Source organism: Lactuca serriola, chromosome 7 (assembly GCF_051521515.1).
Source record: "Lactuca serriola cultivar US96UC23 chromosome 7, Lser_US96UC23_V15, whole genome shotgun sequence".
Taxonomy (NCBI): domain Eukaryota; kingdom Viridiplantae; phylum Streptophyta; class Magnoliopsida; order Asterales; family Asteraceae; genus Lactuca; species Lactuca serriola.
In genome coordinates, this window is record NC_136414.1 from 62,936,961 (window position 1) to 63,081,139 (window position 144,179).

Here is a 144,179-nt window from a genome sequence, read left to right on the forward strand (position 1 = left end):
TATATGGGCCTTACCCTAAAGCCCACTAATTCTTCCTTAGCCTAAAAGCTTGAATTCATATGGCCCAAAGTCCCAAAGCAACAAATTCCAAAAAGTGGCACAAACGTAGGCCCAAAGATGTGAAGCACATACTGACTGAGTAAGCGGGGCGTACTCAGTTGTATGCTAAGTGTACACGTTGTATGGCTTGTATGTTGCGCGTACGAGCTTGTATGCCCAACATACTCCCTAATTAAGCCATTTCTCCTACAAGATCTTAACCACTTAATTCCAAGAGTCCCAATAACAGATCTGAGTCATATGCAACATCTTAAACCATAAAGTCAACAACTTGGTGGCTTTGCATGCCCCAAATGGGTCCAAACTCTAAATATAACATTCTACTTCCAAAACAGGAGCTATTACTCGTGCATGGTTGGATTAAAGCTTCAAATGAGGCAACTTTATGAGTCAAGGACCCAAAGAACACTTAGACTAGCAACTCTAAGCTCCAGAAACGAACATAATCCACAAAAGCTCATCTGTAGGACCAAAAAGGGTCCAAAAGATAAAACATGGAAATCTAAGCTTCTAAAGATCAAGATCAATACTTTAAAACTAGCACAAGCTAGAAATGGAGCAGATAACCCAAATCTACAAGCTTCACCTTGAACCACCACCTTGCTCCAACATTCTCTTCCTTGAAAATGGGACAAAACACACCAAAATGCACTCAAAAGACCTTCGAAGCTCAAGAACACTCAACATTTGGGTTAGGGTTTCGTGGAGGCTATTTAGGGACAAGTGGGAGGCTGATAAAGAAGATCCTTAGGGAATAATGTTCTTTAAATAAACCTCAAACCGAAATATTAGGGTTTTGGGGTCTGGACACATTCTCTACGCGTACTCCTCTGTACATAGCGCGTACGTGCATGACACCCGCGATCATTTCCCATCAGTATGCCAAACGTACATACAGTGGTCCGCCCCGTGTAATTCACACCCTAAGCCCAATATGAAGAGATCTAATGACTTCACGACCCAACACAAAAATAATTAAATTACCAAATATTAAATATAAACCTTGGAAAATATCGAACATTACAATTCTCCCCCACTTGAATCAGAATTCATCCTCAAAATTCGCGGACCCGAACAACTCTGCATAGTGCTCCTCCTCATTGGGCTCCAAAGTCCATTTTGAACCATTTAGGTACTGCCACTGCACCTTCACCAGATCCACTACCTTGTTCCTCAAGGTTTTTTTTTTCGATCCAGAATTGCCACCTGTCTCTCAATATAATTCAGGTGATCATCCACCTGAATGTCCTCTAAAGGCACCACCACATAATCATATAACAGACACTTCTGTAGCTGAAAGACATGAAATGTTCTATGAATGTGACTGAGCTCATCTGGAAGATCAAGACGATACGCAACCCAACCCACCCGAGCCAAAACCTTGAAGGGACCAATATACATGGGGCCCAACTTGCACCGCTTCCTGAATTGGATGACACCTTTCCAAGGTGACACCTTCAGGTGAACCATATCTCCCACCTGAAACTCCAAATCTGACCAGCGCCTATTAGCATAACTCTTCTGCTGACTCTGAGTTGTCTGGAGCCTGCTCCGAACCTACTGAATCAACTCAGTGGTCTTGAGTACCACCTCAGTACTACCCATGACTCGCTAACCAACCTTACCCCAACAAATCAGGGTCCTGCACTTCCTCTGATAGATCATCTCAAAAGGAGGTTGATCTGTTGGGTTTTGAGCATTCTAACACTCCTAAGTGTACATGCAACCCTATAAACCTTTGATCTATGTTTTCTCTATTATACATGCAAATAAGAACTTTCCAATGCTTTAATCCTAACTAGCATATTATGAAGCTCTTATACTACAAAGTACTAGTTAGATAACATACCTTTTGATGTAGCTTGATGTCTTCAAGCTTTAAGAGCTTAGCCCCAATAGTGTGGAAGCCTCAAGTGGAATCACAAATCACCAAAACACCTTGGAATAACTTTGAGAATAAGGTTACTTTGGTTCTCTCTAGTGAAATCGGCTAGCCCTCTTAGTGTACCCACACTAGTGCCAATTTCACCAACCAAGGACGTCTTTATATAGTGTGGAGACTAGGGTTAAATCCATGACCTTTCATTTCATATGATCCATGGGTTAAACACTCCATGTACTATCCATGAAAGCTTAGCTCAACCTAAATGAACTTGGCCCATCACACACATATATCTAAGAGTCCATATTTAAATAGTTCATTTGATCACTTAATTAATTCTAAATTAATTCTTGATCAATACTAATTAAATAATATGATTCCATATTAATATATTAGAACATATAATATATTAATATACTATTCTCAAAAGATTATCTATATAAATTGTGCCGATGAAGTGCAACCCAAATGGACCATGCCGGGTCGGGTCAAGTACATACCAAATATAGTTATGGACTTAGACATTAATCCAACAGTCTCCCACTTGGATAAGTCTAAAACTATTATTGAGTATGACTTCAAAAACCAACTGGCAATCGTAGCTCTTAAAGTCGCTGTCGAACTCTGATCTTGTCAACGACTTGTCCATTAGATATGGGATCATATATTTCTCCATTCTAGATATCATATGGACTGATACATGGATTATAATCATTCTCTCTGTCCATTTGTTGTTTCCCGATTTCCGATTCACGACGACTAATTGATTGAACAAATCAAATCAGTCTTGGCTTGGCCAAGCACTCACATGTGTCATCATTAAATCATCGAGGGGCCCACAGATATCGCTTTTATCCCGAAGGTAAAAGGAATGGATAAACTTCGACTCATATGGTTTGTTTTACTACTTGTTGAATCATACACAAATGCACGTTTTATAACATCGAGTTACCGAATGCGGTTTCGTGCAATCAATGTACAACCAACTCATATCTCTAGGTTTGAATAATATAAGATATTATCGTCTCATGATCACTCATGATAAAATCCATGAAGTGATTCAAATGAGTGCGGGTTGAATCCAATACTCAGAACTTATGAGCACTCATGAGTGTTGTAGCACAACTTTGTCCACCAACTTGGACCTCTACAAGCCAACCCATGATAGTCTTGATTCATATCTACTTCCAACATATGACCGATTGTGGATGGTTTGAATAACTTAGTCATTCTAGAAGAATAACCTAGTTATTATGGAAGTCAAAACATGCAAAGTGAAACACAAGAATAAATGAATCTAATATGGCATCAAAACCTATGAATATAAATAAAACACTTTCTATTTATCAACATACCGATTACTCGTTATTCATTGTTTTGGTTTTATCAACTTTATACTTAAATTAAAACACTAGGTGTCCCATGCTCCAGGCATGTACACTATGTTTTCCTAAACAATAGCTTTGCCGTACACCAAGTATGGACTCTATGTTTGTCTATGATCCTTTTTCTTCGTGAACTAGATCAATTGAACATAGTTTCAATGATTCTCTTTTCACACTCCCAATTCCTTGTCTTAAATGTAAGAATTCCAAATTCCTATCATTTATCAAAATCTGTTTAGATTTTAAACTTATATGCACTATTCCTTTTGTAATGATTATGCACAAAGCCACAAAGGCTTGGCAACAATCATTACAGATTATTCCAATGGAGAAGAATTCCATGGAAACGATGTCTCAAATTCAAAGCGCATTGCTTTGAACATGCTTCTTGCATTAAGTTTCTTTAACCTTACACAGATTGCTTCCACCTATGAAGACAACTCTATATTCCCATTTTGACTATCACTTCTGAACAAGAGTTGCCTCTTTTTAGACTATGTCTATATGGTCCTTCCAATATTAACAGTATACTTCCAACTGTCCTTAAGCAACCAATCTTTGGTAAACCTTAGATTGTCCTCGACAATTGCTTAATCACTTTAGTCATATCCAATTCTAGACATTTTCCTCCTTAATGCCCCAAGGCATTTGGAAAATTCAGAAAGGATAAATATTATAACACATGTAATCGATCTTGTACCCAAAGTAAATGGGACACGATTCATGATGTTTCACATAAAGACATGGTTCTAGACCAGTCTTTTGTCGTAATAATTATTGTTTGTCATATTCTCAAAATTTGACTATGAAAAGGGATGCCGTAATCATAATCGAATTTTGAGAATGCAATATATAGAATTTTCTTAAGTTGAACCAATCCAACATGAAATTCATATATGTATATATATATATATATATATATATATATATATATATATATATATATATATATATATATATATATATATTCTTGACTAAAGGTGATTAAAATCTCAATATAAGCTCTTTAGAATGATTATAAGCTCAATCTAAGCTTTTTAGAATTGAAATGAAGTATAATTTCTTCTCCCTTAATTATAGCAAAACAACTTTTTCAACCCCTGCAACCTCACGAATTGAAACTTTTGTTTCCTATAATTAACATTGTTAACATGCAATTCTTGTCATAATTATCATGCTCCCACTAACATGATGATTATTAGCATAACACTTATGCTCCCACTAGCTTTGACATGTATCCAGAAAACAATTGGACCTCTAGAAGTCAATACTTTATTGATATTCTTACCAAAGTTTAGATTTCTAATACTAGATTGCTTTGATAAGACTTCATCAAAATCATACACCTTATCTTAGGTAGATCACAAGTGTGTCTAAACAATTTCAGAACTATGAAAAGGGATGTTGTAATCATAGTCTCAATTGTTTAGACCTTTTGCCATTTCTCATAAGTCAATGTTAGTGTGTCGGTTAACCACGCACGCTCCACTAACGACTTTGAGAACCGTAAATATCACAATTGCTATCTACTTAAAATCTACTTAGTGAAACAGTTTCCTTACCATCATTTTCATGAATCGAAGAGAAACCTTATGACACTTAGATTTTATGGTGTATATGTTCTTATCCACGTGAATTTGTCAAAACCATAATCACAAGACTAGGTTAGTGACAAATCCTAACTCATATGGATTGAACTTGTGCAATCTTAACTTCTTGCCACCTGGCAGCTCAAGGGCCTGCCATTGCTTCCAAGTAGCTATGCAAGCAATTGAGAACATGTAGACCTCAAATGTATAGCCAACTTAACTGGAATGGGCACAGAAATGTCAACACGATAGGTTATAAACCTCTAGTTGTGTGCTAGTGATGAAATATAAGTTTTTATTCTTGATTACTTCTTGAAATCCTTTTAGGATCTTTTAGACTCCCACTGTCTCCTTGACCTATAAGACTTTCTTGCCAAATATTCAAGAGATAGTGTAGATTCTAATCAGGATAGACACTTAACACAATTGGCCTTAGTTGGTCTTTGTTTTATCCAAAACATCACAACTTACCAATTTCAAATGTACAAGAGTAGAAAACTTTTACTCTTACATTTGACAAGTGTTTTAAACCTTCTTTAAGACATGTCACTCAAGTTACAATCTTAGAGTATAACTCTAAGAATTGTTTTTATAATGAAGTATGAATCATCTTCTTGATTTAACCACTTCAACAATTCATAACTCCTCTTCTTAATTATCAGAATGCACTTAGAGGATGAATTGTGATAAGCTCTCAAAATCATTAAGATGATCTTAAAAGATGATGCTGAAGTACTCTCCCATCTTTTCAGATTTGAGAAACTTTTATCCTTCTGCCTAATTTGATTCTTCTTATTCGTTCTGTCATACATTGAAACTTTTCCAATGTCTCAGAATTATACTTAAGCTTGTAAGTATAATCATATTTACTAAACCTTAGTAAATCATGATGAATAGTCTTATCCATCTTTTGTGGTGGACTTTGACAAGTGCACAAGAAAGTGTACTTGATCCCTTAGTCCTTCTCTTGAGTCACATATACATGTGACCATGGAACTAGTCTTAATTTTCCAAAGTTGAAAATTCTCATACATCACACTAAACACCTTGTATGATTCCAAGTTTCAGTCCAATTGAAACTTGGGTGATGAGAATCTTTCCTTACTTGGTAAATTTATACACTACCACAAATGAAAGAATCAAGTTCATTTTTCCAATGTTGCTAGAAACATACAGACATCAAGTTTTCATAAATGTCATTGTAAGGAGATATAAAATAAAGTAAAACAAATTTTTATTTATTTATCAAAATGCGGAATAACTTTTCCATTACAATGCAATTTGAAAATGAAAACTATGCTATTACATGTTTTCTAGCAATCTATCATAACTCCTAAGAAGTAGCTCAAGAATTCAATCTTCAACCAAGCGAAAGAAATCCATCTTCGCGATCAAATTCAGCATACTCTTTTTTTTAAAGTTTCCTACCCTTTGCTTGATCCTGTTAAATATCAAAATGCAACCGAGTCACATTTTGTATTAAGAATCATCAACTGGGGACTTAACAGAGTTAGATAGTGGACTTACCTGGAGTAGAGTCAAACTTTTGACTTTAACATCCTTAGGTAAATTTGGTAGCTTCGCAAACAGTGCCCCTTCCTTTGGCAATTTTAACAAATGGACCTTTTGGTAATGGTACATGGGACTATCACAAACTTAGTTTTTCTCTTTACCATTTGGTCAACCGAGTTGACTATGGTCAATCCCTTTCCTTGGGAAGAGAAGGCTTTTCTAGATATCCAATGTTTCCATTGTTAGTGTCCATGGAGTTTTGGGAAGTCGATCTTCTAATCAAATTTGCTTTACTAGCCTTCCAAATCATTGTTGATTCAGTAGTACCAAGCAAATTGATAAGATCATTAAGGGTCTTGTCAAAGTCTGTATCATAGGAGTCCCAAAGGAACTCACTATGTGACTTAAAAAGTGATTGAACCACCAACTTTCTCAAGACTTTGACACCAAACTCTCCCGGCTTGTCAATATGTGACTTCATCTCCAAGATGTGATCACACCTAGACCTTGCCTTTCCAATAGGGATTAAGTGACCTTGAACTTGTGGGTTAGGGAGAATAATTGGAGGAGGAGGAGGAAGGGAAGTTCCAAGAGATTTGGGAAGATCATAGATGTCTGAACTAACATCTTTTGGGAGATATTCAAGATAGTTGATTTAAAGTCCTTAATATAACACCCAATATCAAATATTAAGGCTAAGACCCAACACAATATTATATAACTTGGAAGAGGGATGCCGTAATCCAAGCTATAGAATATTTGAAGGTAGGTGAATGACGATTCACCAATTTCCACCATAAAACAAAATAAATTGTTAGTTTTTTAATTGGATTTGAATCTCCTAGATCTTTTGAGATTCGTTGAACTGTTCAATGGCATGTTTCAATCTCGAGTGTGCCCTTCAGGTTTTGTGACTAGGATGCCAAGGATCAAAAAACAAGGTGTGAAGTAACCATGCAAATTACTTGGTACCCTTAAGTGTTTATCCATCAATCGATGTGCCGGTTAACCACACACGCTCCATCGATACTATGATAAACATTAAGTTACCCTTTGCCTACCTTGTTAAATACGAGTTAGTGTACCGGTTAACCACATACGCTCCACTAACCGACTTAAACAAAGTGCAAAGTGTAATTTCATGGATTAACACCTTATTCACATTTTCCTAAGTAACTAAGATTGGGTATTTATAAAAGGTGTAGTTACTTAGTATTTATCATTAATATTTTTAATGAAGGGAGAATTTATAGTCTTTGTCCTACCCGTTCAGCTAACGCCCTCCACCAGTCAAGGAAGCGGTGGGTGAGAGTGGACACCCATTAAACTGCCATTGTATAGGAAGTAACCTTATACCCCCTTATACATCGGCTTCGTGAATGAGGCCTACTAACGGTAAGACTGACTTTAGTCTTATACGTATATATAAATATTATTAACTTATAATATTATAAAGTATAAGGGTTGAATTTTAACTTTTAAAATTCTAAGGGCTAACTTGGAATTAAAGTATTCATAAGTGAAAACTTTCAAATTCCAAAACTTGAGGGCAAGTTTTGAAACTATTCAAAACTAATTAATTCCATAACCTATGTGTTTAAAGTAGTTTTAATTAAAAAACTCTTCAAGTTCCATAACTTGAGGACAAGTTATGGAAGACTTTAAACTAATAAAAGAATGTAACATTTCTTTATTTTGTAACTTATGGATTTAATTAAGGTTACACATTTTATTACTTAATGAAGTGACTCTTGATCCTCCATAACTTGAGGACAAGTTACACAAACACATTTTAGAATCATCTCTTAGATTAAAATGGAATGAAAGCATATAATCAATTAACTTATCTATTAATATAAGCAACTCATATGAACAAAGATAATTCACATCAAACTTTTTCATGTAATTAGCATAACACTTAAACTAATAAAAACATGAATCTATTGACAATTATCTTTGAAATTGGGTTAGCATGAACATTACCACATCAAAAACAAGTTTATAAGTTCAAAAACAGCTTATGGTAATGTTCCTAGTCCAATTCCAGCCAAAAAACACGATGATATGCTGTCTGGAAGCCAAACTCGTTGTGTTCTTCATGGAACTCGTCGAGTTCATGCTCTAATACATGAACTCGTCGAGTTTTAGGCCCTGGCAGATTCTTCGCTTCGAAAAATCTATTTGCATCAAGTATAAGAGAAAGCAAGCCTAGGCTCTGATACTACTGTTGGGTTTTGAGCATTCTAACACTCCTAAGTGTACATGCAACCCTATAAACCTTTGATCTATGTTTTCTCTATTATACATGCAAATAAGAACTTTCCAAGGCTTTAATCCTAACTAGCATATTATGAAGCTCTTATACTACAAAGTACTAGTTAGATGGCATACCTTTTGATGTAGCTTGGTGTCTTCAAGCTTTAAGAGCTTAGACCCAATAGTGTGGAAGCCTCAAGTGGAATCAAAAATCACCAAAACACCTTGGAATAACCTTGAGAATAAGGATACTTTGGTTCTCTCTAGTGAAATTGGCTAGCCCTCTTAGTGTACCCACACTAGTGCCGATTTCACCAACCAAGGACATCTTTATATAGTGTGGAGACTAGGGTTAAACCCATGACCTTTCATTTCATATGATCCATGGGTTAAACACTCCATGGACTATCCATGAAAGCTTAGCCCAACCTAAATGAACTTGGCCCATCACACACATATATCTAAGAGTCGATATTTAATTAGTTCATTTTGATCACTTAATTAATTCTAAATTAATTCTTGATCAATACTAATTAAATAATATGATTCCATATTAATATATTAGAACTTATAATATATTAATATACTATTCTCAAAAGATTATCCATATAAATTATGCCGATGAAGTGCAACCTAAATGGACCATGCCGGGTCGGGTCAAGTACATACCAAATGTAGTTATGGACTTAGACATTAATCCAACATGATCAATGCTAGCGTGATAAGTGTTGTTATACGAAAATTACGCTAACAGAAGATACGTATCCCAACTCCCACCAAAATTTGGTGGTTGTCGAGGCCAACACAAATAATAACCCTAAATATTACACACTAAAATAGTGTATAGTGGTAAAGGGATCGAATCCACGGAGATTGGTTCAATTTATAACTCTATGAAAAATCTCTTTGTAAAAATACTTGTAAAATGACAATAAAAATAAAATGGGGGGTTTTGGTGTTTTGAAATACTTGAAACAAACTAGAATTAACTATGATTTAAATAGACAAATGCAACAAAAATAAGAGTTTGATGTAAAATCAATGAGGGAAAGATGGTTGACTTAAAGTTTCCTCACTTTGACTTTTGATGAACATATCATTAGAATCCAATGGTGCAATACTTTGATTTAAATCCTTAATTTGGCTATAGTAATCCAAGGAGCTTGAGATTACCTAGACTTTTCTTAATTGTTGAAATGGCTAGAGAAGCTCACAACAATTTCCTTAGTCAAAGTCACTAATTCCAAATAGCATGTAATTAGTGAAAGTCAACTAGCATTAAGAACCAAAAAGTCACCAAATCCAAGAGGGGTCAAATGCTTTCACCACCATGTTGGAGGAAATGTTTTTATGATTGTGTGAAGCAAAAACAACACAAAAATCATTTGTTGCTTGCTAATTTGAGGATCCTTTACTTAATCAAGAAATTAGCCAACTAATCACCACAAACACATTTAAACTCATGAACTAAAACATACAAGTAGTGATAAGATGTTAAAACACAAAACATTCCCATAAAGATTTAAGAACATGTTCATGGATTCTTCAACATTCAACAAAAGTTCAAAGGATTAACCAAAAGTCAACCAAGATTAGTTTAGCCAAGCATGGCTAAACCCAAAGAAACAAAGTTAGAGAAAATTGTACCAAACATTAAGCAAGAATCAAGAGGTAAAAATATGATGTTCTTCAAATGTTCTTGGCCTTCAAAAGTCTTCAAAACTCCAGAGAGAATCTCCAAAAATCGGATGTCCAAGAGTCTCCAAAAGATGGGCACCAACCTTCCTCAAATAGCTCAAAAGAAGAATTTCCGAAACTGCCCCTGCAGAGCCTTGCGCGACCCGCGTGCTGTTGCGCGGGTGGTCCCTGGATGTAACATCTTTGAGGTTTTGGGCCTCCATAGCTTAGCCCACTTAGCCCAGATCGAATCCAGTCACCTCCTAGCCCATTTTCTTCAAGTTTTTCTTCATTTTAAGCCCAATTTGACCTCTCCAAATCCTCCAAAGCTCGTGCACTCTCCCGATTAACAATCTATGCAAGCTTGAATAAACTCCCGTATCTTGCAAATTTAAAGTCTATTTCTCTCCAAGCCTTCAAATAACCATCAAGCTCGCTCCATGCATCATCTCCACAATCACCAAGCCTAACATCATTTTTGTCTACCAAATCTCATCGCTTCCCATACGTCCCGAACACTCCAGCTCCGCTAGACCCGAAAATCTGCAATTATGCGCACAAGATTCGAAAGTACCTGAAATAGTCATAAAATAACAAAAGGGAAAATATGCATGGAAATTATCTAAATTATGAATGAAATATGCTAAAATAAACTATAAAAAGAAGTAAACAAAACTAACTATCAAATCACCCCAAGCTTAAACCTTACTTGTCCTCAAGTAAGACAAGACTAAAATGAACTTGGGATGAACTATCCTAGAGAAAATAAAAAGAATGGATAGAGCCGCAGAACCTGATCACCGTTAGTCAGCATGGTCAGAATTGATCTTGCTATTACCTCAGGAATTTTTCATCCGATGACAATGGTACCATAAACCATAGCCAGGACAACTCCTTTAGGTGAGTAAGGAGGGATGAGCAGTCGTAGCCTCAATGGAACATGCATACAATGAAGAATATCTGTAGTAGGGAGAAAGCAGCTGGATGGGCTCGGGTGGAGCTCTTCTTTAAATGTACACTCTGATCTCACGTTTGCCGGTTTCTCTCATGTGTAACTAGGTTTAATCGCTCGGGCACCGTTGTAGGAATCGGATCACTTGGTGTTGGCCCAAACCTCCCGTAGTATCTGACTCGACAGTCTCCCTAACATCACCAATTTGCGAAAAACAACTCGATCTATATACAATAAAACATACCTAAATAAATGAATATCAAACGCCGGGTGACCAAAATGTTGGAAGATTTAGTTCAATAATTGAACCGGTCACCCTTCTCAGATTTCTGCAGCTGGGAATTTGCCTGCCCCCCTTTTTTTTTGTTTTTTTTTTTTGTTTTTTGTTTTTTTTGTTATACTTGAAGGTAATGTAATAACAACCCTTTGACTCAAAATTTGGTTCCTAAAGTGTGTAAGTGGAACCGAAAGGGTAGTAATATAATCCGAATGGTCTAAGCGAGAAAATGACCATGTGTGGAGCATAAAGATATAATGTAAGCTCCTCTTCAAATTTGTGAATTTTTATTTCAAAAATAATGAAAATGTCCACATGCGGACTAAAAGACTTCTCCAAAATCCTAAGAAAATCGCAAAAAGATATGGTGATGTAAAGAGACCGGATATGGATTCTACTCGGGGACAAGCACTAGTGCTTCATCCTAACGGTTCAAACATGATCAAGTGTGATCCTCTCGGCGGTAGTGACTGCAAGGCTAAGAAATCCATTGCTATAGTATATCCTACAGTCATTAGTATTGTATGCATAATTCTTCATGAAAACTACCTGTCCATGATCACTTACCCCTTTAAGCTACCAGCATCTGATCCCAAGTATGAGATCCCAAACTGTAGCTAATGGTCCCCGTTCGATGGGTGAGATAACAACAAGATCCTGGACCAATAATGATACAATAACTGTGAACCTATTCCATGGCATCCAGGGGTGAGAATAAACAGACAACAAAAATGCATGAATGTTAATGCCTAAGCTAAATGTTATGCAAAAATATAAAAGGTGAAAAAGAAAAAATAAATTTTTTTTTGGATTTTAAAAAAAATGAATGAAAATTAGCTTAAATCTAAAATGTTATGCAACCTAATTAAAAATGCATGAAAAAAAATATAAAAGGAAAATGAAATGCCCCACCCCAAGCTTAAGAACAAGCATTGTCCTCAATGCTTAAGGTAAGGGCAAAAATGACCTAAATCGGAGGATTGGATGACGGGAGATGTTTGTGGCGGTGGTTTCGTGAAATTACGACCAGTAGAACTCCGACAATCTTGAATTTTCCGGCAAGGTGGGTGCTGGAAGGTTATATGAGAGGAATGGAGTGGGAGGTCAGATGATTAAATGAAGAAGAAGGGAAGCTGAACATTTTAATCTATGGGTCAAAAAGGGTCAATTTCGGTCAATGTTGGTCAAGAAAAGTCAAAAGGTCAACTCATTAAAACCTTTGGTCAACACCTGGTCAAATAATAGCCAAAAATAGCCCAAATTGCCTAGCACAGTGCGCGGGTCGCGCAGAGTAGCACGCGGGTCGCGCAGACCTTGCAGTTAAGTCTTGGGCCAATGTCGCTTCATCACACCTGGCCGCGCAACCCACCCGCGCAACAGCACGCGGGTCGCGCAACCCGCTGATGCTGATCTTCATTTTCGCTTCATTTTTCTTCGGTTTTCACCCGTTCTTGCTTCAGACAGCCCCAAACACCTAGAAACTCTTGATTTCTTCAAAAACAACTCTTTTAAATCCCAAAAATATCTTCCAAACTCATTTATTCAAATTAAAAACACAAAAACACAATGCTTTCCAAAAATGCCATTCTTTAACGTCTTTGGCGAGACGCCTCCAAACTTCACTTTAACACTTTGGGGCGTCCAAATGGACGACATCTTGGACATTTGAATCAAAAACTTCATTGAATGGCTTCAATCGATGTCCATTAACCTTGTAAATTTTCCCCGTGTCGACATTTTTTAATTTCCACACCTCCATTGAGACTCTTTTCTTGTATTTGACTTTCTTTTTACGGGAGAACCATATCGGACTCAAACCTTTGATAATAGCAATCATCCAACCATATTCTTTCTTGTACTTGTTCATTAAGGTGACCAACTCTTCCTTCTTTGACATGGTTTTTGAGTAGGTGACCGGTTGGGCGTCTTCTTTCTTGTGATACGTATCCTTTGAAGAGTCCGACAAATTTATCGCTTCCATCTCTTGTGGTTGGTCTACCAATGGAGTTAGTTTCTTAATGCTAGTGGGCGGCTCAACCTCTCTTTCATTAACCCATATCACTTCCTCTATAGTTTCATTGTCAGCTTTTTCAATTTCTTCTTCTTCTTTAACAACCTCTTCCACTTCTACTTCTTCTTCCTCTTCTTCATATAACACTCTTGGGCCATCACAAATTTTCTCATCATTCAAAGGAATGGAACATGCGCTATGCGATGGGCTCTTTTCAGATGGTATTTTTTCTTGAGCTTCCATTATACTAATTGATTGAGCAATTTGTGTTATTTGTTGCTCTAAGCTTTTGAGGCTAGCTTGAGTTGTTTCCTGGAAAATTTGGGTAGAAGTGGCAATGCTTTTCACAATGTCCTCTAAGGACATGCTTGGCGTTTCAGTTTGTTGAGGAGGGTAAGGATAGGGTTCTTGGAACAGTGGAGTTGGTTGGTATTGGTTATTTCCCCATGTTTGGTATGGGTTTTGGTAATGGTTATTTTCCCAAACTTGGTTGTTGTCCCACCATTGATCATGTTGAGGCTGATCATAACTCCATTGGTTTGACCAGTAGTACCTTCCTTTCTCTTGCACTTCTTCCCATTCTCCTTGTAAATATGGACACATGTCGGAATGATGTCCATTTTGGGCGCAAAAATCATGAAGAAGAGGTGTGGGTTGTACACTTTGGTTACTTTCAATTATCATAACTAACTGAGCTAGCTCAGAAAGTTGGTCTTCGGTGCAAGGAGTGTTCATTTCCGAACCATACTTTTTTTTTTTTTTATTTCGGGATTTTAAATTTGAGTACCTGCACAATGAGATCTAGGCATAGAGAAACAAATTGATTAAAAATAAACCAATCCCCGGCAACGGCGCCAAAAATTTGGTGGTTGTCGAGGCCAACACAAATAATAACCCTAAATATTACACACTAAAATAGTGTATAGTGGTAAAGGGATCGAATCCACGGAGATTGGTTCAATTTATAACTCTATGAAAAATCTCTTTGTAAAAATACTTGTAAAATGACAATAAAAATAAAATGGGGGGTTTTGGTGTTTTGAAATACTTGAAACAAACTAGAATTAACTATGATTTAAATAGACAAATGCAACAAAAATAAGAGTTTGATGTAAAATCAATGAGGGAAAGATGGTTGACTTAAAGTTTCCTCACTTTGACTTTTGATGAACATATCATTAGAATCCAATGGTGCAATACTTTGATTTAAATCCTTAATTTGGCTATAGTAATCCAAGGAGCTTGAGATTACCTAGACTTTTCTTAATTGTTGAAATGGCTAGAGAAGCTCACAACAATTTCCTTAGTCAAAGTCACTAATTCCAAATAGCATGTAATTAGTGAAAGTCAACTAGCATTAAGAACCAAAAAGTCACCAAATCCAAGAGGGGTCAAATGCTTTCACCACCATGTTGGAGGAAATGTTTTTATGATTGTGTGAAGCAAAAACAACACAAAAATCATTTGTTGCTTGCTAATTTGAGGATCCTTTACTTAATCAAGAAATTAGCCAACTAATCACCACAAACACATTTAAACTCATGAACTAAAACATACAAGTAGTGATAAGATGTTAAAACACAAAACATTCCCATAAAGATTTAAGAACATGTTCATGGATTCTTCAACATTCAACAAAAGTTCAAAGGATTAACCAAAAGTCAACCAAGATTAGTTTAGCCAAGCATGGCTAAACCCAAAGAAACAAAGTTAGAGAAAATTGTACCAAACATTAAGCAAGAATCAAGAGGTAAAAATATGATGTTCTTCAAATGTTCTTGGCCTTCAAAAGTCTTCAAAACTCCAGAGAGAATCTCCAAAAATCGGATGTCCAAGAGTCTCCAAAAGATGGGCACCAACCTTCCTCAAATAGCTCAAAAGAAGAATTTCCGAAACTGCCCCTGCAGAGCCTTGCGCGACCCGCGTGCTGTTGCGCGGGTGGGTTGCGCGGGTGGTCCCTGGATGTAACATCTTTGAGGTTTTGGGCCTCCATAGCTTAGCCCACTTAGCCCAGATCGAATCCAGTCACCTCCTAGCCCATTTTCTTCAAGTTTTTCTTCATTTTAAGCCCAATTTGACCTCTCCAAATCCTCCAAAGCTCGTGCACTCTCCCGATTAACAATCTATGCAAGCTTGAATAAACTCCCGTATCTTGCAAATTTAAAGTCTATTTCTCTCCAAGCCTTCAAATAACCATCAAGCTCGCTCCATGCATCATCTCCACAATCACCAAGCCTAACATCATTTTTGTCTACCAAATCTCATCGCTTCCCATACGTCCCGAACACTCCAGCTCCGCTAGACCCGAAAATCTGCAATTATGCGCACAAGATTCAAAAGTACCTGAAATAGTCATAAAATAACAAAAGGGAAAATATGCATGGAAATTATCTAAATTATGAATGAAATATGCTAAAATAAACTATAAAAAGAAGTAAACAAAACTAACTATCAGTTGTTATACGAAAATTACGCTAACAGAAGATACGTATCCCAACTCCCACCAAAATCCAACACGCACGCACACAGCGGATGAAATGCTATACTTAAATGGAGACGAGTGCCCATCTCGTCATGAAACCGCTTCCAAAATACTCTCATGGATCGAAATGAAATGTGCGCTCTTGGTCAAACGATCCATGATGACCTAGATAGAATCCACTCCACGCACAGTCATGGGAAGCTTCGTGATAAAATCCATAGTGATGTCTTCCCATTTCCATATGGGAATCTCCAACGGCTGTATCTTGCCGTGAGGGTGCTGATGCTCGATCTTGACTTTCCTGCAAGCCAGGAATCACTCAACATACCATGCCACATCCAGCTTCATGCAGGGCCACCAATAATCTGGACGAAGATCCATATACATCTTCGTCTCCCTAGGAATAATGAAGAACCTCGACTTGTGGGCCTCCTCCACTAGAACCTGGCGTACACCGCCCCAATAAGGAACACAGACTCGCCGATTCAGAGTTAACAATCCCCGACTATCATAACCGAAGGAAGTTACCTAACCCACATTGCGTTCACTTTTTCGGTGCTCTTCCTTCATCGCATCCTCCTGAGCCTCGCGAATCCGCTTCAAGAATGGATTAATCACGGTCATCCTCAAACATATATCTCTAATCGGAGATGCGAACGCGTTGCGGCTGAGGGCATCTTCCACCACATTGGCCTTCCCCGGGTGATAAAGGATCTCACAATCATAATCCTTCACCATATCTAACTAACGATGCTGCCTCATGTTCAGATTCGGCTGATCCATCGGATACCTCAAGCTCTTGTGGTCCATGTAAATAGTACAATGAACCCCATAGAGGTAATGTCTCCAAATCTTGAGGGCGAAAACCATAACCCCCAACTACAAATCATGCGTCGGATAATTCGCCTCATGAGGCTTCAGCTGCCTTGAAGCATATGCTATCACACGACCCACAGCATCAAAACTGCCCCTAGAATATAGATCAAAGCATCACAATAAACCAAAAAGTCATCAACACCCTCGGGCAGGGTCAGAATCAGTGCCTCACACAATCGCTACCGAAGAGTCTCAAAAGCTGCCTGCTGCTTGGGTCCCCAACGAAATGTAACTGACTTTTTGGTTATTCGGATCAATGGAATAACAATCTTGGAGAAATCCTAGATGAATCTCCGATAATAACCAGCCAAACCCAAATAATTCTGAATCTCAGATGGAGACCTCGGAACCTCCCACTACATCACGACCTCGACCTTGGCCGGATCAACCAGATTACACTTCTGGTTGACAAGGTGCCCCAGAAACTGCACCTCGCACAACCAGAACTTGCACTTGGGGAACTTTGCGAAAATTCACTCCCTCCTCAAAGTCTCCAACACTTCCCTCAAGTGCTCCTCATGTTGCTCCCAATTCTTGGAATAAACCAAGATATCATTGATAAATACTATCACAAACTGATCCAACATCGGTTTGCACACACGGTTTATGAGATCCATGAACGCGACTGGAGCATTGGTGTGCCCGAAAGGCATCACCACGAACTCATAATGACCATATCGAGTCTGGAAAGCTATCATCTGCTCATCCTCATCACTGAACCGCATCTGTCATCTGATGATAACCCGATTGAAAATCGATCTTGGAAAACCAAGATGCACCCTGAAGCTGGTCGAAAAGATCGTCAATCCTCTGGTGGGGATAACGATTCTTCACCGTTACCTTATTCAACTCTTGGTAGTCAATATACATGCGATGAGACCCATACTTCTTCTTCACAAACAAAATCGGTGCTCGCCAAGTCGAATTGCTCAGCCTGATAAATACTTTGTCTAACAGCTCCTGCAGCTGTGTAGGCAACTCCTACATCTCGGGAGGAGCGAACCGATACGGTGTTTTGGCTATTGGAGCCACACCTGGAACCAAGTCAATCCTAAACTCCACCTACCTCTCTGGAGGTACCCCAGGCAAATCCTTCGGAAACACATCAGGGTACTCCCACACAAGCGACTCTTCATCCATGGTAGTGTTACCCTTATCTCGGGTATCCATGACTTAAGCGACCAAAACCGAGCAACCCTGATGAAGATAACGCCTGGCCCTCACTACAGTACACATAACCGGACCACGCTGCGGTCTCTCACCGTAAATCACCAAATCTCCTCCACTTGGGGTCCGAACCTGAAATAAATGCTTCTCGCATTCGATCACCGGCCCATTAGGGCTCAACCAATCCATGCCCACGATGAGCTTGTTCCCGCGTAGAGGAGTGGGAAGTAGATCAATCGGATACCGCTCGCTGAATAACTGGAGAGTACAACCCCGATGAACTCTCGCAACCCGATTCCTCCTATCATTAACAATCTCAACATAAAGAGGACAATCCAGCTCCCCCGGAGCTCTAGCAAATCTCTTGCTAAGCGCAAGCGATACAAAAGATTGAGTAGCCCCCGAATCAAATAACACCAAAGTAGAGATACCATTCACAAGAAACGATCCTAAAATGAAACATATAAACTGTTGGATCAGGTGTCTAAGCCCATAACTATAATTGCTAAGTACTTGACCCGAGAGTAGCATGGTCCATGTGGGTTGCCTTCACCAGAACAATTTGATAAGATGGATATTTGAGAAAGAGGTTATTTATGACTTATTAATATGTTACAAGTATAATATATTAATATGAAGTCATAATATTTTATTAGTATTGATCAAGAATTAATTTAGTGATCAAAAGAGACTAATTAAATTAATGGGGACTGATTATGTAGATCAGTGATATATATAGTGTTTGGGCTATTGATCCATGTTGGGCTAAGTTTTATGTGAGTATCCATGAAGAGTTAGCGCACATGAGATATGGATCATAACCTAAGTGTACGGATTAGGGTTTACCCATGACTCTTGGAATCCTACACTATATATGAGTTATTCCTTAGCTAAAATCGGTAACCCTAAGCATTCTAATGAGTTCTAAGAGAACCCTAGCTGATTTTGGTGGTGCTTAACCTCTCTCTCAAGTCCTCTTTTGTTCATGGTGTTTGTGAACCATTTGAGGCATCACACTTGAGGTGCTAAAGCTTTCTAAGGCCAAGAACTACAACTACATCAAGAGGTATTCATCTAACTATGAGTTTTATATTGTATATCCTCTATTGTATGCTAGTTAGGATGTATGCATTGGAAAATTGAAATTGCATGTATAATTAGAGAAAACATAGATCCAAAGCATCTAGGGTTGTATGTGTAGCATAAGAGTGTTATAGTGCTTAAATCCCAACATAAACATTAGCAGGCAATTCAATATAAATAAAGAGATAGGGAGAAGATATATACCTGTCACAACATTGGGAGATGCAAGTGCCTCCTCTGCCTTTAACTGGAAAACCCTGCTCTTCACCGTAGGTGCATCTGCCCGGTCCTGACGACTGTCGGTGATCCGAAGAGTCACAAGAGCGGGTGCTGACACCGGTCCTGCTGTAGACAAACTCGGACATTGGGGCTTCTTGTGGAAGTAAATTAGATCTGATCCCTGGGTGGTGGTAATACTACAATCCCTGCTATAATGACCATTCCGACCGCACTTGAAGCTACCAAAACCACCACCACTACAACTCCTACACGAACCCTCGTGCATCCTGCCGCACTTGCCACAACGGCTACGACCCTGATGTCCCCTCGATCTGTGATCCGATACCTTGGGCCTCTTACCTGAACTCCATGCTGTCTGAACCTCATCTAGCTTCCTCTTCCTGTCCATCTCCAGGTCAATTTTCCTCTCCATGGCTCGAGCTATCATATCCTCCAGCGTCTTGCAACTAGATCGGCTCACAAACTGCTGCATGTCGCTCCTCAACATCTCATGATATTGGGCCTTCTTCATCTCCTTGTCTGCCACATACTGCAGAACCAGAAGCGCCCTCTCCCTGAACATCACGGTGATCTCAGCCACCATCTCAGTAGTCTGGCGGAGATCATGGAACTCCCACGCTAGGTGTTGCACCTCAATAATCGATGCAAACTCGGCTCGTAACCTGGTCGAGAAATCATCCCAGGTCATCACATCAACAACATCATCTCCCATAACATTACCAACCTCCTCCCACCAGTCTCACGCCATGTCCTTCAAAAGGCAGGAGGCTAATCTAACCTTGTCTCCCTCGGGACAACGACTGGCGCGGAAAGCGTTAGCAACATCCGCTAACCAACGCCTACTCATAATGAGGTCCTTCACCCCATGATAATTTGGAGATCCACAAGCCCGAAACTCCCTAAATGTCAAAGATCGAGCTCCTACTATAGCCATCATCTCATAACAAAACGAGCTCAAATGCTCATCCAAAACCTGCAGGATACCCTCCTTGACCGAGCCGAAGATCACAGGAGTTTAATCGAGAATGATACGAGTAATCTATGAAGAGAGAAACTCCCTAGTATGCTCATCGAGCTGCCCGACTCCGGATCCTGAGCCTGAACGCTCCCCAGCACCTGAACTGCCTGCTAGTCTGCCTCGCAATACCATCATATTGAAAATATACAATAAAACCATCAGAATATGCATCAAAATATACTGAGGAATCACAACCCTACAAGCTCCCTGATTTCATCGCAGCTCTTCTTGAATCGAGTATGGATCCCCTGCTTCCAATAGTACGGGCCCATACTACCTTCCACATTTATCCATACTTTCCTTAAGAATTGCCTTGACTCAACCAATTTACTCTAAATCCATATAACCTTCCCTCGCAGATATGGCTCCCAGCACTAGATCTCATCCTACGATTTCCTAGGGCAAACTCCATACCACTCTCCGCCATCAGCTGTAGAAGGAACTCCCGCTAAGTTCCTCTAACTAGCTAATGAATACATTACATATCACTAAAACTAGATAATTCTTCGAATGAGAGGTCTCACACTACAACGGTTGGACTCAAACAAGAGCTGCACAATATAGTTAAAACCTAACCTTCTAAAATTTTTTAGTTCCCATAATATGTAACTTAACATATTCATTTACAAGTTAGCTGAAGCTTGTTAGAACTCCTAAAAGCACAAAGCAAGCAGCATTTGGGCATCAAGTATCAGAACCAAGCGTAACCTAATTAGTCCATCCCATCACTCACTGATCAGTACTAGCATGCAACTCATTGAAATCTAGGCTGATACACCTTCTTCCTATGTTTAGAGGACTCGAAAACGAAGACCCACATAAATTCGTAAGGGAATTTCATGTGTTTTGTTATGGAATAAAGTCGCATGACATCACAAAAGATTAAATAAAGTTAAGGGAATTCCCCTTTTAGTGCAAGACTCGGAAAAAGAATGGTTGTATGATCTTCCATCAGGCACCATAACCATGTGGAATGCGCTCGTAAAGTTATTTTTTGAGTTATATTTTCTAGAAGCGCATGTATCAAACCTTCACAGAGAGATCCTTGTTATCAAAAAAGGAAAAAGATAAGCTTTACACATATAGTGGCAATGATTTAAAAAGTTGCTGGTTCGGTGCCCACAACACGGGATAAGCGATTATTAGTTGTACAACTGCTTCGCAGAAGGCCTAAAACTTATGAAGAGACGTCTGATAAATGCTTCAAGTGGAGGGTCATTTGGAGATAAGATGCCAACAGAGACCCGAACATTAATCGAAAAACTGGAAATGGAGTTGAAGCATTATGCTACCGAAGAAGAATGGTATCCGGATCAACCGCGAGGGGTAAAGGAAATCAATTCACCTCATCTTGAAGCTCAGATTTCCAAACTGATAAAAGTAGTTATGTTGTTGACAAAAGAGATGGGAATCGTGTCTATGAAAAAACAGTGTGGTATCTGCTTAAAAACCGAACATCCAACCGATATGTGTCCATTACTTCAAGAGGATCTTGCTCCAGTAAAAGTTATCGGAGGTTACTAGCAGAAATTTTTTAATCAAGAGAACAATCATGGCTGGAACGGTAATTTTCAGCAAAGACAACAATTTCAACACCTTCGTGGTTTTCAATAGAATTATTTTCAGCAGCATTTTTAGCAGCGGTGTAATTCACATCAGCAATCTGGTAGCTCCAACATGGCCTTGGAAGACATAGTAAAAAGCCTAGCCACCAGCACTCACACGTTCCTGAATGAAACCTGAGCTAGTATCAAGAATCTGGAACACAAGGTGTCTTAGCTTGCCACTTCTATAAGTCCGCTGGAATCTCAAGGAAAATTACTAGGCAAAACTAAAAATAACCTAAAACATAACGTGAGTGCAGTTTCCATGAGAAGTGGGAAGAGTTATGAAGTCCCAAGCAAATCTGAACCAAAAGAGGCAGCTGAAAAAGAAACTGAAGATGTTTTGGGTGAAAAAGAAGTTGAAAGAGATGAAGATAAAGAAATTCCTAAGCCAGTAAAGCCAGTTCTGAAAGATTATAAGCTAATCCTACCGTTCCCGTCTAGACTGAAGAGCATATAACACGGGCGAGAGGACGATGAAATCATGGACACCTTTCGTAAGGTGGAGATAAATATTCCTTTACTTGATATTATGAAGTAAATACCTCGTTATGCCAAACTTTTGAAAGATTTATGTGTTTTAATGAAAACGCTAAAAATTAACGAAACACTAAAAGAAGACAAAAATATCTCTACTATTTTGCAAAAAGCCTTACCTCCAAAGTGATAGGATCCGAGAATTTTCTCGATTCTTTGTAAATTTGGTAACTTCAATTTTTCTAAAGCCATGATTTACCTAGGTGGTCCAGTCAATGTCCTTCCTTTTTTTTTTTGAAAAATTAAAATTAGGATCTTTACAAAAGACCGGGATTATCATTCAGTTAGCTAATCACTCGACTGATACACCCGAAAGGTGTATTATAGGATGTTCTTGTCCAAGTGAATAAATTAATTTTTCCTGTTGTTTTTACATATTGGACATGGGCAATGTGGATGTATCAAACAAAAAGTCAATAATTTTAGGAAGGCCATTTATGAAAACGGCTAAAACCAAAATTGATGTTGGTACTGGTACACTCTTAATGGAGTTTGATGGGGATGTGGTTAACATTCAAATAAATGATGTTGATATTTCCATTGATAATTTTTTTGTTAATTTTCTGGGTACCAATAGTCCTTTGTTTGAGAATTGCTATGAGTTTTCTAATGAATATGTGTAACAAGTATTTTTAGGCAGAAAATATTTTGATGACACATCAAAAGAGTTGAAAAAGGGCAAGCTTTGGGAAGAAGAGTAGCAGGTGGCTGCTGAGAATAAGATAAAATGAAATAAGCTTGGGGAGGAGAAAGAGTTGGTTGCTGTCAAGAAAATCAGAAAGAAAAAAAGATTCAAGAAGCTGACAGAAAAAACCAAGCTTGCGGAAAAGGAGGTGATTGTTGAGAATATTAGAAAAAGGAAGAACCTAAAAATCTGGAAATAGATGCTTCCGATAAAAATCTTAAATTTTTCAAGGCTACTGTGCATGTACCAGATCTGAAATATTTTTCCATATCTAAAGGGATATGGAGTGAGAAAGAAAATAGTTGAGATGAAGATGAGTCCGACATATACCATTTAATAAATCTGGTTGCGCACAGTCGAGCCAACGAATTTAAAAAAGGGCGGCTTTCCCGGAGGCAAACTAATGAGTTGTTTATTTTTCTGCATTCAATAAAGAGTGGTCATAGCTCCAAGCAAGCTTGGGGAAATCACAGGATCTTCTGAGTTGCTAAAATTCAGATTTTTCGTCAACATTTTCGTCAAAATCAGAAAATTTCTGCAAATATATCAGATACATTCTTTCCTAGTTGCAAACTTTTGTTATATATGTTTTATTGAGTTGAGCATTCCTCTCCAAGCATTGAGGACAATGCATCATTTTAAGCTGAAATGGGGGGGGGGGGGGGGGGGAGGTGTTAATGTTGATATTTGCATTTTTTGTTGAAAAGGTTTAAATTTTTCAGCTTTTCAGTTAAAATTTTGATTTTGATTTTTTGCATTGCACTTGCATAAAAACTACGAGAAAAAATATTTTCTTTTTATTTTATGTTTTCTACATCTATATAAAAGAAAGAACCAAAAAAGATTTCATTTTTAGTTATTTTAGTGTTTATTTTCTGCAAAAAAAAAAAAAAAAAAAGGAAAAGGAAAACGTTACATGATATGAGGAAATTCTTTACATTCGATAGCTCTATAATGCTGAAAATGAAAGTCCAAAGCAACCAGATCAATAGTGGTAAGTTCAGTAATTGTTCTCATAACTAGGGGTCACAAAACACCGTGAATAGAGACGCCAACTATAAAATAATAAAAATAATTGTATACTGAAACACTATATGAGCGGGGATAAGACAGGTTCATAACTAATTGCTTTGGAATGTTTAACAAGAAACTTGATCGACAAGTCATAACCCACAGAACACGGACCTATTTGTTGACACACGTTACCCTCACGGTAATGGAGAGTCTTATATCATATTCACACAACCAATAAAAAAAGAGAAGGGTACATATTGTCATATCTGATACCCAAGTCAAAGTTCAGGCACTTATTCGAAGAAATCTCTTGAAATACACAAAGTGGATTGAAGTACTCAAATCCGAAGGTTGAAATAGAAAGAATCTAGCTTCAATCAAATCAAGAGCTACCTACAACTCAAATCTGGCACACATGAAGAACTTAGTGATATGGTATATGATGTTCTAAAAAAAGTGGAAGCATAGGAGTTGCCCCCCCCCCCCTCCCGTAGTAGGCCCACTGCTTTAGCGAAAGTTGATTTGACATGACGGGTTCTTAAGGCTAATTCAAGTCTGGTTCTTAACTATCTAGTCTTGAGGACACAAAATTCTGAAATATGTTATTTTTGTCTGCAAGGCTATTTAATGTATAAAGTTTAAATAAAAGTTATGGCTGGTTTATTAGGTTATGCTGTTGACAATCTTCCTGACTTTTGGATTCTTTGATACATGGAAAGTGTTGAAATGGTCGTCTAGGTAGTGATTCAATTGGAGTTTCCTCGGTATAGAATCTGAATGTAGAAAGAAAAAAATAGTGAAGTTTTTAGTTTCTTTAATTTTAATTTATTTTAGTTTTTATTCGAAGTTCTTTTTAGGTCCTACATCTTTCCATTTGTTTATAATGTTTAATCTTTTTATTACTTGAGGGCAACTAAGTTTTTAAGCATGGGAAGATTTGTTATATTCCATTTTATGCATCTTTTATAGTAGTTTTTAGTAGTGTTTTCCATCATATTTTATGCATTTGTGTCTGCATTAGTTTAAATAATCTTCAACTCATGTTTATCGCTAGAATTCTCGATCCGCTCGCGTTTTTTTATGTATTTTTAGGTATTTTGAGTGGAGTGGTTATTTTGAAGCATCTTAGATGAATATTTGGAGGTAAAATACCTAAGGGAGTTGGAAGCTAGGTCAGATTTGCTGAAACTGAAGAGTTCGCGTCCGAAACAAGAATTTTTGAGAAAACACGATCGTGTTTTTATCCATGTAACCGTGCTTCATCTTCGCAACTTTTACAGGCCAAAAATCAAGTTTCGGGACTTCGTAGAGTTTACACGATCCCGTTTCTCCATAAAACACGATTGTGTTAGTGTCAAATATGCCCAAAACAACATCGTATTTCATTAAACACGAAAAACGAAGAAGTTGAGACTTCGGAGAAAAAAAATATCAAAATGATCGTGTTTTTCATAAAAACATGATCGTTTTTTCACTTTTCGCATTTTTTGTTGTCGGCTCGTATATAAATTCCTCCAACCTAATCAGTTTAAACCCTAGAAGTTCCTAGACGACGGAAAACCCTTTTCGGACGATTGTTGAGGCGATTTCTCTCCGTTTTCATCAAATTTTGAAGAACTGAAGGTTGTGGATCATCACGTTCATTTAGTCTAGTAAGATTCAGTAGTTTAATGTCTTTTTTCATTAGTTTTGAACACATTTTAGCCATGTCTGACTAAACCATAGATTTCAGTTCTGCATAGATCAGTATTTTTCATGTAATCAATCATTAGATTTGGTTTTTTATTTGTGATTATATATATATATATATATATATATATATATATATATATATATATATATATTTCAGTTTTGTGCTTAATAAATGTTTGATTTTGATTCTTTTTAGTATGATCACCTACTTTAGGAAAAAATCACTATAGTTAAACAGTTAGTATAATCCGTAATTGTTCTAATTAATTGTTAATAAGTAACAAGTATCAGATTGGTTCCATATTGGAATTTTATTTGGATATAAAATGAAATTTCATATTTTTTACACTTCCGGGCTTGTGGGAAGTATTGAATGTTGCTGGGAATTTTACACATATCTTAAGGTTGCTTTTCTGAATTTAATTAAGAGATTGTTTAATTGAATTAGTAAAAGCTAGGATTAACTAAAGAGCTTGTTTTGATTAATTAACTAGATAAAAGAAAACTTACTAGATGTTAGACCTTGCGTAGCTGTTGGCGGAAACACCGCGACGTAGTGATAATTGGATCTCGACAATAGGTATAATTAAACACAAATGTATATTTGAAACATTTATTTATTATTGATTTTTGAAGGATTACATTGTTTTTAAGACAGACACAAACTCCAAAAAAAAAAAAAAAAACAATACTAAGCTCCAATAGCTCCCTTGCAGACCTCCTTCGTACTAGTGAGACACTCATTCACACTCATCTTCCTAAGAATATATGTATCTTGAAAGTCAACATAATGTTGGTGAATTTTTATTTTTGAGTCTTTCTAAGAATCATTTTCTTTGAGAAAACATTTCTTAATTATTAACCTCATTTTCTATTTTTTTAGGATATCTAACGATCCTAAGGTATTTTAGTTAGGATATCTTTTATTGATCCTAATTTACTATCTCTTTTAGGATATCTAATGATCCTAACATATTTTAATTAAGACATCTTTTATGAATCCTAATTTACTATATTTTTAAGATATCTAACGATTCTAACGTATTTTAATTACCATTCCATGCATCTCTAATGGTAATCTAAACTTAAAGGCAATTTTAATTTTCATGTATTATCGTGAGCCCCTATATCTAAGGCTGGCGGGTGTCATAACAAACTCACCATAATTCTCTATTGCCACAATATTTTTACAACACCCCACAAAATTGGTGGGTGTCATAAAACACCTTACCACATTTTTGTTTTTGTAATTGAATAAAATATAATAAATTAAAAATAATAAAAGAAAAATACTTCTTTAATTAAAAGAAATACATAATAAATTTAAATATATATATATATATATATATATATATATATATATATATATATATATAACTGAAACATAGTATAATAATATGTGACGTCTAATTCTCGTCACTCGGCACATCATCATCGTTTGAATCTCCTTCAAACAATTCTGATTCGGTGTCTGTATCGTCAGACAAGCCGTCTTCAACAAAATTGTCGACAACGAGATTCGTTCGAGCATTGAAGATGTGTTATACCAAATCCGCATGAAAGGTTGTGGTGTCCAAGCCGTTCGTATACTTCCACTCTGTTTGTCATTTACGTCTCCGAACCAATACCAACTTTTTCGACATTTGGTAAATTTTCATTCTCATTGTAGCGGCAAATCACATTTCCCTCATATTCTAAAATCATATTATGCAATATGATACATGCATACATCAGAGTTCTTATTCGTCTACGCTTCGTAGATCGTGTCGGTACTATAAGTATCTATCAACGTCTCTTTAGGACACCAAAAGCACGCTCAATAACCTTCCTACCAGATTCTTGTGTTGACATAAACTTTCTTGTGTTGACATAAACTTTAATCGCTTCTCATCATTTGGACATGTGAATGATTTAACAGATACTGCTAACTCGGGATATATACCATCAATAAGTTAATAGCCACGCTTATATGACGTCCCATTTGCTACATACAACACATCATACGATTTTCCAAGGTAGATGTTTTAGAATATTTGCGATTGGTCTAGAGCATTGATGTCGTTGTTGGCTTCGGATGAACCACGAAATGCATGATAAATCCAAAGGTCATACGACGCCACTGCTTCCAAAATTATTGCTGGCTGCTTTTGTTCACCTCACATAAACTGATTGCGCCAGAGGGCACATTGCACACCTCCAATGCATAAAACAATACTACCAAACATTTCAAGGAACCCATACTTGTTTTCATGTGTTGTATATAGTTGATGGATGTCGTTAATTGTAGGCTTGCGTAAATAGCGACTGCGATATAAGATAACCATAGCTTTAGCAAACTTGTATAAACAATCTCGCTTCGTGCACTCTGACATCTTGAAATACTTATCCATGAGTCCGGTCCATGCCGAATGCTAGTTGACGAATTGCAACTGTACATTTTTGGATTGTGGAGAAACCTTTTTTACCTCTTTCATCAACCCGTTGCCGAAAATATGGAAAACGATTTTTTATATCATCAACAATGCGTAAAAATAATACCTTACACAATTTTTCCACGAACACTGCATCATTAGAAATGTAGTCTTTTACCAGTTGGTTGTGTTCGGCTTTACAATCTCTCTATAGAGGAGGATTTCTTGTTTTTGGACGCGAACTTTCGCCTTCATTTTCTTGCAAATAAGCAAGTGTTGTGCGCATGACATCCTCCATAAATCCCGCTTCCCGCAACGACGACGTATCAGGCGAAGTCGACGAAGAATAAGACATTTTGAAATATATATTTTTTTGAAAAATCTAAAGAAAGTTGTGTGTTGTTTGGTGATTTTAATATGAGTAGTTAAGTTTTATTTATAGGAAAATATCAAAAAAAAAATTGTCAGCGGCTACTTTCAAACGGTTAAAAGGGGGTGAATGGTGCGACAAAAGCATACCACGATAAACCTTTACTGTATTTTTTTTTTGTTCCTCGGTGCCGTGTTTTACCGCATACCACATCTTATCGCGGTATGCTACACATCATGTGGTCTAAATGACTAAATTTATTACACACAAACACGTGTTATCTTCATTTATGATCGACTGAGCTTTAATGACATATAGGTGTCATCTGTACCCTTTTATGACATGCAATACATATTATTAAAATATGCTTTCTAGTAGTGTATGACTAAGAAATGTAACATTATCCTAATATACAATTATGAATACAATGATCATTCAAATTATATGGCGGGATAATATACAATTACGAATACAATGATCATTCAAATTATATGGCTTGATATTTATTATCATAACAATCACTTTAAAATACAAATCGAAATACCCCTAAGATGTCACTTGAAGACAGGTTCATATGTAGGCATGAACCATATACCGTTCTAGTAACAAGGATATCAATTTCCAAATTCCAAACTAACGCATCTCGAAATTCTGGTTTCCAATTGGATGGTTGAAATGACATATAAACCAACCTTTCCAAATCCGAAAGGGTTAACTAGCACAATACTGAGATACATTCACTTGGTTAATCTCTTATCCAAAACATGATTGTGCAAAGTACCCCACATCTGGGATACTAATAGGTGTCGTTTTAGTGGTTCAAGTTTGGTGACAAATAATTGATATGGACGGTGGGATCTCAATACATACCACATGCGTATTCCCATAAGTTCACCATATACTACTGGTTTTTCTTTTTCGCTTGTCGCACGCACATGACTATCACGTGGTTTGGAACTTTGCTAATAATTCAGAATTGAGGCATTGGCCAATAAAAAAAGTCAAAAGACACTAGGTCAACTCTCTCCACTCAAAAATAATTTTGATACCATTTTAGGGTTCCTTATTAAAAGAGTTTAAAGGTTCCATTGTATAATAATTTTTGGATATTAACCGTTTTTTGTTATAAAATAATCCTCCATCCGTCCCAAAATAACTGTCAACAGACAAAAAAACATAGATTAAGGAAACATTAATTACATTAACTTTATTAAATGAAATAACAGTCTTATATTTTTGTTGGTAGTTGCAATTAATTTCATGGTAATTTAACTAATAATGAGAAGTATTATGGTAAAAGACATATTTATATTTAGAAGTGGTTATTATTTTGGAACAAACCAAAAAGAAAACATGGACTATTAATATGGGACGGAGGGAGAAATATTGTTCAAAGTACAGAAGGTAAACTATTATATTAGATGAAAATGAACGATTTTAAACTTTTTATTATACTTATTTTTAAAAGAGAAGTTGATCCTCGTAATGGAAACCTAGCGAGTGAGATATGAAATTCCATATAGATGTTTCAATGTTCAAACATTGCATGTCATAAGTATTGTTAATGATTCATAATTTACCTCCCATATAATTTGTTATATCTTTTATTAAAAAAAAAATAATTTCATGTCACTGTATATAAGTTTATGTATTCAGGTCTAATGCACTATGTCTTTGTCTTTATACCATATATGTGAAAAATCTTTATCTTCAAGAATTATTATAGGGTGATATTTGCTAAACAATAAATAATCATGAAGGGTTACACTAACAACAATTTGATGTTCCTATATTATTTATAAAAATTTGATCTTTGATATATATTTATATTTCTTGTATTTAAATTGGAAAATTATTATTTTTATGAAAATAATATTTTACCGACATAAAGGGAATTATTGTTTTTAGGAAATAATAATCATAGAGAACAAAACTAGTCATAATTCATGTGGTATGAATTTATATGATATACATTTGTTTGAACACATTGAGTAATCATTTAATTGTGACATATAACTAGCTAGTTAGGAAGTAAGGAGAAAGTCCAATCTAATTTTGACTTTTTTAGTCAAAACCAAAAGTACACACAATCATGGGTTGTGTGTTGCTTGTTGGTTTTCCTTCTTACACCATCCTTGTCATGAAAGACCATGTCTTCATTAATATTACTAGCTTTCACTTGGTACTCATGTATTAGTATATACGGGTTTATATGTTAAGCAAAAGGTTTAGTTTTTATTATTATTTGCCTCCTAAAAACAATAGATTTTAGAAGTTTTCCCTCTCTCTCTCTTTCAATTTGGTGCATGCTTTGAGTGCTCATTAGTTTCTTATCCTTAAGACTTATTTGTTATATGTCTTTAAGTCTTAAGAACAACTTAATATATAAGAATGACTAGCATCCATGCCAAGTTGAAGAATTGATGGTGTTTCTACTTAGGTGGGGTTCTATATCTATATTTTTCATTAACTTCCAACCTCCCAAGATGATCAATGTCTTCAAAGGTTGTATTTTTTTCTTCCTATGGTTGTATTAATCTTTTTATGTTTTGCAAAATGATCATTGATGGATAAAAATGGTTTTACGTTTATTCACAATTTTAAAGCTTTTGTTGTCATTTCTAGTGTTTTTTGGAAACTGATTTTTGAATAAAATACAACAATTGGTATCAGAGTTATTTTTGCAAGTATGGTTAGATTATTAGATTATTTGGAGTAATCTTTGTTTTAGGAAAACATTGATGTTTTTTTTAATTATACATATTTTCTTTGACAACTTTAAAATGTTTATAATTGTTATTTTTATGACAAGAAATTTACATGCATCTTTTGAGTCATAAAATTATCTTAGAAAAACAAAGTGTTTTTTTTTATATATTTTTGAATATATATGTTTATGATTTGCATAAACTAGCCATGAACCTCTTGCGATGATGTTTATGTTTATTAGTTAAAATGGTTCTAATATTTATTTATTCATATGGTAAGTAATAAATAAATACATAGTTTTCATTTTGTTTAGTTTTGTAAGTAAGTAATTAGTTTTAAAATAGTTTTTTTTATAAAAATGTAACAAGAAGGAAGATGGTGACCATTTTGAAGATCCAAAGTTTATGGACTTGATTTTATTAAAGTTTTATAAACTTTATAAAATTATTTTTATGAACTTGCTACAATATGTTGAAGCAAGTGAGAGCATGAAAACTTTACAAGAAGTTTTGGTCCCGTAGGAATGAACTTGACATTTTTGTGATGAATCATAAAATTACTTTATGGTTAGTTTATGCATATATATTTTAATGCTTTGTGATGCTTATTTTTATGTTTTATTATGCATGTTTGTAAAATTAGATTTTAAAATGCTAGATAATATTTTAAACATGAAAATGATCACACGAAGTTTGGTTTTAATGAAATTTATATTTTAACATAAGATGGTAAAAATGTTTTAAAAATAAAATGAGTTTTATCGTTTCAATCTAACTAATGGTAAATTTCAGCAATTAATATTACATAAGTTTAATATTGAGATTTTAGAGACTTTCCACTCTCCAAACCTTATTTTATAAAATGATTTTTTTTATTAAAAGGCTTATACATGTTCTTTAGCGCTTACACCTCAAATTAATACTAGATATTCATTTTAAAATTTGATCGCTTCAATTATATAAAATCGGATTTTATAAAAGAACATTGATAAAATGTGATTTTAAATAAAAGTATATCATGGTTTATCGGATGCATGCAATAACCATCATATCAATTTAAAAAAAATAGAACTATAAACATCAAAGTCCCTTTATTAAACACAAATATATGCAATCCAATTTGAATAGCACTCGCATGTCACTTGTATGCGCTAAAGGATACCTAACCGCTAGTGTTATCTTTTGATGGTTGAGGTGTGTTAGAGATTTTTATAACCAAGTTACAGGCTGATTATACATGTTCCTCAAACTGGATGATTTGATCGAAATTCTATTATGATAAAGGTCACATAAACAATAGAGATCTGATGCATAATTGTGATCATACATGTCTATTAAACTTTATTATTAGCGATCCCATAACGTTAGAAAATATATATTAGAATATAATTGATACTCGATATATACCTTGTTGTATTCAATGAATGAGATAAAGGATATTTAACCATTCATTTGTTTTGCAACTTGGATCCTAAACTTTGATAATTACTATTTTTGGAAACTAAAAGGATATTAATTATTAAATATTTAAATATTGAAAATACTAAATGAATTTGTTTAAATTTTTGTTGATGAAAACAAAATCCAATCTTATAACCATGCATCATTTTTCTATTGCTGATCTACAAGAGTATATAACATTTAATGGATACAATTTCAATGAATGGATTCACATCTTGAGAGTCGATCTTAAGAGAGATAATAAATTGTATATTCTTGAAGGCCCTATTCATGAACTACCTACTTTGAGCAGAAGACCAGAACATGATACCTTGTGGAAGAATCACTGTGATGTTGACGATGTCTCTGACATCATACCGAGAACAATTATTCCTGACCTTCGGAGGGACATGGAAAACTTAGAAGCATTTTATATGTTTCGTCAGGTTAAGCATATATTCCTAAATTACAGTGATATTTGCTATAAACTAGTTCAAACATTGGAAGAATGCAAGGCTAAAAAGAGTCATTGTGTGTGCTCTAAGAGACCCTTAGTTCAAGAAAAAGAAACATATAAGCTCAAGAAACCCAAAAAGGCACATAGAGATGGATCTTGTTACTTCTATAGAGAAACATGATATAGTAAGAGGAATTATCCCTTTTATCTGAAAAGAACCGGCCAGACCAGTAATTCAGGTATCTACTAAATAGAACTTATACTTTTCATTTAACACTCAAGTACTTGGTACTTAATGTTAATCTAATATTTGTAAATGGATTGCAGATATTTAAGAAGAGTAAACAGCTGAGCACAAGCAAGTTGGAACTTCACTGGTGAAGTTTATTATTTACGTTTAGAACATAAAATACATGTATTTTAAAACAATGTATTTTTGAACTTAGCATTAAATACATGTCTCAGTTAATTTATTAACGATTGATTATTTACTTAATCCGTTTTCCTAACATTCACTTTCATATTCTGGAATGGTTAAATTATGTTTCTCAAAACTAGATCTCTTAATGGAATTATAAAGTAAGTATCAATGTTTTCTAACTAATAAGATCTATATGCAAACACTTTTGAATCAAACTTGATTTAAATCAAAGTTATCTATGACATTGTTAGTTTTATTATATAAATAAAATACACATATTCCAACTTCAAGAAATGAATTTTTAAAGGCAAATAATGTAGCTTATTTGACATATGAGAATCTTATTTATGTATAAAAGATTATTAATTATATTTTCACTACATGTTGGGGCTAGCCCACTTGGCTAACAAGATGTCTAACAAGGAGGTCATGGGTTCTATTCCAAGCACATATAATGATCAGCCATTCTAAAAAAAATATTTTCACTAAATTGTAAAGAAAATAATTATCAAGGAACTATAAATTATGATGTATGAATTCTTTTCTAATGAATTTCTAGATTTAGTACAAGATACATAACCAACTTTATTAACAACTATAGTCGTCATGACTATATTTTATATGATAAAAGATAATTGTGAAACCACACTTGAAGTTTTTAAATATAAAAGTTGAGATACAAATTAATAGAACCATCTAAAATCTTAGAGATAATAAAGGATGAATTAAAACTTACTATATATGATTTACTTTCTAATCGGTGGAAATTATATTCTTTTATCCTTTTGGTATTATGCCTTAATCACCATCACTTGTACCTTAAATACAAAGACCAACTAATGAGCAGGTAAAACACTTTATAACATTTAGTATGGAAAGACTCCATCCCTATCTTACTTAATGTATTGAGGTTTTGAAGCATACGTTACACTAAAACTTCTAGACCTAAAACCTACTAAATACATATTTGTAGAATATTCTGCAAGTTTGCTTAGATTATTTGTAACGCTTTGATTTTTACCAAAAAATTTCTTTATTTATAACACTTTTTAACAGAATATGTTAGCAGAAGACTTAGTTATTTATTTCAATTCATTTCCAAATCACAATGTTACTTACTTTCAAAATCAAACACCAAAACCATTATATTGTTGCGGAAGTAAAATATTCAATTAAAATGAAACTTGTCTAAGTGGCATCATTATAAAAAGCTAACTACCTAATAAGATACCCAACCTCACCGAGCCATGCACCTAAGATACCTGGACTGATCATAAAGGCGTATAGCAAAGAAACAAGTGTTAGCAAATACTTCGTGAGCTGACAAGTTGTGCACAACCAAAGGGAAAACATACAATCCCCTAGTGGTTCATCCACACAAATTATGATATTATAACAACCAAATAGCAAATAATATATATATATATATATATATATATATATATATATATATATATATATATATATATTATAATTCATTTCAACCATTTACAATGCCAAGTTTCACCATATCATTTTAATTTCAATTCAACAAATTGTATTTATCAACCTAATTCAACCGATTATTAAATGTAATTCAATTCACCATTTATTATACGTAATTCCTTTCAACCGATTCTCTTACACAAGTTCAATTCAACCGATTATCTTATATAAATTCAATTCAACCGATTATAGTATCAACTTAATTCAACCAATTATTAGATATAATTCAATTCACTGTTTATTATACATAATTCCTTTCAACCGATTATCCTATACAAGTTCAATTCAACCGATTATAGTATCAACTTAATTCAACCGATTATTACATATAATTCAATTCACCGTTAATTATACATAATTCCTTTCAACCGAGTATCATATACAAGTTCAATACATCCGATTAATGTGTATAATCACCTTTCAACTTATTATCTACTTTGGGGTTTTCTTAGTGACATCCTACCTAGTATATTTACCCTATTCACTACTCGTGTGATCAGCCAATATAGTGCTCTAAGTGGCTCATGAATTCCATTCAAAACACCAACTCCAAGACTTCCACTTTTACTACTCTGATGTGCAAAGTACAAGTACTTCACGGTGTCGTTCAGGATTGGTACAACCGAAAACAATTCTACCAATACACCTCCCGGTCCCACGTAATGCTTGATCTAACCACATAATAAAGCCAACAACACTCCAGTTCTCGTACATCAGGTTACACACGAACCATGTGTCACACAACCATCTAGAAAGACTGTGTAACTGACAATCGATATGGCTTCAGCTCTTTCAACCGATTAGACTTGCAAGCTTCTATCCATAATACCCTTATACCCCACAAAGCAATTATATATCAACCTAATTATGCTACATAATCAACCAATTCAATCAGTATAGAATTTAACAAAAATAACATACCATGAAAGAAGCAAAACATATTACTATCAATTCATTAGGCATAATCACCGCATGCAAATTCAACTAGCACCTATCAATCATCACATAATTAACAAATACCAAGTCATAACCATTCATAGTGTGCAAACAATATGATTTACCAAACAAACATTAACAAATCTAGCATAAGCATAATATGCATCAATAATACACTTTTGAGATGTAGTTTTTGGTTATGCACTAAAGTTTAAGAAAATTATCGACTCACCTTTTATCTTGATGCAAATTCTCCTTTTAATTCAAGTCTTGGACCTAATTGAATTTGTCAAGGTTTCACCTAATAACCACACATACCAAACAATGATCAAATGGGGTCCTAGTTTCAATAACACATGTAAACTCTTAATAAGATATATATATATATATATATATATATATATATATATATATATATATATATATATATATATATATATTACATCCCAACCCTTGTTCAGTGTTTTGAGCATAACACAAAATCCGTAACTCTAAATGAGTTGATATAAGAATTTTTGGAAATTAGAATCGATTTCCTCCAACTTTATTTTTGTGGTGATTGTCTCTAAATCGGCTCAGAATGGCCTCCACAGCCCTTGCAAGACAGATTAACAATTATGTCCAACTTTGCAAGTTTTTACCAACATCACCATAAAGTTCAAGATTAGGGAAAGGACTGTAACACCCAGATGCAGAAATACCAAGAAAAGGAAAGGAAACCCTTAGTCAAATGGGGTCAACTCGTCGAGTCTAGGGAAGAACTCGACGAGTCGGAGTGGGATCCGTGTGCAAGATTAAGTGACCGACTCGACGAGTCGGCAAGTGGACTCGGAGAGTCAGGTCTGGGGTTAGGAAAACCTAATTCCGGGACTTGGTACCCTATTTAAGCATCTTATTCATTTCCCTATGGCTCATTTTCTACCCCTATTGTCCAGAACTCGAAACCCTAGCCAACCAACTCCATTGTTGAGCTAGTTCTTGCCTTGAGAGTGAATTGAAGCTTGGAGAAGGAAGAAGGGCCTTGGAGGCGCAAGAAGAAGCTATAGATCCAGAGTTGGGGTAGCATTTCAGACCACTTAGAGGTAAAAAGCTTATGCTTTGGCTGTTATTCATCTAGATCCTCTTCTTAGCTTGTATTTTGTCACATTTGGGCCATTTCCAAGGTTAATTCGGGTATTAAGCCTTTGAGGATGTATTGGACTTCAGATCTGGGCACTCTTGAGCTCTAGAAGCTCATAGTTGCTAGCTTTACCCAACTATGGCTCTATTCCATGGAATAAGCCTCCATTTCAACTTGGATTTGGTGTTAAGCTTCAAAGCACCTTGCATGCGCGTAAATTTAGCAACTTTACGTGTAATGCTAGCCTTAGGGGTCCAGATCTATGAGTTGGAAGCAATGGATTGGACTGTAATCGACAGAGTTGAGATGTCACAAGGTGGACTCGACGAGTCAGTTCATGGACTCGGGGAGTCGGGTCGCAAACCCAAACCCTTCTGTTTACGATTCAGATCAGTGAATGGAGTTAGTAAAGGATTCAACCAGACTGGGTCCGTCTTGGTCATGAAGATCAAAATACTCGACGAGTTCGAAGTGGAACTCGACAAGTCCAAGGCAATCTTCTTAGTTAAGAAGATGAACTCGACGAGCTGTTCATACAACTCGGCGAGTCATGGCCTAGATATTCATGCGATGATAATGAACTCGACGAGTTCAAGGATGAACTCGACGAGTTCAAGGATGAACTCGACGAGTTGGTTGAAGATAGTCCCGAAGTGTTAAATGAAGGAGAACTCATCGAGTTCTCCCTAGACTCGACGAGTGGAGTCGGGGTTGTTTTGGGATTTAAGGAGCATCACCTCGGCGAGTTGGTAGAATAACTCAACGATTCGAGTCAACCAGAAGGTTGACTTTGACCAGGACTTTGACCTTGAGAAGGACTTTGACCAGAGTTGACTTAGTTGACTTCTTGAGGACAATTAGGCTAAGTGTTGCCATTATTTGGTATTGGTAGCTCGGGAAGCTAGAGGAACAGCGGTTCGGAGAGTTGTTGGATAGCAGCCAGAGGGTTATCAGCAGTATTAGTAGTACGAGGTGAGTTTTCCTTCCATTAGGAACGGTTCTATGACCACAATGCCGACCTGTTTAGTTAGCAGTAGTTTCGGACTTTAGTCTGATGCAGTAGTTCAGTATGCTTGGTGTCTTTGTGATACAAATATGGTATGTGTTATGTGTTCCACACTATGGTCCGATGTAGTATGCAGTATATGTGTTTATATTATATGCTATGATTATGTTATGCTATGTTTAGTCAATTCCGGACCTCGGTCTGATGCAGTTCCGGACTTCGGTCCGATGCAGTGGGCAAGGCCCTAGTCAGTTCCGGACTTCGGTCCTATGCAATGGGCAAGGCCCAGTATGTGATTTATATGTTATTGTATAGTATGTGGTAGTTTGGGGGAGCTAACTAAGCTTCGTTCTTACAGTTTTAGTTTTGGTTTTAGGTACTGCAGCTAGTAAAGGGAAGGGCTCGGGATGATGGCATGACACACACCAAAGTTTAGTCAGCCTGGGATGTTTTACTATGATAAATAAATATGTTTTGCAAAGATACTCGGATTTAATATAATGGTCTTTGTATGACTTAAGATTATGTTTGGTTTTATGGTTTTGAAAAAAATGAAATTTTTAGTCATGAATTTTGGGACGTTACAAGGACTTTGAATTATTCCATTTTGTACTCAACTAATCTTCATTGAAGATATTAAGACATACTTTGGGTGTTAATGAAAAGACCAAAGAGTTTATTAAATGATGATTGAAAGTAGGATGCCATTACACACCAAAAGCAAAATTCTACATTCACCAATAAATACTTCCTTAAGTTCCCAATCCAGACGCGTGTAGGGATGGAACATGGGTATACTTTTGGATATGATTTGAATAACTTTCAAGGTTATTATTTCATCCCCCAAACATGGTTTTAGGAAAAAAAATATAAGACATAACCACCTAGATTTCAACACTTTTTCATACTAAACGTTGACATCATTTTGCTATAAAACAACCACATATTAAACAATATATCAAGTCACTTAGGGGGTGTTTTGAGAGCCTTTTGAGTGGTCCAAAACAAAGTCTTGTATGCAGGAGATTATTACACAAGCATTCACTAGAATTGGTAGTAAAATAAATATGAATTATGACATCAAAGAGAAGCATTTAACATCACCACTCCAACCAATTTAATAGTGATTAAAATGCAAACCTAAGAGAATGGAGACTCAAAAATTAATCAAGTAGGTTGATCAACTTTTCAGCTATAATCAAACTCACATGAATCACAAGAAATCATAAGGATTGAAGGCGGAATGAAAAAGGTCAACAAAACAAAGATACACAACCAAAACTTCATATTTTCTACCAATTGAACCATGAAAACGTGAGGAAGGAAATTAAAATTTTACCACATGGAGTGACCGATTCCTAACTAGATTGGAAGCCAAAATTTGAGCCTAAAGCCGCTCTTCCGTCGATTGACACAACAAACAAAAAAAAAGACCAAATCTTACTTGCTTGTCGTTCATTTCTTGCTCCTGCCCTCAACACTTCTCTGTTTTTTTTTTTTGCTTCTATCGGCGATTGTAGACTAAGAGGAGTGTGTGTGCGATCGTTTTAAGCCTAAAAAATGTAACGTCCCAAAAATCCAAGGTAATTTTTTCATTTTAAAAAAATAAATAATACAAATGAGTTGTTACAAAACCGATCAAAGTGAATATATAATATAAACATCAGAGTAATATCATTAATTGTCAATGCGAAAAATTTTGGGGGATGTTGTGCCATCACGTCGAGCCCTTGTCCTTAAAACTGGATGTACCTGAAACATACACTGAAAACTATAAGTATAAAACTTAGTGAGTTGCCCAAAATACCACAAACCATACATATATTTTCCATGGGCTACCCCCATAGTACTTTCCCTAAAATGTCATGGGCTACCCCCATGGTCTGACATCCAAGTGCCATGGGCTACCCCCAATGTCTTTCATACAAATGCCACGGGCTACCCCCGGGGTCTTCCACGCAAGTATCACAAAGACAACTAAAATTCCACATAACAAGTAATGGTTCAGCATTAGTGTCTTCGACCCATAGATACAGTGAGAAAACTCACCTCATAGTCTGAAAGAAAAGTTGTATCGATCACTGCTCTAAAACCTATCTCTACCTGTCACCTATACAATTAACAGGAACCCAAATCTCAAACTATAAATCAAATTACCCAAAATGCCCTTAGGTCAAACTTGGTCAACCTTGGTCAAAGTCAAAGTCAACGGTCAAGGTCCAAAAGTCAATATTCCTTCCCAGCAGAGTACGCCCTGCGTACCAAGAGAGTACGCCCATCGTACTCTAATGTTGACCAAAAGCAGGGTGTTGACCGCGTACGCGCATCGTACTACCAGGTACGCCCAGCGTACGTAGCCCAGTCCCAAAACTCCATTAAGAGCTTATTCCATTATTCCCTTATGTCCAAAACTTAGATCCAAGCCGAAAATGATGTCCTAAGTCATAAAGTTTCCAACTCTATGACTTTGCATGGCTATAAAGTGCTTAATGTCCAAAACCCTAAGTTCTTCACACAATAAGACATCACAACTCTTATATGGAAGGGATAGAAGGGCCAAGATCACATTTTTATGATTCATAATGGTTCCATAATGGATAAAGTTTCCAAATTTGTCCATTAGAATGGTCCCAAAAAACAAGATCTAGACTTTAAGTCTCAAAGGGACCCAAAAGTGTATCTTTTTCAACTTAATCCATTAAGTACAAGTGTCCAACCTTCAGATCTGAATCAAAATGATGTTTGAGATAGATAAAGTTTCCAAGTTTATCCATAACAAGGTCAAAAACTTTCTAGATCTAAATTTTATGCACTTAAAGTGACCAAAAGCTCATGACACCCAAAACTAGCTAGATCTAACAATTTCTTCATCAAGATTCAAACTTTATACCTCTAGCAGAAAGATCAAGGTGAATAAAGTCTGGATCTACAAGCTCCAATGCAACCATACTTATTCAATGATTTCCTTCTTCTCCAAGGTGCAATAAGAACACTCCAAGGCACTTAAAAACACATTCTTTTTGCTCACAAGGCTCAATCTAGGGTTAGGGTTACAAGATAGGGTGTTGGAGAGGTGGAGGTTGAGAATGGAATGGGTTTAGGGGAGTTAAGGAGCTTAAATAGGGCTCAAACCACAAAAATAGGGTTTGGACACTGGTCGTGTACGCCTAACGTACTAAATTTACGCCCAGCGTACGCGGCTGACCTAAACATCGTCCAAACTTCAAACGGTCGTAACTTCCTCGTTCGAACTCCGTTTTCGATGTTATTTATATCCACCCCGACCACCTACCAGATCCTTGATAAAAGTCGATCCTATCATACGATGGCCTTACAATAATAAACCCATCCTTAGCAGAACTCACGTATTAACGACGGAAAAATCCTTGCTCCCGTTAACCTTAACCAATAAAGGACAACCATTACTACTCAACTCTAAACCAGGAATCCAATACCTTATCTGACTTCTTGACATACCAAACCATTCGAAAACACAACCAATATGCCTCCATTTCGCAATCTGATCCGAACAAAATCCTTACGAACCTAAATTATCTTGCTGACCCACATTCGCATGTTTAATCTATCAAAGATCTTTTGAGATCCGAGCTGATCTATCAATGATCTGAAGCATCGAATTCCCGACCGGTCGCTGAAATCGACATCCTTTCAAATGACTATACCACGAGACTCTATTCAGGAGTCTTTATGGACAAGCTACTCTAACCTACTTGTATATAAGGCTTCAATATCCCTCCTTCTCTAAATAGGGATATCATAACCAACCATCACATCGATGTAATGTAACTTACTTTTCTCTAAATGAATGCTACACATCCAAGTATAGTCTTACATCACGACCGACCCCATACAGCCCACATCCTTCCTTGATTCCACAAATATTATGGCCTTCCCATAGTCTCACAACACCTCTATTACTACCTACCAGCCTAGGGAATACTACGGCTACCCCACATTCTTACAACACTTCTATCACTACCTGCCAACCTAGAGAATGCTATGGCCACCCCACCGTCTTACAACACTTTTATGACTACCTGCCAACCTAGTGAATGCTACGGCCACCCCGCAATCTTACAACACTTCTATCACTACCTTGTTGGATATACTGTCTAAGTCCATAACTATATTTGGTATGTACTTGACCTGACCCGGCATGGTCCATTTGGGTTGCACTTCACCCGAACAATTTATGGATAATATTTGAGAATAGTACAGGTTATGATTTATTAATATATTATAAGTTCTAATATATTAATATAAGATCATATTATTTAATTAGTATTGATCTATAATTAATCTAGGATTAATTTAGAGATCAAAGATTATACTAATTAAATATGGGCTTCTATATTTATATAGTGTGGGCTAATGCTTATTTGGAATGGGCTAGGCTTGTATGGGAAAGTACATGGATACTCCATGGAGCTTTAACCCATGGATCTCATGGAAATGAAGAGACATGGGTATTAGGGTTTACATGGATGTAACCCTAATCCATCACACTATATAAAGGAGGCTTTGGTTCTTGAAATCACACTAGTTGACACTTCTTGAGGTGAGGGCCGATTTCAAGATAGTAGTGACTATTCTCTCAAAGTTCCAAGTTTGTGGTGATTTGTGATTTCCATTTGAGGCATCCACACTATTGGTGCTAGGCTCTAAAACTCCAAGGACTCAACAACAACTACAAGGTAAGTGTTTCTACTAGCTTTATTTGAATCAAGTTCCCCATGCCATGCTAGTTAGGAGATGAACCTTGGAAAAATAATTATTTGCATGTATCTTAGACAAACATAGATCCAAGGTTTATTAGGGTTGCATGTACACTTAGGAAGTGTTAGAATGCTCAAAACCCATCAGTGGTATCAGAGCCTAGGCTTGTTTGTTTGATACTTGATGCAAAATAGTTGAAAAAGTCGAAAAACTTGCTGTCTGCCTGATGAACTCGCCGAGTCCATGGGAGGACTCGCCGAGTTCATGTGAATCTTCAACCTACTCGCCGAGTAGGTTCATGCACTCGGCGAGTAGGAACCACAAAGTGCAGATTTTTGACTTTAGTTGCTGGAAATGGACTAGAAACATTACCCTAAACTGTTTTGGTACTTGAAAACTTGTTTTAGATGGTGTAATGTTCATGCTAATCCATTTACAACAAGAAGATATCGAAATTACAAAGTTTTTAGTGTAGTTTTGATTCATGAAAGTGTTCATGTTCATGTTCTTGATCTTATGATGTTTAGATGATCATATGAATTATTTGTAACCTATGTGGTGGATTAATTCTTGATTATGTGTTTTAATGGAGTCCATAACTTGTCCTCAAGTTATGGAAAACCAAAAGTCACTTGAATTAAAAATCATTAAAAGAACACAAGAGTTAGAAAATGAAGAGTCTTCATTTTATTACTCTATTAAACTCATAAGTTACAAGAAGTAAAAAGTTTTGAAAGTTTACAAAACTTGCCCTCAAGTTTTGGAACAAGTAAAGTCATATTAAAAACTTTAGTTCCAACCCTTAGAATTTTAAAAGTTAAAATTCAACCCTTATACTTATATTATTATGATTTAATAATATATATATATATATATATATATATATATATATATATATATATATATATATATATATATATATATATAAGATTAAAGTCGTCTTACCGCTAGTACGCCTCATTCACGAAGCCGGTCTATAAGGTGGTTATAAGGTTGTTGCCTATAAAATGGCAACTTAATGGGTGTCCACTCTCACCCACCGCTTGCTTGACTGGTGGAGGGTCGTTAGCCGAACGGGTAAGACAAGGAGTTATAAATTCTCATTAAAAGTATGATGAATATTATAAAGTAACTAAATGTTTTATTAAATTCCCAATCTTAGTTACTTTAGGAAAAATGTGAATAAGGTGCTAATCCATGAAATTACACTTTACACTTTGTCTAAGTCGTTAGTGGAGCGTGTGTGGTTAACCGGCACACTAACTTGGACTTAACAAGGTAGGTAAAGGGTGACTTAATATTTATCATAGTATCGATGGAGCGTGTGTGGTTAACCGGCACATCGATTGAGGGGTAATTTATTAAGGGTACCAAGTAATTTGCATGGTTACTTCACACCTCGTTTTGTGATCCTCGGCATCCCAATCACAAAACTTGGAGGGCACACTCGAGATTGAAACATGCCTTTGAAAAGTTCATTGAATCTCAAAAGAATCTAGGAGTTTCTAAGAACCAAATTTAATATTTTAATATTTCGACTTTGGTGGAAATTGGTGAATCGTCATTCACCTACCTTTCAAATATGTTATTACTTAGATTACGGCATACCTCTTCTAAGTATAATATATTGTGATTGGATCCTAGCCTTAATACTACATTTGGGTGTTTTATTAAGGACTATCTCTATATCTAAACTAAAACCTTCTTTCTTCTTTTCAGATGTCTGCAAACACTACTGCTTCTGGCTCTAATCCCAATGGCTCCTTTACCCTTATGAACTTATGTGGGAAAGTCACTTTTGATGGATCCAACTTTAATGAATGGATCAGAAACATCAGAATGATTACTCGCTACGAGGACAAGGAATATGTCCTTGATAAGGAACTTAAGGAGATTAATGAGTCAGTTTCTACTCCTCAAGAGATCGCTGAGTTTAGGGCACATGAAAGAGATGCCACCAAAGTGGCATGCATCATGATGGCCACAATGACCGCGGATCTCCAAAAATCCTATGAAGATTTCTACCCCTATGAGATGCACTAAGACTTGATGGAAAGATACCATCAAAGTGCTCGTCAAGAGAGGTTTGAAATCATCTCCTCCATGATAACAACTCGCATGAAGGATGGTGAACCCATCACGGGCCACATGTAGAAAATGCAAAGATTTGTGGACCGTTTGTTGAAGCTTAATGTGAACTTCCCCAAGGAGCTAGCAATAGATATCATTTTGCACTCCTTACCTTCATGTTATGATCAATTCCGCATGACATACCACATGAACAAGGAAGAGGTCACACTCAGCAAACTTCAAGGACTCTTAAAGACCGCGGAAAGTGGTCTTAAGGGTAAGGCGGTTGTTACTACTTCTACATCTACAAAATCCACCCCTGTCTTGGCAATCGGGAAAGGACGAGGGAAGAAGAGAAAGAGTTCTTCGAAGGGTACCAAGGTTAGGACCCTTGATGGCTCTTCTTCAAGTGGAACCAAGAAAGGTTTCATCGCTCCTTCTTCTGACCCAAAAGAGGCTGAATGCTTCTATTGCCATGAAAAGGCACATTGGAAGCGGAACTGCCCAAAGTACCAGCAAGATGTAAAGGATGGGAAAGTTAAACCCAACCATGTAGGTATTTACACTATCATTTCTAATAACTCACCCCATTCTAAATCTTGGGTCCTTGATACCGGTTGTGGTATTCATATTTGTTGTGACTTGCAGGGACTAAGAAGAAGTGAGAATGTGGAGCAAGGAAGAATAAACTTAATCATGGGGAATAGGAAAGTTACACCTGTCACCAAGATTGGAGTTTATACTTTGTCGCTAAGTAGTGGGTTTAGTTTAGATTTGAATAAATGTTGTTATTCGCCAGAAATGGCAAGAAATATTATTTCCTTTCATGCATTGTATAAACAAGGTTTTACCTTTTCATTTAATAATGAAGTTGGTTCTATTGATGCTTTCTTTAATAATGTTCTTTATTTTAAAGCATTACCTTGTGATCGCGTGTATGAAACAATATTTGTGGTTGATAGCTTAGGAAATAATGTGATGTGTATTGATTCTATTAATAATAATAACTTGGATAAATCATCATTATGGCATTGTCGACTTGGACATATAAGCAAGAAGCGCATAGGCCAACTCCAAAAGGATGGAGTCTTGGAATCATTTGACCTAAAGTCAGATGATAGTTGTGAATCGTGCTTACTTGGAAAAATGACAAAGTCACCCTTCACAGGTTCTTATGAGAGGGGTGAAGGTTTGTTGGACCTAGTACACACGGATGTGTGTGGACCATTCAAACATGCCACAAGGGATGCTAATCGTTATTATTTGACTTTTACTGATGATTACAGTAGATATGGATATGTCTATTTAATCAAGCATAAGTCAGAGACTTTCGAAAGGTTTAAGGAATTTAAATAGGAAGTCGAGAATCAATTGGGCAGGAACATTAAGATGCTTCAATCCGATCGTGGTGGTGAGTATCTTAGTTCAGAGTTCATCGACTATCTAAGGGAATGTGGGATAGTCTCACAATTGATAGCTCCCAGGATACCACAGTTGAATGGTGTAGCTGATAGGCGTAATCGAACCTTGTTGGATATGGTTCGTTCCATGATGAGTCGAGCTTCGCTACCAATCTCATTTTGGGGGTATGCCTTAGAGACTGCCGCCCATATCCTTAATCTAGTCCCTACAAAGAAAGTTGCCAAAACTCCTCACGAGATGTGGACTGGTAAAGTACCCAAAATAGACCACATCAAGATTTGGGGTTGCGAAGCTTTTGTGAGGCGCAAGTCTCATGATAAGCTAGAACCCCAAAGCGAGAGGTGTATTTTCATCGGCTACCCACAAAGATCCTTTGGTTACCTCTTTTACAGACCTAGTGATAATGTGGTCTTTGTAGCAAGAAGAGGAGTCATTCGTGAGAGAGAATTTATAAGCCAAGGAGACAGTGGGAGGCAAATTGACCTTGAAGAACTTCAAGAGTCAAGTGGTGAAGGAACTTCAAACCCTAGCCCTCAACTTGAGGAGGAAACTCCTGTTGAGCCAATTGACGATTCTGTACCTCTGAGACGTTCCACGAGAGTTAGGAATGGACCTGAGCACTACTGCGGAAGGCGAGACACTTATTAGTGATGAGACACTAGTAGCTCTGGATGAACCTAACAGTTACACGGAAGCCATGGCAGGCCCCGAGTCTGCGAAATGGAAAGAGGCTATGGATAGCAAGATACAATCCATGTATAACAATCAAGTTTGGAACTTGGTTGAGAATGTACCATGTCGTAAGACTGTAGGGTGCAAATGGGTCTTCAAGAAGAAGACCGACATGGATGGTAAAGTACACACTTATAAGGCTAGACTGGTTGCAAAGAGCTTCTCTCAAATTCCTGGAGTGGACTATGATGAGACCTTTTCTCCATTAGCCAAGATTAAGTCTATTCAGGTTCTGTTAGCCATAGCTGCATTTCATGACTATGAAATATGGAAAATGGAAGTCAAAATCGCTTTTCTTAATGAAAAGTTGGATGAAGATGTTTACATGAGTCAGCCAGAGGGTTTTGTCAGCAACAAGTACCCTAATAGAGTGTGTAAGCTTGAGAAATCCATTTATGGATTGAAGCAAGCACCTCGCAGATGGAATCTTTGCTTTGATGAAAAGGTCAGGGAATTTGGCTTTTCTAGGAGTGAAGATGAATCTTGTGTTTATGTGAAGGCTAGTGGGAGTATAGTCAGCTTCTTGGTATTGTATGTGGATGACATACTACTCATAGGAAATGACATCCCAACTTTGCAGGAAGTTAAGTCCTGGCTTGGGAAGTGTTTCTCTATGAAGGACCTAGGAGAAGCTGCCTATATTCTAGGGATAAGGATTTTGAGAGACGGGAGTAAAAGACTAATTGGACTTAGTCAAAGTACCTACTTGGACAAAGTGTTGAAAAGATTCAACATGCATAACTCCAAGAAAGGTGAGTTACCCATTCAGAGTAACGCCAGATTGAGTAAGACACAAAGCCCTAGTATTGAGGCTGAGATAGCAGAAATGAGTCGACTTCCTTATGCTTCAGCTGTAGGATCGATCATGTATGCTATGACGTGTACTCGACCTGATGTAGCCTTTGCTTTGAGCATGGTTAGCAGGTATCAGGGGAACCCTGGCAAGGAACACTGGACTGCGGTAAAGAATATCCTCAAGTACCTACGAAGGACTAAGGACTGGGTCCTTACCTTCGGTGGGAGTGATGACTTGAGAGTTGTAGGGTATAGTGATGCTAGCTTCCAGACTAATAGGGATAATTTCCGCTCTCAGTCGGGTTGGGTCTTTACCTTAAACGGAGGAGCAATCACTTGGAAGAGTTCCAAGCAGGAGACAGTGGATGATTCCACTTGTGAATCAGAGTATATAGCAGCAAGCGAGGCAGCAAAGGAGGCTATATGGCTAAAGAATTCATCGGAGACCTTGGAGTTGTACCAGCTATAAAAGAGCCAATGGAGATTTTTTGTGACAGCAATAGTGCGGTTACCTTAGCCAAGGAACCAAGAGATCATGGGAGATCCAAACACATTGACAGAAAATATCACTTCATCAGACATCGAATAGAAGAAGGAATTCTCGTGGCTAAGAGGGTATCATTGGATGAGAACCCAGCAGATCCCCTCACGAAGGGACTGAGTAGGGTTAAGCATCTCCAGCATGCTCGGAGCATAGGGCTGAAGGATGATATGAGTTTTAGTAGTTAGATAAATTATGAAATTTGTAAAGTGTAATTGACATTAGATGATGAATAAAAAGTGTTTTATTTATGAGTAAAGTGTTGCTATCTCTTGTCAATCGTTTACTATATTTCTTTTGCATGTTTTGACTTCCAGAATAATTATGTTTGGTAGATCATATTATGCAAACCTCCACAGTCGGTCATATGTCGGAAGTAGGTATGAATCAAGACTGTCATGATTGGTTGCAGAGGTCTAAGGTGTTGGACATGGCTACAACAATCATGAGTGCTCATAAGTTCTGAGCATTGGACTCAACCCACGCTCACTGGAATCACTTCATGGAATTTTATCTCGAGTGATCGTGAGACGGTAATATCATATAAGTCTTCAAGCCTAGAGATATGATTTGTTACTTACGAGTTGATTATGCATTGATTGTACGAAAACGCATTGGTAACTCGATGTTATAAAATGTGACTTTGTGTATAATTCAATGAGTGGTAGAACAAACATATGAGTCGAAGTTTATCTGTTCCTTCTTGGATTAGAAGCTGATATCTGGGCCTCTCAATGATTGTGTTTTGACCTATGTACCGGGCCCGGTCAGAACTAAGTTGATGTGTTCAATTAAGTTCTTTGTCAAACAAATCAGAAATCGGGAAACAAACTACTGGACAATAAGCAAGACATTGTTCCATGTATTTGTCCGGCTGATATCTAGAACAGAGGATTATATGATCACTTATCTAAATGGCGCATTCTAGTTCAACGGAGTTTAAAGAGCTACGATTGCTGATCGGTTCCTGAAGTCATGCTTGCAACTATAGTTATTAGACTTATCCAAGTGGGACACTGTTGGATATAGTGTCTAAGTCCATAACTATATTTGGTATGTACTTGACCCGACCCGGCATGGTCCATTTGGGTTGCACTTCACCCGAACAATTTATGGATAATGTTTGAGAATAGTACAGGTCATGATTTATTAATATATTATAAGTTCTAATATATTAATATAAGATCATATTATTTAATTAGTATTGATCTATAATTAATCTAGGATTAATTTAGAGATCAAAGATATTACTAATTAAATATGGGCTTCTATATTTATATAGTGTGGGCTAATGCTTATTTGGAATGGGCTAGGCTTGTATGGGAAAGTCCATGGATACTCCATGGAGCTTTAACCCATGGATCTCATGGAAATGAAGAGACATGGTTATTAGGGTTTACATGGATGTAACCCTAATCCATCACACTATATAAAGGAGGCTTTGGTTCTTGAAATCACACTAGTTGACACTTGTTGAGGTGAGGGCCGATTTCAAGATAGTAGTGACTATTATCTCAAAGTTCCAAGTTTGTGGTGATTTGTGATTTCCATTTGAGGCATCCACACTATTGGTGCTAGGCTCTAAAACTCCAAGGAATCAACAACAACTACAAGGTAAGTGTTTCTACTAGCTTTATTTGAATCAAGTTCCCTATGCCATGCTAGTTAGGAGATGAACCTTGGAAAAATAATTATTTGCATGTATCTTAGACAAACATAGATCCAAGGTTTATTAGGGTTGCATGTACACTTAGGAAGTGTTAGAATGCTCAAAACCCATCAGTGGTATCAGAGCCTAGGCTTGTTTGTTTGATACTTGATGCAAAATAGTTGAAAAAGTCGAAAAACTTGCTGTCTGCCTGATGAACTCGCCGAGTCCATGGGAGGACTCGCCGAGTTCATGTGAATCTTCAACCTACTCGCCGAGTAGGTTCATGCACTCGGCGAGTAGGAACCACAAAGTGCAGATTTTTTACTTTAGTTGCTGGAAATGGACTAGAAACATTACCCTAAACTGTTTTGGTACTTGAAATCTTGTTTTAGATGGTGTAATGTTCATGCTAATCCATTTACAACAAGAAGATATCGAAATTACAAAGTTTTTAGTGTAGTTTTGATTCATGAAAGTGTTCATGTTCATGTTCTTGATCTTATGATGTTTAGATGATCATATGAATTATTTGTAACCTATGTGGTGGATTAATTCTTGATCATTATGTGTTTTAATGGAGTCCATAACTTGTCCTCAAGTTATGGAAAACCAAAAGTCACTTGAATTAAAAATCATTAAAAGAACACAAGAGTTAGAAAATGAAGAGTCTTCATTTTATTACTCTATTAAACTCATAAGTTACAAGAAGTAAAAAGTTTTGAAAGTTTACAAAACTTGCCCTCAAGTTTTGGAACAAGTAAAGTCATATTAAAAACTTTAGTTCCAACCCTTAGAATTTTAAAAGTTAAAATTCAACCCTTATACTTATATTATTATGATTTAATAATTATATATATATATATATATATATATATATATATATATATATATATATATATATATATATATATATATATATATAAGATTAAAGTCGTCTTACCGCTAGTACGCCTCATTCACGAAGCCGGTCTATAAGGTGGTTATAAGGTTGTTGCCTATAAAATGGCAACTTAATGGGTGTCCACTCTCACCCACCGCTTGCTTGACTGGTGGAGGGTCGTTAGCCGAACGGGTAAGACAAGGAGTTATAAATTCTCATTAAAAGTATGATGAATATTATAAAGTAACTAAATGTTTTATTAAATTCCCAATCTTAGTTACTTTAGGAAAAATGTGAATAAGGTGCTAATCCATGAAATTACACTTTACACTTTGTCTAAGTCGTTAGTGGAGCGTGTGTGGTTAACCGGCACACTAACTTGGACTTAACAAGGTAGGTAAAGGGTGACTTAATATTTATCATAGTATCGATGGAGCGTGTGTGGTTAACCGGCACATCGATTGAGGGGTAATTTATTAAGGGTACCAAGTAATTTGCATGGTTACTTCACACCTCGTTTTGTGATCCTCGGCATCCCAGTCACAAAACTTGGAGGGCACACTCGAGATTGAAACATGCCTTTGAAAAGTTCATTGAATCTCAAAAGAATCTAGGAGTTTCTAAGAACCAAATTTAATATTTTAATATTTCGACTTTGGTGGAAATTGGTGAATCGTCATTCACCTACCTTTCAAATATGTTATTACTTAGATTACGGCATACCTCTTCTAAGTATAATATATTGTGATTGGATCCTAGCCTTAATACTACATTTGGGTGTTTTATTAAGGACTATCTCTATATCTAAACTAAAACCTTCTTTCTTCTTTTCAGATGTCTGCAAACACTACTGCTTCTGGCTCTAATCCCAATGGCTCCTTTACCCTTATGAACTTATGTGGGAAAGTCACTTTTGATGGATCCAACTTTAATGAATGGATCAGAAACATCAGAATGATTACTCGCTACGAGGACAAGGAATATGTCCTTGATAAGGAACTTAAGGAGATTAATGAGTCAGTTTCTACTCCTCAAGAGATCGCTGAGTTTAGGGCACATGAAAGAGATGCCACCAAAGTGGCATGCATCATGATGGCCACAATGACCGCGGATCTCCAAAAATCCTATGAAGATTTCTACCCCTATGAGATGCACTAAGACTTGATGGAAAGATACCATCAAAGTGCTCGTCAAGAGAGGTTTGAAATCATCTCCTCCATGATAACAACTCGCATGAAGGATGGTGAACCCATCACGGGCCACATGTAGAAAATGCAAAGATTTGTGGACCGTTTGTTGAAGCTTAATGTGAACTTCCCCAAGGAGCTAGCAATAGATATCATTTTGCACTCCTTACCTTCATGTTATGATCAATTCCGCATGACATACCACATGAACAAGGAAGAGGTCACACTCAGCAAACTTCAAGGACTCTTAAAGACCGCGGAAAGTGGTCTTAAGGGTAAGGCGGTTGTTACTACTTCTACATCTACAAAATCCACCCCTGTCTTGGCAATCGGGAAAGGACGAGGGAAGAAGAGAAAGAGTTCTTCGAAGGGTACCAAGGTTAGGACCCTTGATGGCTCTTCTTCAAGTGGAACCAAGAAAGGTTTCATCGCTCCTTCTTCTGACCCAAAAGAGGCTGAATGCTTCTATTGCCATGAAAAGGCACATTGGAAGCGGAACTGCCCAAAGTACCAGCAAGATGTAAAGGATGGGAAAGTTAAACCCAACCATGTAGGTATTTACACTATCATTTCTAATAACTCACCCCATTCTAAATCTTGGGTCCTTGATACCGGTTGTGGTATTCATATTTGTTGTGACTTGCAGGGACTAAGAAGAAGTGAGAATGTGGAGCAAGGAAGAATAAACTTAATCATGGGGAATAGGAAAGTTACACCTGTCACCAAGATTGGAGTTTATACTTTGTCGCTAAGTAGTGGGTTTAGTTTAGATTTGAATAAATGTTGTTATTCGCCAGAAATGGCAAGAAATATTATTTCCTTTCATGCATTGTATAAACAAGGTTTTACCTTTTCATTTAATAATGAAGTTGGTTCTATTGATGCTTTCTTTAATAATGTTCTTTATTTTAAAGCATTACCTTGTGATCGCGTGTATGAAACAATATTTGTGGTTGATAGCTTAGGAAATAATGTGATGTGTATTGATTCTATTAATAATAATAACTTGGATAAAGCATCATTATGGCATTGTCGACTTGGACATATAAGCAAGAAGCGCATAGGCCAACTCCAAAAGGATGGAGTCTTGGAATCATTTGACCTAAAGTCAGATGATAGTTGTGAATCGTGCTTACTTGGAAAAATGACAAAGTCACCCTTCACAAGTTCTTGTGAGAGGGGTGAAGGTTTGTTGGACCTAGTACACACGGATGTGTGTGGACCATTCAAACATGCCACAAGGGATGCTAATCGTTATTATTTGACTTTTACTGATGATTACAGTAGATATGGATATGTCTATTTAATCAAGCATAAGTCAGAGACTTTCGAAAGGTTTAAGGAATTTAAATAGGAAGTCGAGAATCAATTGGGCAGGAACATTAAGATGCTTCAATCCGATCGTGGTGGTGAGTATCTTAGTTCAGAGTTCATCGACTATCTAAGGGAATGTGGGATAGTCTCACAATTGATAGCTCCCAGGACACCACAGTGAATGGTGTAGCTGATAGGCGTAATCGAACCTTGTTGGATATGGTTCGTTCCATGATGAGTCGAGCTTCGCTACCAATCTCATTTTGGGGGTATGCCTTAGAGACTGCCGCCCATATCCTTAATCTAGTCCCTACAAAGAAAGTTGCCAAAACTCCTCACGAGATGTGGACTGGTAAAGTACCCAAAATAGACCACATCAAGATTTGGGGTTGCGAAGCTTTTGTGAGGCGCAAGTCTCATGATAAGCTAGAACCCCAAAGCGAGAGGTGTATTTTCATCGGCTACCCACAAAGATCCTTTGGTTACCTCTTTTACAGACCTAGTGATAATGTGGTCTTTGTAGCAAGAAGAGGAGTCATTCGTGAGAGAGAATTTATAAGCCAAGGAGACAGTGGGAGGCAAATTGACCTTGAAGAACTTCAAGAGTCAAGTGGTGAAGGAACTTCAAACCCTAGCCCTCAACTTGAGGAGGAAACTCCTGTTGAGCCAATTGACGATTCTGTACCTCTGAGACGTTCCACGAGAGTTAGGAATGGACCTGAGCACTACTGCGGAAGGCGAGACACTTATTAGTGATGAGACACTAGTAGCTCTGGATGAACCTAACAGTTACACGGAAGTCATGGCAGGCCCCGAGTCTGCGAAATGGAAAGAGGCTATGGATAGCAAGATACAATCCATGTATAACAATCAAGTTTGGAACTTGGTTGAGAATGTACCATGTCGTAAGACTGTAGGGTGCAAATGGGTCTTCAAGAAGAAGACCGACATGGATGGTAAAGTACACACTTATAAGGCTAGACTGGTTGCAAAGAGCTTCTCTCAAATTCCTGGAGTGGACTATGATGAGACCTTTTCTCCATTAGCCAAGATTAAGTCTATTCAGGTTCTGTTAGCCATAGCTGCATTTCATGACTATGAAATATGGAAAATGGAAGTCAAAATCGCTTTTCTTAATGAAAAGTTGGATGAAGATGTTTACATGAGTCAGCCAGAGGGTTTTGTCAGCAACAAGTACCCTAATAGAGTGTGTAAGCTTGAGAAATCCATTTATGGATTGAAGCAAGCACCTCGCAGATGGAATCTTTGCTTTGATGAAAAGGTCAGGGAATTTGGCTTTTCTAGGAGTGAAGATGAATCTTGTGTTTATGTGAAGGCTAGTGGGAGTATAGTCAGCTTCTTGGTATTGTATGTGGATGACATACTACTCATAGGAAATGACATCCCAACTTTGCAGGAAGTTAAGTCCTGGCTTGGGAAGTGTTTCTCTATGAAGGACCTAGGAGAAGCTGCCTATATTCTAGGGATAAGGATTTTGAGAGACGGGAGTAAAAGACTAATTGGACTTAGTCAAAGTACCTACTTGGACAAAGTGTTGAAAAGATTCAACATGCATAACTCCAAGAAAGGTGAGTTACCCATTCAGAGTAACGCCAGATTGAGTAAGACACAAAGCCCTAGTATTGAGGCTGAGATAGCAGAAATGAGTCGACTTCCTTATGCTTCAGCTGTAGGATCGATCATGTATGCTATGACGTGTACTCGACCTGATGTAGCCTTTGCTTTGAGCATGGTTAGCAGGTATCAGGGGAACCCTGGCAAGGAACACTGGACTGCGGTAAAGAATATCCTCAAGTACCTACGAAGGACTAAGGACTGGGTCCTTACCTTCGGTGGGAGTGATGACTTGAGAGTTGTAGGGTATAGTGATGCTAGCTTCCAGACTAATAGGGATAATTTCCGCTCTCAGTCGGGTTGGGTCTTTACCTTAAACGGAGGAGCAATCACTTGGAAGAGTTCCAAGCAGGAGACAGTGGATGATTCCACTTGTGAATCAGAGTATATAGCAGCAAGCGAGGCAGCAAAGGAGGCTATATGGCTAAAGAATTCATCGGAGACCTTGGAGTTGTACCAGCTATAAAAGAGCCAATGGAGATTTTTTGTGACAGCAATAGTGCGGTTACCTTAGCCAAGGAACCAAGAGATCATGGGAGATCCAAACACATTGACAGAAAATATCACTTCATCAGACATCGAATAGAAGAAGGAATTCTCGTGGCTAAGAGGGTATCATTGGATGAGAACCCAGCAGATCCCCTCACGAAGGGACTGAGTAGGGTTAAGCATCTCCAGCATGCTCGGAGCATAGGGCTGAAGGATGATATGAGTTTTAGTAGTTAGATAAATTATGAAATTTGTAAAGTGTAATTGACATTAGATGATGAATAAAAAGTGTTTTATTTATGAGTAAAGTGTTGCTATCTCTTGTCAATCGTTTACTATATTTCTTTTGCATGTTTTGACTTCCAGAATAATTATGTTTGGTAGATCATATTATGCAAACCTCCACAGTCAGTCATATGTCGGAAGTAGGTATGAATCAAGACTGTCATGATTGGTTGCAGAGGTCTAAGGTGTTGGACATGGCTACAACAATCATGAGTGCTCATAAGTTCTGAGCATTGGACTCAACCCACGCTCACTGGAATCACTTCATGGAATTTTATCTCGAGTGATCGTGAGACGGTAATATCATATAAGTCTTCAAGCCTAGAGATATGATTTGTTACTTACGAGTTGATTATGCATTGATTGTACGAAAACGCATTGGTAACTCGATGTTATAAAATGTGACTTTGTGTATAATTCAATGAGTGGTAGAACAAACATATGAGTCGAAGTTTATCTGTTCCTTCTTGGATTAGAAGCTGATATCTGGGCCTCTCAATGATTGTGTTTTGACCTATGTACCGGGCCCGGTCAGAACTAAGTTGATGTGTTCAATTAAGTTCTTTGTCAAACAAATCAGAAATCGGGAAACAAACTACTGGACAATAAGCAAGACATTGTTCCATGTATTTGTCCGGCTGATATCTAGAACAGAGGATTATATGATCACTTATCTAAATGGCGCATTCTAGTTCAACGGAGTTTAAAGAGCTACGATTGCTGATCGGTTCCTGAAGTCATGCTTGCAACTATAGTTATTAGACTTATCCAAGTGGGACACTGTTGGATATAGTGTCTAAGTCCATAACTATATTTGGTATGTACTTGACCCGACCCGGCATGGTCCATTTGGGTTGCACTTCACCCGAACAATTTATGGATAATGTTTGAGAATAGTACAGGTCATGATTTATTAATATATTATAAGTTCTAATATATTAATATAAGATCATATTATTTAATTAGTATTGATCTATAATTAATCTAGGATTAATTTAGAGATCAAAGATATTACTAATTAAATATGGGCTTCTATATTTATATAGTGTGGGCTAATGCTTATTTGGAATGGGCTAGGCTTGTATGGGAAAGTCCATGGATACTCCATGGAGCTTTAACCCATGGATCTCATGGAAATGAAGAGACATGGTTATTAGGGTTTACATGGATGTAACCCTAATCCATCACACTATATAAAGGAGGCTTTGGTTCTTGAAATCACACTAGTTGACACTTGTTGAGGTGAGGGCCGATTTCAAGATAGTAGTGACTATTATCTCAAAGTTCCAAGTTTGTGGTGATTTGTGATTTCCATTTGAGGCATCCACACTATTGGTGCTAGGCTCTAAAACTCCAAGGAATCAACAACAACTACAAGGTAAGTGTTTCTACTAGCTTTATTTGAATCAAGTTCCCCATGCCATGCTAGTTAGGAGATGAACCTTGGAAAAATAATTATTTGCATGTATCTTAGACAAACATAGATCCAAGGTTTATTAGGTTTGCATGTACACTTAGGAAGTGTTAGAATGCTCAAAACCCATCATACCTGCCAACCTAGTGAATGCTACGGCCACCCCCACAGTCTTACAACACTTCTATCACTACCTGCCAACCTAGTGAATACTACGGCCACCCCCACAGTCTTACACCACTTCCACATTTCCATGGACCAAACCTATGGTCTTATTGTGCATCTACCATACCAACCATAATCATCATGAGTCGAAACCTCATTCGGATATACCCCAATAAGGTGTTTAGGTTATATGCTTCGAACCCCATAGCCTTCATCAGACAAGAACATGCAAAGATGCTCTAACACAATCTCTCAACCTGAAACTAATCACATAACCTCCATGCGCCACCACTAGTGCGCAAGTTAACCCAAAATCTCATTCCTTGTGTGATCCCTTAGTCCAAACGATTCTCCCCTACTTAGATTCAACTGCGCTCTTCCCACCACAAAATTGATAGATTTCCAATCTATCTCGCAAACTAAATACTCGAAGTTGTCGACAACCTGAACCCACAAGTACTAGCGTTCCATTACTAGCCATTCCTAGCGAACACACACCTGCCAAAATTAAATGAATACCCCCCGAAATCTCAAGCTCAATATTCCCGAGCAATTTCCACTGAGTCCACTATAAGTCCTTGCCAACTTTATCAGATGACGAAGAACAAAGTCTCAACTATCGAAATGGGTACCCAACCAATTCAATGACCTACTTGCACTAGAGTAATTCCCATGCGGGCCAGCAACTGACCACATTTCGAAGGTATGAACTTAACAATTACCAATCTTACACCCACAATCAAACCGATTCCTCATTGCCTCGTATTCCCGAACGACCCCTATAATTCCTGCAATAAAACCTAACATGCCCAAATTGTGGATTCCTTGAGTTCCTTGATGATACCACCACAAATCGAACCGGTTGTTGGTCTTCTTTCACTTAAATTTTGCTTTAACTGTGGTCAATGCCTCCCACGTCGACATCCAAAACCGGATCACCTTAATATCTTCAAATCACGACTCTCGGTATGCAAAATAGCATATGCAGATTCTCAAAATAAAATATCTGCGACATCGACTGGTGGAACTCTGGCCTCCTCAGCCCAAGACTACAATGCTTAGATCCTCACCACGGGATCATCCACTCTGCCCTTGCTACCATCAGTGATCCTTAAAGTAACTAGAGTAGGTACACACACTACTCTACCCTACAACATCAGGCTAACGGCCTTCTTAGGGCACACCTGGTTGCAATGGAAACATAACAGATTTGTCCATCGGGGACAATCTCTATTGACCTGAGCAATCCTGCCACATTTATAGCAACTCAAAACCCTTAATTGACAAACTCAATCGTGCTGCTTCCCGCACATGCTGCACTGACCTCGTCCCTGCTGTTCTCTCACTCGCTAATCAAAAGTCTTGGGCGTCTTTTCAGGACCCCCAATTGTCTGCACCTGCTTTGGTTTCCTCTTCCCTAGGTGCTCCAAATCAATATTCTGCTATTAGGCTCTAGCTATTATGTCCTCCAAAGTCTGACAAGATGAAGAGCTAACAAACTCCCTTATACCATCTCGCAACATATAAAGGTACATTATCTTCTTCATCTCCTCGTTTGTGGCATACTGCGAAACCAAAAGAGCCCACTCCCTAAACTTGGCAGTGATCTCTGCCACAGTCTCAGTCGTTTGGCGAAGGTCCTGAAACTCCCTCATCAACTGCTACACATTGAGAGTTGGTGCAAACTCTACCCTAAACCGGATCACAAATTCCTCCAGAGTCATCATCTCAATGGCATCGCCTCCTAAAGCGATGTCCACCTCCTCCCACCAATCACGGGCTCTAACTTTCAAAAGACAAGAAACAATCAAACCTTCGAGCACTCGGGGTAGATGCGCGACCAAAAAGCATTTACCATGTCTGCTAACCACCTCCTACTAGAAATGGGTTCCTTCCCAAAGAAATTGGGAGCTCCACAAGAACGAAAATTGCGGAAGGAAAGAGTGCAACCCCCCCCCCCCAGTAGCCAAAATCTCCATGCGTAACGTGCCCAGGAGCTCATCCAAAATCTCCATAATCCCTTCCTTGACAAAACCAAAGTTCATAAGAGTTTGCTCCAAAATGTTACGGGTGATCTCCGATGAGATGAAGTCCTACGTCTGCTCATCGATTAGTTCAATGCAAGCACCTGAGCCTAAACCAGAGCATGAACCTCCTCCACAAGTGTTCATCACCATACTGAATAGCAACCATTCAATAATCGGAACATATCAAAGAATCATCTTCCCACAGGCTTCCTAGATTCTATGTTACTCCCCTCGATTCGAGTATGGATCCTATGCTTTCAGTAGTACGGGGCCAATACTATCTTCCACACCTACCTATACTTTCCTTAAGAGTTATCCCAAATCCTCCAAGTCACCTTCTCAAATCAGTAATCCAAGTACCTAATAAACAACACAACCTAAGCCGCTAAAGCACTTACCAGGCCCTCCTAGGTTCCCAACCACACCCTGCCATCAGCTTCTGAAAAACTCCTAATAATGTCATATTACCACTTCATGAATACAATCACATGCAACAAATCTTTGATAATCCTTTGAGTAGAAGACTCAACCATACAACGGTTTGACTCAGACAAGAGTTGCGCAATAGAGTCAAACCCATCACTCTAAGATTATTTAACCTTTGCAACATGTGGCCTAACATATTCACTTAATAGATAACTCACATAACTAAGAGTTCCACAAAGCACAAAAGCAAGAACCATTCGTTCAGGAACACTCCAAGCCCTAAGACAAACAAAGGGTATCCCACACTCACTTGCTACTACCATGCTAGGAACTTCTACTCTCACTTTCGGTTGCCTTATGCATGCAAATTATGCATAATCTAGGGTCAAATAGACAAGGAACAGGAAATAAGGCCAAATCAATCATTCTAGGGCTATATGATCCTAACCATATACAATTTTTAAAGCATACACTTAACAACTACTGTTACCAATACATATTCCCAATCATAGCAATCAGTGCTTTCTAAGCTACAAGGCATCACAATCATGTCAATCTATCAGGCAATTCCTGAAAGTATCCCTAGCCTTATCCTAGCATGTGAACATTCATATCATATACAATATCAACATGTATGGGTATTATGGGAATCAATTACTTGAGCTCGGCTGATTGGACGCATCGCACCCCCTTTTTCTTTATAATTTTTTCAAGAACATATTTTCCTTATAAAAGTCTTTTAAGAAACTTATTTTCTTTCAAAAGATTACGAATTCCTCGATTTGAGTTTAGACATACCCAAGAGTGTGCCCAAATCCCTCAAACCAAGACTCTGATACCAACTTGTAACGTCCCAAAAATCCAAGGTAATTTTTTTCATTTTGAAAACAATAAATCATACAAACAAGTTGTTCCAAAACCGATCAAATTGAATATATCATTTAAACATCAGAGTAATATCATTAATTTCTAATGAGGAAAACTCTGGGGGATGATGTGCTATCATGTCAGGCCCTTATCCTTAGTACCGGATGTACATCAAAACATAAACTGAAAACCGTAAGCACAAAGCTTAGTGAGTTCCTCAAAATACCACATACCATACATACATTTGTCATGGGCTACCCCCATGGTCTTTTCCCTAAAATGCCATGGGCTACCCCAATGGTCTGACTTCTAAGTTCCATGGGCTACCCCCATGGTCTTTCCTTAAAATGCCATGGGCTGCCCCCATGGTCTGACATCCAAGTGTCATGGGCAACCCCCATGGTCTTTCATACAAATGCAACGGGCTACCCTAGGGTCTTCCAGGCAAGTATCACAAAGACAACTAAAAATAAACATAACAAGTAATGGGTCGGCATTGGTCCCTTCGAACCACAGATACAGTGAGAAAATATAGTCTGAAAGAATAGTTGCACCGATCACTACTCTAAAAGATATCTCTACCGGTCTCCTATACAATTAACAGGAACCCAAATCTCAAACTATAAATCAAATTACCCAAAATGCCCTAAGGTTAAACTTGGTCATCCCTGGTCAAAGTCAATGTCAACGGTCAAGTTCCAAAAGTCAATATTCCTTCCCAGCAGAGTATGCCCTGCGTACCAAGAGAGTACGGCCAACGTACTCTGATGTTGACCAAAAGCAGGGTGTTGACCGCGTATGTGTAGCCTACCACAAGGTACGCCCAACGTACGCAACCCAGTCCCAAAACTCCACTAAGAGCTTATTCCATTAATCCATTACGTCCAAAACTCAGATCCAAGCCCAAAATGATGTCCTAAGTCATAAAGAGTAAGTTCTCGTATTTGTAAAAATAGTAAAATTAAGCCAACAATCGTCACATGTGAACCTGACAAACATCATATGTAATAGGCTTAATTCGTAATACTTAACAAATTTTAATGAAAATATAAAACTTTGTATTATTTTGTATATATAAAAGCATAATCCAAAAGTACACGTCAACACGATTTCAGAAATATAAAAAAACGCTTAAATCTGACTTCGTATGAAGAAGTTATGATTTTTTTAAGTTTCATGTTGACATAATACAATAGTGTGCGACACAAAAATCAAAAAATATTGACTACTTGTTAACCAAAACAATGTAAAAGAGAGTTGGATATCTTGTAAATACGAATCCGTCGATATAAAAATAGTCGAGAACGAAGTCCGTATGAAGGAGTTATGATTTTCATACGAATTTTAACAGTGTAGTCTCTATAAAAATATAAATTTAAAATAGATTGAGAAATAGTTTTTGGGATCTAAAGGGAAGTTGTAGTACTCGGAAATACCTACGTGTGGATATAAAGAATGTCAAAAATGGAGTTTGTATGTGAAATATATGATTTTTCGAAGATTTGGAAAATACATGATAAAATGATAACATGGTGGTCTGAGAGCACGCCCCATGGAAATTCAGGAATGCTCTTAACCACCTCATAACCAAATCACCATAAAGTGGCAAGCTTATATCCACAACGTGCGAGTCATGAGGACAACTCTTAGCAGACTTTACACGTGGCATGAAGAGAATGCAACACGTGGCAGATCCGAGCATATCCAAAACACCACGACGTGGCGAGTTGTAGATTTCACCGTATAAATAGTCTCAAAAACCAAGTTATTTTTTATACAAACAACACGATTCCTCTCTACTTTCTCGAGATTCACCACCCCTTGATACCGATCATCCTAAGTTTCTAACCGCTTTTAGACAGAAGTTATTGTAAAATAAAGCGAGCTTTGAGAATGAGTTTACTAAGCCACTTATAAACCATTTTAATATTATCCGGGGAAAATATATGCTCGTTATAAAATATATACTCAATGATTTTATAAAAATGACAAATATAGTTTTTTTATAAGGAACAATAGAGGTTATTAATAATTTTATAATTATAACCGCTAGACAGATGGTTTAACATTAGTATACAACTATTGAGGCTCATTCGTATAATTGGTATTGTTGGTTTTATGTTGGTTAAAACACGGTATTTCTCTATATACAATAGTTAAAACTATATGCACAATCTAATAACTTAAGGTTTTAGGCACACGTATTCTTTCATTACTGGAACTGTTAAAAGTCTACATGAGATATGAAATTCATCAACTAAGATTGAAAACTTAGTAAAATCCTCTGCCCTATAACCGTTAATCCCATGTGAGCGAGGACGTTGGGTATAGATCTATATGGGTTGACACCCCTACCCATGGTTGCTAACTACAACCCATGGTTAGACGAAATGCATTGGGTGACGAATTGTCTGGGTCGTTTGCATTGTTTCTAACGTCGATGAAGCATCCATAGGATTAAAATGGCACACCCTATTTTAGCACCAAGCAGAAGTCTTGAACATCTATAGCAGCGTTTATATTCTCATGTAGCACCTATTACACTTTAGACCATTTTACTTATTCGATATATAAGTACTAATGTTATGTATACGTATCACGAAAACTTATACTCAGATTGCTTAAACTGTTGTAGGTATATAATTTATACAATAAGTAAAAAATTATACATAGTACACACACGATACAGTAAAACTAATTATAAGTTGGTAGATACATATAAAATATATACACTGATTATAAAAAGTATCTTTGAAACTGATGAAGAAAGTTGATATTTCTTTCGTAACCATAACAAGGAAAGGTTGGTGGTATTTCATCACAATTATGGTAACAATAATTGGAATCATAAACAAGGATTTAGTAAAATCTTAGTTCAAGTTGGTTTTACTTGAAACCTCAAGGATTTTAAGTGCATTTTTTTTGAATGTGTGAGAGAAATTTACAAAGAAATTGCTATTGATAGGCGTCTCACATAAATCATGGTGACAATGATTTATGATCATTAACAAAAAACTTTTCTAAAACCATAATTCCACACTGGGTTTTTTCTTTAAACATAAGAGTTTTAGATGAAAATGTGATGGGGATATGGTCGAAACAAACTATCTAGCGAAGGTGGTTCAATTGTAGCATAGTTCTCTTCTTCGTCAATTTATGAAAGTATCATACTAGATTTTGATAATTTCACTGTCAATTCATTTAGGTACAGGTTTGAGGTTTTCACTAAAATAATGGTGATAATGATTATAGATCATAAATGCAAAATGTTCTAAAACCATAAACCCAAGTTGTCTTTACATGAATCATAAGTGTTAAAGTGAAAGTGTAATAAGATATGGAAGAAAAAAATTATGGAATGAAACGAAATTACAAAACATGAGAAGTTTCTCCATCAATTCAATGGTAAATGCTAGAATACCAAAGTATTCTCTAGGTTTAGAAAATTTGAAACCTATGTTCAAGTTTGTGTATACCTGAGACATCATGGGTTTCTGGGATTGGTTAAATTGAAAAACATTATACCCTTTCTATCCAAATTTGGACCAAGAAAAAAATCTCAGAACTCTAAATTTGAGTAGAGAAGGGTAGCTTTTTAGCCTCTATTAATATAGCCTATTGGGAAGAAATTATTAGATGAAAGAAATGACATTAGCAATAGCATTCAATAACACCAAAACAAGAAAATCATGAAAGTAAGAAAAAAGATCATTTACAAAAGACGTTTATACATAATCGACAAGAACATAGATGAGTCAGGATACAATAAAACACGTCAAAAATATGTTGGCAGCACATGCTGGTTACACATGCAAGCTACTCCCAAGTAAAAATCTTGTTGACCAAAAAAGCAAAACCGGACATCCCTCCTAGTCACCAAATACACCTAATGTAACCTTTCGTGAACTTGGGCACGTAACACCTCATTATCTTTAATGCATTGTTCAAAATCATCCTGCAATAATGAACATTGGCTCTCTATCAAGGTTATCTTTTCCATAGCCATTAGAAGGTGGTGTTGAAAGATTGGTCTAAGAAGCTTAGCATCTAAAGTAATCAGCCTTTTAACTACCTCTGGACCTTTTTAAGTCATAAAGATCCAAGATTTATTACATTTCATCAATATATCTATGAGTTGGTGGTGTTTTTGATCCATTTTTATGATTTTAGGTCCCTTTCAGGCTTGTTCTATGGAGTCCATATCTGATCATTTGGTGGAGTAAATAGTGCATGCAAGAGCTCTACTTTCTCCATGCATGAAGATAAATGCATTTTTGGGCGCTTTATGAACCAGGGTTTGAGATATTTCTTGTTTAAAGCATCCTAATGGATAAAGTTGGGAACTTTCGCTAGTAAGACACTAAGGAGATTCATATAGAAAAGTTTGAACTTTTGACTTAATGGATTAAGACATTTTTTGGTTGTTTAGCCAAAGGGTGAGATGCGTCTTTCTATGGCGTGATATGCCTTTTGAAAAATTCGATAGAATTCAAAGCCTTTGTCCAAGTTAGAGTAAACGAAGTGATATCCTTCATCAAAAGGCAACATCCTGACCAGGTTTATGTAACGTCCTAAAAATGGTAGTAAAATTTTCATTTTTAAATCATTGAATCCATGCAAACATTTGTTCCAAAACCAATTAGAGTAAAATGTATCTTTTTAAATATCAGAGTAAACATTAATAATCAGTGAGAAAAAGCCATCAGGGGATATTGTGTAGTCAAGCTGAGCCCTTCCCTCTGGAACTGAAAGTACCTGAAAATGTTTAAACCATAAACCGTAAGCACAAAGCTTTGTGAGTTCCCTAAAATACCACATACCATACATAACATCGGGCCCCGCCCACATAACGGGCCTCACACACATACAAATGGGCCCAACCCAACATACATACAGCCCCAACCCAACATACCAACAGGCCCGACCCAACATACAAATGGGCCCAACCCAACATACAATGGCCCCATCCCAACATACAAATAGGCCCCGCTCAACATGACAATGCAAGAGTCTCAACGACAACTATCATCCTATAAAGTGTAGTGAGAAGGCTCACCTGTCTCACGAAATCAGCTAAACTACAACCCAATGCCCCAAAACAGATGCTCCCACACTCATATCAAAACATACAAGGTCCAACCTTAATCTACACACTAAAACTAGCAATAATGACCTAATGTCAACCTAGGTAAACAAGTTAACGATCAAAGTCTAAGTCAACAACCAACAATATCAACCATTGATCCTTACGTCGTAACCAACCCTTGATTATGTTGTCGGAACACACTCAACCCTGATTCCAACTCGTCACGCTCCAACTCGGTCATAGACAACCCACTCAGCAAGCATCACTACGTCAACCTTCCTTGGTCACATCGTGATCATAACAAGATAATATAGTCACAGAATCCTCTTCGGTCATGTCGTGACATCCTCATTGTCACGTCGTGACCACAGTCTGAGACAACCACTTAATGATTTTAGTCCTTAATCCATTAAGTCTTCCACTCCCACATTCCAGAAAGCCTTAACGGATTCCAAAGGTTCATAAAAACTATAAATTTATGGACATGCATGCTCCATGCATGTCCTCTAACCAATCTAGGTCAAAGGCCAAGAAAATGACCCAAACCTAATGCAAGGTTCCTAATTCACAACCAAATTCCAGATCTGAACCAAATAACATTCAAAGGCTTCAACGATCCATAAAGTTGCCAAATTTATGGAATCTTATCCCTTTAATTTGCTCAATCTTGAAGATAAAGGGACAAGGACTTAGATCTAGCAACCTAGAAGCATAGAGTTTGAATCTTGGACACTTATAAAGGTCCATAAAGTGCAAAATAGGATGATGATGAGGTTTTGTTGTCGAATCACCACACTAGGACACCTTCTTCTTCTTCTTCTTCTAGCTACCAAAAGCACCAAAATGAGCCAAGAACCACCAAGAGGTATTAGGGTTAGTGTTTTCTGAGGTTTGAGGGTGATGGAGGTTGATAATGAACCCTAAAATCGAGTTTATGGTGTTTAAACATGAAGGAAACCCTAAAAGATCATGGGCTTAGGCTCCAGCCTTCCTCACGTCGTGACCACAATCCCGAAACATATTCTCTCCAAAAACCAATCTTTTGACTCCTTAATGCCCTAAACTGATCCATTCTGAAAAAAGAGTGTTACAACTCTCCCCCAAAATTACATTTCATCCTCAAAATCATTCGTTACAACTTACTCTGACACACCATAGGATCCAGCCAGAACTTACGGAACTCCAATTAGGACTTAGAAGTCATCTCATACACACAACCACCTTCTAACATTGATATTAATCCCAATCTTAGCAGAGATCACATACCCTGACGAACAACGAACCTTACCACTCCGCACTCAACCATCAAAAGAATATCCAACTGCTCTGCCCAAAAACTGAAAAACCTATACCATGCATGACTCTCAGGCAGACAGAACCCTCCTACATAATAACTTAACTTCGCATCCCGAAGTGAAATGAATCTCTCCAACCCAGAATTATCTTGTTGATAACTAGAAAAACAGATCCCTAACCACTCACTGATGCCAAAAATCTTGAACCTTAAACAAAGGCGACTATCACCACAATTCTCAACCGTTGGTGCAAAACCAATACATAACTCACATTCTGATAACCAAAAAAAATCATATATTCGATCTAACCGAGATCCCCTAATTCCATGTTGACTTTCTGATAAATTGGGATGTAGAATCTTTACCTGTTTGTTGAGACTGACAATCTCATGGATGGTCGTAGAAAAAGACTCTGCCTAAGAGTCTAACCGATAAAGTCTACCCTATCCTATCTTCCACATTGATCCAATCCACTGATCAATGGGTTTCCATACTCCAAAATTTAACGCCCCAACCATGACAGACACCACCGGGTCCCACCCTCATGAGTTATACACTACATATTCACCATACACCGTGACACCATTTAATCTACTTGAACTTTAAGATCATAGATCACCCTTATCTTTTCAACATTCCATCACTATCATGGGGACTTACCACCAACAACACATGCCCTAAGCATAACTTTAAATTTCCAAAATGTCCGCTCAACCAAAATAAAATAACTAATCGGGACTCGCCCACGGGTCTCACCCCAGCTAGCATAACCAAACGGGCCTCACCTGCGGGTCTCGTCCAAGCTAGCATAGCCAAATGGGCCTTTCCCACGGGTATCAACCAAGCTAGCATAGCCGAACGAGCCTCACACTCAATCGGGAGTTATACTTGTCTAAACACGGATACAACTCTAACAGTCCTCCTGGTTGAACACAGAGCAGCTAAATAACAATAACAATAACAATCTCGACTCATCCTGAATGAAGGTTGTGATCCCCTCACAGTATTATAAACTTTCTTGCATCAGATCAACCCCCCAGTGAATGCTACAAGACAAGTCATAGACTTACAATACTACCAAAACTGCCTACCAACCTAGTGGATACTATGACTACCCCGTAATCTTACAACACTTCCATAATTGCCTACCGACCTAGTGAATGATATGGCTACCCTGCAGTCATACAACACTTCCACAACTACCATGGGTCCAACCCATGGCCATGCCAACTTTCCACAAGAACACCGAGCCAAAATCAACATGGACTGAAACCCCAACAGGTGCTCGGGTCATGTTTCGAACCCTAAATCATTCATCAGACAAGAACATGCATAGAGGTCCTAACACAACTCTCAACCTGAGTCTAATCACGAACTCCTAATGCCCCACTACCGATGCTCCATGTCATCGGATGAGATAACCTGAATTCTCAGCTTTCGCCTCCCTGATTACAGTTGACATATGATCCTTTTTCCTTGCATAACCCTTGACTCATACCAATACCAAAACTGGTTCTCCACTTATCCTAGACTATGAATTTCCACATTGATTCCCACTAATCCAAACGATTCTCCCCCACTTGGATTCAACTACACTCTACCATCCTCATAACCATTCGGTTTTCAAGCCATTTCACACTCCAAAACTACACAACCACCACCATCCTGATCTCAAAAGAACTAAGATTCCATGAACACACGAACTGGGGTACACACACCCCAAAATGGGCTAAACATTTCGCCACTCATGCCGAAAAAAACATTGCCTCACCTAAAGCATCTTCCCTTGATACAATTCCAAATCCTTGAACAACCTCAACTAATGACAAAGAATGAATAAACCTACTATCATAACAGATAGGTCACCAATCCAACAAATCACTTGCTACTAGGCAAAACCCAGGCGAACATGCATCAACCATGCATGGAAGTTAATAGATCACATCAGCCCTTATCTAACTAACAATAGAAATCAATTCAACGAGATAACCAACCCCTCAAATGAAATCCAACCTCAGCGACACAAGCACCTATTAACTCTATCTTCCTTATCCCAGAAAGGAAAACTGACTACAACGAGGTCCTTTCCTAGAAGCTTCTGATGCGAGAACCACATGCATATCCCAGAAAGCTTGAGTCCGACAACAACTCACCCTAAACTCAATCCCTTATACCTTTCAACCATGAAAATTCTCAACCATCTCAAATTCCAAAGATCGAAATAGCTTACTGTCCCACCCCAAAACCAGAACGGCGGAAACGTTCTGGGGTGGATGACGTCATGTCAAGTATCACAACACATGCATTATAGTAATCAAAGTACAACAAAACATTGCATTAATAGTAATAGTTTTACATGGTTTACTTTAGAATACAGCAAGGTAATACAAGTAATAGAATAAATACAGCGTGGTACTAAGCTATCTTCATCAACAGCTCCTGGGATGTACCTGTCTAATGCTAACCTAAGAATACAAGTTATTTGAAAAGCGAGTATCAGCATTTTTACAAATGCTGGTGAGTTCATAAGCATTTAGTGACTTTTTATCCAAATAACTTTATAATGTAGTAGTTTAAGAATTTACAGTGTATTAGAGTTCTTTCCAGAAAATCCTATATTTTCTTTAAATAAAGCAGTCTTCTACCAAGACTGGACGAAGTTAGTGTGGTAAATAGTAGTCTTCCCTTAATCGATATCATTATCAAAATACTGAATTTGATTATTAAAGAAAGCAAGAGAAGTTAGGGAAATAACATATGCCTCAGCAGTGAGGACTGCTGACTAAGGCAAAGGAATCATAGACTCCAGGATAGTATCGAACGAACGACACACCTGGTTCCGTCTAACAAATGGAGACACAGACCCCAGAAGGTACCAAATGAAAGGTACAGCTGGTAAGGTCTAAAACAGTGAATACAGACCGCAGACAGTATCAAATGAAAGATACATCTTGCAAGGTCAAAACAGAGAATACAGACCGTAGAGAGTATCAAATGAAAGATACATCTCGCAAGGTCAAAACAGAGAATACATACCGCAGACAGTATCAAATGAAAGATACATCTCGCAAGGTCAAAACAGAGAATACAGACCGCAGACAGTATCAAATGAAAGATACATCTTGCAAGGTCAAAACAGTGTGACTCTGGAAATGAGTTACTGGCATACAGTGTAAATTGTCGGTGAAATATCGTTACCTTAAGACCATGAATTATAAGGTAACTCGGGATACTCTTAACTATACTAACCGATACTAGAGTACCAGACGCCCTACAAACGTCTTGAGAATATGACATTTGTCACCCCTTGGCTTGGTAGGTCGTTGACTGTAGTTAGCAGTCAGGGTGCGGGGGTGTCAATCCTGTATAGATCTATACACACAATGTCCGCTCTCCCTACAGGAGACTCTGGTTACCAACTAGACGACAGAGAAGGCTGTGTCCTGAAGATGCATCCCAAATAGTGGGTAGAGACTTCCAAATAGTGGGGTTTTAATGTAAGTGTTGAACTAAAGGTAGAGACTCATAACTAAACTAACTGAAGTAACCCATATGTCTATGCTGGTGTACATAATATATAACTAATGAATCAAACGACCTTTGGATGGACATCCGATCCCACCAGATCATATCTCAATGAAGAAAAGGAAATAGGGCGGACAAGCCTTCCTAAGCCCTTCAATCATTACTTATATGCATCTAGACAAGCACAAACATACATCTAACTACGCTTGAGTGTGTAAAAAGTGGATTCATATCGTGAAGTATAAGTGTACAGTATGGAATAACCGAATCGTGAAGTATAAGCGTGCCAAAAGTAAGTGTATCACAAAGTAGAAACGACAACAAGTGAAGTAGGAGCATATCGAGTTTAAGTGAAGTAGAGGCGATATCAAGTATAAGTGAAGTAGAAGCGTATCACTAAGTAAGAGTGTGAACAAGTATAAGCATCCAGCAGGTATAAGTGTATCATGAAGTGGAAACGTTTTCAAGTATAAGTGTACCACGAAGTAGAAGCGACGACTGGTAAAGTAAGAGCGTCTATCAGGTATAAGTGACTACCAGTATAAGTGAAATAGAGGCAATAACATGTATAAGTGCTTCAAGAAGTGAAAGCGTTACCAAGTAGGAGTATAAAATAAGTAAAAGCGAAGCAGCAGTAACTAACAAGTAAAAGTATATGTCGTGAAAGAGAACTTCGATGAAAGCCTTGGGAAAAACCTTTATACTCAGGGAAAATCACATTTGGTATTCTTTGGTAAAATAGGTTTGAAAAACTTTATAAATTCCTTGGAAACTTTTCATAACCCAGTTTGAAATGAACTTTGATAAAAACAGTATAAGTAAGAGTTTTGAACAAGTGAAAACCTTTTTGAAAACCATTATAGTATCCTACTCGGTAAACACAGTGTACAGTGGTAAAACCTTGCGCATGCGGGTTATCAATCACATGTGATTGATATGATAACTGGCATGTTTAACTTGTATTCCCCCCCCCCTATAAAACATGTAAAAACATTGAAAGGTTCATTTAGGGGTATGAACTCACCTGGCGTAAGTGGATCCGACAAAGGCGCCGGTTGGGTGCTCGGTGTCAAGTAAAGACTTGGACACACTTAGTGACCTATTTAACATATGATAACATATGTTTACATACAATTAGTACATATAATACCAATTAAACAAGTATACGCACCCTAAAGAGCGGAAAACACTTTGGTTAAGTGTTTGGGGTGTCCCGGGTAGCATCTAAGGGCTCAAATGGCTTAGGAATGGAGTTTGCTCTTCGAGAGTAAACCCTCTACACTTAGTTTACGGCCCAGGGACATCTCCCCATGAGTTTACGGCCATAAACTCATGGTGAGGGGATTCTAGTGTGTTTTAAGGCTTTAACTTGCTTGTGGAATTATTCTAGGTCCAAATCTAATTTCTATGTGTGGATTTAAAGTGTTCTAAGGGGCTATATGGGAGTTTATGGCCCATGAACCACCCCTATGGGAGTTCACGGCCGTGAACTCCTATCCTTTGATTATATGGTAGTTTAAAGCCCCTAGATCACTTCTAGTAATTTATTCAAGGCTATAGGGGTGTTTAGGGTTCCAAAATTGTTCCCCTTTAGAGTTTATGGTCCAAATGACCAATCCTTGGGAGTTTACGGCCGTAAGCTCTATGGCTTGGCCGTGAACTCTCATACACCCACAAATCTTTGATTTTAAGCCCTTGTTTCAATCCTAGCATTTTCTAGTGAAAGTATAAGGCCATTTAGGGGACATTTACTATCATTTTAGCATGTTTAGGGGTGTTTTCCACCTAGGCACTTTCTTGGGCCGTAAACTCCATGTTACCCCATATTTCCTTGTGTTTAAATGATCTAAACCCGAAATAGCAAGTCCCTTAATTATGTCTTAAGCCTAAGGGTGGTCTGGGAGTGTTTTTGGGGCATTTTGACAAGGTTTTGAGGGGTTTACGGCCTAAGCATGTGCTTGGGCCGTAAACTCTCTTTTATTCCCTAAAACTTTATGTTTTGATGTTTAAACACTCCTAGGCTAAATCCCCAATTAGTTTCCAAGCTTAAGGGTGAGTTTAAAGGCAAGTTTGGCATCATTTTAGGGGTTTACGGCCCTAGAGTGTTCTTGGGCCGTAAACTCCTTACTCCTTGCCTTCTTGGACGATTTTTGGGGTATAAATATAGCTAGTAATGTTTAGAACAAGCTAGGGTAAGTGGGCTTACGATTTGGAAGCGTTTGGTTGCGGATTCGGGACGAAAACGAGTCTAGGGAGAGAGTATAGAGAGAGAGTGTGTGGAAAAGGCTCAAATGGAGCTTACTCTCCCTTATATATGGGTGGGAGTTGGAGCTCAGTGGAATTCTACCCGATACTGCCGTTATACGGGGCTTTTGGTCGCACCCGATTTAGTGGTCGTAATATTAAAAACTAACTTTTCCAATTAAATGGAAATGTGTATTATGAGTTTTTATTTCCCTTATCACGACTTAACGACATAAAGATATAAATAAATGAAACATTTATTTATTTGACGACCTCTAATTAACAGAACTTTTATACAGTGGAGTATTCCGTTAACGGTAACGGGGTAGTGTAACGGAATGACTTTGGGTTGTCACATCATTCCCCCGTTAGAGGGAATTTCGTCCCGAAATTCAGGTCTAGGCAAGGAAGTAGGTATGAATGATCGCGTAAATACAGGAGGATACTCCCTATTCTGGTTGTCCTCGCATTCCCCTGTGAATCTTTGGTCTGTGTGTGTCATCTCAACAAACCTTCACCTACGGGATGCGGATTCCGCCTCGGTAGCTAGTGGGTTCCGACTGGTGTATCTATGAGGTTAGGGTTCTCAATGGTATCTATCAAGATGAGTGGGATACGAAGAGTGACGTCGGGTAATCGCATATCAAGTCTAAGAAGTGGATCGATCGAGGTGTGAAGCTTGTGGAATATCCGAAAGTAGTAGTGGTCTGATGAGGGTTGGACCAAATCTTTGCGAGGATTCTCGGATGGTCCTCGGCTCTCGGAAGGGTAGAGCCTTTCAGTACTTAGAACATAGTGTACTTCTATGGCAAGATCATCACTGGCGCGATCGCCATTCCAAAGTTCCTAATGTTCTCTCTCGTACTGGTAGCGTAGTCCTTCGGGTTGGTTCTTAGGAATCTCGGGTGGTCTTTGGTTTCGTGTTTCTTGTCAACTGGTTGTTAGAGACTTTCTAGATCGTCAAGTGGGTTGCATGATTATGGTTATCTGTCTGCTGTAGAGTGTCTATCTCATGCTCATGTAAAATGAACCTGCACTAACGATCCTTGAGATACGGAAACCCTCAGGGTCGGGGAGATAGGGTTTCATCAGGTGAGTGTTAGACTATCTCGGGAGGTGGTTCTACTATTTCTGCGCGAGATAGTATTCGTGGAACACCTACTAGTCCAATGAATCTCTAAGTCTTTGGTTTATTCTAGTGCGGAAAGCGCACGTTCCTGCATAACCCCTCGACTAACACCAAGGCTGGTGTCAAGTCTATAATCTCTTCGGGATCTGGGTCATGAGGCTGAATGCAACTACGCTCGCACTTTGATCAAGTATTCCTGGCTGCGGAGGTTATCCTGTGGTCCTCGGTATTCTAGTGTTTACTTCGGAGAATGAAGTTTATCGTCTATAGGGCGACGACGTTTTCCTCCATACGAGAGGGTGGAGAGTGATAGGAACTACTTGTCTATAACAAGATGGACGGAGTGCCTGAGTAGTGCGAGCATCTACTACAACTACTCTTCCGAAGGTTCTGAGTTTTCTCGGTCTAGGTCAAATCTAGTGAGTATAGGTTCCCATCACTCGGAACTTTAATCTTTTCATCCATTCTTCTTAGAGTTTACTTTATCGTAGCCCTCGGATTTCTGGGATATTCGCCGCGATGCTTAATTCGGGGGATTAAGCGTGAATGGATGGTTGTAGTCAGTGTCTTTGACTCTTACGACTAAGGTTTCTTTATCAACCGAGGGTGTTAGCTACTATGTTGGCTCAAGCGGAATGACAACAAATTTCAGATTCGTGGTCATTATAGTAGCTCAACCTACAGTGGTTCTCTTGACTCTAGCTCCCGTTCCATGGGATAGGATGAAGGTTCTTTCTAAGGAATCTACTAGGTATGCTTCGGGTGGTTATCGTCTTCTGGAGTATCTGTAGTGTCGTTCACTTCGGTGTCCATCTGACTACAAGGGGTCGGTTAACAGTGTACGGTACCCTCTCTTGCGTACTTCGGAAGGTTTGAGATAAGAGGGATGATTGAAGGATCGCATTAGGTTTGATTATTTGTGTTAGGTTTAGGTTCGGAAGAACCTTTATTTGCCGACGGGGCTACGGAGAAAGTTCTTTTTACACAGCACTTAGGAATGAACACATGGTTGAACGGAGTCAAACCATGATCGGTAGAGGCGTCGAAGTTGGCATACCTCGACATGATATAAAGTGAAGATCGATAGAATCATGCGCCGAGCAGGCACACTAGTTCTAGGCGTCTGAAGTTTCATCCTGTGTATCACTATTGTGGATACTTGGACCGATAGAGTCGACGCGGAACTATAGAGTGTTCTAAGGGTTTCTGAGTGGAGTACCTTCTCATGAATGGATTCTCACAAGGCATTTCTATTTTCGCCTAACATATACTAGTCATGTATAGTTAAGGTGGGGAGGACTGTTGACTGAGCGACTCCGCCCTAAATCCACAACCAAACGAGGAACAGGAAATGAGGCGGCATTCACTCACTCTAGGTCTATCCATCTTAACTATACATAGCCGTAACGCATATATTTAGCCATTACAGTTTTACCTAATGAATTTAAATTTTATAACAGTGCTGCGACTTTCGCCTTAATGGGGAAGTATTTACATTTTGAATTAGTCTTTTAATGTTTTCAGTTTAGTTATCTGAGATCGTAAGATGTACCAAAAATCTACCAGGTTCCTTGATGCTTCTCCCTAAGCATTAGAGTGAGACTCCTCCTGTGTCTTTGTCTTTCCCTTCGGTTGGGCAGTCCTTCTTGAAGTGTCCCATTCCACCACATAGGTGGCAAACTGTACGGGTCGCCACATTGGCGGTTGGTGTAAAGAACTCAACCGGGGTTCTGCAGACGCGAGCAGTATGCCCCAAAATGTGGCACCTAGCACAATAGAGCTCCCGGAAGACACCATGATGATGGTAGCTGCACTTGCTGCAATGGGGAAGGTTTCCTAAGTATGGTCTCCTAGACGTAGGGATGGGAGGGTTGGCAGGGATACTAACTATCTCAGCTCGTTGCCTTTCGGAAGGTCCTTGAGCCGAGGTACTTCCCTCCTCAATCTTGAGTTTTCTCTTTAGTGGGTTCGGTTGAGGTCCTTGGGTGACTGGGTATGAGGGTGTTGGTTGCTGTTGTCCATTGCTAGGATCGGAATTACCGACAGGCACCTTGCTAACATTGGCGTTGTTAGCATTCAGGTGAGCCATGACAGCTGCTACGGCTGTCGAGACTGCAGCTTGGAACGTAGCTTCATCGAATAAGAGAGTAGGTTACTTGCTTGTGGACTGGTTACGCTTCTTCGTTGGCATGGTTTTCCTACACGGAAAGGAATACGAGATAATGAGAGACGATGGCTAACCCTGGACATATATGTCCTAACTGTATTAGGTATAAATTTTTCCCGTGCCTCGGGTACTGGTTGTCTGAGTGTCGACCTACATCCCTATGATGTAGTCCTGGTAATCAAGGTAGGAGTATGAGTATCGGAAAAGGCCATAAAATGCGATTCGTTCCTACTAAGTTACCTTTTATACTGGGAAAGGTTTCACTCTCCGACCTGGAGAGATTTGAGAACAGTTCGGAACGTAACCGTGGAAAGAGAGGCTTATGGCTAAATATTTTTAATAGAGGTGCGGGGATCCGCTCTAATCGTGTAATTGGCAACGGGAAACGACGATTTACCTAACACATAGCGTGAGTAGTGTAACCACTAACTCACTAAATTGTATTATTTTAAGGGTGTATTATCGTGACGAACACGAGGAAAAAGACACTTCTCGGTTTCCATATACTGGCTCCCGCTGTCTGCCTCGTATCTTTGACTGAAGTTGTCGTTGGTTTCCTTCGGGTAGTTACCTAGGGCTCTTCTCTGGTGAGGACATATTGAATTTGTACCCCACCTCACTTCCGAATCCAACTCCGGGTGTCATCACTTCATGATGGATGACTGGGAATCTCGGAAGTTTAGGCGAATTTCTCACCAATGTCCTTAAAAAGATATAGGCACTTGGTGAATTCAATAGTCTCGACCCAGTTCATTTATTTTTGAACAGGGAATCTTCTCAATGAACCTCCTCTGGGCCTGAATCAACTCTGCTGTCAAGCACTGAAGTGGATAGGGTTTTCTACGGGGTTTGTGCGAGAATGGAAATGTCTAAAGAATCCTAAGAGATTATTAACATTTCACTGGATGATCCATATCGAGTCCTGCTACGATTACACAGGGTATATAAATCATATATAGCTTAGATTCGATAGGCCTTCGAATATGTGATACTACTCTATATCCACATCCCAACGAGGAAAAGGAAGTAGAGCGAAACCACACATTCTTAGCCTATGGGATCCTTATTATATATAGCCTTGGGAGTACACCCTCTGTAGTTGTAGGTATATCAATAAGGATCTTTTTAGTTCTTCACACAAGGTTAGTTATGGATCCTAAAATACCCCTATGGTATTTTAATTCTTGTTTGATTCTTATCTTCGGGTTATGATTCTGGGATTAGTGTGAATCTTTTAGTGTTCCAAAATACTCCTATAGTATTTTAACTGTATGTTTGGCTCTAACATTCCTAGTTGGTAAGTTTCAGACCTGTTGCAACACCACTATCACTCCCAAGCACACGTTCATCGCATCTCGAATAAATCTAGTTGATCAGGTTACATTTATTCCAGCTTACGATTACATAACTGCCCAGGTTTGACGGTAATGCTCAACATCCGAAGACTTTGATCATTGTTCTTCTTGTGATACTTTTGTTCGGGTATTTAGATTCTAGATGTTATTATACTTTGGTAAAATATGGTTATATTTTAAAGTATAATTCTTGGTCAGAGTGTTTTATCCCTTTGTATTTATAGGTTGTATATCTTTTATGAATTGATATACTTGGCTCACTATAAACAATGCTCTGATACCAATCTGTCCCACCCCAAAACCGGAACGGCGGAAACGTTCTGGGGTGGATGACGTCATGTCAAGTATCACAACACATGCATTATAGTAATCAAAGTACAACAAAACATTGCATTAATAGTAATAGTTTTACACGGTTTACTTTACAATAAAACAAGGTAATACAAGTAATAGAATAAATACAGCGTGGTACTAAGCTATCTTCATCAACAGCTCCTGGGATGTACCTGTCTAATGCTAACCTGAGAATACAAGTTATTTGAAAAGCGAGTATCAACATTTTTACAAATGATGGTGAGTTCATAAGCATTTAGTGACTTTTTATCCAAATAACTTTATAATGTAGCAGTTTAAGAATTTACAGTGTATTAGAGTTCTTTCCAGAAAATCCTATATTTTCTTTAAATAAAGCAGTCTTCTACCAAGACTGGACGAAGTTAGTGTGGTAAATAGTAGTCTTCCCTTAATCGATATCATTATCAAAATACTGAATTTGATTATTAAAGAAAGCAAGAGAAGTCAGGGAAATAACATATGCCTCAGCAATGAGGACTGCTGACTAAGGCAAAGGAATCATAGACTCCAGGATAGTATCGAACGAACGACACACCTGGTTCTGTCTAACAAATGGAGACACAGACCCCAGAAGGTACCAAATGAAAGGTACAACTGGTAAGGTCTAAAACAGTGAATACAGACCGCAGACAGTATCAAATGAAAGATACATCTTGCAAGGTCAAAACAGAGAATACAGACCGTAGAGAGTATCAAATGAAAGATACATCTCGCAAGGTCAAAACAGAGAATACATACCGCAGACAGTATCAAATGAAAGATACATCTCGCAAGGTCAAAACAGAGAATACAGACCGCAGACAGTATCAAATGAAAGATACATCTTGCAAGGTCAAAACAGTGTGACTCTGGAAATGAGTTACCGGCATACAGTGTAAATTGCCGGTGAAATATCGTTACCTTAAGACCATGAATTATAAGGTAACCTGGGATACTCGTAACCATACTAACTGACACTAGAGTACCAGATGCCCTACGAGCGTCTTGAGAATATGACATTTGTCACCCCTTGGCTTGGTAGGCCGTGGACTGTAGCTAGCAGTCAGGGTGCGGGGGTGTCAATCCCGTATAGATCTATACACACAATGTCCGCTCTCCCTACAGAAGACTCTGGTTACCAACTAGACGACGGAGAAGGTCGTGTCCTGAAGATGCATCCCAAATAGTGGGTAGAGACTTCCAAATAGTGGGTTTCTAATGTAAGTGCTGAACTAGAGGTAGAGACTCATAACTGAACTAACTGAAGTAACCCATATGTCTATGCTGGTGTACATAATATATAACTAATGAATCAAACGACCTTCGGATGGACATTCGATCCCACCAGACCACATCTCAACGAAGAAAAGGAAATAGGGCGGACAAGCCTTCCTAAGCCCTTCAATCATTACTTATATGCATCTAGACAAGCACATACATACATCTAACTACGCTTGAGTGTGTAACAAGTGGATTCATATCGTGAAGTATAAGTGTACAGTATGGAATAACCGAATCGTGAAGTATAAGCATGCCAAAAGTAAGTGTATCACAAAGTAGAAACGACAACAAGTGAAGTAGGAGCGTATCGAGTTTAAGTGAAGTAGAGGCGATATCAAGTATAAGTGAAGTAGAAGCGTATCACTAAGTAAGAGTGTGAACAAGTATAAGCGTCCAACAGGTATAAGTGTATCACGAAGTGGAAACGTTTTCAAGTATAAGTGTACCACGAAGTAGAAGCGACGACTGGTGAAGTAAGAGCGTCTATCAGGTATAAGTGACTACCAGTATAAGTGAAATAGACGCAATAACAGGTATAAGCGCTTCAAGAAGTGAAAGCGTTACCAAGTAGGAGTATAAAATAAGTAAAAGCAAAACAGCAGTAACTAACAAGTAAAAGTATACGTCGTGAAAGAGAAATTCGATGAAAGCCTTGGGAAAAACCTTTATACTCAGGGAAAATCACATTTGGTATTCTTTGGTAAAATAGGTTTGAAAAACTTTATAAATTCCTTGGAAACTTTTCATAACCCAGTTTGAAATGAACTTTGATAAAAACAGTATAAGTAAGAGTTTTGAACAAGTGAAAACCTTTTTGAAAACCATTATAGTATCCTACTCGGTAAAAACAGTGTACAGTGGTAAAACCCTGCGCATGCGGGTTATCAATCACATGTGATTGATATGATAACTGGCATGTTTAACTTGTATTCCCGCCCCCCTATAAAACATGTAAAAACATTGAAAGGTTCATTTAGGGGTATGAACTCACCTGGCGTAAGTGGATCCGACAAAGGCGCCGGTTGGGTGCTCGGTGTCAAGTAAAGACTTAGACACACTTAGTGACCTATTTAACATATGATAACATATGTTTACATACCATTAGTACATATAATACTAATTAAACAAGTATACGCACCCTAAAGAGCGGAAAACACTTTGGTTAAGTGTTTGGGGTGTCCCTGGTAGCATCTAAGGGCTCAAATGGCTTAGGAATGGAGTTTGCTCTCCGAGAGTAAACCCTCGACACTTAGTTTACGACCCAGGGACATCTCCCCATGAGTTTACGGCTGTAAACTCATGGTGAGGGAGTTCTAGTGTGTTTTAAGGCTTTAACTTGCTTGTGGAATTATTCTAGGTCCAAATCTAATTTGTATGTGTGGATTTAAAGTGTTCTAAGGGGCTATATGGGAGTTTACGGCCCATGAACCACCCCTATGGGAGTTCACGGCCGTGAACTCCTATCCTTTGATTCTATGGTAGTTTAAAACCCCTAGATCACTTCTAGTAATTTATTAAAGGCTATAGGGGTGTTTAGGGTTCCAAAAGTGTTCCCCTTTAGAGTTTATGGTCCAAATGACCAATCCTTGGGAGTTTACGGCCGTAAGCTCTATGGCTTGGCTGTGAACTCTCATACACCCACAAATCTTTGATTTTAAGCCCTTGTTTCAATCCTAGCATTTTCTAGTGAAAGTATAAGGCCATTTAGGGGACATTTACTATCATTTTAGCATGTTTAGGGGTGTTTACCACCTAGGCACTTGCTTGGGCCGTAAACTCCATGTTACCCCATATTTCCTTGTGTTTAAATGATCTAAACCCGAAATAGCAAGTCCCTTAATTATGTCTTAAGCCTAAGGGTGGTTTGGGAGTGTTTTTGGGGGCATTTTGACAAGGTTTTGAGGGGTTTACGGCCTAAGCATGTGCTTGGGCCGTAAACTCTCTTTTATTCCCTAAAACTTTATGTTTTGATGTTTAAACACACCTAGGCTAAATCCCCAATTAGTTTCCAAGCTTAAGGGTGAGTTTAAAGGCAAGTTTGGCAACATTTTAGGGGTTTACGGCCCTAGAGTGTTCTTGGGTCGTAAACTCCTTACTCCTTGCCTTCTTGGACGATTTTTGGGGTATAACTACAGCTAGTAATGTTTAGAACAAGCTAGGGTAAGTGGGCTTAGGATTTGGAAGCGTTTGGTTGCAGATTCGGGTCGAAAACGAGTCTAGGGAGAGGGTATAGAGAGAGAGTGTGGAAAAGGCTCAAATGGAGCTTACTCTCCCTTATATATGTGTGGGAGTTGGAGCTCAGTGGAATTCTACCCGATACTGCCGTTATACGGGGCTTTTGGTCGCACCCGATTTAGTGGTCGTAATAATAAAAACTAACTTTTCCAATTAAATGGAAATGTGTATTATGAGTTTTTATTTCCCTTATCATGACTTAACGACATAAAGATATAAATAAATGAAACATTTATTTATTTGACGACCTCTAATTAACGGAACTTTTATACAGTGGAGTATTTCGTTAACGGTAACGGGGTAATGTAACGGAATAACTTTGGGTTGTCACACTTACACTGCAATTTCCTCCGATCCATTGCGCTGAAACCATACAAATCAATTAGGCTGCTGGTCCTCCAAGCAAAACACTCATTTTACTCCCACCTATATCTCACGCCATCACTGACCATTGCCTCTCTAAATTAAGCCTACAGTCGGCTCAACCACATACCCTTCAAACACGATTCTCGACATGCAAGATGGCATATGACAAACCCTCAAATAATAATAACCAGACATACATAAAGAAACTACGATCCTTATGTGGAAATTTAACTAAAATAAATATAACATCTCACACACAATCACATGATCATGGGCATAAATAATAAGCGCATGAGGGAAATGAATACGATACATACCAGCGGGGTCTTGAGGTCCTGACTATGTCTCCTGAAAAACCGCAGATGATGGAATTTGAGCCGCCCCAGTCGTCAAACGTGGGTGATTTTCCCTAATATGACCACGTTGATAGCAAAGATTACATAATTCTACCTCCAGTGTGCAATCTTGGCGATTGTAACGCCCGCAGATTCGGGCTAGTCAATTTAGAGACAATAAGCGCCAAAAATGACATTTTGATGGAAGATTATTTAGAGTAAATAATCTTAACCAAGTTATAGTATATGTCACAAGGGTTCTGTACATATAAAGAACACCGAAATCCGAGTTAGAACGAAGAAGTTATGACCGACGAAATTTTACAGCAAAACCGACACGACACCACATAACGTAAAAAGTGAAATTTTGATAAATTACTTTTTAGCCTTAGAGATCTAGAAGAAAGTTGTAGAATACGTTAAACTGAGAACGTGCATAAAAAGAACGTCCAAATCTGACTTCGTATGAGGAAATTTTGATATTTCTAAGATTAGCATAGTAGTGCACAGCCCGAAATTTGAATTTTAGATCGATCGATTTTTAGCCGACATAACCTAAATGAGAATTGAAGATCTGATTAATAAGAGCTCAACGATAAAAAAAAGACAGTAAAAAACAGGGTCTGTATGTAGAAGTGATGAATTTTACACGGTCGTTAACAGTGTAATCTTCTCATACTATTAAATTTAAAATCGGTTGATAGTTAGCTGATGCAGTCAAAAGGAGAGTTGTAGATCTTGTCAATACCTATGTGTGGATATAAAGCATAATGAAAATGGAGCTCATATGCAAAAGTTGCGGATTTTAGAAGTCGGAAGGGTGCTGCTGCAAAAGGGGTGACGTGGCTTAATTTGGACCATTGCTTTCTCCCCACGGCTTGCCACCAGATGGTGACATGTGGCACCAAATCGATGATTTGGAGGCTCAAACTTGACAAGTTGAGCCATTTTCCAACCTATAATAAGGATGCGAGAGCACCCTATTTTCCTCATGCCTGAACCCTTCTCTCTTTCTTTCTCTCTCTCTCTCTCTAACTTCTCTCTAAACCTTTCCCAAAGCCCTAGTAACTCCTAATTGCTAGAGGAAAGCCCCAAAACGCCAGAAGGCTCCAAAAAGAAGAGCTTTTTGGCTTGGAAGTTCTGCCTTCGCAGAGCCCGATTCCTAGCCAAACCCCCGATAAGTGAGATATGTTTACCCTACTCTAAGTATAGCTTATGTTTACGTTTATTATTGTTATTATGAAATTATAAACAATATATATTATAAAATATAATATAAAAAGTGTTATTATAATATCCTTTAACTACTCGTGGTATGAGGAATCTGGTTTGAAGGGCCGCATAGGGTTGTTGGATTTCAGAAGTGCTATAATGCCAAATGGTCCTACCCTCCGGTTCTTCATGTCTGGCCCCTGTTTGTACACAATGGTTAAAAAGTATTATTTAACACTTATAAAACAATATCCCTCGTAAATAATCATTAAATATTAGACAAAACTCTAGCGGTAATGATACTAGTTTTGTCGAAGGAAAATTGAATTGTTAGAAGCGAAGCGCTGTCCATGTTTGGAATCATCACTTTAACAAGTGAGTTCATAGTTACTTTCATCTTACACATAGATATGAAGTATTTAATATAAATTACGTGCTATGTGTGCATATTATTTGTGTTCCGAATATCTATGTTGGATGAACGATTTATACATGTTTTAAATGATTTAAATTGTATATATATTTTATATCTACGAATATGTTGGGTAGAACATGGGTAGATGAATGATGAGAGGTGAAAGATGATATAGATGATTATTGGCAGCTGCTCCATAACTTGTAGATGTTTTTAAACTACAATGTACTCTAAACATCTTAGTAGCTATGCCTAAAGGATAGTATTGGCAGCTGAGCCTAATTGAGAACATCACAATCTTGACAATTGCGCCAAAAGGATAATATCGGCAGCTGAGCTTAATAGAGAACACCATAATCCTAGCAGTTGCGCCTAAATGATAATATCGACAGTTGTGCCTAATAGAGAACATCATAATCCTGGCAGCTGCCCCTAAATGATAATATTGGCAGATGTGCCTAATAGATAACATTGGCAGCTGTCCCATAGGCAACGATGGACTTCGTGCCTATTCCTTAGGAGAATTCTTAGGAATGAATTAGTGAATGATAGATAATTCTTAGGGTAGATCCTATAGAAATAAATAAGATAATGGGGATGGGTAATTGGGTTAATTGTGTGATGATGAAACATAAAAACTTTATTACTGTGGGTTGAAAACCCTATGTACTCACTAGGTTTCTCAACCTAACCCACTTAGTTTATTTGTATCACAGGTATCGATACAAAGCTACATTACACTAAGAGATTATAGGAGATATAGAGCACTAGTGTAAATAAATGTAAGGTATGTTTATACAATGACATCCCAATGTTTTAATATAAACAAAAATACATTTTCTTCGGAAATGCTTTGATAATATATTTATCATGTTTGCTGGGAACAAATTCTGCAATATTATTCTTTAAAAAGGATACTTTGATTTTCAAATAAGCATAAATAAATTTTATAAAATGACCGTGAATTTAGGGATGTCACATCGATGAACCTTCCATCTACACCTCGCGAGTCCTCTCATCAATCGGCTCAACACTAGAGCATGTACCTGAACCAGAACATCCTCTGCGAGTGTTCATCACCATACTAAAAAGCAGCCACACAAATGATCAGAACATACCTGTAGAATTCCTCATCTTACATGCTTCCTAGAATCTCCGTGACTTTCTTGATTTGAGTATAGATCCCGTGCTTTTGGTAGTATGGGTCCAATACTACCCTTCAAACCTATGCATACTTTCCTCATGAATCATCCCGAATCTTATAAGTCACATTCTCAAAGAGGTATTCCCAAAATCCGTTAAACAGCACACCATTCCCACTAAAGGATTTCCTAGGCTCTCCTAGGAACCCTAACTAACCCTATCATCAGATGCTGAAGAACTCCTACTAATGTCAGCTAACTACTTCGTGAATACTATTACATACAAGAAAACTTAAATAATCTTTCAAATAAAAGACCCAACCCCACAACGGTTAGACTCAGACGGGAGTTGCACAATATGGCCAAATCAATCGTTCTAGAATTATCTAAACTTTGCAGAATGTAACTTAACATATTCATTTAATAAGCTCACATCAATATGGGTCCCAAAAATTACAAAGCAAGCAGCATTCGGGCAGTAACACTTGTTTTGGTAAAAAAATTACACAAGTACTAATCAACCAAATTGAGTGAGAGGCTGTGATGTTCGAATTGTGCAATAGCAAATGATAAAAGAGAGTGACACAATGGTTTACAAGGAAATCCCTTGATCCTTGCTAGGATCTCCGGCAAAAAACCTTAGGAGGTGACAATGATCACCTGCCTTGATGATTTTATTAATGTAAAATGACGATTACAGAGAATATTTTAGTAAGAACAAGTGAATGATTTCGTAGAGTAAACTTTGAGTAAAAAACAGTGTGTTGTGTGTGAGATACAAGTGTTAATTTATAGTCTAAACCAACCAACAAGATGTCCGATATTTTCGGGATCCTCTATGACTAGCTTTACGAACGTTATTTGACAAATTATTCCGGGTCTTTAAAATATTTGAGATGATTCTTCGTTGAGAATTGGTCTTCCCTTGACTATTTCTACACATGTATTAGTTATGAACAAAATATAACCGTTATGAATTGTTAATAAAAATAATAACGGTGATAGCCGGGATCTTGAGGTAACTGAGGATCCTGTATATTTGAGGATCTTGAATATTTGAGGATCCTGGCCCTAACAATTACCCCCAGTTATTCATGAAAATATAAGAGTTAATTTCAAAAATTTTGAAGGAATAACTTAAATTAAATTTAAAAGAGGAATTTAAAATTATTCCTTAATGGATAGGTTTTATCTTTATCGAGATAATCGAGAAATAGTTAAATTATCTATGTTATCTTTTGCTGTCTATAAATGTGGACTTTTGGTAACTTCCTCTTTACTTTCTTCAGTTGTCATCATCTTATTGTGAAGGTAAATTTTCTTACTAATTGTTTACTTTCGTCCCTTCAATCCCTCTCGTCATGGCCAAGAAAGCTATTTGTTCTCGAGGTAGTGTTGTTACCTCTCCCGAGAATGATTTCAGCGATCAAGCAATTTTAACCTATGACGAGGTTTGCTACTTTGACGATGAGGATATAGAATTGTTGAAAACTATTGGGACTTTTTCTTCCGACATAGTTTTTCTTCCTTTCGAAGCTACCGTCCAACCTGATTTTGTGTCTCCGATGTGGGTCTGTTTTCTTGAATACCCATTCACTCTAGGGTTAACCTATCCTTTTACCGGCATCGTTTGCAATTTCTTTCTGACTACCCAGATTTCTTATATCCAAACTATGCCTATGGTATGGAGGATCCTATTTTGGATCGACCGCTTAAATCAGTCCAAATATATGGACATTGGATCATCTGATTTGGCTCTCATCTATGATCTTTCTACTTTTGGTTCTTCCCATTTCCTACTAAGAGTCAAGACAAACAAACCCCACCTCATTCTGAAATTTAAACAAAATGACGGCGCTTGGAAGGAAAAACACTTCTTTTTAAGACGTGACTCGATTTCTGAAGGGGATTCCCTTCAAAAAACATGGATTAAAAAGGGTAGGATTTAATTTATACTTTTAAGGATCTTGAAATATACTTCCCTTATTTTGTTTGTTTTGATGCAACGTTCAAATTTGAGGAGCTCGCTCCTGCTACTGACGATTCTGAGGACAAGATTTCCAAGCTTCTTGCGCTTCCTGCACTCGAGAGGTCATTCAAGCTCGAACATTCTAGTCTCCATGAGCGTTCCTCCACTACTGCCTCTATGGCTACTGGTAACATTATTTTTCTCGGATGTATCTTTTAGAGGATTCTGATTTGATAAGGATCTCTGGCAGGTTCTAAGACTACCTGGTCCAAGGCTCGTTTTGATTTGGTAGATCTTTAAGATGATATGACCAGTGGTTCGATCAAGGTCAAGCAAGAAAAACGTGCCATTCTTCCTCTTCCCAAGAGATCTAATATTGACCTTACAGTTAAGGCTTTAGGATCCCAAAAACGAAATACTTTTGAGGTTGTAGACTTCAGCCTAGAGAACCTCAACATCGAGGATGCTTTTGGGAAGTTATCCTCATCTTCCCAAGCTGTAAGTATTATGTGCGTAGGCATTATTTATATTAATTTATCATACATGTTCCTTCTCATGCTGATGTTTATGTTTCTTCCAAGTCTCTGCTCACGTTTCCCATCTTACCAACGATCTCAGGGTCCGTGTCATTAAAGTCGAGTTTGTTTTACAAGAGTAGGAGAAGACATAGATGCCCACCAATGAGGATCTTCTCCACAGGGTGAATTTATTGAGTAAACATAAAGTCTAAGATTAAGCTGACGAAGGATCTAGAGAATGTAGGTTCCTGGGACGTGTACAGATGGCGCGAGGTGTTAGACAAACTGATCGATAAGCCTGCTATCACCAATCAGGATTTTGTGTTGTTGCTGACCGAAAGAGGGGAGAAGAAGGACGTGGCCGATGATGATCAGGCTAAGGTCTAGGCCTGCAAAAAATTAGTTTAAGTAGTTTTTTTTTTGTTAGTGATGTAAGACAATTAACCTTTTGGCTGGGTTGATATGCAATCCTTTTTTGAATGACATGGTAGTATTTTCCTCTTATATCTTTCTTCTGATCTCTCCTCGTGACTATTATGACATTAAGATCCTTAAATAATTAGGATCCTGAAAAACTTGGTTCCTACGAATAATCCTGAAATAGAACTTTTCTTAGGAAATCATTTCTAGCATATTTAAATGTTGATGATAAGATGATTTTAGTTTAGGACCCTGGAAAATTCAAGATCGTGAAAATTTGTCTAGAGTTCTCTGAGAATAAGGATAGATGGAACCTGATTATCTCCGAGTTTTTTTCTTAAGCTTTGTAAGTCTTGAAATTTACTGAGGATAAATCTCAACTTAGGAGAGAATTTTGGTTCACTGTTGATAATAAGGCTCTTTACCAATGAGGGTTGATGAGGATCCTTAAAAATGAGGATCCATAAGGGCAAGGATCCTTAATGATGAGGATCCTTATTGACAAAGATCCTTAAAGGTGAGGATCTTAGACCATACACGGGAAATTGCTCCTTAGGATAACCTATTTAGGTTATAGACTTTGACAAAGTACTTGTGTAACACCATAGGTTCAATGGATAACATGTTAATGTTATATATTGAGGGAGGATCCCAACTTATGATATAATTCATGGGAAAGATCCTTAATTACGATAACATGAAGACGTTATGATTATTTTGTTCTCTAGGGAAAATTTCCAACGCGTGATATCACGAAGATCTTACAGACCTTATGTAGTTTCTGCGGTAAGGTCCCAATTTTTGATAACATGAAAATGTTATAAACCTTAAGAATCTCAACTTATGTTCAAAGATAAGAGGGTTGCCAAGCCACTAAATCGTGAAATGATCAACTTATCCATATCCCGTAGTTAGATAGCGTGCGTCCAAGCGAGGTGTATAAACCTTAGTTCGTGTGAAAGAGGTAATTATCTCTTTAAACCTTAGAGGGGATTAAGTACCCTTAAGCATAGGAGAGATGATCACTCTCTAGCTTGTGTATATGATAGTTTAATGATTACACCGCTAAATATAATGGAGTTTCTAAACCTTGAGGATCCTTATGCTTTAGGATCTCCAATGTTGAGGATCCTTATGTTTCAAGATCATTGCTTATGGAGATACTTAGTTGTACGTTGTTCTGCAGAGCAAACGTTAGCTAATGGTGGGCGTTAGTCTAGCTAACGCTCTTCTGATGCTTAAGGTATAATGTATTTGAGGAGAAAATAAGTAATTATGAAAAGTTTAAGGTAAAGAAAATGTTGTTGGGTTTTATGTACTCTAGCATCCCTATGGTGCACATACAACCCTAATGCTTTGGATCTATGTTTTCTATAGTTATACATGAAACAAAAATTATCCAAAGCATGAAACCTATAACTAGCATACAACTTGATACTTAAAACATAAAAAACTAGTTAGAAAAATACCTCTTAGTTGTAGCATGTAGAATTTTTCCTTTCAAGAGCTTAGCACCTCAAGTGTGATGCCTCAAATGGTTCACAAAACACCAAGAGCAAGAGGAGGACAAATGAGAGAGAGGCTATTAACCACCAAAAAATGGCTAGCATCTTCTTGGAATGCACAAGTGCCCATTTTAGGGTTTTAGGGGTTACACTTATGGTGTAGAATTCCAAGAGTTTCAACTTGTAAACCCTAATCCACTTCCATGGGCCTTTAATCCAATAATCCATATGATAAGCCCTTTGGACTAAATCTTCATGGACTCCACAAAGGTTTAGTCCACATAATCAACATGGATCATTAGCCCAAACTATAAGTATCACTGATTTTGTGAATCAGTCCCCATGAATTTAATTAGTCTCTTTTGATCACTAAATTATTTCCAAATTAATTCTTGATCAATACTAATTAAATAATATGATTTCTCAACTAATAAATTATACTTATAATATTAATAAATCACAAATAACCTCTTTGTCAAATATTCATCCTATCAAATTGCTTTGGTGAATGCAACCCAAAATGGACCATGCTACTCTCGGGTCAAGTACATACCAATTATAGTTATAGGCTTAGACACCTACTCCAACATTCTTCCACTTGGATATGTCTAATAACTATAACTGGAAGTACGGCTCAAAAACCCGACTAGCAATTTTAGCTCTTAAAAGTCATTGTCGAACTCTGACGCGTCCATTAGATAAGGGATCATATATTCCTCCATTCTAGATATCGTACGAACTGAGACATTGATTAAAATCATTCTCTATGTTCATGTGTTGTTTCCCGATTTCCGATTTATGACGACAATTGTGTTGGGGTACAAACTTATCCATGTATGACTTTGTAAATGGTTTGACTTTTGTAGACCCACTTGCATGTGGTGCATTAGCCTTGTGACATGAGATAGAGAGTGAGAGAGAGAAACATGTAAACACCTCTATATAAGGTGGGTTCATACCACTTGTAGAGGTGTGCTAGAGAGATGTAAAATTGAGTGTGTAAGTGTGTGTTATTTATGTAGATTTAGATCTAGATCCCTTTTAGTAACACCATACATAATCGAATGCATCTTTTAAACACCAAAATCACCATGTTCATTGTGTGTTCTTTAATTCCACAAGCCAAACCATTCTCGGATTGGCAAAATTTGTCACAATTGGTATCAGAGCGGGTCTTCGAAGATCAACACAATTGTTTGAAGAAACGATTCTCGGTTTGGCAAAATTTGTCACAATTGGAGCATTTTTGGTGAGTCTCTCTCTATGATTTCTCTTAATTTCATTGAATCCCGCGTTACGTTCTTGATTGTTTGATCGTTTTGTCTCAATGGATCAAAATTTGTTTTCACCTCATTGATTGATCCATTTATTGTTGTTTAGATAAAAAATTGAGCCCAAAATTAATATTCGTTTATTGTTCATAATCCAAATTTCAAGCCCAATTATAATACTTCATTACTTTTCATGTTATTGAATTGATCCCATATTGTTGATTCATATGTTTGAGCCCAATCCATAAGTCTTTTAGTGTTCATCAAGTTGAATCTATTCAAATATCTTGTATCAATTTATGTTTTTGTTTTTGTGATCTGATTTCGTGGTTAAGCCCAGGAAGTGATTCCATCCAATTTCTAATATTCATTGATTGGGTCGAATTTTATCATACGCATAAAGGAGTTGTACGTTCTTGACTCTCATTGTGGTTATCGTTCCGCGTTCCAATTTCATCGACCATTCTGAATAATCTATTGATGCTTGTTTTGATTGTTAAAATAGCATTTTGAATCGATTTTGTATTATGTGCTCTATCTTAAAAATGAGTTTGTTCAAATCTTAGTCTAGAAGTCGACAATAAGTTTTTGAGATTGATGAAATTGATCAAGATCTTCCAAATTTTTGTGGAGAACATTGTAAGAACAGTTGTATGAACAATTTTTGATCTGAAATTGGACATTAGATTTGTCAATTTCATGTTTGTTGCTTGTTGATTTCAAAAAGTCAAACAATGTGAAAAGGTCAAAGTCGAGATTTTAGCGATGAATTGATGAATTGGATTTTGAAATTGGAAGATACAAGTTGTATTTGGGCTATGGATGTCGAAATCAAGGTTGATTTGAGGTTTAATTTCGAAAATTGGTTGGATTTATAAACATGATGTCGAACACAGTGAGTTCCATAATGCTTGCTTATTGAACGTGATTTGTAAATCGATTGGTTTGATAATCGAATGGTTGAAGGATTGGATAACGAAGGTGACGGTCTGATTTCGAAGTTCGTTACTGAGCATTATTGTTCGTTGAATTTTGGGTTGTCGACGTCATTTAGATGGAAAGCGAAGAACCAATGAATTTGGGAAGAACTATGGGACAAACAAAACTTTGAATTGTTGGAGTCAAGGATCTGATTTCGAAAGTGTTTTTTGGCGTTGAGGATCTGGTTTCGAAAGTATGCGATGGTATTTGATTTTTGGACACAGTGATGGAAAGCGAAGGTTGGTGCTTTCGATTATTGATTTTGGTCTGAAATTTTGAAAGTTTGAGTTCGTTAGTTTGGGATATGTTGGATTTTAGGGTCACTGTAACAAAAGGCGAAGTGTGATTTTCTTGTGTATCAAAGTCGATGACTGGAATGAACAGCAAAGAACGAAGATTTTGAATATAGATGGTCGAAAATTTAGGTTAGGTAAATAACGATCTAAGGTTTTGGTGATACCAGGACTAACGGAAGTTTGAAGCAGCTGAGTCACGAATTGATAATTTTCATTACCAAGTAACGAATGGGAAGGAAGAAAAACTTTGTTGACTCTGTAAGAATTGGGAAAAAGGAAGAAACATAGAAATTTTCAACATTAGTCCTTATTGTTTCGAAAGTTTGTCACCTTTTACAAATTCGACATTTGGGGTAATTTTCGACAGTTTGGAAGAAATAATGGAGATTTTTTGAAATTGGTCCCTAAAATTTCGACAACTTGGCAGCATTAGTCCATATTTGACATCAGGACATATTTTCGACATTTTGGGACAAAAGGCAAAAATTTCGAAAGCAGTCCCTGAAGTTTCGAAAATTTGGCTGATCATACCCAATTTCGGAATTGGACTGATTTTGCTGAGAAATTGAAGAAAATGCATTTCATGCCCTTGCAGTTTATGCGAATTGACGCTTTCTACCCAGTTTCGAAAAGGGGGAGAGTTTCGCATTTTTGGCTGTTTTGGGCGCACTGGGTCATTGCAGAATTTTGAAATTGACAATTTCTACCCATTTTTGAGAAATTTTGTCAAAGGCGCTCTGTGAACAAAGCTAAAAATTGAAGATTTTTTCGGTTTTTTGGATTGAAGAAAAAAGTTTATGCCACATGTTAAGGGGGAGTTTTGACACGAAAAATTCCAAATAGAGCACGTTCTCTTTCCTTGATGGTTTTATAATCAAATTTCGATTATAAAAAAGGGGAGAAATTTAGATATGGAAATTTGAAACAATATTGAATTTTTCATATTACGTGAACTTGAAGACCGAAGTGACCTCGAGTATTTGAAGTTTATGAAATGATTCGATTGGAAATTTGGAAGTGATTTCGATTCAAGATGGGTTTGCACTTATTGAAGATTTTTGGGGTGTGTTTTTATGCTCAAATTTAGAGTGATTATTTGGAGTTTGAGAAGCTCTTGATCATTCGTTGATGCTCGGTTCATATGGTCTCACATCCTAAACCCAAATTGAAGAATCAAGGAAGAACTGAAGATTTGAAGTTCATCTCTACATGTATCACGCTTGAGGCTCGGATCGCATAGTTGCTCAATTTTTGAAGATTTGAAGTGGGTGATCCATTCCTAACTTTGAGGGGGAGAATTTTGGGGTACAAAATTATCCATGTATAACTTTGTAAATGGTTTGACTATTGTAGACCCACTTGCATGTGGTGCATTATCCTTGTGACTTGAGATAGAGAGTGAGAGAGAGAGACATGTAAACACCTCTATTTAAGGTGAGTTCATACCACTTATAGAGGTGTTCTTAAGAAATGTAAAATTGAGTATGTAAGTGTGTGTTATTTATGTAGATTTAGATCTAGATCCCTTTTTATAACACCATACATAATCGAATGCATCTCTTAAACACCGAAATCACCATGTTTATTGTATGTTCTTTAATTCCGCAAGCCAAACCAATGTCCATAATTCTCATCAATTGGTATCAGAGCGGTTCTTCGAAGATCAACACGATTTTTTGAAGAAACGATTCTCGATTTGGCAGAATTTGTCATAATTGGAGCATTTTTGGTGAGCCTCTCTCTATGATCTCTCTTAATTTCATTGAATCCTGTGTTACGTTCTTGATTGTTTGATCGTTTTGTCTCAATGGATCAAAATTCGTTTTCACCTCATTGATTGATCCATTTATTGTTTCTTAGATCAAAAATTGAGCCCAAATGTATGTCTAAACTATTTCAGAACTTACAACAATAAGTTTCGAATGTTCAAACTATTTGCCATTTCTCACAATTCGAACTATGAAGAGGGATGCCATAATCATAATCAAATTTGAGAATGTAAATATCACAATTGCTAACTCATTAAAATCTACTTAGTGAAAGTGTTTCCTCACAATCATTTTCATGAATTGGAGAGAAACCTTACCACTTAGATTTAATGGTGTATGTGTTCTTATCCATGTGAATCTATCATTTCCAACCATTATCATAAGACAAGGTCTATGACAAATTCAATCTCATATGGACTGAACTTGTTCAATCTTAATTTCTTGCCACTTGGCAACACAAAGGCCTACCATGCTTTCCATGTTGCTTAGCAGCTCACCCTTACTGGTCAATGAAATTTCACTGATCAAGGTGCATTGCCTTATGCAAACAACTGAGAATTCATATAGCTCATATGCATAGTCAACTTTAACTGGAATGGGCACAGAAACAAGAATATGTCAACACGATAGGTTATGAACCTCAAGTCGTGTGCTAGTGATAAACAATGGTTTATTCTTAATTAGTTCCTGAAAATTTTCAAGATCTTTAAGACTCCCACTAACTTCTTGACATATAAGATTTTGTTGTCAAGAAACACTCCTTGACAAACAAATATTCAAGAGTTAGTGCAGATTCTTATCAAGGAAAAACAATTCATGTAATTGGCCTTAGTTGGTCTTTGTCTTAAAGACATCACAACTACCAATTCTAAATGTCTTATAAACCTACTTAAGATTTGTCACTCAAGAACAATCTTGGAGTATGACTCTAAGACTTGATTTTGGAACGAAGTATGAATCACCTTAATTGATTTAACCATTTCAACAATCCCCGATTCCTCTTCTTAGTCATACAAGTGCACTAAGGTGTCCTTAGATGATGAATTGTGATATGGTTTCATAATCACTCAGATGATCATAAAATACGATACTCAAGTACTCTCCTTTCCTTTTAGATTGGAGAAACTTTTTATCTTTCTTCCTAATTGATTCTTCTTATTCGTTCTTCTATACATTGAAAATTTTTCAATGATTCAAAATTACATTTAATCTTGTAAGCATAACCATATTTACTAAACTTTTAGTAAATCATAACGAATAGTTTTATCATTCTTTGTGGTGGACCTGACCATTACACAACAAGTGTACCCGATCCCCTAGTCCTTGAATTGATTCACATATACATGTGAACAAGGAATTAGTCTAAATTTTCCAAAGACGAAGGTTCTCATTCATCACACAATACAAGTCGCATGATTCCAAGTTTTATCCAATTGAAACTTGGTGATGAGTATCTTCCCTTATTTGGTAAATTTAGACACTACCACAAACGAAAGAATCAAATCCATATTGCTAAAAATAGATACATACAAACATCAATTTTCACAAATGCCACTATAAGGAAATATAAAATAAGATAAAATCAAATTTTGTTTTATTTATAAAATTGCGGAAAAACTTGTCCTTACAATGCAACGAAAACTATGTTACTACATATTTCTAATCAATCTATCATAACTCTTAAGTAGCAGCTCAAAAATCTGATCATCGAACCATGCAATCGAAATCCATCTCTTCGCGATCAGACTCAGCATGCTTTTCCTTTAAGCTTCCTGTCTTTTCTTCGATCCTACAAAACATCAAAATGTGATCTCATCACATCATGTATTAAGAATCTTCAAACAGGAACTTAATAGAGTTAGATAGTGGATTTACCAGAAGCAGAGTCAAACACTTTGACTTTACCATCCTTGTGGTCCTTCAGGTAGATACGGAAGCTTCGCATCCAATGCCCCTTCTCTAGGAAATACAAGCAAACAGATTCTTTTGGAATGGCACACGGGACAATCTCATACTTAACCTTTACCTTTCCCTTGGGAAGAGAAATCTTTTCTCGACTTCCAATGTTTCCATTGTCAATGTCCATGGAAGTTTAAGAAGTAGATCTTCCAATCAAATTTGCATTATTAGTGCACCAAATCATTTCTGATTTAGCAACAATTAGCAAATAGGTAAGATCAATAAGGGTGACGTTGTAGTCTATCACATAGTAGTCTTTAACAAACTCACTAGATGACTTAGGAAGTGATTGAAGAACCAAGTCAACAGCCAAATTCCTCGGGAACACCACACCCAATATTCCCAGCCTGTTAATGTGTGAGTTCATCTCTAAGAAGTGTGCACACACAGACCTTCCATCTTAGTGTTTGCTTACCAATAGGGTTTGAGTGACCTTGAACTTTTCAAGTCGACGAACACGTGGGTCAGGGAAAATTATTGGAGGAGGTGGAGGAAGAGAAGTCCCACTACAACACGAAGAAGGTATTAATCTTTCACCTCGATCGTCTTGTGGGATATCATCTTTATAAGGAAAGCCTTTTCCAAAAGGATAAGGTAGACCATAGTTGTCAAAACTAGACATCTACAAGGGAGAAATTCAAGTTAATTGATTTAAGTCCTTAATATAACACCCAAGTGAAATATTAAGGCTAGGACCCAACATAATATTCTGCAATTCTTAAGAGGGATGTTGTAATCCAATTGCAAAATATTTGAAGGTAGGTAAATGACAATTTACCAATTTCCACCCTGAAAAGCGAAAATGAATATTAGGTCTTAAATGAATTGAAATTCCTAGATTCTTTTGAGATTCATTGAACTTTTCAATGGCATGTTTAATCTCGATTATGCCCTTCAAGTTTGTGACTAGGATACTAAGGATCATAAACAAGGTATGAATAACCATGCAAATTAGCTTGGTACTCTCGAAGTCATTTATCACCTAATCAATGTGCCGGTTAACTACACATGCTCCATTGATTTATGATAAACATCAAGCTATCCTTTTCCACCCTTACTAGTCCAATTTAGTGTGTCGGTTAACCACACATGCTCCACTAACGACTTGGCAAGGTGCAAACTGCAATTTCATGGACTAGCACCAAATTCACATTTTTCCTAAGTAACTAAGATTGGGAATGTATAGGGTTTAGTTACTTTATAATGCATTATACTTTTAATGAGGGTTTAGTGTCCTATCCTACACGTTCAACTAACGACCATCCACTAGTCAAGAGTGCGGTGGGTAAGAGTGGATACCCATTCAATCGCTATTTTATAGGCAATTTCCTTAAACACCCCTTATAGACCAGCTTCGTGAATGAGGCCTACTAACGGTAAGACTGACTTTTTACTTATACATATATAATATATTAAACTTTCAATTTTACATAGTATAAGAGTGTATTTTACACTTTTAAAATACTAGGTGGTTTAATCTATTAATTAAACTAGACCTTTAATTTAATTAAACTCAACCATATAATTACGGATTTATTAATACTCTTTTAATTAATTATCAACAAAGCCATAATTAAACTTTTATAATTAAACTTTTAATTCTAAATTTAATTTATGAAGCCAAAAGATTTAGAATTTAATATTTCACAATTAAAACTTTTAATCAAGTTTTAAATTCCAAAACTTGAGAGCAAGTTTTGAAACTCTTCAAAACCTTTTAGATTCCTAAACTTGATGGCAAGTTTTGTAAATTTTCAAGACTCTTGAATTCCATAACTTAAGGAGTTAATTTGTTTCATGAATGAGACTTTTCAAGTTCCATAACTTGAGGACAAGTTATGAAACTCTTCAAGAAAATTTTTGATCAAACTTTAAACTAATAAAATAATCATATCATTTTATCTATTACTAAATTGATCTAATTAAACTCTTGTAGCAAAATGATTCAAATTTTACAAATAATTAGTTTTTCACAAAATCAAGTAATTATCTTAAAATTTGTCAATCATCATGTTAATGGATAGGGATAATCATTACCATCTCAACAAAATCAAATTTTATGAACCAAAACAGTTTGTGGTAATGATCCTAATCCCAAAAAGGTCAAAAAAACCCGAAAAACTGCAAACAGACTGTCTGACTCGTTGAGTCAGCTTATGGACTCGTCGAGTCAGCTTATGGACTCGTCGAGTTCACTATGAACTCATTGAGTTCATGTATGGACTCTTCAATTCCTTCTGTCAAACTGTAGTTTTTGACTTGCTTAAACTTTGAACAATTAGCCATGCATCAATATAATAGAAAACAACCCATGGTTCTAATACCACTGTTCGGTTTTATGTATTCTAACATCCCTATGGTGCACATGCAAACCTAATGCTTTGGATCTAAGTTTTCTCCAGTTATACATGCAACAAAAATTATCCAAAGCATGAAACCTATAACTAGCATACAACTTGATACTTGAAACATAAAAAACTAGTTAGAAAAATACCTCTTAGTTGTAGCATGTAGAATTTAGCCTTTCAAGAGCTTAGCACCTCAAGTGTGATGTCTCAAATGGTTCACAAAATACCAAGAGAAAGAGGATGACAAATGAGAGAGAGGCTATTAACCACCAAAAAATGGCTAGCATCTTCTTGGAATGCACAAGTGCCCATTTTAGGGTTTTAGGGGTTACACTTATGGTGTAGAATTCCAAGAGTTTCAACTTGTAAACCCTAATCCACTTCCTTGGGCCTTTAATCCAATAATCCAAATGATAAGCCCTTTGGACTAAATCTTCATGGACTCCACAAAGATTTAGTCCACATAATCAACATGGATCATTAGCCCAAACTATAAGTATCACTGATTTACTTAATCAGTCCCCGTGAATTTAATTAGTCTCTTTTGATCACTAAATTAATTCTAAATTAATTCTTGATCAGTACTAATTAAATAATATGATTTCTCAACTAATAAATTATACTTATAATATATTAATAAATCACAAATAACCTCTTTCACAAATATCCATCCTATCAAATTGCTTTGGTGAATGCAACCCAAAATGGATCATGCTACTCTCGGGTCAAGTACATACCAATTATAGTTATAGGCTTAGACACCTAATCCAACATATGTGTACCTTGGTTTTGTTGTGCATCAATCGACCCTACTTACATGTAGTATGTTTTGAGGTGTAGAGCATTCCAGGATCTTGGCAGAACGTCTCCGTCGAGTGTTGCTAGCCAATATGCTCTTTTTCCTACTCAGCATCTATGAGATATGGTCCTTCCCATTTAGGAGCTAATTTTCCTACACTAGGATCCTTGGTGTTTTGGAATGTTTTCCTTAATACCAAGTCTCCTATATGAAACCTTTTGACTTTTATGTTCTTATTGTAAACCTTGGTGATCCTTTGTTGATAAGCAGCAATGCGTATTTTGGCAAGATCTATGAGTTCGTCAATAGTGTCAAGATCATGTGCTAGGATCTTGTCATTATTTTCTTGATCTTGCAGTAAGTATCTTGCCGTCGGGATCACTACTTCGGTGGGGATCACTACTTATGTCCCAAACACCAAATAGTAGGGGGTCTGACCCGTAGCTACTTTGGAAGTAGTCCTATATGCTTATAAGACGAAAGGAAGCTCTTTTTCCCATCTTCCCTTCTTCTTATCCAATGTTTTTTATAAGTTGTTTACTATGATTTTATTTTTGGATTCTGCTTGACCACTAGCTTGGGGATGAACAGGAGTGGAAGTTATCATTTTGATGCCCCAACTTGTGCAGAAGTCTATTGTCCTTTTACTTATGAATTGGGATCCATTTTTTCATATAATTTCAGCCAGGATCCCGAACCTGGTCAAGATATTACGTTTAATAAATGAGACTACTTCTTTGTCTTTTACCTGAACAAAGGCTTCGGCTTCGATCCACTTGGAGAAGTAATCAATCATCACTAGCATGAAGACTTTTCCTCTTGGGGCTACCAGTAATTTTCCCACTATATCCATTCCCCATTTCATGAATGGCCATGGTGAGATAATAAGATGTAAAGGTTATGTTGGTTGATGCAGGATGTTGCTATGTCTCTGGAAAGCATCACACTTTTGAGCATGTAGAAAAGAATCTATCTTCATAGTTGGTGTTAGGTGCATTTTGTGCACCTTTTTGCACAACTTTTAGCCTTTTTTTATGCATGTCCTTAGCATAATTTCGTTGTTTTTATTGCATTTTAGCATATTTAGGTTAATTTCTTGAACAACCTTATTGGCACTCCTTCATGTCCTTTTCAGGTGAACTGGAGGTTGGAGCGCACTTTTGGAGGTGCTAGGGAGTGTTGGTGAAGATTGCGGGACGATTGGGCGAGAATCGGAAGAATTAGAAAAATCAAGTTTGGATGAGCATCCAGAGGGCAACACGGGGCGTGTTGGGTTTGCCTTAGAATCCAACACGGGGCGTGGTTGACTATCTCAAGCATTTGTTGACTTCGATGAACACGACCCGTGTTCATTCAGCCTATATGGACACGGGGCGTGTTGGGCTAGCTGGGCATTTTTGAGCATCGTACTTCAAATTTGGAATTGAGAATTGAAGGGTTGGTTTACACTCAACACGACCCGTGTTGATTTGCTCTATTTCGACGCAGGGCGTGTTCAACTTAAAACCTGTCTTTTTGGCAGTTTTTCTTCTTTTCTTATTACGAGAATTAGGCAATTTTGGGGGCAAGCAGAGCAGAGAAAAAGCATTTTTGGGAGAAGGAATTGAAGGTTTTAGCAAGGATTGTCTGTTAAACATTTGGAAACATTTTGATTTCATATTTGTAAGCACTTTAGTTCTTGGTTTCATCTTTTAGATTTCTAGTTTTTGTTCTAGTCATGAGTGGCTAGAACCCTAATCCAACTCATGTTTTGACTTTCTAGTTGTGAATCTAATCATATGACTTGATGTTTGTTCTTAATTTCTATCTAATGAATTTGATTTTGCTTCAATCTAATGTTTGATTCTAATTGTGATTCTTATTGGCCATTTGAATTAGGGTTAGGTCATTCAAGTTATCTCTTTTACAAAATCAGTAATTGTTTTGTGAAATTGAACAAGTAACAAGCATTAAATTGATCTCTGTTGAATGAATTTAGTGTATATCTTATTCATACACTTTTACACTTTCGAGCTTATGAGGAGTATTGGGTGTTGTTGGGAACATTCACATAAAGCTTCTTGCAATCTTTCAATCTAATTCTAAAAGCTTGTTTAGATTAGGTTAGTAAGGTTAGGATTAATCAAAGAGCTTGTTTTGGTTAATTATTGTGGTGAATGGAAAGTGTTAGAGCTTGTTAACATTTTCAAGTACCAATTTAGATAGAATGAAACAAAAGTCTTGTCATCTTGGATTCACATTATTGAATTGTCATACATGAAGTTGGAGTCTTTATAATATATGAATTTAATTTACTCATTCAACCAATTACTTGTGATTTTACTTTATTTGTCTAATCATTGCAATCAACCCCCCCCCCTTTTTCTTTCATCTTTTGTGAACAAGTACCTTACGTAAAAAAGGGTATGGACTGATTGTCCGGTGTCTCTGTGGATCGACCCTACTTGCCTTGTACTACTTTTTAGTGCAATAGAGTAGTGTTACTCAGGAGTATATCGTACCCCTATTATTTGTTGGCCAGTAGTATCCCGTTCTTATATTTTGGAGCATAAGGATCTGCCCCCGGTGTGATTGCCATAGTCTCCTTCATGTATGTCCTCTAAGACTTATGTAGCTTCAGGATCTTCCAAACATATAAGGTACGAACCTGCCATAAACTTTTTACGGAATTTACCTTGAATTATCACGATTCTTGAGACTCTTGTTCTGAATGCTCTTTCGCTTTTTTCTTTTGTTGGGATCGTGCCATTTTGGAGATACTCCATAATGGTTTGGGTCCACGCTCATGGACTCCTTTGAGAATCCTATTCGTCGGGGTCCCTTTGAAGAGGGATCCTAGGGTCAGGATCTTCGATAGGTTCAATGCTTGTTGATTTTTCAGGATCATCGGATTTGTCGGAGAGGGTTTCTATGGCTGGGGTTACTATGTGGGTTATAGGAATCTTCGTTTCTGGGTGGGATCCTAAGTTGGCTAATGTGTATGCTTCTATGTTTTCTTCTCTGGGAACTTGGGTTAGGCTAAAGTTCTCAAAATCAGAAGCTAATTTTTTGAGGATCTATAGATATAGTGCTAATCTTTCACCTTTCACTACATAAGATCCATTGAAGTGATTAGTGAATAATAAAGAATCAACAAATACACGGATGAGTGCTTCGTATTCTGCTTCGTTATTGGTAGTGTTGAATTCGCAACTAACTGCCTGGGGTAGGATGTGCTCCTGTGGTGACTTTAGTATGATCCCTAGCCCTGTTCCTTTTTTATTTGAAGCTCCGTCTGTGAACAGTGTCCATTTTCCCAAGTGTTCATCTTCTAGGAGTTGCTTGGCTTCCATGTCTACTTCGTTTCGTAGATCATCACTAAAGTCAGCCACAAAGTCTGCTAATGCTTGTGACTTTATGGTAGATCTTGGTTCATATCTGATGTTGAACATGCTTAACTTCACCGACCATTTTGCCATCCTTCCTGACATTTCTACTTTTCTCCTAACATTCTTAATAGGATAATTAGTCTTTACATGTATAGTATGTGTTTCGAAATAATGTCTTAATTTAGTAGATGCAGTTACTAAGGCAAGAATTAGTTTTTCAAGGTGAGAGTACCTGGTTTCAGGATCCAGGTTTATTAGATAGGATGTTAGTCTCCACTAAGATACTTGGCCAAGACAACACTTACTGTGTTTAAGGATACAGAGAGGTAGAGGACGAGTGGTTCCTCGTCTATGAACTTTAGCAGTAATGGTGGGGAACTCAAGTATTTTTTGAGTTCTTGAAAAGCTTTTTCGTGATCTTCAGTCGATTCGAACCTCTTTTTCTTCTTCAAGATGTCGCAGAAGGGTTTACATCTTTCTGAGGTTCTTGAAATGAACCTGTTGAGTGCCGCTACCCTTCCGGTTAGCCTTTGGATGTCTTTTGTTAAAGATGGAGATTTCAGCTCGATGATTGCTTTAATCTGCTCCGGGCTTGCTTCGATTCCTTTCTTGGTTACCATATATCCATGGCACTTGCCCGACTTCATCCCAAATAGGCATTTTAGTGGATTCAACTTCATATTGTATTCGTCTCGGATGTCAAATGCTTCCTTAAGATCCTTGAGATGATCTTCAACTTTCATTAACTTCACCACCATGTCATCAATATAGACTTCCATGGTGTCCCCCAATTTGTCTTTAAACATCCGATTCGCCAATATTTGATATGTTGCACCTGCATTTTTAAGACCAAAAGGCATTGAAGCGTAACAATATATACCTATTGGTGTTATAAATGTTGTATCTTTTTGGTCGGATGGTTCCATCTAGATTTTTTGGAATCCTGCTAAAGCATCCATGAAGGTTAAGAGTTCATGGCCAGCCATCTCATCTATCATAGAGTCAATATGTGGTAAAGGAAAAGGATCCTTAGGACAAGCCTTATTAAGATCCGTGTAGTCTACACATACTTGCCATTTTCTGTTTTTCTTTTGTGCGACAACCACGTTAGCCGGCCATCTTGGGAACTTCACTTCCTTGATCATTCCCATCTTGAGGATCTTCTCTACTTCTTCTTGGATGATCTGATTCCTTTCAGGTGCAAACTTCCTTCTCTTTTGGTGTATTGGTCTGAAAGAAGGATCAATATTAATTTTATGAGTGATAATACTCTTCTCTATACATGTCATATCTTTGTGTTTCCATGTCAATGTCTTGCTTCTAGTTCTTAGGAATTTTAACAAATCTTGCTCAATTTGCTCAGGTATTGAGGATCCTATGAGGATTTTAGCTTCAGGATTCTCGATGCCCAAGGGCACTTCCTTCATATCTTGTTCCTTCGTTTCCAAGACGAGTTGTGCCCCCTGCCTTAATTGCTATGCTTGTTGAGGTTTGGTCGTAGATTTCATAGAGGTTTTATAACATTATTTTGATACTTGTTGATCTCCCATGATCTTCACTGTTCCCCATGGAGTATGCAATTTTACACATTGATTGTAATACCCATTAAAATCAGGCAAAATTTAAACTTTTTACAACATTTAAAAACCAACAGTAATTACCAATTTGTTTTCAAAACGGTTCTATATCAGAGTATCCCAGAAACATAGTCATAAAAAGTGAGGAGCTGTACAATCACGCCTTTGCCTTCCGACGATCGTCTGAGGTACCTGAAACCAAAATTGAAACTGTAAGCCCAAAGCTTAGTGAGTTCCCCCAAAATATCGATACACTGAAAATAACACATATACAATTAACAGGTATTGGATCCACAACTTTACAAAGTGGATTACCCCCGGGCCCACGGTGTGAGTCTGGATTGCCTTCCGGGCCCATAGCTCACATCTGGATTGCCACCGAGCCCACAGTATGAGTCTCCCTCAGCTCGTATATGGAATGCTCTCGAGCCCACAGTACGAGTCTGGCATGCCCCACCTGGCCCTCAGCTTGTATCTAGAATGCTCCCGGGTTTGTTGGTTATCGCACAGAGCAGTATCACCTCAACCCATCCCACATAATATGTCGACATATAACACAACTAATGAACATACAGATGATTACATAATACTACAGGTAGTCCTACGGATCTGCTTAACTGGTATAGAAACTAGCATGCAACACTAACTCATACTCAAGATACTACCAATTGCTAGGATATCATATCCAATGGGCATACAGATAATCAGATAGTAACACAGGTAGTCCTACAGATCTACCAAAATGCCATAGTAACCAACTAGCATGCAAACTAACTCATACTCAACATGATACCAACTACTAGGATAACATATCCAATGGGCCGGCCTTCGTGCCTTAGACCCCTTAGTATAGTGAGGATAACTCACCTCACAATGCTGAAGTCCCGTAGACACAATCCCAACTGCTGGATGACAGATTCCCGAACTGTCAATATCAAAACATCACCTAATTAATAATTGGGTCCCAACACATAACCACAAGTTCTTGGAGTAACGGGCTACATTACCTAATATTGGCTTGATTCAAGCCCAAGGCCCAAAAGTCAAACTAGGAATTAAAGCCCAACATATGGCCAATTTTCCAAATTGGGCCCAAACCCTTACATGGTCATAATTAAAGTCTCAACTACTTATTCCAGTCCAAACATTTGGCATTTCTAATGGCCCAATATCATATAACCATCAAGGCCCAAACTATGGCTCATCTACGGCCTAATTTTCCAAATTGAGCCCACACCCTCATATGGGCCTTACCCTAAGCCCATTAACATATTCTAGTCCATATGATTATTCTAGGATGGCCCATTAATAATCCAATTACCCAAGCCCAATGGAAAGGCCTAAGTGAAATTAGGGTTAAGTGTTTCTTACTTAACCCATTAAGGACTTAATCCATTAAGTCCAACATTGCCTTAGGTTAATTTGCCAATGATTATTAATTATTATTTTCAGTTTATTAAATGATTCCAGTGTGGGTCCCGATCAATCCCTAAAATTAGGGTTTCATGACATTAGGGTTTTCCAAACCCTAATTAGGGTTTCCAACCCAATACTAGCCCATTAGTCACATGGTTGGGCTTTTAGTTCCATTATGGCTTCACTAAGCCCACTAGGGTTTTGCTAGTCAGGCACCACCCATTACCACCTCAGGTAGTCGTGGTCAACGACGGCTCACGGCGGTGGCCACCACTTAACGGTGGTGGTGACAAATTTTCTTTTATTATTTAGATCAATACACTGTTACAACGTGATAACCAATAACCACACGCACCTAATAACACCTACACACACTAATAAACTCACACACGCACACATGCAAAGACACGCACATGGCCACCACCACGCGGCGACTGGTGGTGGCAGAACAGCAAAGGCGACAGTAACCACAATGGTCGGCAGCTACGGTGGTCTTCCATGGTTTCCGGCCAAGCAAAACCGTACGCGATATGAGCAGCGGCAGGAGTGACAACACGCGTTACTTTTCTCGAAAAGAAAACCCAATACCCATCTATGGTGGGCGGCGACGACAGCAGCAACACGGGAATGCGGCAGCAGCAGTCACGAAGATAGGCAGCAGCTCACGACGGTGGGGCGTTAACAGATGGCGAGAGGTGGCCGGAGCAGAACCGAAGACTAACATGATACGTCTAGATGGAAACGGAAGGTAGGAGATGAAGAAAACATGGAGGAGGGAAACGCAACAGCAGCTGCAGAACGACCCCAAGAGCCCATCGTCGGAGTCACGACAATGACGTGTTCGCCAGCAGCAAGGTCCATCGATGGTGATGTGCACGAAAGTACCCACTAATTTTAATATTTATAACCTAACAAACTTAGACTAACTATGTACTTGTAGGCAGTGTACCTAGTCAGATTACAGTATAGCTTAGGTAAGTCGGGTGTCGATCACATGGAACAGTGTTATTAATTAATCTACTTACTACTAAATTAATCTAATTATTAACAAGTTAAAAAGGGGGGTTTTATCTGATTTTGCAAGATCAGACTAACTTAACTCAAATTCAATCAATAATTTAAAGACACTCTTATCTAGTTCGAATCCACTTCATCCTTATGGATAGCTTGTAATTATGGATTATTAGGTTGGCTATTATTATATTAGTAATTTAGGTCTAAATTTACCAATAGTTAATTAATTCATGTAAAACTATGTATGGTCACACACAATTAAACACAGAACCAATTATGTTTATGAATATGCTATGTAAGATTTATCATACAACACAATTATGGTCATAATCTATGTTCTCTAGCACCGCAAAGCTAATTACTTCAATTACTAACTAAGATTTTGGTTGATCCTAGCTCTAGCAATTCAATATTCACTAAATTACTAGGTTATCAAGTTCATGTAGTTAATGGTCACTAAGCTACACATAACATGAATTTAAGCAACTAAAGCAACAACATAAGCATGCTGGATAACAATAAATCAAACACAAGCAATTCACCAACTAAATAAATCCATATACAATTATGCTATTCATAAGTTTGAAGCTTCATCTAGCTAGATAAGAGTAGCTAGATTCAGCTGCTCATAGTAGCAACTATCATGATAACACAATTCAAATAAGAAAACATGTTTATAAGTATCAAACGAGTAAACAAATTATGAACTTTTACTCTTTTTGGTGTTGAAAACCCTTTTCCAGGGCCTTTCTTCTGTTGTAAATCGTCTCCTCGAACATCTTCCTTCAGCCAAAAGTCTCCCAAATCGTAATGGGCAAAAGCTATTTATAATATCTTCAAATTTACCGTTCACATCGTGAGAATTTAAGTCTCATATCGTGAACTCGAGGTAATCGTGATCGGCAAGGATTCCTTCATCCGGATGCTTATCTTCTAACTCTCTCTACTTACGTCGTGAACCATCAACTGTTCACGTCGTGAGTACGTCTTTTGGGTGTTTTTTTCGTTCTCCTTTTCTTCAAGTCCCCCAAAGTTCCAAGCATTGTCGCTTCTGGTCCCTTTCTTCTAAAATGCTCTATTTTGGCTGCAAATAACATTTTATCCTCATAAGTACCATAATTCTATGCAAACAACCAAAATATTAAATAAAGTGTAGATCAATATTGCCTAAAACTATGTATAAATATGGCAATATCAGTGGTTTTGTTGATCGAAAAATGGGAGTGGAGGGGGTGGCGACTGAACAATGGAGGAATGAGAGGTGGCGACTGAAGTATAAGTGGCTAGGGTTAGGGTTTGGGAAGGTGACGGGTTCTTATACCTGGTCACTTAAAAAATTTCCATAATTCACACTTCTAGCCCTTCCTACTTCTTCTTCTTCAAATTAGGTCCAAAAATTACTAGATGGTTCCTCCCTTACAAATTACTTTCCATTTAAGTCCATCCATGTTACCATTCAGCCCCCGTCTTCTTAAATCTTTTTCAAAATACAACCAGAAATTACACTTTAGCCCCTGGAGATTCAAATATCTTCATTTGGCTTCCCGAAACCAACACCCCACTAATTATTATTTAATTTTGGACTATAATAATAAACAATAATAATAAAATTACTTCTCGGGTTTACGGGTTTATTATTTAATTATTCTATTTTAAACGGAATGCTACAACTCTCCCCCACTAAAATTTGATTTCGTCCTCGAAATCGTTTCTTCTCATTCCTTACACGCCAAACAACTTGAACTATAATCCCGAGCATAACCCTAGCCATTCCAAGGCAACCGTAACCAACCTTCGCAGGGTTCTACAACCTGAAAAATAAACGAATCCCTTGCAATATGATCACATTTACTCGATCTAAAACCTGAAGTCTCGAGATGGTCTGGCTCCCTGACAGACCTCTCATACCAAATCATTATTGTTGAGCCCAGTCCGCTTGTCTCTCCTCTAACTATTCAACTTCTTATATCTGGGGGGGTTCCAACATCTAGATACTTCTCATACACCTGAAGACCCAATTTGTCAATATCACCCTTAACACGGAAACTGTTTGAACATTGATCTGCCTGAAGAAGTATGCTGCTACATAGCTGCTTGCCAAAATCTACCGAGACCTTCCTGGTCTCAATTCTTTCACCAATCATCTGAAATACCGGGTTCCTTCCCAGCCACGGAGCCAAAGGTCTCCCACATAGTTGCCTCACACAACTTCCAAACGAAATCCTTCCTTGGAACTACTTGCCACTAGTTATCATGCCACTGCGACTCTAACAACCTCCTGATCCAACCGATCGGATCCATGCGTCAAATCTCGTCGTTACCAAATCCACGGCTAAAATCGATTTCTACATGATCAATGGTAGCCTTACATCACAAGCAACCTTAAGTAGTCCATTGCTTCCTTGGTCTCATAACTGTAGTGACATTCCTACAGTCTTATCACTGGCTTAACCAGGTCTAATCCCTTGGGGGGAGGGGGAACCCATAAACCGATCTGTGGATTTCCATATCCTCACTGCTACACCCGGACTGGTGTTTACTACTTTCCCTTCTGCTTCCTAACAACACGCTCATGCTATCAACCAACCTAGTGAATGTAGCGACTACACCCACAAACTTACAACACTTTCCATACTACATGATCGCTAGTGAATGCTACGACTACCCTCGCAGTCTTACAACACTTTCCATACTACCTGATCGCTAGTGAATGATATGGCTACCCCCGCAATCTTACAACACTTCCCATGCTAACTGATCACTAGTGAATTCTACGGCTACCCCCACAATCTTACAACACTTTCCATATCGGTCGAACACGCACTCGACCTAGCACACAACGGAACTTAATACATGGCTAGAATTCCCAACCTTATTTCCCCAAGTTCTACTATCAAGCACTTAGATGACGCGATTCACATGTTGGGGAGTTTTACCGAACTCCCAACCCACAAAACACTCAAACCAAGCAGCCACTATGGTTGTCTTCCTTCCTGAAAAGGATGCGAAAATTATCCCAGTTTCAAAACCGATCCTGCTTCTGCATTCCGGGATGATTCTCCCCCACTTAGATTCAACTAAGTCTTCACAATACATGAAAAATTGAGAATTCCCAATCCTTCTCACTTTCCAACGGTCGATCTGATGACAACCAAACCTTTCCAACTAGTAATCCTTTACTAGCCAACCCCAAATGACCACATGCTTCTAGTAACTAGATGAACACTTCCTGAATCCCAGGGAAACCAACAGTCCCTTATGCTCGAATGATCCCACAACCAAAATCTTGAAGTCCAAAGATAGATGCTCCAACTAGTGTGTCAACAACGAGCTACTTCCCTTGGTGCTTTCCTCCGCCAATCAATAACGGATACTAAAACCACTGAATCCTAACAATGCTGAATAACCATCATGTGGTACCCTGTACACAGACCTCTGTTATAATACCTTTCTTCCAAAGGTGCTCCAAACAAGTCTCCCGCTCTCGGGCTCTAGAAACCATTCCATTCAGGGTTCGCACCCTGACTCACTCACCCGCTCAAACATCCACAACTGAAATGAAGTAGCTGAAGCAACCTCTACCCTAAACCGGGCTACAAACCACTCCCAAGACATAGTCTACAATCCTAAAAGTGCAATATATTGCACCATCAATCCATACCGCCTGATACAAGACATCCAAGGCAAACCGGACCTCATAATTACTCATGCCACGTCGACCCACCTACACTCACCGGCGCTGAAATAATGTTGCCAATTCATGTAACCAAATGACCCCGAGCTCGAATACAGCCTGATCCTAGGGTCCTAAGTCTGGTCACTCCTTCGAGCTTGAAAACTGAAAGGGCACAATCCTTGACCTATAAAACGATATTCCAATCCATCAATTAACCATTCTACTTCCAGCTGCAAAACCCCAGCTGAACATAATCATCACTACTTTCCGGAGTCCCCGCGACTCAAATTCCGGCCTCGAGCAATGTCACAACTGGCATTTTTGCTAGGAAATTCTATTCTCATGAAACCATCATCTATTGTAAGGCTTGTACTCTAAGTGAATACTACACTCTATACTCGTTCAAATACATCTCTCATGGGCAAGTAAGGGTTGGAAACCCTAGAAATCCCGGTTCAATTTCTTTATGGACTAGGATTTTCTTACTGGGCCTAACGGACCAATAAGCATTCAACTCGACTATTTTGGGCTTGGAAACCCTATTTGGATTCTAAACGGATCCAATTCACAAATCTATAACCTTTTGGATCATTCGGGCCTAAAATGTAATAAAATTTTCTAATGGGCCTTGTTGGGCTATAATTAACCTGATTAGTTTTATTGGGCCATACTTGATTTAATTAGCCCTAATGGGCCACAAATGATTTCATTTATTCTAATAGACTTCAATTGGGCCGTGGACCCTCATAAAGGGCCCAATGGGCCGAGAATTATAAATTTGGGCCTCATAGGATCATAACCAAGCAAGTAAGGCCCAAGCCACTTCTTCTTTTCTCTTCTTTCTGACTTTCAGCCCATCAATAAAAAAATGTAAGAGATTTTCATGAAAAGAGGTGGTGACACCTCATTTTGTTTTGAGGACAACCAAGTAATTACATAACATGCATCTAAGTAAGATATTAGCCATGGAGTAATAACCTAATTGAAAATCCTCTCTCTTCCATCTCTTTTAATTGTGGCCGAGAACCATAAATCACCCCAAACAATTCTCATTTCCTTCCAAACACTCTCAATACTTCACTCAAAAACCCTCCTTTCCTCTCTAAAATTTCGTGAGTTGGAGCAAGATTTCAAGAGGTTCTTCAACAAAGTTCATCAGATTTGGTAAGTTTTAGTTAGACTTCATAGTTTTAACTCCAAGTTACACCTTAAATCTTTCCTTAATATACATCATTTCATGATCCATACCCTAGAACTCCATAGAACTCGAGATCTACTCAAGGGAAGCTTGCAAGAGCCGAAAGCTTCCTCTTTTCTTCACTAAAACCGAAATCAACAAGCAAGGTGAGTTCATACCTCCTTGTTTTCGGTTTTTACTTGTTTTAGGAGGAGAATACAAGTTGATTTGTGTAGATCTATGTGTATATGCATGATTATGTATGTTTTCTTGAATCATTTGGTGATTATGTGTTGCTTACTTCATAAGTCTAAGAATATCTTAAGAATATGTAGTTTACCACTTGGATCTTCATAAGAACCTTGAGAAAAATATGTGTTATCACATATAATACATGTAAACTTGTAGATCTGGGATTTGTACACTTAAAATAGCAAAAACAACTGTTGTGAACAAACATGAATAACTTATACTCAAAAATCAGCTTTTGACAGAAACGTTTTGGGCCACTCTCGAACCGTTTTGACCCCCTTAATGGTAATATTTTTCAAAACTGTTTTACATGCTCAAAGTTAGGGTTTATATCTTTAAAATGACTACTCTCACATTTTCATACGATTTTTCTATAATTTTTGGCGAATTTTACAAAACTGCCTATCATATTTGAAATAATTTCAGACCAACCTGTGAAGGTGAGTAATTTCACACTAGTGAGGCCATCAAAAATTATGATAAAAATTTTGAACAAAGTAGACAAAATTCCAAACTTCCAGAATTTACGGATCCAAATTTCGACTTCCGATGAATTTTCTACGAATTTTCCAATAACTAGGTCGGAAAAGCCCAAAACCAGAAAAATGTGTGCTTTCACAAAAATCAAGCCAAAAATGATATTTTTGACGAAAATAGGTTTAAAATGTTATTTTTACCACAAACTAGTCATCAACACAAGTTTTGAACAAAATGGACACTAAAGTGTTATTCTTATAAAAATTGGGCCTTAATTGTAATTTTTGGCTTATTGGGCCATGAACGTCATTTTTACAAAAAAAAATGGAATTTTATGCTATTTTAGTGAATACTCGAATCAAAACCAACGATAAACTAACAAACGGATTAATTTGATCATTTTCTAGGTTATTGGGCCTTAGTGGCCCATTTATATGTTTGATAGGTCTTGTATACTATTTATATATTTATTGGGCCTCATTGACCCATTAACATATGCGACGGACCTTGGATACTATTTGTGTGCTATTTGGTCATGTAAATATCTTACATGTGAAAAAGGCCTTAGTTGTCCTTTCATATATATTTCGGGCGCATGTTATATAATCTTGTTCCAATTGGGCCTTGAAATGATTTACATGTTTAGCGATGCCTTAGTGGTTCACTTACATGGTTCATTGGGCCTGGAATGAGTTTATACTTCTCTTCGCGTAAATTCGATTAAGGATCTAGTGATTTTGTCGGTTGGCACCTATTAAGTGTACAATCGTAGCCTGTAGTTATAACCAGAGTCTGTTGGAGGGAGAGCGGGGATTTGTGTATAGATCTATACGGGGATGACACCCCACACCTGAGCTGTTCGCTACAGTTAGACTAACTCAGTCTAGGGTGACGAAAACCTTATAATCAAAAATCAAAACCGGAGTCCAACAACGCCAAGACAGGCGAAATTGTCATTATTTAGTATGGTTATGACGACTCACTTAGAGGAATTAACGTATGAACTTTACGGACCATTCTCTTTTCTCTTGGATTACTTGGAAACATTCTCGTACTGGTACTCAACCTCGAGGGTTGGTATGGCAGCTTTCTCTTTTACAGACAACATCGGGTTGTCTGGGAACATTCTCTTTACATGCTCATTACATTTCCTCTACATTCTCTTTACCCATTTTAGTCAAATAAACAAAAACATACATGCATTAATAAAAGATCTGACACAAACATACTAAACAGTTTGCAGAAAACAGCGGATTTTCTGGTGGTTTCAAAGTTATACAAATCATTTTCACAAACATGCTTATGAACTCACCAACATTATATATGTTGACGTTTTCAAAATAACTTGTATTCTCAGGAAACCGTTGAAGCAGGATGAACGAAACAAACTAATGGATATTGTGTTATATTTTGTTTCATCGTACTCTTACTATTTTGGCATGTAATCTTCAAAAACAATACTTGATGTAAACAATGAATGTTGTTATATTATATGTGTGATGATGACGATGTTATGTTTCAATTATATACTCTGTAATGATATTTCAAGATGAAGTCACGCTCAAGCCCCTGGACGTTTACGCCTTCTAGTTCGGGGGGTGTGACAAGCAAAACCCCCAAGCCTCAAATCTAGAAACTCATGTGTTATCCTCTCCCGCATAACCCGCAGAATTATAACGAGTACAGATCATCTTCCTTTTCCCAGATAAATGCAGCCCTCTGCTCATCAGAATATGTACCATTAACAAGTCCTGGTATTGGAAAGCTCGACCAGCTCCTCTTCCTGTCGTCGTTACAGCTGTTGAAGCTGCTATGGGAGCCGTCTTAGCAATGGTTGCATGGTGCTCGACAAATACTCAACCATGAAGGTCTTGAAAGACCCAATCATCTCCGGAATCTGTCCCCGAACGATCTCAATCACCTCCTCTCGGATGATCTCCCTGACACGATCCTTTGACAATACTAGCCTATCCTGGCTGCCAGCTCCCGATCCTGACCCGGATCCCGTCTCTCGTAACCACCATTCTGATAATACAACGGAGAGGTCTCTGATAACCCATATAATGACAAAGAACCAATTCCCAACCAAACCCTAGGGGTTGTGACTTCCTTGCTATGCGTATGGGTCCTGTGCTTTCAATAGTACAGGCCCATACTACCTTCCATGCCTACCCATATTTGTCTCAAGTATCACCATAGCACCCTAACAATATACATAAACATAGCGAGCGCTCAATCCTCACCCCCAAAGGAATAAATATCTCATAATTGGCCTCCCGCACTCTCACAACCCACCCATCCATGAAACTTCCACCAACCCTGCAGCACTCGTGTATGCTAGCCATACATAACGCTGGAGCCTATAGACTTTCGAATACCAAATCCTACCTTAAGCCCTTCATCAAACAAGAACGGGAAATAAGGCCAAACCAAACAATCTCAGGCTATAAGATCTTAATTATGTACAGCCATGATGCCAATTTTATATAGAGGAACCCTAGGCTAGCAGGCATCATCTAATCAGGCAATTCTATCATGCAATTCCTAAAGATCCCTAGCCTAGCAATAGCATGTTGTTCTAACATATCACATAATCAAATAACTGTATGGTATTTTGGGGTCAACTTACTGACTCTAACTGATCTTACACCATGCATCCTCCTTTACTCATTTTGAAAACCATTTGAAAATCATTTTGAAAATCTTTTCCTTGATTTGAGAGTGGAGTCACACGAGTGTTCCTCCAATTCACTCAAACCAAAGCTCTGGTACCAACTTGTAACACCCATAAAAATCAGGCAAAATTTAAAATTTTTAAAACATTTAGAAACCAATAGTTATTACCAATTTGTTTTCAAAACGGTTCTATATCAGAGTATCTTAGAAACATAGTCATAAAAAGTGAGGAGTTGTACGATCACGCCTTTGCCATCCTGCGATCATCTGAGGTACCTAAAACCAAAACTGAAACTGTAAGCCCAAAGCTTAGTGAGTTCCCCCAAAATACCGATACACTGAAAATAACACATATACAATTAACAACATGTACTGGATCCACATATTTACAGACTGGATTACCCCTGGGCCCACGGTGTGAGTTTGGATTGCCTTCTGGACCCACAACTCACATCTGGATTGCCACCGAGCCCATAGTACGAGTCTCCCTTAGCTCGTATCTGGAATGCTCCCGAGCCCACAATACGAGTATGGCATGCCCCACCTGGTCCTCAGCTCGTATCTGGAATGCTCCCGGCTTTGTTGGTTACAGCACGGATCAGTATCACATCAACCCATCCCACATAATATGTCGACATATAACACAACTAATGCACATACAGATGATCACATAATACTACAGGTAGTCCTATAGATCTACTTAACGGGTATAGAAACTAGCATGCAACACTAATTCATACTCAACATACTACCAACTGCTAGGATATCATATCCAATGGGCATACATATTATCAGATAATAACTAAGGTAGTCCTACAGATCTACCAAACTGGCATAACAACCAACTAGCATGCAAACTAACTCGTACTCAACATGATACCAACTGCTAGGATAATATATCCAATGGGCCTGCCTTGGTGCCTTAGACCCCTTAGTATAGTGAGGATAGCTCACCTCACAATGCTGAAGTCCCGTAGCCACAATCCCAACTGTTGGATGACAAATTCCCGAACTATCAATATCAAAACATCACACAATTAATAATTGGGTCCCAACACATAACCAAAATTCTTGGAGTAACGGGCTACATTACCCCATCTTTGCTTGATTTAAGCCCAAGGCCCGATTCAAAGGCCTAAAAGTTAAACTAGGATTCAACGCCCAACATATGGCCCAATTTTCCAAATTGGGCCTAAACCTTTCCATGGTCATAATTAAAGGCCCAACTACTTAGTCCAATCCAAACATTTGGCATTTCCAATGGCCTAATATCATAAAATCATCAAGGCCCAAACTATGGCCCATCTACGGCCCAATTTTCCAAATTGGGCCCACACCCTTATATGGGCCTTACCCTAAGCCCATCAAGATATTCTAGTCCATACGATTATTCTAGGATGGCCCGTTAATAATCTAATTACCCAATCCCAATGGAAAGGCCCAACTCAAGCCCTAAGTGAAATTAGGGTCCACATAAAATAACGATTAGGGTTAAGTGTTTCTTACTTAACCCATTAAGAACTTAATCCATTAAGTCCAACATTGCCTTAGGTTAATTTGCCAATGATTATTAATCATTATTTTATTGTATTAAGTAATTCCAGTGTGGGTCCCAATCAATCCCCAAAATTAGGGTTTCATGACATTAGGGTTTTCCAAACCCTAATTAGGGTTTCCAACCCAATACTAGCCCATTAGTCAAATGGTTGGGCTTTTAGGTCAATTAGGGCTTCACTAAGCCCACTAGGGTTCTGCTAGTCGGGCACCACCCACTACCACCTCGGGTAGTCGTGGTCAACGGCAGCTCCCGGTGGTGGTGACAGATTTTCTTTTATTATTCAGATCAATACAATGGTACAACGCGATAACCAATAACCACACGCACCTAATAACACCTACGCATGCACTAATAAACTCACACATGCACACATGCAAAGACACGCACACGGCCACCACCACGCGGCGACTGGTGGTGGCAGAACAGCAAAGGCGACAGTAACCACCATGGTCGGCAGCCACGGTGGTCTTCCATGGTTTTCGCCCAAGCAAAACCGTACGCAATATGTGCAGTGGCAAGAGAGACAACACGTGCTACTTTTCTCGAAAAGAAAACCCAATACCCACCTGTGGTGGGCGACGACGACAGCAGCAACACGGGAATGCGGCAGTAGCAGTCACAAAGATAGGTAGCAGCTCGTGATGGTGGGGCGTTAACATATGGAGAGAGGTGGTCGGAGAAGAACCGAAGACTTACGTGATGCGTCTGGATTGGCGATGGAAGGCTGGAGAGGAAGAAGACACGGAGGAGGGAAACACAACAGCAGCTGCAAAACGACCCCAATAGCCTATCGTCGGAATCACGACATCGGCGTATTCGCTAACAGCAAGGTCCGTCGGTGGTTTTACTGATCGAAAAATGGGAGTGGAGGGGGTGGCGGTCGAACAATGGAGGAATGAGAGGTGGTGGCTGAAGTATAAGTGGCTAGGGTTAGGGTTTGGGAAGGTGACGGGTTCTTATACCTGGTCACTTAAAAACTTTCTGTAATTCACACTTCCAGTCCCTCCTACATCTTCTTCAAATTAGGTTCAAAAATTACTAGATGGTACCTCCCTTACAAATTACTTTCCATTTAAGTCCATCCATGTTACCATTCAGCCCCCGTCTTCTGAAATCTTTTTCAAAATACAACCAAAAATTACACTTTAGCCCCTGGAGATTCAAATATCTTCATTTGGCTTCCCGAAACCAACACCCCACTAATTATTATTTAATTTTGGACTATAATAATAAACAATAATAATAAAATTACTTCTCAAGTTTACGGGTTTATTATTTAATTCTTCTATTTTAAACGGAATGTTACACTGATAATATGTTGATGGAATCGCTTTCATCTCGTGGATTCACGGTCTACCTAGTATCACATTATAAGAAGATAAGGTTTCAATAACACATGAATTTTTTATAGAGTTTACCCCCTCTATGTATATTGGTAGCTTTATTTCCCCAACCGTGTGCTTTGTTTCCCCGCTAAATCCTATGAGGACCGAGGATCTCTTGATTATTTCTGCTTCTGGAATGTTCATCCTTTTTAGTGTGTCTAGGACTATGATTTTAACCGAGGATCCTTCAACAAGGTTCCCCCTCACGAAATACTTGTCCATGTACAGTGTTATCACGAGTCCGTCATGGTGAGGATCCTAAATCCCTTCCATGTCCGTCTTGTCAAACGTAATTTCTTTTTCGCTGCTAACCATGATATTCTTCTGTGGACTATCTTCCTTTTCATTTTTAGAGACCTTGGCGCGTCTTTTACCCTGAGAATATGAAGTACCATAGATGTTAGATCTGCCAAAGATAACGTTAATTATCTTAGCGTTAGAGGCTAGAGATCCTGGTTTCTCCGGGATCCTGTGACCATCCTCACTGTTCTCCTTGGATTTTTATCTTTTTCTTCCGAGGATCTCTTTGAGGTGTCCCTTTCTAAGGAGGTAGTTGATTTCTTTTCTTAGGGCTATGCAATCCTCCGTCATGTGACTAAAATCTTCGTGGTAAACACACCATCTGGACTTGTCTTTCCAACTGGTGGATTTGTTATCCCTCTTCGGCCATCTTGTTTTGTCTCCAAGATCCTGCATAGCATGAATTATACCTGAAATATCTACAGAAAAACAATAGTCAGTGATCTTAGGAAGTTCCTCTTCTTCTCATTCATCCATGAGGGCATTGATCCTATGATGATCCGGTTTGGAATAGGGCTTCGATTTGTAGGATCTTGGGGTTGAGGATTCAGCCTTCCTATTGGGGTTCTCATATTGACTTGGAGGGTTGCTTCTCTTCTGGATTTCTTTGTCCTCTTTAAGCCTTATGAACCTTAATGCTCGGCACCTGACTTCGTCTAATATTTTGCATGGGGTCATCACAAGGTCTTCATAGAAGGGTGAATCCTTCCGTATTCCCATCTTGAAGGCCTCTACAGCAGTAGCCATGTCGATGTTGGGGGTGCTCAGAGCTTCCCTGCCAAACCTATTAACGAAATCCCTAAGTTTTTCCTTAGGATCCTGGACCACTCGATAGACATAAATAGTGATCTTCTCAAAGGTTCTGCTGCAAGAAAACTGGTTATTGAAAATGTTGACTAAGTGTGCAAAAGAAGTAATAGAGTATGGGGGAACCTTTAGCAACCATTTGAGTGTTGATCATGTAAGGGTCAAGCCAAAGCTTTCGCATAGGCAAGCTTCCTTCAAGTGCCCTGGGATGAGAATGATCTTCATCCTTTCTCGGTATTGTGTTATGTGCTATTCAGGATCCATAGTTCCATCGTAAAGCTTCATGCTAGGAGTATGGAAGCACTTAGGAACTTCGGTATCGACTATCGTGGGAGAAAATCTCAAGATCCTATGACTTGTTAGTGACGCTTCTGGTATGGGTTGGACCACCCCGGATACGCTTGAGATCATTGGTCTCAACTACTGAAGTTCCCTGGCCATGTTTGGGTTTATTCCTGCATCAACGTTAGTATAGTTAGTATTAATAGTATTGTTGTTTAAGAAGTTACTAGAATCAAGTTTTCTAGGAGTGTTGAAAGGCTCATTGAGATCATTGATAATAGATGCTCGGTTGTCCATAGTTGTCCCCCAGGGTGACGCCACAGTACGTGGTAAGAACTGTGTTCTTCTGGTGATTTCTGAGGATCCTGCATTTTCAAAGTTCAGGATCCTTGGTTGTACAACTATGGGCGTTGTTTCCTGGAATTTCTGAAATTTTGCCTTAATCCTCTCCACTTCTTTGAGTAGTACTCTATTATCCTCCTGTTTTTGGGTCACCTGTTGCGTCATTTTCCTCATCATAGCAAAGAGTTCTGCAGTAGTGACTGAGGCAGTCGGATCCTAGAATCCTGAAGTTCCCAAACTTCCTGGGTTAGTGACTGAAGGGGTTCTTTTCTCGGAAGTGTCAGGCGTTTTCCTCTGAGTAGGGGTTCCACTCGGAGGAGGTGGTAGGTTTTTGTTTAGAATGGAAGGAATAGAGTACGAAGAAAGGATCGGTTATGTAGACATGGTTTTTTTTGAGGATTTTGAACACCATGGCCCCACGGTGGACGCCAAATTATTTTGGTCAAAAATTACACAAGTACTAATCAACCAAATTGAATGAGAGGTTGTGATGTTCGAATTGTGAAATAGCAAATGATAAAAGAGAGTGACACAATGGTTTACAAGGAAAGCCCTTGATCCTTGCTAGGATCTCTGGCACAAAACCTTGGGAGGTGACAATGATCACCTGCCTTGATGATTTTAGTAATGTAAAATGACGATTATAGACAATATTTTAGTAAGAACAAGTGAATGATTCCGTAGAGTAAGCTTTGATTAAAAAACAGTGTGTTGTATGTGAGATACAAGTGTCAATTTATAGTCTAAACTAGCCAACAAGATGTCTGATATTTCTGGGATCCTCTATGACTAGCTTCACGAACGTTATTTGACCAAGTATTCTGGGTCTTTAGCATAGTTGAGATGATTCTTAGTTGAGAATTGGTCTTCCTTTGACTATTTATGCACATGTCTTAGTTAGAAACAAAATATAACTGTTATGAATTATTACTAAAATAATAACGGTGATAGTCAGGATCCTGAGGTAACTGAGGATTCTGGATATTTGAGGATGCTGAATATTTGAGGATCATTGGCCTAACAACACTCTATAAGCCACAAAACATAAAAGGCATCCTCCAACTCACTTGCTTCTGTGATGCTAGGAACTTCTACCAACAATGGTAGTTGCCTTAAGAATGCACATTATACACAATACATGATCAAATAGACTGTCGAATAAATGATTCTACCTTAAGCCCACAACCAGACAAGGAATGTGAAATAAGGCTAAATTAGTCATTCTAGGGCTATATGATCCTAACTATATGCAATTTTTAAACATACACTTAGCAAATAATTCCACCAACATAGATTCCAAATAAGTCAAAACATCCAATTCCTCATAGGCTACAAGGCATCATAAATCAGACCATTATGTCATGTAATTCTTGAAGGTATCCTTAGCCTTATCTTAGCGTGAAAACATTCCATCACATATATGTAACATTTCGATGTCAAGGTAATTTGAGTTTCAACCCTAGGTTTGAATAATATTGCATTTTTGGCCTTGGGATTAAAAAGAATCGCAAAATAACCCATAGTGGTAATATGGTAATTTTGCCCAAGTGTAGTACGCTGAGCGTACGTTGTGTACGCTAGGTGTACAACTCATATGCGGGGAGTACGTGAGAATTGCACAACCCAAATTTTTTAGGGTTTGGTCCATATTTAAAACCCAGTATAGCTTCATGTCTCATTCTTCATCAGCCTCCCTCTGTGAAAAATGACCCCAAGAAAACCCTAAGTGAGAAGAGTGCATTTGAGTCCATTAGAGTGTTTTGGAAGTGTTCTTGAAGAAGAAGAATGTGGTGAGAAAAGCTTGGATTTTGGAAGCATCTTGGATCTGGTATTTCCTTCTTGTTAGCAACCTCCAGGAGGTATAAAGTTTGCATCTTGATCACTCCATCTTGTATATCTAGACATTTCCTCCTTTCAGGCACTTTTTGTCCCAAATATGGTGATTCTTAAGCATGGCATGTTCTTGACCCAGTAAGTCATCCTTTCAGACCTTAGGAAGGGTCTTAAGTCATAAAAATGTGGTCTTGATGGTTAGTTTTTCTCCATGCATGCTACAGAGGGTCTTAATGCATTAAGATGTTGAGTTTTTGTGTTTTAAGCACTTAACGGACATGCAAACTCATAAATTTGAAAACTTTATGACTCATGAGGATATTTTAGCCTTAGATCTATAATTGGAAGCATTAAGTCGAAAAAATAAGTGTTGAATGGGATAAGAGGAGGGCAGATATGTATGTTGGGCATACTGTAGGTTACGCAACGCGTATACAGATATGGCCCCGATGCCTTGGACGCTTGCACACCCCGCGTACCTCCGGAGTACGCCCCGTGTACGAAGGTTGAGCCAACTCAGCTGTGTTGACTCTGTTGAATTGCTGACTTTGACCAAGGATGACCAAGTTTGACCTGGGGTATTTTGGATTGTGTTTGAAAATTGGTCATTTGGATGGATAGGTGACTGTTAGAGCTGAGATTTGGAGTCGGGACCTCATCAACTGTTGTTCATATTGAGATGTGAGCTTTCCTCACTGTACTTTCAGATCGAAGGCACCAAGGACGACCCATTGGATTGATATCCTGATTTACTGTATGTTGTTATGTTTTAGTGATATGTTAGATCTGTATCCTAGTTTATAGGATGTTGCTATGTGGTAGGGATATGTGGATCTACCTGTTTGTCTGTTTCCTGATTATATGTTTATATGTTATGTATATGTCAACATATTCTGTTGGGGTTGAGGTTGGACTGCTTTGTGTTGTAGCCAATAAACCCGTGAGCATTCCAAATATGATTTCAAGGCGCGATTGGCATGCCAAACTCATACTGAGGGCTTGGGAGCATTCCAGACATGACCTGAGGTCCCGATTGGTATGCCAGACTCGTACTAAGGGCCCGAGGGTATTCTAGTCCGATGAATGAGTGGACCCGATGTATATTTACATTCCAGTCCGATGATTGATTGGGCCAGGGGTAATCCAAATTGATGGTTGCAGACCCGGGGGTAATCCAGTCTGATGACTAATTGGAACCAGCATGCTTGTTCGTTTATGTTATGTATTTTGTGTGGTGGTGCTTGGGGAGGGGGACTCACTAAGCGGTGATTTATAGTTTTTGTTTATGGTTTCAGGTACTTCCGAGGATCGTGGGAAGGTGAAAGCGTGACCGTACACATCTTGATTTTATGTTGTTGATCTTAGGAAACTCTATTTTGAACTATGTTTTGGAAACAATGGTTTTGTAAACACTTTTATTAGTAAATGGGTTGATTTGAAAATTTTAATTTGGTTGTGATTTTTATAATGTTACAAGTTAGTATCAGAGCCATGGTTTAAGCGGATTGGAGGAACACCCATGTGAATTCAGTCTCAAACCAAGGAACTGCAAACGTTTTAAAAATGATTTCCAAATGAAGAACACTCACACATCTCTAGTATGCACTAGTGGGATAAAGGAACCCTAACTGCTTAGTGTTATCTTTTAATGGTCGTGGTGTCTTCGCAATTTCTATAACCAAATTATAGGTCGATTAGACATGTTTTTCAAATTGGATGATTTGATAGAAAATCTTTTGTGATAAAGGTCAAATAAGTAAGAGAGTTCTGGCACATAGATGGGATTCTAATGAAATTTTTTATTAGTAATCTCTAAATCTAGGAATTATATAGTAAGATATAATTGATAATAGATATCTATTGGGTTGGATTCAAATAAATGGAATAAAGGTTACCTAACGATTTACTAGTTTTGCAACTTGGATCCTAGACTTTAATAATTAATGTTTTTAGAAACAAAAGGGGTATTAGTTATTAAAGAGTTTAAACATTGAAAATACTAAATGAATTTTGTTAAAATTTTGTAGTTAAATAATCCATTCTCATTACCATGAATTATCATTTTTCTTTAATGACTTAATGAAATAATAACATTCACTAGATAAAACTTCAATGAATGGGTTCATGTCTTAAGAGACAATCTCGTGAGATATATGAAATTGTATAGACTTAATGGTCCTAGTCCTAAACTATTTGCTTTAACCTATAAACCTAAACATGAAACCTAGTAAAGGCATCATTATGATGCTAAAGATGTTTCTAACATCAAACAAGGAAAGGCACAAGGTCAAAAAGAGTCACCTTGTGTTATCTAGGAGGCCCATGTTTTATGGACTAAACACCTTTAAGCTTAAGAAATCCAATAAGGCCCACATAGATGGATCTTGTTTCTTTTGTGGAGAAATTGGACACTGGAAGAGGATCCGCTCCTCTTATCTAGAAAGAAAGTCTGGAAGAGACTTTATTATTCGAAAATGATTAAAATTGGTACTTAAATGTTAATATAATGTTTGTAAATGGCTTGCATATATTTACAGAAGAGTAACCAGTTGAGCATAATCAAGTTGGAACTACACTCTCGAAGTTTAGTTTATTAATTGTGCTAGGAACATAATGTACTTGTAATATAAAACAATGTTTTTTTTGGAACAATGTATATTTTAATTTAGCTTGTCTAAATATGTCTCAGTTTAATTTATGAATGTTGACTATTTACTTAAATCGTTTTTCATAACGATCACCTTCCTATTCGAAAATGATTAAAATTTTGTTTATGAGACTAGATCTCTGAATAAGAATTATAAAGTAAATATCAATATTTTATAAATAACAAGTTCTATATGAAAATTACTTTTGACTTAAACTTGTTTCAAATCAAACTCATCTTTGATATTTTTATCTTTATTATATAAATAACATTCACATATTCCAACTTCAAGAAAAGGATCTTTGAAGGAAAATAATATAGTTTATTTGACATATGTAAATCTTCTTTATATATAAAAGATTCCTAATGATATTTTCACTAAGTAGTAAAGAAAATGAATTATTGAGGAACATACATTATGGTGTATGGATTCCATTCTAATGAATGTCTAAGATTTAGCACAAGATACCAAATCAACTTTATTAATAACTATAGTAGTTTCAATTATATTTACATGGAAAAGCAGAATTGTGAAACCTTTGTTTAAGATTTCAAATATAAAGTTGAGATACAAACCAGTAAGAACTATCTAAAGCCTAAATGATAATAAAGGATGAATTAAATCTTACTTAGTATGATTTACTTTCTAACCAGTAGAAATGTCCTCCTTTTATTTCCTTGGGATAACACCTAAAACACTACCAATTGTACCTTGAGCATAACACCAACTAATAAGTAGATATAAAATTTTATTTATATGATTTTGTATCAAAAGGATCCATCCCTATCTTACTTAAATGTTTTATGGATTTGAAGCCTACCTTGGACTAAAGCTTCTAAACCCAAAATCTGCTAGATACATATTTGTATAATACTCTAAATGTGGCTTAGATTAGTATATGCAAACCTACTAGAATAAGTTTTTCTTATTCCTCTGATAGTTGCGTTAGCAGAAAGCAAGCTTCTAATGACAAAGCAAGTGGGAGGTAAATGGAACTTGAAGCAGCTCAAGAACCATAACCTGATGTAGTAATAGTTGGCACTAGTTTTAAAAAGGGATTGTTAAACCTGAATAATAGCTATTCATAAACACAAATTGTTTGCATAAGTAGTAGAAATCATCTATGACTTGAGAAATGTGGAATCTCTCATTGATGACCTTTTCTTGATAGTTTTTGGCAAGTCCATCAAATACCAAGATGTTCTATTAGATCCCAAATCTGATTAATGAATTGTAGTCATGAACATAAGATGTAATCCATGTATGATAATCACGTATGGTCTTAATTGAACTTTCTCTTTATACCAAGGATAGAAGGAGTAATTGATTCTTCTAAAAAGAATATATTACATGGATAAACACACACATTTAAAGAAAGACTTGTTATAAAAGGATTTTCTCATACTCATGTCATTGAATATGGTCCTTATCATCCTCGTGACATTGAATATGCTTAAACCTTTTTCATAAGTAGCTATGATTAGATCAACAAGGATATTGTTTACTATAAATTCATATTCTCAATATGAGATATAGAAAATAGACTTCAAGAAGACCGCTTTTCTTAATAGACATCTACTAGAAGATATTTATATAGATTAACCTAGAGGTTTTCTTAATCCATGTTATCCTAAAAAAAGGTGTAAAGCTTGAGATCCACTTGTGGATATGAAGCAAATATCTCAATGTTGTAATCATCATTTTAATATGAAACCATAATGTATGCTTTTATATCAAAATGAATAGAACATGTGTGTTTACTAAGAACTAGTGGGAGCATAGTGACATTCCTGATCTTGTATGAGTGATGTAACACTCCATAATCAAAAAAATTTAAGATTTTCAAAATCAACCATTAACCAACATTGTTTACAAAAAGTGTCATTGTTTCAAAAGCATTATTACAAATCAGGGTTTTCCTAACACCTAGTGACATAAAACAGGAAGATTTGCACGATCACGCCTTTGCCTTCCCATAATCCTCAGAAGTACCTGAAACGATAAACTAAAAACTATAAGCCAAAGCTTAGTGAGTTCCTTTAAAGTACCAGACACCACATAGCAAACAACCATGCAAATATGAGGAGCCATCCTAACTGGACTGCTTTGTAAGGCCTACAGCCTATCTGGAGCGCTCTATGAGCCTTCAGCATGACTAGACCACCTCGCAAGGCCTACAACCTATATGGACCGCTCTACGAGCTGCCGACCTGATTAGACCACCTCGCAGGGCCTACAGCGTATCCGATCGTCCCCGAGTGTCTTGGCCTATAGCTCAAAGCAGGACTGCCTTAACCCAACACAATATATTGACATATGTAACAGATAAACATAGTCACAGAGCCAGCAAGTATAGATAATCATACGACTCTACTAAACAGCTACGAACTAGTATAACACTATCCTAACCAGGATAAATAATCTACTGGGTCAGCATTGGTGCCTTCGACTAGGGATGTCAAAAACCCCCACGGGACCCCGTTCCCGTGGGACCCTGATACTGTACGGGACTAATTTTTTTTAAAAAAAATCCGGAGCAGGAGCGGGGACAGGGCGATATTAACTCCCGTTTATTTTCTGGACTGGGGGCGGGAGTGAGTATTTCCGTCCCGTACTCCCGCAGGGGCCCCGTTTATATTTATATATAAAATATATATATTTAATGTAAAATACAAATAGGAAATTAGGGCTTTAGCTTTCATCCGTCACTTCTCAATCCGTCTTCATTCTTCACAAAACGAATGGCGACTTTCTAGCTTCAGCCTTCGAGATATTCGATTGGACTTCCGACTTCAGCTTCCTTCCTGTAGGACCTGTACTCCGACTGCGACTTCTCGAAGTCTCCAACTCCTACCGGCGACCGACGACCTGCATTTGACGTTTCTCGTCACCGCCGCCGACGCCCTTCCGCATTTGACGGTAATGTATCCTTAATTTTCTTCTTTCCTTTTCTGATACAATTGCAATTAAGGTGTATTCAGTGAACAAATTTTGATTTCTCACATTTTTCTTTTGGAAATCCGCGTGTTAATTATGTGATTTTCCTATTTTTGTAATGGCTTTTATGATGATCAATAGTTGGAGAGAAAGGTTGTTCTTTCAAATTCACAGAAGAAAACTGTTGATTATTAATTTTCACAACCGATTAATAAATACTACCACAAACTTTCTCCTTCCTTCGTATCAGAACTCCATTTATATTAGGCAATTTTAGAAAGGTGTAGTCAATGAACAGAAGTTTGTCTACCGTATGAGGTGTTTATGCTAGAAAGAACGGAGATTCATAATTTCCAACAATATATCTATTGCTTGCTGCTATCAGTTTCACAAACTAGAACTGCAATAGAAATTTTTGAATTGTGATTCTGTGAATATAGTCAACTGTGATTCTATGAATATAGCAAGATAAACTCAAACTGGATGTTGATGGTGTAATTTTATAACTTTAGTGATGTTTTATGTTTGATCAATTTCACAAACTAGAACTGTAATAGAAGTTTTTTAACTTGATTCTATGAATATAGTCAACTGTGATTCTATGAATATAGCAAGAGAAACTCAAACTAGATGTTGATGGTGTAATTTTATAACTTTAGTCATGTTTTATGTTTGATTAATTATTGATTTATCAAGGGATTACATTCTTTTTTATATACATATGTTGGACTTGTATAAACTATGTGTGGATCTAAATCAAATAAGTTTCTACCTTACATGATCTGATCACTTCAATCATACATATATTTTTTAGCTAGATAAGTCATATACACTGTTTGATAAGATATATACACGATTTCTCACCGATTGTTTGTGTGAACCATTTTTAGATTTTTTTGCTTATTACCTTTATTTTTTTTCTTGGTTTGGTTGTGTTACTGATAGTGATGATTTACATTCCGATGAAGACGACGAGGGAATTGAGGTGAGATTGTTAAATTTTGCTATTTGTATTGAATAAACTAATATAACAATTTATTTTATTATTTTTTGTTATTTATTTAGGAACGATATTCAAATGTCAATGAATGAAGAGTTGAAGGAATTTAATGGATATTGAAGACATAGTGAATTGGTCAAGTTTTGGACATGTTGGTATTTTATATTTGTAATTTTGGATTATTTTGCATTTGTAATATTGGATTTGTCTTTGTAAGATTGTTGGAATTGTTGTTTTGTAATGATGGATTATTAATGTTGGATTTTTATTTTTATTTTTTTGTTTCTAAAAGATTAGGTTTTAAGCTTTTAACTTATTAAAAATAGTATTTTTAGCCTAAAACAAAGTAATTTTTTAGCAAAAAAAATCCAATTTTAAGCTTATGAACCGGGGGAACGGGGGCGGGACCGAGGGCGATGGAGGTAACGGTGGGCGGGACTGGAGGCTGTGTAAGCGAAGGATCTGGGGGCGGGACCGGGAGCGGGGGCAACAAGTGATTTCGGGAGCGCGGGCGGTGGCAGATATTTCCACTCCTGTTTGGTCCCGTTGACATCCCTACCTTCGACCCACGGGTACAGTGAGGAAAACTCACATCTCTGTAACACTGTAAAAATTCAAACAATTTTTTTCGCATTTTAAAAACCATGTATTTTCATTTACATCCACATTTTAAAATAGTGTATCATCACTATCTCAATACAAAACCCCCAAGATCAAAACATATGAACTCCAGTGTGTGTGTGTGTGTGTACAAGTCATGCCGGTGCCTTCCCGCGATCATCACTAGTACCTGAAACACCACACATAACATTGTAAGCATAAATGCTTAGTGAGTTCCCCAAAATACCACATACACACATATCAGCCACTCAAGGTTGTAACTCTGTTGACCCTCTGTTCAAATATCTTTGTGGGACCCTCTTGGTCCCATAACTCTATGGACCCACTGGTCCTAACTCTGTAAACTCAGAATCATGCATATCACATATCACAATAAATCACAACACATAATATCATACAAATACACTGGCATATAACTCTAGAATACTCTATCACATAACTCTGTTACCACACTAGGTAAAGTATAGTGAGAAGACTCACCTCAGATGTCTCGGTATATCTCTGACTCGGTAGAAATATGATCTAGCCTCCGCCTAATCACACAAGGTAAATATTCTCATAAATGTAACTCTCGAGACTAGACTCAACCCTCTCTAGGTGAAAGACCACTTTACCCCTCTATCAGCTCAAAGGCCACATTGTTGACAAAACCCTAAAAGTCAACAAAAGTCAACGGCCAAACTTTGACCTGACTCGTCGAGTGCACTTGGGCGACTCGGCGAGTCTACACGTGTCTACTGACTCTCTTAGTCCCTTTTGGCACGTCGAGACCCTCCCCTTACTCGACGATTCACTCCTAGCATGAATCGCGGGGCCACCCCGACTCAACTCACCGAATCTCAAGAACAACTCGGCGAGTTCAACCTTGAACTTCAGTCCCCTAACTCTACCTGACTCACCGAGTTATTTCCCCAACTCAGAAAGTCTACTCACTGAGTGATTTACGGGAAACCCTCACCCTGCTCGCCGAGTCTGGTCTTCGGACTTGGCGATTTCATGCCACGCACAAACTCCATAGACCTCCTGAGGTCAGATCTGTTCCTTTAACCCATAGATCTGACCTTCCCAAGCATGATAATCACGTAAAGTTCAGACCTTGACACTTATATAACATCTAAATGGTCTAACTTGGTGATTTATCCCCAAAAATGACATCCTAAGCTCATGGCTCCCAAAATAACTCATAAAGCTCCAATGGTTAAGGTCTCTGGACCTCTTTGGGTTCAGATCCAAAGCATAGACTCGAGAAGGGACCAATTACTCCACTTATCCATCCTCTGAAGGGTTTAGAAAACCCTAACTCTAAGAATCAACACCAAAACTAAAGAAGGTCTGAATAAATACCTCAATATGAACTCTGAAGTCACCAAAATCGCACCTCCTTCAGCCTCCTCTTGCCTTGGTCACCTCTTTCTTGCAAATACACCAACAAAATGATCAAGAATGACCTCTCCTTCCTCACAAACGCTTTAGATCTCTTAGGGGTTCTCTATGGGGTTTGGTAGCCGCAAATGACGGCCCTAAGGGCCTTTAAATAGGTCCCAAACCCAGGAAATTAGGGTTTCATTAAATAGCGTGGACTCGCCGAGTCCGGCTGTGAACCCGGGTACTAATCCGCGACCATACTCGGCGAGTCTAAACACCAACTCGCCGAGTCCCCTCTCAATCTCCAAAAATAAAAGGAATAATTAATATACCTAGGAATCCAGGTGTTACAATTCTCCCCCACTAGAATTAGACTTCACCCTCGAAGTCTCACTCTGCAAACAACTCTGGATGCTGCTCCCGCATCTCACGCTCCAGCTCCCAAGTCAACTCCGACCCTTTCCGATGCTGCCACTGGACCTGCACCAGAGGCACCTCTTTGTTCCTCAAAACCTTGATCTTCCGATCCCTAATCGTCACCGGTCTCTCAATATAGTTCAGGCTCGCATCCACCTAAATATCTTCTAATGGAACCACTGCCGACTCATCGGCTATACACTTTCTCAGCTGCGACAAGTGGAAAGTGTCATGGATCTGACCCAACTCTGCAGGTAACTCCAAACGGTAGGCTACCCTGCCTACCCTCGCGATCACCCTGAAAGGACCGATATATCGGGGCCCCAACTTGCCCCTCTTCCTGAATCGAATCACTCCTTTCCAAGGAGAGACCTTCAGGAGCACGAAGTCGCCGACCTGAAACTCGAGCTCGGACCCGCGCCTATCCGCATAACTCTTCTGACGAATCTGAGCGGTCAACAACCTCTGTCTGACCTGCTGAATCTGCTCCGTCGTCTGAAGTACGATCTCCTTACTACCCATCACACGCTGCCCTACCTCTCCCCAGCAAATGGGGGTCCGACACCTCCTCCCATACAACAGCTCAAAGGGTGGCATACCAATGCTCGAATGATGGTTGTTGTTGTAGGAAAACTCTGCCAAGGGCAAGTACATGTCCCAACTCCCGCCAAAATCCAACACACATGCTCGAAGCATGTCCTCGAGTGTTTGAATCGTCGGCTCACTCTGCCCATCAGTCTATGGGTGGTATGCGGTACTAAAATGCAGTCTCGTACCCAATTCCTCATGAAACTTCTTCCAGAATCTGGAAGTGAAACGTACATCTCGATCTAAGACAATCGAGATCGGCACTCCATGTCGCGATACCACCTCTCTCACATACATCTCTGCCAACCTCTCCGCGGAAGAGCTCTCACTGATAGCAAGGAAATGAGCGCTCTTCGTCAACCTGTCCACAATCACCCAAATTGCATCGACACCTCTCGCAGTCCTCGGCAATTTGGTGATGAAATCCATGGTAATCTGTTCCCATTTCCACTTGGGAATCTCTAACGGCTGCAACTTACCATGTGGACGTTGGTGCTCGGCCTTAACCCTACGACAGGTCAAGCATCACTCCACAAACCATGCGACATCCCTCTTCATACTGGGCCACCAATACTCCTTCTTCATATCCAAATACATCTTAGTAACCCCGGGATGGATCGAGAATTTCGATCGATGAGCCTCTTCCATCAAAATGGTACGCGTCCCACCCACAAATGGTACCCATATCCGACCCTGAAATGTCATAAGCCCCCGGCTATCGGTAACAAATTCTGATACCAGCCCGACAACTCGCTCTCTCTTCTGGTTTTCTGGCCTCACGACCTCAGCCTGAGCCCAACGAATAGTGTCCAACATCGGAGTCATCATTGTCAATCTCAAACAAACATCTCGCATCGGGGTGCCCTCTGCCCTACGGCTCAGTGCATCGGCTACAACATTAGCCTTGCCCGGGTTGTACAGGATCTCACAATCGTAATCCTTCACCACATCCAACCATCTCCTCTAGCGCATATTCAGGTAGGGCTGATCCATTAGATACTTCAGGCTCTTGTGGTCCGTGTATATGGTACACCGAACCCCATACAGATAGTGATGCCAGATCTTGAGGGCGAACACTACCACCCCCAACTCCAAATCGTGGGTGGGATACCTCGTCTCATGAGGCTTCAGTTGCCTCGATGCATATGCTATGACATGCCCTCTCTGCATCAGTACTGCTCCCAGCCCAGATATCGACGCGTCACAATACACTACGAAATCCTCCATCCCCTCCGGGAGGGTTAACACCGGACCTTCGCATAATCTCTGGCGAAGTGTCTCGAAGGAGGCATGCTGCTCTGGACCCCATGAAAAAGCAACACCCTTCCAGGTCAACTTGGTGAGTGGCACGGCGATCTTGGAGAAATCCCTGATAAATCTTCGATAATAACTAGCCAACCCTAGGAAACTCCTGATCTCGTAGGTGACCTCGGCACCTCCCAACTCATCACTGCCTCAATCTTGGCCAGATCGACCAATATCCCTTTCTGGTTCACGAGGTGCCCTAGGAACTGGACCTATTGCAACCAAAAATCACACTTGGAGAATTTGGCATAAAGCCTCTCCGATCTCAGGACTCCGAGGATCTCCCTCAAATGCTCTTCATGCTGCTCTTTGGATCTCGAATACACCAATATGTCGTCGATGAACACGATCACTGAGCGATCCAACATCGGTCTGAACACTCTGTTCATGAGACCCATGAACACCGTCGGTGCGTTGGTGAGTCCGAAAGGCATCACCATGAACTCGTAATGCCCATAACGAGTCCGGAATGCTGTCTTCTGGACATCCTAATCTCGCACCCTCACCTGATGATACCCAGACCTCAAATCGATCTCGGAGAACCAAGATGCTCCCTGCAACTGATCGAACAAATCATCGATCCTCGGCAACGGGTAACGGTTCTTGATCGTTAGCTTGTTCAACTCTCGGTAATCAATGCACATCCAGTGTGAACCATCCTTCTTCTTGACAAAAAGGATAGGCGCCCCCCATGGAGAACTACTCGGCCAAATAAACCCCTTCCCCAGCAGCTCCTGGAGCTGCGAGGATAACTCCTACATCTCTGGAGGCGCAAGGCGATAAGGCGCCTTGGCGATAGGCACAGCTCCCGGAACCAAATCGATACTGAACTCTACCTGCCTCTTCGGAGGCACACCCAGCAACTCCTCTGGAAACACATCCGAAAACTCACGCACTATCGGGACCTCATCAACTGACTTCGGTCTCTCTGAATCAACCCTCGCATTCATCACATATGCCACAAATACCCTACAGCCCTGTTGTAGACTCTGTCTCGCTCTGGCGGCCGAACAAAATGCTGACCCAGCACGTGTACCCTCGCCGTACACCATAAGAACTCCCCCACTAGGGTCTCGTATGGTCACCAGCTGTCTCTCGCAGTCGATAACCGCTCCCACTCTGCTCAACCAGTCCATACCTACGATGACACAGACATCCCCCATCGCAATAGGAACCAAATCAATCGGAAACTCGACGCCAAAAATCTCGAGTACACATCCTCGGATTACCTCGGCAGCATACACCATCCTATCGTTAGCTATAGAAACCCTCAGAGGTTGACTCAACGCCTCTCGACTAATACTGATGTGCTGACTAAAAGCCCAAGATACAAAAGACCGACTCGCACCCGAGTCAAATAACACCAAGGCAGGTACAGAATTCACAAGAAAAGTACCTACGCATAACATAAAATAAACACTATATCCCAACATCAAAATAAATACAAGAAAGGATACATACCAACCACAACGTCGGGCACAGCGCGGACCTCCTCCACAGTCAGCTGAAAGGCTCTCCCTCGTGCCTTCGGTACCTCGGTCTTCACTGGCCGGCTCTCAGCAACTCTGATAGCAGCAGGGGCAGATCTCTGAGGTGCTCCCTGAGCTGTCCCTCACAACTGTGGACACTCTGCCTTGCGGTGTCCGGTCTGGTTGCAGTGAAAACACACTGCAAACCCCTTGGGGCAATCCTTGGCCATATTCCCCTCCTTGCCACATTTGTAGCAAGATCCCGCTCTGCACACCCCATTGTGGCTCTTGCTGCACTTACCACAAGTGCGGCCCTTCTGACCCCCAGATCTCGAATCAGCGGGCTTGGCCCGCTTGGCTGCCGGTTGAGACTGCTCCGGTCGCCGATCCCTCCCCTGAGACTCAGCCTCCTCCCTAGCCTGAGTCTCCAGCTCTATCTCCCTCTTCCGGGCATTTGCCTGAAGCTCGGCAAATATCTGGTACGTCGAGTTCGCCACGAACTCCCGTATATCCCTCCTCAAAATGCTCAGATATCGGCTCATACGTGCCTACTCGGAGGACACGTGCTCTGGGCAGAACATCGCCCGCTCATGGAACATCCTCGTAATCACTGTGACAAACTCAGTACCCTGCTTGAGGGTCAAAAACTCCTGGGTCAAATGCTCCCTCTCCACCTGGGGAGCGTACTCGTCTCGAAACATAGCATTGAGCCTCTTCCAGGTCACTGCAGCAAGCTCAGCAGGCGTATAATGCGCCGTCACAAACTTCCACTAGTACTTCGCTCCCAAGCGAAGCTGGTTCAGCGCGAACCGGACTCTCAAATGCTCAGGAGATGAGCAAATAAAGAAACACCCCTCAATGTCTGAAATCCACCTCATCGCTGCAATCGGGTCCTGGGTCCCATCAAACTCCGGTGGTTTTGTGTTGCTGAACTCCCGGAACAGCAACGCATCACCACCCTGCGGTCTAACCGCAGCTACAGCAGCAGTGGCCGCAGCATCAGCAAGAGCAGCGTATCTCTCGTCAAATGTCTCTATCAGGGTGGTCTTGATAGACCCGAACATCTCTGGAATCTCAGCGCGGATGGCAGCAACCACCTCATCATGGATCATCTGGCGGAGCTCCTCGTTGCTCACACCCCCTCCACTAGTCCCTGGTCTGTGCCGCGTTCCCACCATGATACCTCTCTGAAACACAACACAAAATATCAAGACTCGCTCGAGCGTGCACACACTCAATACCCCCAATCCTACTTGGTTCCTGGTACCCTAAGGATTCTTACTTGGGTTGCGCACTGGCTCGGTGCCTTCGGTAGTACGTGCCCAATACTACCGACCACACCGACTCAGCATTCATCCCAAGTCTTCCTCCCAGAGTCCCATATTTCCAAGCACTCTACTCTCTTAATCATGTGCTACTCACAAGTAGATATCTCATAAACACCTCGCTGCTATCTAAACACTCTCAAACATTTCTAGCAGCAAAAGCCCTAGACTAAGGCATCATATATCAGGCCACTCTAGTCCTAATAAGAATACCTAGTCTACTCTAGCATGCATATCATAATTCTTCATATAGCATAATAAACATATCTGATAGCACTTATTGAAAGGGTATTTTGGGAAATCACCGTTCGGGCGCTGGCTGATCGTACACACGGCTCTGCTCTGTTTATCTCAAAACTCTTTTTACTCTTTTCAAAAAAAAAATTTACTTTATTACCAAAATTCTTCTCAAATCCTCAGTTTGAGTTCAGATACGCCCGAAGATGCATCCGAATCCCTCAAACCAAGGCTTTGATACCAACTTGTAACACCGTAAAAATTCAAACAATTTTTTTCGCATTTTAAAAACCATGTATTTTCATTTACATCCACATTTTAAAATATTGTATCATCACTATCTCAATACAAAACCCCCAAGATCAAAACATATGAACTCCAATGTGCGTGTGTACGAGTCATGCCGACGCCTTCCCGCAATCATCACTGGTACCTGAAACACCACACATAACACTGTAAGCATAAATGCTTAGTGAGTTCCCCAAAATACCACATAAACACATATCAGCCACTCAAGGTTGTAACTCTGTTGACCCTCTAGTCGAATATCTCTGTGGGACCCTCTTGGTCCCATAACTCTGTGGACCCACTGGTCCTAACTCTATAAACTCTGAATCATGCATATCACATATCACAATAAATCACAACACATATTATCATACAAATACACTGGCATATAACTCTAGAATACTCTGTCACATAACTTTGTTACCACACTAGGTAAAGTATAGTAAGAAGACTCACCTCAGATGTCTCGGTATATCTCTGACTCGGTAGAAATATGATCTAGCCTCCGCCAAATCACACAAAGGTAAATATTCTCATAAATATAACTCTTGAGACTAGACTCAACCCTCTCTCGGTGAAAGACCGCTTTACCCCTCTATCAGCTCAAAGGCCACATTGTTGACCAAACCCTAAAAGTCAACAAAAGTCAACGGGCAAACTTTGACCCGAATCGTCGAGTGCACTTGGGCGACTCGGCGAGTCTACACGTGTCTACTGACTCTCTTAGTCCCTCTTGACACGTCAAGCCCCTCCCCTTACTCGACGAGTCAGACCTGGCATGAATCGCGGGGCCACCCCGACTCAACTCGCAGAGTCTCAAGAACAACTCGGCGAGTTCCGCCTTGAACTTCAATCCCCTAACTCTCCCTCACTCACCGAGTTATTTCCCATACTCGGCAAGCCTACTCACTGAGTGATTTACGGGAAAACCTCACCCTACTCGCCGAGTCTGATCTTCGGACTCAGCGAGTTCATGCCATGCACAAACTCCATAGACCTCCTGAGGTCAGATCTGTTCCTTTAACCCATAGATCTGACCTTCCCAAGCATGATAATCACGTAAAGTTCATACCTTGACACTCATATAACATCTAAATGGTCTAACTTGGTGATTTAGCCCAAAAAATGACATCCTAAGCTCATGGCTCCCAAAATAACTCATAAAGCTCCAATGGTTAAGGTCTCTGGACCTCTTTGGGTTCAGATCCAAAGCATAGACTCGAGAAGGGACCAATTGCTCCACTTATCCATCCTCTGAAGGGTTTAGAAAACCCTAACTTTAAGAATCAAACCAAAACTGAAGAAGGTCCGAATAAATACCTCAATATGAACTCTATGAACTCTGAAGTCACCAAAATCGCACCTCCTTCAGGCTCCTCTTGCCTTGGTCTCCTCTTTATTGCAAATACACCAACAAAAAGATCAAGAATGGCCTCTCCTTCCTCACAAACGCTCTAGATCTCATAGGGTTTCTCTCTGGGGTTTGGTAGTCGCAAATGATGGCCCTAAGGGCCTTTAAATAGGTCCCAAACCTAGGAAATTAAGGTTTCATTAAACAGCGCGGACTCGCCGAGTCCACTCATGAACTCGCCGAGTCCGGTTGTGAACCCGGATACTAATCCGTGATCATACTCGGCGAGTCTAAACACCAACTCGCCGGGTCTCCTCTTAATCTCCAAAAATAAAAGGAATAATTAATATACCTGGGAATCCGGGTGTTACAATATCAGTCTGAATACAAGCTGAATAAATCTCTGCTCTGAAAAATTGACTCAACGATCACCTAACCAAAACCAAGGACCTAATCTCAATTAACATTTTAAAATATCCTAAATACCCCTAGGTCAAACTTGGTCAAAACTATGGTCAAACGTCAAGGTCAACGAGTCAACTCGATCAACTTAACTGACGTACTCAGCTTGTACTCTAGGCGTACACAAGCCTTGATTGGGATTGGGCTGTTGACTCCATACAGGCGGTGTACACTGAGTTACGCACGACATATGCGCCGAAGTTCTTTTCCTTAATAAGAGCTTAATGTGTTAAGCTCTCACGTTCCAATTATAGATCAAAGGCCAAAATACCACTGAGAGTCATAAAGTTTCCAACTTTATGACTTTGCATGCCCATTAAGTGCTTAATACCAACAATATTAACTTCTTAACACCTAAGACCTTCTAGAGCATGCATGGGGATGAACTAAACATCAAGATCTCGTTTTTAAGACTCAAGACCTCTCATTGGGTCTGAAAGGACGACTTATTTGGTTAAGAGCATGCCATGCTCAAGAATCTCAAGGGATGGGACCAAAAATGCCCTAAATGAAGGAATATCTAGATCTATAAGAAAAGGTGATCAAGCAAGGAGCTTTTTACCTCCTGAAGGTTGCTAGCAAGGTGAGAGTCCCAGATCCAAACTTCTTCCAAGCTCCAATGTCCTCCTACCACCTTCTTCTTCTTCAAGAACACTACCAAAACACACAAATGAGCTCAAGATGCACTCTTCACACTTATGGTTAGCTATGGGGACGATTTTTAGGTGGAGGCTAATAAGGGTGAAGTTCTTGGGGCCATAAAGGGGATTGTATTGGGTGTAAACCCTCCAAACTAGGGTTTTGGTCTGAACAACATACGCGTGGCGTACCTGCTGAGTATGCTTGATGTACACATACGAGTCTTTCTTTTCTCATGCATGAGTACGCCATGCGTACACCATGTGTACACACGACGTACATACCAGAATGGTAGTACTAAATAGTTTTAGGGTTAGAAATTAACCTTCTTAGAACGGGTTTTACAATTGAGACATTTAATCATAAGAAGTTACGTTTTGACCATGCTAGGCTTTTTCACCTTGACTTGGAATGTGTTTCTAAAATGAAAGATTTAGGAAGGATAAGATACATTCTTGGAATGTAAAATCTATAGAGATAGATAAAATTAATGTTAAAAGTTTTATATTGTTATGCATATATGAACAACATCTTGGAAGAGATCAAGATACAAAATTCCTTTGGAGGAATCTTGGTATTATCACATGGCACTAAGTTTAAGCCAGTATCAAAAGAACCTAGCACATAGGTTTGAACTATCTGAAATGATTTATATTTGATTTGCTTGGAAAATGAATCCATCATTTATGCCATATTATGCATAAGATCTGGTATATGATCATGCTATGAGCATATCATAATATACCAATTGAATACATGGTTAAGTCACCAGATGACTATAGGAATATTCTAAGAGTACTTTAGAAGAACCAAGAGAATGTATATGAGAGAATTAGTTTAGAATAAAATCTTCGTGTAAAGAGCTACATAAGATTCTAATTTCTAAGAAAATATAGATAATTATGAATTATAATTGGATTATAACTTCATTGTGATATAAAGATTAAGTTTAGTTGGAATGAGGTCCAAAAAAAACAAAATGACACAATCTACTACAAAATAAGAGTACACTACTTTAGAAGTTTAAATCTAATATGATTGGATGAATGGTTTCATTGAAAAACTATGTCGATTTCTATCATTCAAGGATCACATAGAAATCTTTGTGACTTCGAGAGTATACTTAATCGAGCTAAGAGACTCTATGTCACGAAAGAACGCCAATCATATACTTCAAGATATTTAACTATACCTAAAGTAAAGTTAAATATGGAGATGATAGTATTCGCAGAATCCACACAAATTAAGTTTAGTCGAACTCATAAATAAAGTTCTTCTTCTAAGCTAAGTATGAATGGTCGCACTTCAGCTATAAGACTTTATTATTATAGAAATGGGATTTTGATTTAGATTTAGTATTTGGATATTGGAACAGTGTAACAACAACTATTATACAATGTTTTGATATACTGGAATATGATCATAACATCAATACTTGTTGTGTTCTATATTAACATGTTTAATCCATGAATAATCTTATTATTCTAAAAGTTCATAGTCGGTTATAATTATGGGAGCAATTATGAAATAAGACTAGTATGAATTGGATTGGTTGGTTTTCATTGGATGAAGGTAGGTAATGGGTTGTAACCAAGTTTCATAGGTACTTGTCAGAGAACTGATATTAAACTGGCTCGCATCAAGATCATCTCATGGATCGATATCATGAATGATACTTGATTAAAAGGTACTACCTTTGTATCATTAACACCTAAAATACATATTGGGACTTAAGTGTATGGAGTGTTGTTCTTAGATATTGTCAAACATTGGTCCTTAGTCAGACAATTATAAAAGCCATTTCCAGGTATGGTGTGAACTATGCAATAGGCTTATGTAGTAAAGATGGGATTTGTTCCTCTTATGTGTTGAGAGTTAGACATCTAAGGCACCTTACCAAAAGTTGAACACCATATGATATTGATTGTGATCCGTATCTCATGTTTAACATGATGTCTGTGTCAAAGAGATAATTGATAAACTTACCTTATACACCAATTGTAGCTTTGAGCTTTTTGGGAATTGGGCGTTGATAGAATGGCACAAAGTCGTATGTTGATGGGGAAGTGAAATGTTGCTAGACGTTCACCATTATCTATATCAGTCTAATATGAGTCTTGTGCAAGTAGGAGATTAAAAGATCTAATATGTTCAAGAGTCATATTAAAGTGATATTACTAATTAACATATGATACTAATGGGTTATACTAACAATGGGTCATACTAACAACATATGATACTAATTAACATATGATACTAATGAGTCATATGATATTACTAATTAACATATGATACTAATGGGTCATACTAACAACCACTTGATATAATTCATTTATTTATTAGAAATTAGTTTTACTAAATATTCAATAAACTCTTATAATTAATTGGAAATTATTTATTTCATGGAAATATTAATTTTCAATGGAAAGTAACATTATATTTCATATGGTATAAATTAATAAGTCATGTACAAGATTTTATACTAGAAAGGTTTTTTGTCGTTTACCTAAATGTTAAGGTTTATATTTTATAAACTTGGGTTTTATAAAATATACAAACTGCGTTCTCTCTTTGTGCATAAAAGCCAAAAATATAGTATAGGAAGAAAAGAAAGGGCTTTCACTTTGTTTATTCAAAAGTAATGGGTATGGGAGAAAGCATGGGGGACAAGCTTGTCTAAAGGACTTAATGGTTAAGGACCTTTAGATTAAGTTTTCACTTTAACTAGCTTAGAGGCTTTCATGTTGTGTGTCTTTTTCTACATGCAAATTTCGAAATTCCTAAGCTCTCTCTCATTCTCTCTTGTTTTGTTACGAACACTTGAATATTACTTGCATTTATACTCTCTTGAAGTTCATATTTTGGTTATAAACTTCAAGCTTAAGAGGTACGAGTTTTACAAGACTGGAATGTTAAATCAAGTTGGTAAGTTGATGTCTCAAAGGTTTCACATTCTCCATAAACTTCCAAACCTCCTTTTGAGGATTCAAAGTCCTCCTCTTTGGTGTTTGTTTTCTTTCCAAACTTATAAACTTGTTTTATGTTTTTTTTTTTTTAATTTTAAAGTCTTTTGTTACTAATCTTAAGTTTTTGAAACTAATTTTTGAATAAAAACCCAAAAATATGGTGTGTACGAGACCACATATTAAATAATTATGTGAGTTATGTCTTGCAGTATGTGCCATTTTCGGGTAAAGAACAGTGGATAGTAGTCAGGTGTATATTCTTATACTTGAAAGGCATTTCAAACTTAGAAATTATTTGTAAACGTGTATGGAGTATGTGGTTGTAGCATTTTAGGATTCAAACTATGTTGCAGATATAGACAAGGGAAGTCATTGGCTAGTCATGCATGTGTGCTCAAGAGTTTATTTTGTTAGTTGCAAGGCTACTCTTCAACTTTTTGTTGCTTTACCCGCTATCAAGGTCAAGCATATGTCCTTGATGGAAACAGAAAAGAAAGTTATCTAGTTAATTGGTTTGGTGAGTGATCTACTTGATGTTTGGCAAGATCCAGTATTGATATATTATGGCAGCATGAGTGCCATTTGTTTAGCCATGGACCAAGTCTTTCATAATTGACGAAAATACATAGATCTCTTATATTATTTCTTTATATATGGGAAGTCATTGAAGTGGTGAATACCTTGAGGCATGATATCTTGGAAAACATGTTCATGAAATCGATTCGGAAGCACAAGTTTCAACATTACTTGAATTTTCTTAACATTAAAATATGAGTTGATTGTACTGCCCACTGCGGCGTCCCTAGTTTTCGAGGTTCTAGGCGAGGAGGCCGAGCTTTGCCAAATGACACTAAGCATCCTAAAATGCATGTAGGAATTAGGTAACTAATTCCAATGGAAAATAGAAGCGATCTAATTTTCATACTGATTATTTCTTCACAAATACGTTCTTATATCTTTATTAATAGTTTTGTCTGTCGAATACGATCTCTTTTATCCTCTTGTGATTCGTTGTTACTCATAAAGAACATTGACTAGAAGTAACTCATAAAGAACATTGACTAATAACTAACAGGTCTGGGGTTTATCCGAACCACTTTTATGACACCTTGCAACTATATATACATGAATATGCATGAAGCACATATGCTAATTGAATCATCTACATAATCCTACTAAAATCCTAACTTGTAGGCCATACAGTAGTTAGACCAACATGGAGGGTGTGTATGCTATAAGATTTCCCATCATTGACCATGGTTATTAAATAGAGCCTTAGAAACTTTTCCTTTTATGAAAAGTTTTATATATGCCTTTCACATCATACAAAAAATACCTTCCATTTTAAGATATAATATTATGCCTACCCTTGAAACGTGTTGGTCTGGCCTGCTACCACCAAATGAAGAGATATCTTGGACCATGTATTATTACTTGTACAACATGATATCAAAATTTATATGACAAAAACTTAAAAATTGACTACACAGTTCAATAACCATATATATAAGGCCGCCAACTAAATATGCTACAAGTTTTGAACTTGTAGTGCATAAATACTTTTCTCACATTACCCTTTCTCTATCGGTTAGCCCATGCCTGGGAAAACGAAATAGAGCGAATTGAAAGCCGAAAGAACATAAAAACAAAGGAAAAAGATTGGTGTTTTAGCTTTTTGTGGGGTAGAAAAAGCACTAAGAACATGTAGTAGTACTCAAAAGAAAGAAAGAAAGACATGGGTATGTACCATAACTTGTTTCGATTATGGTTCACAAATTAAACCCTGCAGAATCAATCTGTACCATACAATATATTAAAAGAGCAACAGAGTTGCTTATGGCAAGCAAAGATAGATGGTGAGTTTGTTATATACATGTTCTAGATTCAACTACAAATCAACATCAACTTTACATAATTTTCCAAAAGATTTATATATATTGAAATACATATATAATGCCAATTATATATAAACAGAACAGTGCTAAAATCTTAACAAAAATGCGGTAGGGCTAATCTTTATCATGTTGATTAATGATCTTCTTATATTGGTATAGTGGAGGGTAACCTTTAGAGTTGTACATGTTCCTTTGCCTATATAAAGCAAGCTCCTCCATAAAATCTTATAAGCGTGAAGTGAAGCTACACACACACACACAGAGATCTAGAGAGAGAAAGCTCTTGAACTTTGCTAATCTTTTCAAGCTCTTTCCATAAGGTGACTTGAAAAAAAAAACAATGGTAAGTTTTATCAACTTATGTCAACCTCAAGGCTTGATTTTCTTAAACCATATCTTGTGCTTGATCATTTGAAACCCTAAATTCTGTTTTGATGTTTCGTTGAACATGTAGATCATCAAAGTGTATTTAATTTGTGTCTTTTCAGGATGGAAAGCAGGGTTGGACCGTTGCTGATGCAGTAGACTACAAGGGGTTCCCAGCTGATAGGTCCAAAACCGGCGGTTGGGTACCTGCTGCCCTAATTCTTGGTCAGTTCAAACATAATTATTGGCTTCATTATTTTCGTATCCAAACGTATTTTATCGTATATACGTTCATTAATATTTCATATATAGTGGTCTCATGATGATAAATATTTGGGTCCGAGGTTCGGGTTCAAGTAAAGTATTAAGATCAATGAGCACAAACAACATAGTTATATAGCCTATCTAGCTGGCTGTCTCGGACAAACTTGATCAAAAACTGGACCACCCACTAGGTTTTTGAATGTAATTTTGTGATTGGCATCTATATAGATTGATGATATATTCCATAAAAAAATATAAAAAAAAGAACAAAAAAATTGGATAGATATAGCTATATGATCCAATGTCACACCTTGGGAATCATCTTTCTTTTTCAATTCGTAAATTGAAAAGCCATATGGGAAGTGGCAAAAACTTGATGGAAGGTGGTTGAAAGATTGTTATGCAAGTCATTGTGCATGATTCATGCAGATTGCATGCAAGATAACATACCAAAATGTTTTCATTTGATTACAGATTACTTAACATATAATTCAATTTTCTATGGAAAACCCACTGTGAATTCATCAATATTACAAAGCCATGAATTTTGATATGGTGTTTTTGATTTATAGTTAACATTAGTTCACCCAAATTCTTGGAAAGTAAAAAAAAGGAAGCCAAAAGTTTTCATCATAAGCATACACATAGCTTTTTCTTAAAGAAGTATTTCAATATTGCAAGTCAAAGCAACCGTGTAAGAGTAAATAAAAAATACATTTTTTGATAATTATATGTAAAGATTACACATTTATTTTTAGAATATGGTATATGCTAGTAATCAATCATTGTACCCTTATAATTATTAATAAGATATGTTTGGCCCCATTAATCAAAAGGTACATTCAACATGGTGAGAGTAGGGAGAAAGGCAATCATTCCTTAATTTGAAAAAGGATAAAATTGAATATAACGATGTCAAATTCGTCTTTTCATCGTAATTTTTTAAGGTGA

The 144,179-nt window shown here is 38.1% G+C and overlaps 1 protein-coding gene across 1 annotated transcript in view; it reads left to right on the forward strand.

The window, feature by feature from the left end:
• The first annotated feature begins 142,714 nt into the window (after positions 1-142,714).
• Positions 142,715-144,179, forward strand: part of LOC145061259 (protein NRT1/ PTR FAMILY 6.2-like) — a 5,117-nt gene continuing 3,652 nt past the window's right edge. The window contains exons 1-2 of the mRNA XM_079008689.1: positions 142,715-142,941; positions 143,087-143,189. Coding sequence (XP_078864815.1) covers positions 142,939-142,941; positions 143,087-143,189 — 106 coding nt within the window. The 5' untranslated portion in view covers positions 142,715-142,938. The remainder of the gene's footprint in view (positions 142,942-143,086; positions 143,190-144,179) is intronic.